The sequence below is a fragment of the Prunus mume genome, linkage group LG1 (genome assembly GCF_029339155.1).
Source record: "Prunus mume cultivar Tortuosa linkage group LG1, ASM2933915v1, whole genome shotgun sequence".
Lineage (NCBI taxonomy): Eukaryota > Viridiplantae > Streptophyta > Magnoliopsida > Rosales > Rosaceae > Prunus > Prunus mume.
Genome location: NC_142698.1, coordinates 11475060 through 11594696, shown reverse-complemented (window position 1 = coordinate 11594696; position 119637 = coordinate 11475060). Strand labels below are relative to the sequence as shown.

Below are 119637 nucleotides of genomic sequence, written 5' to 3'. Positions count from 1 at the left end.
AGTACAACTGCATCATACACTTTGTACACAAGAACCACAAATTTTATGGAAGACAAGTAGAAATTGCAAATCAAAATGCCCCTTATCAAAGAAGATGAGTCAGGCTTAATAAGGGGCTTGTAACTTAAGTGATTAAAAACAATATCTCTACACATATGTGGTTCTAGGTTTGATTCCCCTCCCTCCTAATATCGCTTATATTGTAAACCAGAGAGAGAAAGAGAGAGAGAGAGAGAGTTCAAGGCACTGCTCACAGATTCTTGGTCTCTGCAACACCAATGTTGAAGATGGTGTAGCTGATCCTTCACATATGAGGTTCTAGGTTTGATCAAATCGTTCAAATAACTAAATTTTTTTTCTTTTTATAAAAAAAATAAAAATAAAAATTTGGGCCTCTGTTAAAATGGGACTTGGGTCGTTTTTCCAAAAACAAAAAAGGAACTTGGGTCATGGAGCCTAAGCTTAGGCCTAAACTTTCCTAATTATGGGCCAAACGAAACTGGGTTTTGGACCTCTAGCTCTTTTTGCAGTTGCATAATAAGAACACAGAATTATGTGGTTCAAATTGCACAAACTATTGTACCTGATATAATTCCGGACCCCCCAAGAAAAAAAAAGGTTAGTAGCTGAAAATCATTAGGGTTGTGACCTAATCTATCAAGCTAATAATGTACGCACCTAAAAATACAAAAAAACGAAAGATGATATTGGGACAGACTTGACGTGTGTGTTTAGACTTTCCTTAATGATTAACGTTTGGTGTTTTGTTTTGTTGTTAATGGGAAATTATTGCCTCTCTGCCAATTCACTTTTAATCTTCTGATTGCATGGGCACGAAGCAAAGCTAAGATCCTTGACTTGGCCTATCAGATTAGAACCCTCTACACTCACTCTACTGCCTCATTTTTAAACCCTAGGAGGATAGGGCTTTTTGCTTCCCCTTAATCCTTCATTAGTAACGTTTCATTTGTTTAAAGAATATTCTAATTCCTTCTTGGAAATGCTCTTGCTTAGGATTATTATTATTAAATTAAGTCCACAACCACGAGCTTAATATTCCAAGACACACTGTAGGACCCCAGTGCCAAAGAAATCCACACTACTTTGCTTGCCTCCAGCACATTCTCTCCCTGTAATTATTGATTTCTTTTGTTTGGTAATGCTGTCACAACGACAATTTTTATATAAATAAAATAAAATAAAAAAGACTACAGGAAACCTTTTCAATGATTTAAAGGGTGTCATTAGAGGTTCCATGATTAACTATTAACAATAAAATATGGCTAAAGACTAATTTTTAAGACAGATAAACTCAAACACCAAGTAGAATTGTCGGTCAATAGGAGGATCCCATGGCGACTGAAAGAACCAATCAATTGGTAAATCTGGCCTGTTTGCGAACATAAAAATATAATTAAGAGTCTCTTTCTTTCTTATGTATCTGTTTACACTCCGTCAGAATCAAAATCTACCGTCCCCAAAACATTCATATGCTCTAAGATGGTGACATCTTGTGCGTTTTCACTTGTCGGAGGATCATGTTCTTCTTTATCAACAGAGACATTACAGGGAGTACAAAAACAAAAGTTTATGGATTCGTCTCGAAATGTCATTTACTCGTAAGCAAGAATAAGTCATTATATGTAAGAAGCCGTGTATTTTTTTTCTATTTTTATTAGGAGAAAAGATAGATTTTTAAGCATCTTGAATATATTCTCTGTCATGTTTTGTGAAGAATATATTAATCTAAACTGTTCAATCTACGTTTGTATATGAATGGTATTGCTTGTCAAATATTAAAAATATTAATTAAGCACATGCAATCTATAACCTTAAATGTTAAATCAATCATTTACGTTAAAAGTGTGTCCAAGGATCATGTCCAAGAAACAATAAGACAGAAGAAGGGAGTTGAGTTAGAGATTAGGACATATGAGCATTGACAAGGAACTTACAAGAAAAGTTTATATATTTTATTTTAAATTCAACAACCACTACTTACTTACTGGTGTCATAGAACTAGAAGGAAACCACATATGAACATTGTCCTACAAATAAATAGCATTACAAAAGGAAAAGGGACAAAAGATGAAAAAGTAGCAAAGCATATGCTCTTGGGCGTGTGCATGTCTCCCCCCACAATAAAAGAGAGATGCATAAATGGATAGGGTCGGTGGATCAATCTACCAGAGAAAGAAACTAAGAAAGCACAAACCAACAAAACGTTAACTTAGCCCATTTCACTTTGTCCCAAAATGACATTTTAGCCTCATCCCGCAAACCCCAAATTAGAATAAGCATATGTACTCAAGTTTGCTTCAAATTTTGTACACCCTCTAGAACAGAAATGATGACAATATATGTGTATACGCAAGATATGTTCTTCTCTTAAGATATGTAGTAGAGGTGAAATAATTTATTGCTTTGTATTTTTATATTTTCTGGCCGGGAGCTGATTTTTCTGTTCTTCTTTTGTTTATTTATACTCTCTATTTGTTTGAAATTGTATGTTCTCACTCATATTTTGTTCACTTACAGTCTATTGTTGGAAATTGTATGTTATAGTAAAAAGTATTTTTTTAAAACAAAAAAGAGAGTGAGTGGACAAAATAAGAATGGGAAAATCAACACCTTTCCTGCGATTTCTTTGAGCTTTACTCAATATCAACCTTCAAAAGGGGAAAAATGTTTGATTTCCACTAGTATTGATTTGGAATTGAAAGAAAGAAAGAGCAAGAATGTCATTGAACTCTAATTAGCCTTTAAAATCCTGAATTAAGTCCGATTTAAATCAAATAAAACCCTAATAAATTTACTTGTCTACTAACTAAAAATAGTAACGGCCATAGATATTACAATTCTATATTGAACTATCCCTCAATTTATCCATAAATTCAAGTGTTGAAATGATCCACACTGGCGGCAGTTTCTAACATAACAAAACAGAATGCCGAGAAAAACTCAAGTAGAGTTGTTCTTGCTAGGTGATTATGTACCAAGCATTAAAACAAGAGCACACACAAACCTTATAGTTATATTCGTAAAGAACCCAAAAGTGATTTGTGTCTAATTGACCAACACCCATCAACCAATAAACTAGAACAAGAGACATATTCCATGAAAGTGCCACTTGGGGGTTGTTCTATGGACCACGTTTTGTGGCATTGCGGTCGCATTGTAGGAGATCTCAACTTGGAGCTGTGGACTTAAAGGTAGTAAAAGTAAGGGGAGACTCAGGATCCAACGGCACCAAGTGGGAAAACATTAATGGAATTTGTGCCTTGCCCCCTTGGGCCTCGGCCTCAACGAAAGGTGAATAACAATTATAAAAAAATAAAAAAAATGGACAACAAAAGACATGAACGTGGCCCTTTTTAAATCAGCACAACATGGTCATCATCGTCCATTTATTTGACTGCAACAACCAGCAAAGTAGATTCTCATTGTATAGTCTCATTCGTTCCTTACCAGTTACCGCACCTAATACTGTAATCAAGAATAATAGCTCGATATTGTAGGTAGGCATAAATGAAAGCATGAAATGTTTTGATCCCAACTGAAGTGGTAATATTCTTATTTTGGAAATCACTGTGATCCTCAGATTTCATGCCACTTAGTAACTAAAATTAACTATTACCCTTCATGCCTCTAGTGTTGGGCCTTCTCGATGAAAATACTCTTTCGCATGTTTAGAAAATTAATTCGTTTTCAGATTTAAAGAGCAAGATGAAGTTTCGATTTAATATATCTAATTCTCACAACTCTCATTTGCTTGGCTCCTCACAATGAATGTGAGTTTGACACTTATTAGTTCGTGTCATCTTCTTTTATTTGGAATTTAACAAATATCAAAGTCCTATTTATTGTGAAGATGGTTACGGTGTGGTGTTGTTGACCCAGCTTTTCTCTTTGGTTTTCATTGTGTTTTTGAAGCAAGTATTGCAATCCACCGTAGATGCCATGATTTTGTTGTAGCTTTTGGTCCACGCATATGGAATTTGCTCCAATTTAGTGTTTGGAGTTAGAAAAGTGATTGTCGGTGGTTTGTGTGGAATCGAGTTTTGTCTGTGCAACATAAGAGGTTTAGCCATGTTGGTTCTACGAGTCTCTTTGGTTTGCTAGAGAGGAAGTGTTGCGGTGTCATTGTTTCTGTGTTTATTTTAGTCTAATAATTTTCAGAAACTCAATAGGGAGTTTGCTAATGTATGTATTTAGTGTTCGACTTTTCAATGCTGATTGCCGTTACTACCATTGAGTGGATGGATTTGTATTGTAGGTCCTGAGTACAGAAGCTTCTTGTCTGCCGAATTGGAGTTTTTAGGTTTTTTTGACATGCGTAATTCTCTCTATATCAAACAAATTTATTTTTGTGTTTAGTTACTGAGAGATGTTGTACTCATATTTGGCATTGCGACTACTCTGTACTTTTTTCTTTGTTATCGATAAAATTACTATCGCTTTTAATAAAAAAATAAAAGGAGCCAAATAATACTGTTTTAATTGTAGTTCAATTTGATTTGCATCATCACATGACCAGAACGTAGGTGGGTTCTATTATTTTATAATAAACAGTAATAAAATAATTATGTTATTTTATGTTAATAATATAAATCAATAAGGAAAAAGGAAAAAAAAAAACAAGGGAATGCGGCTACTGCTGAGGTCAGCGGCTACTTGGGCATCCGCATCCCAGATCTTGCAACCAAAAGAAGCTTCCCCACTCACTCACTCAACTCACCCCCTTTCTCTCTCCTCCTCCTCCTCCTCCATTTTCTCTCTCTCTCTCCTATTTCAATTTCTGTCTTTCCAATCCAACCAAAACAACACAAAAACAAATTCTCAAACCCAACAACAAAACCCAGCAGCGAAAGAAGAAGAAGATGATGAATTGGGTTTTTCTGAAACAAAAGCAAAACCAGACAACAACACTCACCCATTAAAATTCAAAATGAAATTGAGAGCTCCTGATCATCATCTTCGTCAGCATCACTCAGCCCTCTTCTTCTCCATTTTTCTTTCACTCTCCCTCTCCCTCACTCCACTCCATGCTCTTCAAACAGTCACGGCAATTCACAGACGAATTTTGCACCAGCCTCTGTTTCCAGACAGTTCATCTCCTCCACCGGAGATCGAGTCCCCGCCGATTCCACCGCCCCCACCGCCGGATGTCTCAAGTGATCCAACCGACCAGCCTTTCTTCCATGAATTGCCATCTGGGTCGACTCCAGATCAGCCCCAATCCCCTCCGCCACCGTCAAACTCCACCGTTCCGATCCCACAAGCATCGCAGCCGACCAAGGGAACCAAAAGAGTCGCCATTGCCGCCTCCGTCGGAATTGTCACTCTCGGCATGCTCTCTGCCCTCGCCTTCTTCCTCTACCGCCACCGAGTCAAGCACCCGTCCGAGTCTGAGAAACTCGTCAATGGCGGAGGACCCGGTTCCCCGAGATTCGCAGACGACTCTAGAATCCCACCCTCCAGCTTCCTCTACATTGGCACAGTCGAGCCCAGCCGTACGTCGACGACCAGCAGCGAAGCCGTGAGTGGACCCACAACGGCCGAATTGAACCGGTCGCCGTACCACAGGCTCAACTCGGTCAAAAGATCGGATCGGTATCGGCCGAGTCCCGAGTTGCAGCCGCTGCCTCCTCTGTCCAAGCCTCCCCAGAACCTCAACTCGCCTTCTCCCGTGTCGTCTTCCGATGAAGAGAGCCATGAAACCGCGTTTCATTCGCCGAACTGCTCTTCTATCAGCTATGACGACAGCTACTACACGCCGAGGCAAGGCAGTGTAAATGGAGGCGCCAATAGTGCTCCGATTCATGTGGCAAATTCGATTCCCCATTCCAAAAGAACTTCTCCAAAATCGCGCCTCTCGGTTTCTTCTACCACAAGGAACCAGGTTGCTCCGCCACCTCCGCCGCCTCCGCCGCCACCTCCGCCGCCACCGATGCCGATTCAGATGCAAGCCCGCGATGCGCAACAAAGAGCTCCATCTTATTCTCATAAGAGGCCGAAATTCTCTTCCCCTCCGCCACCGCCACCAAATTTGGCGCGGGTATCTAGAGCTCCCGTTCCACCTCCGCCGCCACCTCCACCGTCTCGACCGCCGATATTGAGACAGCAGGAAGTTGGGGATTCGGAAAGAGTTACAAAAGTTTCTGCAATGTCAGCCCAAGTGTCAGCAAAGACACAATCATCCTATGCATCAATCCCAATAGGGTCTTTTGAAAATGGGACTAGAAAAATTGCTAAGCCAGTTGCTGATGAGAGTTTGGTGTCTTCGGAGAGTTTTGAAGCTGATGATGCTGGAGGGGCAAAGCCCAAGTTGAAGCCTCTGCACTGGGATAAGGTTCGGGCAACCTCGGACCGAGCCACAGTATGGGACCAGCTGAAATCAAGCTCATTCCAGTGAGTAGTTTCGGTTCAGTTGGCATTGCTGCATGTTGTTTAGTTTTTGTTGTTTTTTAGGCTCTGGTGTGCAAATTCTGATTTTAGTGATGTATTGGTTTCTTTGTAGATTAAATGAAGACATGATGGAGACTCTTTTTGGCTGCAATTCGGCGAATTCGGTCCCGAAAGCTAAAGAGCCTATTAGAAGATCAGTTCTACCTCCTGTTGAACAAGAAAACAGGGTTTTGGATCCAAAGAAGTCGCAGAACATAGCTATACTATTGAGAGCACTGAATGTAGCAAGAGATGAGGTCACTGATTCTCTTTTAGATGGTAAGTGATTTCTTCTTCTTTCTCTTTTAGGATGAGTAATTAGCTCCTTCATTCTCCTTGGTGATGAAGAAATTTTTTTCAACAAATTCAGTTAATATTTAACTCAATTTACTGAAAACATAGTAATGTCTACCAAGAACAGCTAACCATGTGTCTGTAGATTCACTTTCCATTGTTCCTGACTCATAAAACTCATATATATATTGTAAGCTCTATTTTGCGTGGATATCGTGAATTCTTAAAGCATTTCAAAATAATGAATTAAATAAGTTTCTAATAACACAAATTATTTTGAGGTACGCATTATATTTTAAGCCAATTTTTGGGAAAGAGAATAAGGAGATAGAGGAGGATTTCAAAAACAGAAGTCGGAGTTAAAAGTTTAAGTGAGAAGAAGAAGGCATTATTGTTACTTGAATAAGAGTAAAAGTAGTTTAACAAGTTACCCTATAAGTTCGGATAAGAGTAATCCTTGAAAGCAACAGAAGGGTAGTCATACCCTAAAGCCATAAGACCAAGTTACTAGCATCAGGCATCATTAGTGGGCTCACTGTTGATTGGTTCCAAATCCTACCATTAACCATTCATCATCACAGGGCTCCAGCTTCTAATTCTTTTTTTATCTTCGAAGTTGACATTTTAATAAATCAGTTATTTTTCCTACAAAGTTTTTTCAATTCCCTACAACCTTCCTTGTGAGATATAATCTATTGTCTTAAGAGTTTTGCATTGGAGGCAATAGGTTCATGCATCCATGTTTAATATTTGTCAACAGGAATACATTGTCCTGTTGGATGAAAGCGTTCAATACTTTGAAGTTTTATCCTATATTTTAACTGCAAAAGCAATAATTACTGCGACTGATGTTTAAACTAGCCTGTAGTCCTACCAATGGCATTCTTAAAGGTATCTGGGTGCGAGCGAGTCTTGATTTACTTATAATTATAGCCTCATAGAATTTAGATTGACGTGTGAAATTCAATTTGTACAAGCAGCTTAACCCATTATGTATCACATTCAGATAAACAGGGTCAATCTTTGAAACATTCCTATTCATTAGAACTCAAAATACAATTATACAAGCACGCATAAAAGCTACATCCAGATGTCACCTTTTGCATGAGTCAAAAAAGAGCCCTGTAGGTGGATAGTAATCCAACAAAGAATTTTTTTTTTCTCATTTATCATTGCATATTCACCCGTTGAGTTCCATTAGTTCAACATTTATCAGTCACTAGAGGATGCAACATTTATCAGTCACTAGAGGATGCAAGAGTTTGTTAACTTTCTCTCTCCCCTCCCATGTTTCGATGGTATTATTTACATCTGCTGCATCATGTGCATTATGTGCTTGTACATAACAGGTAACCCAGAAGGCTTGGGCGCCGAGCTGTTGGAAACTCTGGTAAAGATGGCTCCAACAAAGGAAGAAGAAATTAAACTTCGAGACTACCAGGGTGACGTCTCAAAATTAGGGACTGCTGAACGCTTTTTGAAGGCAGTGCTTGATATCCCATTTGCCTTTAAGAGAGTTGAAGCAATGCTATACAGAGCTAACTTTAATACAGAAGTGAAGTACTTGAGGAAGTCTTTTCAAACGCTGGAGGTATTTTTTCTGAAATTGACAATTATTGCTTTCTTGATTACTTAATTCCATGAATATTGACGTAAAAACTCACACCCAAGATCTTGCCATTCTTCAGGAAGCAAGTGAAGAACTAAAGAACAGTCGATTATTCCTTAAACTCCTCGAAGCTGTTCTCAGGACAGGGAACCGAATGAATGTTGGGACCAACCGTGGTGATGCTAAATCTTTTAAACTTGATACACTATTAAAACTAGTAGACATAAAGGGAACAGATGGAAAGACCACATTGCTCCATTTTGTGGTCCAAGAGATTATAAGATCTGAAGGTTCAGTGGTTGACTCCACAAATGAGAATGCCAAAAAAATGCCCATCAATGCGAAGGAAGATGATTTCAAAAAGCAAGGATTGCAAATTGTGGCAGGCCTGGGCAGAGATCTCAGCAACGTAAAAAATGCAGCAGGAATGGACTCGGATGTCCTAAGTGGCTATGTGTCGAAGCTTGAAATGGGGCTTGAGAAGGTCAAACTGGTTTTACAATATGAGAAACCAGATATGCAAGGGAAATTCTTCAACTCGATGAAGATATTTCTAAAAGAGGCGGAGGAGGAAATTCTTAGGATCAAGGCTGATGAAAGAAAGGCATTATATATGGTGAAAGAGGTCACTGAGTATTTTCATGGGGATACAGCAAAGGAGGAAGCCCATCCTTTCAGAATCTTCATGATCGTGAGAGATTTTCTAAACGTATTGGACCAAGTGTGCAAGGAAGTGGGGAGGATGCAGGATAGAACATTGGTGGGCTCTGCTAGATCATTTCGGATAGCTGCAACTGCTTCTCTACCAGTTCTCAACAGGTATAATGTGAGACAAGATAACAGTTCAGATGATGAAAGCTTGTCACCATGAAGTTTGTGTATATGAAGCACATGAACCTTTTAGGAGGATACGTAAATTATTAGGTGGATACTACCACGGCCGTCGATGATACGTCCAATTGAAGAAGCAGCAGGACAGCACCCGTATATTTGTTTTGTTTGTTACAAGCATGTCAAAGGAGTAGAAGAATGCAGAAGGGAAGGCACTTTTGAAAGTCTTCCAATATAAAGAAGATCCCATTCCACATAGAGGAGTTCCAGCCAGTTACCCAGGGGAAGCAACAGATTTTGTATGAGAATCGGGTATGCATAGTCCAACAAGTTAAATATTGAATATTATTTAGAAGAGCATATGCTATTTGAAGGATCATCCAACTAAAAGAAAAGGCATCAAATGAGAACATGTACAACAGATGAAAAAAGGAAAAGAAAAGTTACAAATATTTAGATTTTTTTGTTTTGGGTTTTTTCTGCGCCAACACATATGCGATAGATAGGCTTAGGTTTCTTCATCTAGATCCAGAGTCCCACACATTTTGAAGGAAGCAGAATGTTTTGATGTCGGTGGTCATGATGTTGGTTGGGGTCTGCATTTATTTGATAAATTATAAAATCAATAATAAGTAGCTATTCGTCAGCATTGTTGTCTTCTTTAATTCTTTTCCCTACCCCACTCTTGGATAATATGTCAAATCTATTGGAAGAAATGAGCAAGGAGAAGAGACATATTGTCAAAGTTCAGATATTCAAACTTTAAGGACAACCCAAGTTCGATCGCTACTTAAACACAAGCCCACTTTAAGAAAAGCACACAAAGACTAACCATTACTGTAAACACCTTTAGGCTTTATGAAAGCCAAATAAATCTAGAAATCAATGGCTCAAAATTTTCAATCTCAGATGGCTTTATGTTCAATTTTTATCACGTATGGGGAATGTAATTGGTTGGGGATAGCAAAACAATGTTATCCCCGTGATATACAAGCTTTTCTCCTGATCATGAGCTTGTGATTGTAAATATGCTGCTCTTATATTTATCCATTTGATCGCCAAGGAGAATGGTAAGCTACAAAAGTGCCCTATAATAAATGGAAAATGCTTAGAGAGAACATTGATTTTCAAGACTGAAAAGACTAATAAATATGGTTGTTCAAGATTTAAGTTCTTAGATATAACTTATACTTTCCCAAATATACTTAAAACTAAACATGATTTTTTTTTTCTAGAACCAAAATATATATTGAAGTCTTTATATTTGTGAGTTAACCGGGATTCCGGAATTTCTTGAACAGACAGGAAGTGATTCTCTGCTTTTTATAAATTACAGATTGAGATACAAAGGAACACTGGTTTAATCACAGCAAATGTACAACTAAATCAGGTTCAGCTGGAACAAAGACTTCATTGCCACAAAGAGCTGGCCTTTGCTGATGAAATGAACGGTGCTCCCGCGATTCTCTTTGTTCTCAAAATCTTCTTCACTAACATTTTCCACCTAATCTCATCTTTCTTACTCTGTTTCTTAATTCTCTCCTTAAAATTCCTGAAATGAAAAAATTTGCCACAGTGAGTGAAAAAGTTCAGAACCTAGTGTAAGAGTAAGACATAGCATGCAGTCTAAAACAAAACAAAACCATTCAGAACGTCAACTATCAAACCTATATCGACAACTCGCCTATGATATCTCCTACTTAAATCAATCTAGCAGTGTATTCCATGCCTCTGTTAGCTAAATTTGTCGAGAGTACAAAATCTCACGTTAGGAACTTTAAGCCTTGCGACACAATACATAAGGTCTTAGACCTCTCCACCCATTGTCAACTGGTTTGAGGAGTTGAATGCTCTTAATTCTACATGGTTCTAAAACAGACAATCCACGTAGACCCAGTACTGAGCCACATGTGATCCACGTCACTAAATATAAGTTGTCTATGTGTTTGGCTCAAGTCCTACCACACATTAGGGGGCTTGTTGCCTTTCCACCTATTGCCAATTGGTTTTGGGTTGGACGCTCTAACCTCAAGCCTGCAATGGTTATTGAAACTAAATGGGAAAAGGATGGGGGCTTATAGCTCTAGGGATTAGAGCACTTACTCTCACACCCATGACAAGAGTTCGACCCTTGTGTCCCCCTCCCCATAATCAAAAGAAATAAGAAGGAAAAAAAAAACAAAGAAAGATTAGTGGGCACACCTGCACAAAGGAACCCTGCAGGTATGGGAATTAGCACAAAGGCGGGAGTGTAACTCCAGCAGCTGCCACATCCTCTTGCAATGAATGCAACCACCAGGGACTCTCAACTTACAACCAGCAAAATGACGAACCAGCAATTCCAGTCCTTTACAGGCTACATACTTACAAGGAGCCTGGTTCTCTTTAAAGTCCTTATCAGATGGTCCAATTGTTTGACAACCATCTTTGTATATATGAACAAGAGCCTCCATTGCCTCATATAATAGCAAATATATTTTCCTCTCATTAAATTTTTTTATCCTCTCCTTTTGCCTCTGAAAAAGAATTCAAACATGAATGAACTTTAGCATGACTTTCCATGGCGCTACATAAAGATACAGAAAACAAAAGAAGAAGCCAAACAGATCCCTTACATTATCTTCTTCAATCATGGACTCCACGAGCTCCTTTTCTAATGCAGGGTGACTCTTCTTCATCACTTTCCATCCTGTAGTTGTACAAACAGTTTTAAAGTTCTTCAGGATCATACGGTGACAAATGAGGCTAAGTCGAGGGGCATCACACAGTAATGCCAGTTGAAATATGTCAACTACATTCTCTGTGGTAAGCAAGCCATGCTCCAGCTTCTTCTCACACTCTTGCTTCAACTGAGGAACCAAGTAGACATGAGAAAGCACTAACAAGTGCACGACAAACTCCTCCATTTCCCTTTTTTCATAACTACACAGGAAACACCAGTAACAATCAGTACACAAAGTATCGTCCCAACTTAGAATTGCAACAAATTTCAAAACTTGTGTCAATAACATCCTTTAATGGATTAAGTGTGACTACTAAGTTTGAAAATGGAGAAATGTTCTAATAATCCAGTAGTATTGTTCAAGTTTTATTGGTCTTGGTGTTGTTCAGGTTAATAAAGCATTCAACCAGAAAAAAAAAACTATCAAACTTGGTTTTTCAACATGCATCACAGGTACTAGCTAGAAACTGTTAAAAGATGAAGTTTCACATCCTCTCCTACGTTCAGGTATGAAGTCTCACTTAATGGCTAATTCCTAGGCATCACATTAACTCCAAGAAATTCAGTGAAACAGAAGCACCCATAGGGAAAAATCATTACCAGGAAGAATACAAGAATCGAATAAAAACTCGGACTGCGTCATGTGGAACTCCAAGAATTGAGATTGATCGTTGACGACGAAACCGGCTTGATTGCTTCAACAAGCCTTTCATTGCAGGGGAAGCCATGCCCTGTCAGAATAGCATCCAAATACAATGTTAGCATGCCTAATGTCAACTCCATTGTTATGTCTTACTGACAAGCAACAATGTCAATCTGGAAAGCAATGTCTACTTACAATTAGTATGACTGTGTTTACAAGTTTCATATGATACGACTACATCATTTTGTGGTAAAACAATTTATAAATAAGTGACTTACAAAATCATCTATTAAACCCTGAATAGTTTGGCCTCACATCTATTATCAAATTAAGGCTCTAGGAGGACTGCAACAGAATTTAGAGAAGATCACTTCACATATTTTAATCGATGTTGAATAACTAAACTTACAAGAATGTTAGCATGGGCATAGATAATGCCACCATCATCAGTATTAACAGAAACATCTGCTCTATAACCTTCATCAAAGAGGCGCTCCCATGAATCTTTTGTTGCTGTAGAAACACAGCTGTACCCCCTTTGTGGTGATCCATCAATTGATAACCGCTTATGAAAATTGTTTGTCACAGGACCAGGCCACGGAGGAATCGTTTGGGAAACTTCCTTGGAAACAGGGGCAGATCCCTCATGGATGGTGTCCACCTTACACATTAGTGTCTAAGCTCCGGTTCTGCAGAAGTATGATAACCAGTTTAAGAGATATATCTCAGATCAAAAGGATTCAATATGCATAATTAATTGCATATTTATAAAATATTTTTACAGAGGTGGTATCTTTTTTTCCCCTTTTGGTGAGAGTATTTATCAATTTTGTATTAGATAATTACCATCAGAAATGGCCTGTTTCTGAGATTAGGTCAGTTAAGGCATTGTTTTCAAGGAGAAAAGCAAGGTTTTGAGGTTCTAACGTAATACATAACCCACGAAAGTAAGCATATAAGAACCAGATCATCTTTTGCTGAAAAGTAAAAAAGTAAACACAATGCAAATAGATCCAACAGCACAATAAGATCTCTCCCATATACAATGGAGAATTCAGACCTTTTGGATGTCTCCTAGAAAAGACATGCCGGCCGCAAAGAACCAATCAAACAATCAACAACAATATTCAAGTGCCCAAGAAGAGACAATTCAACTTGCCAATTCTTGGATCTGATAGAGCCAACAAAAGTTTAATTATGCAAGAGGACAAAGATAATGAAGCCACCACCATTGATATACAATCTAAAGACAACCTCTATCTCACTTTCATTAATACAATAGTGAATATGAAATTTTCCTCTTTTTGGATTCAAAAATTTCAAAACAACCAACCTATTATCATCAAGTTCTTTTCTTTTGAGCTCAAGAATATCACCACCCAATAACCCATAAACCCATTTCTTTCCAGTCATTCAATTCAATTCTCAGAAGAACGAAAGAAAAAACAAAAACAAAAATACCACATACCCTTTTGAAAAGATGGATTTTTGGGAGCAAAGCAGTGGAAGAATCACTTTCCCAACGACGATATCGTTTCCTCTGAGAAGCGTCACCCAAAGAACCAAGCCCTTTTGTTTGGTTTGTTCCTCCTCTTTGGGTGTTCTTCCTCTCACTCTCTGTTTCTCTCCCTCTGTGTTGAGAGGGAGGCTGGGACTTGGGCACGACACGTGAGATTTCTGCAACATCCCAAGCTCCTATATATAAAAATGGAGGGCCTCCTCTCTCTGTCTCTCTCTCTCTCTCTTCCTCTCTTTGTCTAACTGTCAGCTCAGTCCTCCTCATTGCACCCCAAAAATATCGGGCGGTGAGAGACTCCCCGAAACGCGGCCGTTTTTGGGCATTTGCTGAATCACTCACACCTCAGGTCAGGAGGACCGTGCATTTTTCCAGTCTGCTTTAGGCGCCTCCCGCGTTTTGCCCTTCAACGTTCCCAACTGCTTTAACTGTCATTATCAAAACAGGGGAAAGACAAAGATGTTTTGGATCAATACAGCTCATCGTGATTTTTTGGGTACTAATAAATCAAACAATTTTTTTCGGTTTTTTCGGGGGAAAAAAGGTTGGCATGAAATAAATATGTACTAGTTGGTTGGTGGTGAGGATCTATCTTCTGTCATAACATATGTGCATGGATGGGATGGATGCCAATTTGGCAGTCGAATAAAAGTGGACGAGGGAGACGTGCCTCATTATCAACCACATGACAAGGACATGTCTCATTTTCCACCGTTAGTTTTATGTGTACAATTACAAATTCGAAACCTCATAATAGGTAGGTATGAAAGAAAATGAAGTAACTACAATCATGATAATTTGGTCTAGTTGCATAAAATTTCTACCATAATCTCTACTTTGTTGGTTGTTTACCGAAAAGAATAATACTAAGGAGACCACATATAAAGATTATCTTATACACCATCTAAAAAAGAATCGGCTCTGGAAGTCAAACTATTTTTGGAATCCCAACCCATATATATTATACAAATTTATAAATAAACTCAATTCTAAATATGTATTTATAAAAAAACTCAAACATTATTTAAACATAGAAACACACCCAAAATCAACCCCAAAGTCAACAATTGTATATTTTTTGGGTGTGTTTATAAATGGGTTTTGAGTGTGTATAATGATGGGTTTTAGGTGTGTTTATAAAGTGTTTTAGGTGTTGGATTTTTTTATAATTTCATCCTAGGCTCAATAACTATTAAACCCAAAATGAAAGCTCTCATTCACATAACCATATGAACCCAATTCATTAGGCCTAACACTTTACAAGAATTCTAAGTGAGAGCCTTATATATGGTCCTTAGTGAGGCCTGTCTCTTAATAATTAGATCAAATTAGTTAGTCGTTTAACAAATTGGTTAGTCGTTGAATCAAATTGGATTAGCCTGATCCAACAATTAGGAAATAAGATGTCACCTAAGGCCGACACTATAGAATGACTCTAACACTTTATTGAAGCTATAGCGCAAGAAATCAAATACCAAATAACATAAAAGAAAATACAATAGTGAAACTATCCTAACACAAGTTCAGCCTAAGAGAAGGAAAAAAGACAAAAAGAAATAACAGACCAACTAACGTGATTCTGATTCTCTCTGTTAGATGATTAGGGCTCGTTTGGGAGTGATTTTGGGAAGGGTCATAAACATTTATGGGGAAAAGCACTTCCACATCTGCTTCTCTATAGAACTGATTATTTGCCTATCTAGAATCATTTCCAAACGAATCCTTACTTTGCTTTCCAATTTTCTTTTTATTTGTACATATGTTTTAGTTTACAGTTTTAAGTTTAGCAAGCTCTTGTCGAAATAACGAGCTTATGAGAGGCCTACGCGGGAAACCGTTGGACGACTACACCCAAACCAATATGGGCTGAGAACCCATTTTGAGGCCCAATAGTTTGGGACGGTGGTCAGCTGTAGTTCGGCTTTTCCATTGTTTGTTCAAGCCTTTCCCATTCGTCTATGCTTCCTGAAAATATAATTAGCTTCCCTGTGACTTCCATATATATATTATTTTAAATTGTTTTTGTTTTAATCTATTGTTTAACTATTTGTAGACTTGAAATATTTTTTCTTTTTTCTGAAAATGAAAGAAAATTATAAACCAAATGACTGTATTCCGATACGAATGGCCGAAGTTGGCCAGAACGTCAGCTACCATATTTGCTTAACGGAAAGTATTTTGGAAGTTTTGTGCCTGTAACTGTGAGCAGAGATTTCGTATATCAGCAAGAAGTGAGAATAAACGAGCGCCAAGGAGGAGAAGAGTCTTTGTTCAGAAGAAACTTGAAATGTATTTATTAGTAAGGGCCAGAGCCAGATATTGCAGTTTCATTGAGAAAATGATTTTGGGCCTGCAGCAGGCAAGGCTTACTGCAAAAAGCACTTTCGTGAAAGTTGCATACCTCAGGAAGCATATAGATGGAGAGAGGGACAGCATAACATGTGGCATGCAAGCTATTTCCCTCTTTTAAGGTGTAAAGATGCAACAACAATCTCATACAAGGAGTAAAAATCATTACCAAATGCAATCCCAAGCATGAGAGTTGCATACTCAAAGGGGCATGGCTTCAAACTCCGCCTTCATGAGTATCACGTACTCATGTAACGGGCATTGAAATCTTATGCAAGAATGTACTTACCACATATGGATGAAATCTCATACTCATTTCTAAATATGTAATCCGCAAACAAAACCGGCCTTTAGAGCTTTTTGTATAAAGTTTTTCGGTCTTAAATGTTACATTACTAACTAAAGTGTCAGATGGTATTTGATGGATGCTACATGCAGGGGCCAACCCTCAAGGTGTGCAAGTGGTGCACCTCACAAGATGACCAACCAAACAACATTATCGTACTTTTCTATTAAACTATGCATGTGTCTTGAAAAATAGTTGTGTTCATTAGTCTCATTGTTTTTTGACATCAATTTATTGTATTTTTTATATATAGTGTTTTCATGTCAAATGATGGAAAGAGTATCTCAATTTAAGTTTCACACAGGACACTCAAAATCTCAGAACCGACCTTGGTTACATGGTTGTCTCTTTGCCCACAAAAATGTTTTCCACTCATTGCATTGCAGGGCAATTTCGTCCTTTTGATCAGGGAGTATTAAATTACTAGACGTAAGAAGGAATGATAATAATAAAGAAACAAAAGAACTCGCAATTTGATGGTGAAAAACCCTGGTCTTGGAACCATGATTTTCCCCACCTAGCCTGCATCTGTAAGCAATGCAAAAACAACAACAAAGAGCAACAAATCATAAACGGTCAAAGCTAGTTGCTGACCATCTTGGGCTTGCAGATTTTTGCAGAGTCAAAGGTTCCCTTCCTGCCCTGCCCTATAACCAAGACCCAAGTTTGCTGCCAGCCACCTTGCAAAATGCAAGTAGTAATATTATATTTTATATATATAAACATTTTTATTTATTTATTTATTTATTATTGATTTGATTATTATCGATCATATTGTATTATGAGTGGGTGGCAACTTTGGATAGATGAGGTCCTCAGAGGAGCGTCTTCTTCTTCTTCATGCTGCCACCACTGACTGGAGTGGTCCAGCTTTTCCACACGTGAAGACGCTCCTCCCTCTGCAATTATAATTTTTATTCACGTGTGCCCTTCTTCAATCTTTATTTATTTTCTTAAGCCCCCTCTACTCTATTTTCTAATTGTGGCCCAAACCAAAATTTGAGTTTCTATACATGTATTTCAATTCAAAGTGATAAAGTTTTGTATGGTGATGATGTGAAAATTAAAAGGGTCAAAAACTTGGTCTTAGAGCTGGGCTTTTATTAATTGGATAATGTAACCTTTTTGAACATGCTCCTATACTTATCTTCATATAATCAACTTTTAAGCTCAGTCTTGTATCACCAATTCAATAGTTATATATCCTTTTATATTTGAATTCTACTCTTAATCTTAACTTACATACTCAAACACGAATGCTTTCGCATAACATATATAACATGTTAAATTGTTTGACAAACAAAAAAACTTTTGAAATGTTATTTTGTCATACAACTTAACAAATTATGTTGATGAAGTATATTTGATTCAGTGCAATCATATTTGAATGCATAAGTGTGCTGCTATTTTCACCAATTGTCTTATTTCCTCATCTACTTTATCTTCCCACCCACCGTGTAAATTTGAAAGGAAAAAAAAGACAGCAATGCTCTCTTTCTTCTCACCTTGAAAATAGTAACTTCTGGTTTTCCCATCATATAATGAAAGAAGAGATTTTGACTCCATCCCTGCCCAAGCTAGGTTGTTGATAGCTTTCTCTCTATGGCTTCCCTTTTTTTTACCAGATTGCCCAATTTCTCAAGCACCTCTTCATTGGCCATTCCATCAATTGTAGTTTTTTTTTCTCAAGTTCCATGATTGTTTTATCAAATGCCTTCTTTTTTAGTATGAAAGAACACGCTCTAGGATTGTGTTTTTTTCAAATTTATATGGAAGATGAACAGCATTCGTATATAATCCCAATTTATATTCTCGCAACTTGACATGTAAGGTCTCTAGGAGGAAAATATTACCATTCCGTTTTTATATCGAGGGAGATAGGATTTGAGCTATTTATTTGGTGAGACTGGATTAATATTCTCATCTAATTATCAAGTTGCATTTTAACCAATTTTACTGACAGACCAGATTTTGGATCTTGCGTCATTTATCATTTTTGCTTTAGAGCTAAGCTTACCCTGCAGTTTTCCTTCTAAAAGAAATGCATGCCCATCATAACCTTACACTTGTAAAATAACTCACTTCAGCTTTTGCCTTTTGGCCATACTTAGTGTTGCCTGGCTAACTAATAATTAATTTCACTTATAGACATTTTGTTACCAAAAACAATTTATTACTTATAAAAAGATAGGTGCAACAAAACATATGAATTTTCACAAATTAATGGCATGTTTACTTATTAAGAATGGTTATTAGAATGATTCTAATTTCTGATTCTTCTGTGTTTACTAAGACATTGGTATTGGAATTATTTCAATTCCTAACTTCCTCGCATTTACAACACATAAGGAATAAAAAATTATGTGAGTTTCACCTTAAAATCCATAATCAGATACTCTCAAAATCGGGAATGGAATCAACTAAGAGCCTAGTCAATTCCAATATTTTGATTCCCTCATCTAAAAATTCTCTGATTCATGATTTTCCCCATTCCTAATAAGAAAATATGCCCTAAAAAGTTATACCGTGTTTTTTTCTTTTTCCGGTGATAGAAATTAGATTTGAAAGCCATGTAATGTTGATATAGACAAATATGCCTTTAAGTTTTAATATATTAGAAGTTAAATAATGCTAAGACCCTAAACAAAACCCAATTGTTTAGTCAGAAACCTTTTGCAAATAAAGTTGCAAATGGTTCATCAAATCCTAAGTGTAGAGAGAGAATCAGTGATTAATTAAAAGCATCCTTAACAAAAGGGACAAAAAGTAGGAAAACCCCAAAGATGAAAAGTTATTAAAATTGTTGTCATCATGTTTGGACCATCATTCTTTCAAACTCGTGTGCTTATACGAATACAAATACATATGTTCATAGAATTTACCTTCTCCATGAATTTTAAGAATAAATACAAAAATATTTACTAAATTATTTAGAGAAAGGAAAAAAAAATAGTTTGGGGTTTTTTTTTTTTTTCTCTTTGAATATTGAACTTATGATCAACTTAAAAATGTTTTCCTAAACCAAGGTGGTTGGTGTGAGTGGTTCGGCACTCTCATTCCTTAAGAAAAGGTCAGGGGTTCGATCCCTCGCCTCGTATGGAGTCACTACTTTGGTCAAGACTTTATCCTTTACGCCGATCCGGTGTGCGGGGATTAGTGCAGGTTGTGGTTAAGGTTTAAGGTGTCACCTATACTTGGGGCCCATCTAGACCACCTTGTAGTTCAGACCCAAAAAAAAAAAAAGTTTTCCTAATTAATTTTTTATAATGAGGAAAGCTATCAGAACATACTTCCTTATGGAATACATAAGCAATCATTACAAATGGAGCCTTGTGGAAATGAAGGAAAACAAGCCAATCAATAAAACAATAGATGCCATGGTGTGGACAAAGCAAATGAGCAAAATTTACTTACCAATTCATAATAATGTCTTCACAAATATGCCTTTTTTTTTCCTTTCCTTTGGAATATATATTGGAAATATGTGGTGTACCATGGCAATAATTTGGCATGACATTACACAACAAAGGCAGACAATAATTCCAGCTGGTACAAACAAGTAAGGTACAAGGTGTGTGTGTGTTTTATTTCTTCCTTTCTTCTTTCTATTTTCGATTCACAAGTTAAGCGAAAAAAGAGCATTCTTTTTGGTACAATAAGTTTATTGAACGAAAAAGAAAAAAAGAAGAAAAAAAGAAGAGCAATCTACCATTAGGATCTATAATGCTTAACTTCAGTTATTATTATTATTATTTACTTCTTTTTTTTTGGTTCTACATGTCCAACTTCATACCTAAACACCAACGACATACATTCTGTCATTCTGCATCCCTTTGGACCCTCCCTTGAAAGAAAAGAAGAAGGCACTCAGAGAAAGAAGAACTGTCGATGATGATGAACCATAGGACCAAAGGGCCAAACGAGACCCTTTTAATCAGATAGGACAAAGCTTCCCATCCTACAGCTGTCCAAAATTTAAGGGTAAGTACGTACCCCAAAAGTAGTATACCAAAGGTAAGAAATAGTCTCTATTTATATTTTGGGTTTCTTCATAAAATGATTAGTTTGCATAACCCATTAAAAAAAGGGAGACTTTGGAAAAACACAAAGGACATGACCAAGATAAGTGCATGCAAGTCAAGATATGGATTTTTTTTCCCTATATTATCATCTTAATTTCTATTTCAACCCACCTCTTTGAGAAAAAAGAAAAAAAGAAATAAAAATGGAGAGTTCTCTACACATGACAAGTACCGTTTATATTAAAATATATAACGTGTTATAAAACTTGAATTATAAATAAAACATGTAACATATGTTATATTTTTTGATTCAAACCCTAGACATATCGCAATCCTCACTCATTACTCAACTCTTCCTCACCATTTTGGGCTAACTCCAAATTCTAATGACAGATTGAAAATGCAATAGTCAAAACTGCATTAATCTACAAGGAAGGAGATTCAACTTGGGTGCAAGGAGACGGGCACAATGACCAATTGACCTATCTCACGTGACTTAGAGCTCCCACCCAAATATATGGATGTGATCCTTTTTATTTCTTAATATTTTATGAAATATGGAGTTGATCCTTTGACATAACCTAAAGCAATTTTAATTTTGGTCTCTGAAGTGCCATTATTGAATAAGAAATTTTGACTTCCATAAAACCAAATTGGAGTTTAAAACCAGAATCTCCTAAAATTTGGAGAGAATGAGAAATCATAGGACTCCTACCAGTATATAACTACAGTATACTGTGTAGTGGTGGTAGACTATACCCACTAAACTTCCTAACCGCTAATTTAACTCCCCTCTATATCTCATCCGGTCATTTTGGCGGCACCAAAACCGCCACTTTTCCTTCTCACTCCCCACATTCTACTTTCTTTAGTCGTCCTCTCTCTCTCTCTCTCTCTCTCTCTAAACATTTTGCACAATTTCATCACCGTGGATTTAGCAGTTGCTTAATGTATACTGTGAATATGCACGCCCTGTTGACAGTTTTAAATTGTTGATTGTTATTTCTTCCATCATAGATAGATGTACAGAGAGACTGAGGAGAATGAGGGACTCTGCAGACACTTCTTCGTTCTCTCTCTCCAGCCTCCTCTGCCATGAAGATCAAACTTGCTTGAATCAATTGGAAGTTGAATCAAACACTTGCACAGATTCAGACCCATGTTTTGTTTCTGTGGATGAAGATGAGTATGTTGAGAACTTGGTCCGCAGAGAAGCTCGTTGCTTTGGATCCAAAGGCTTTGTACCCTTTACTGATTGCTCTGCCTCTGACATATGCTGGTTGAAAACTGCTCGCTTGGATTCGATTGAATGGATTTTCAATGCATGTTACTCTCCTAAAGCTCTTAACTTTTCCAGATTCTTGTTTCTCTCTCTTTTTTATTCTCGATTCGGTCCCTGAATGTTTGTGCATTCTCTATTTTGATTTTGTAGACAGGAGGAAATTTTGGGTTCCAATTTCAAACAGTTTATTTGTCTGTCACTTACTTTGATGGGTTTCTTTCAAAGCGATCCATTGATGTAAGTAACCCAACATTCATCATGTTTTGATCAATGGGTTTCTTTTCTTTTTTTTCATTTTTTAATGTTTGACTATGGTATGGTAATAATATTTGGATTTTATTGGTTTTCATATAGGATGGGAAATTGTGGGCTATTCGACTATTATCAGTGGCATGTTTATCCTTGGCAGCTAAGATGGAAGAATGTAAAGTGCCAGCTTTATCAGAGTTCCAAGTCCAAGATTATAACTTTGAAAGCAAGGTGATTCGGAGAATGGAGCTATTGGTCTTGAACACATTGGAATGGAAATTGGGTTCAATCACTCCTTTTGCTTATCTGCATTACTTCATCAATAAATTCTGTGCTGAATCTAGACCCAAAGGACTATTCTCTGATGCTATAAGACTCATTGTGGCAATGGCAAAAGGTAATCCATAACATTATAATATCCCAAATTCCCAATCTAATTAAATCTGCTTAGTTTGTTATATTTCCTAATCAATCTCCTTCCTCTAATGCAGAGATTGATTTAATGGATACTCGGCCGTCTATCATCGCAGCAGCCGCAGTTTTAGCAGCATCTGATGGTCAGTTAACTAGAAAAATGCTGGAGCTTAAGATGAGTGTGGTCTCATTCTTGCAGTCCCAAGAAAATTATGTGAGTCTACTAATTGTAATTTGTTCATTGATTTGTGTCTCTGCCACTTGTTACTGTTCATTAATCTTAAGTATGTTACCATTGCAACAGGAACATATATTTTCCTATTATAATCATATGCAGGAAATGGTGGAAAGAAAAGATAAGACACCACCCAAGTTTTCAATTTCCCCTAGTGTGTTAGCAATCCATCCAAGCTCAATGGATGTGCTTGAAAATTCAGTTGGGACTAAGAGAAGGCTTACCTTCAGCGACTCTGATCACAGTTGTCCAACAAAGAAAAATCACAGGCCATAGTTAGCAGATTCTCTTCAGCAAAGGGTTGATTTGGGGCAATTTTTTTATTGGATTATAGAGATTTTACAACTGAAAAAATGATTCTTGGTATTAGATGGGGTTTATAGGTCTAATGAGTGTGTGTTATCTACCAATTTATGGTATATATGATTTGGAATTTGATGATTGGAGTTCCAATTTCCAATACCAAACAAAAGGTTTCAGCTGGTGACAACCAAGAGGATAGAGAAAAAGGGAAAGTAAATAAATAAAAGAGGACAAGTACTACTTTAGCCTACAGTAAGAAGTTAAGAAGCTGACTGATGTCCAAAGCCATTAAGAAGGGAATGAATTCGAAGGCCAAGAGAGTGGTAGAAGGCCATTGATGACCCTTTTGTCTATAGTAAATCTTTAGTAATATTTGCTGTCATAGTGCCACTATTGCTCACCCACTTTTTTCTTTCTTTCTTTCAATTTTGGTGTAATTTTTTCTTGTTATTATTTAATTATTTCTATGTTTCATGAAAGTGAACATTTATTTATGTACTTATACATCACTTGCTAACCCTACTTTTATGGGGGCGCTTGGGATGCTTCCTATCTGTCTTTCAAAAGGCTGAAAGCCATGAGGAATGAAGAATTGTTTTTGTTTGATTTGATATATCTGTGTTGCATTTGGGCCATTGAAAGTTATAAAAAGGTGAGTGTGATTATATTTGCTGGGAATGTTGTGTTTCCCTTTTGATGAGTGGGAAACTTCTTTGATGAATAGGAAAATACTTCCTTTCGCTGTTAAGACTGTACTTTGGGATGGCTCTTTTTTTTCTCTCTCTTTTAATTCAAGGTCCTAGTGAAAGATTAAGAATCAAACTTTTACCGTGAATGTGAGGATAAGTACTCTTTTAACATCGTGTCGGCTATTATTTAACAACAAGAAATCTGCATAACTAAATGATTTGAATAAAGGGTAGGCTTTTTTGAGGTTCTAGATGAATGGCTTGAGATTGGTTTTGCAGATTAGTTAAGTGAGGACCATGAGCAATTTCATTCAACCATGGAGGGCCAATATTGCTTTCCACCAGCAAATGCAAATGCTGATTTCTGCACTGCACCCTTTCACTGATGGTGTAGGACCCAATTGAACCATAATTACGAACCAAAGGACCCTTGTTTTGGGGTGGGGGTGGTGGGATTGGGGCATGAGATTCATGGCAAAATGGTGTCAGAGGCTCCACCCATCCACATGCCTTCTTAGGGTTCATAGGCCAGTCTGGCACAGTACACTATTGTAATTTAGCCTGAAGCAGTAGCCATACTTACTTCCTCCAGAACACTTTAGATATTATAATTGTGTATTGTGTAGCTCTTTCTCAGGAGGAGCCACAAGGCCCACACCTCTCTGCTCCCTCTGATCCAGAAAATAAGATTATAATTGTACCCAAAAAAATGAAGAAGAAGAAAGGGTGAGAAGTGATGCATATTTGGGACACACTCATCTTCTGGTCAAGAAGCCTCAGGGGAAGGAGAACCAACCAAATCAATGAAAGCATAATTGGTCAGTTTAAAGTCTATGTTTCATTTTACCACTAGGGTTTTGGCTACTACGTTTTTATCTTCATTTTCAGTACCTCTATTTAATCCTAGGTTGGGTACATTTCAACTTCGCCCCAGAAACAAAGAAGCCTTCTGTTTAATCTTCTGCAGAATTGGGGTACACAGACTGTACCCACAAAGCCAAATGTATTTGGTCTAAAGACTTGTCTTGGATTCTGTTCTGCCCAAACAGACCTCAAAAATTACAAATTTCAATTAAAACTAAACTGTGGTTTTGTGTGATTAGTGATTTGTTATTGAGAATAGGCTCTCAAAACCAATAATGCAGGGGGAAAAGCTACTTGGTTTTTCCATATTAGTGCAAAAATGAACTTCCATTATGTGGTTTTTTACCACATTAAGATGGTTTATGTAATTTGGACACCATATTTGCAGAATTGCAGTCTAGGATGCTCATAAATATAAAAGGACCACGCTTTACATCCACATCATACAGACGGATCTTGTTGGTTTATGGCATGAAAACAACATTTCACTCCTTTTAAGAAGAGAAAATGACCTGGGAACCAAAGGGTAGAAAGAAAAAAGAAAAATGTTGGACATTACATTACCATCTTGGGAGCATGGTATTAGAGGGCGAGCCAAAAGTTACTTTCACCTAGCTAGGCCTAAGATGGCATATTAACATTAAGTTGCACAAATATAATTCAGTATACACTTTTTCTTTTACCCAAAAAAGGCAACGAGTGCACAAGTGTAGTGGTTTGGAGTAATTACTTATTTAGGCGAGGTCCTGGGTTCGAGTTCTATCATCCGTTCAGTGTGTAAGAATTTAGTATATTATCGCCCCTCTCAATACGAAAAGTTCTATAAATAAAAAAGACAAAAGAGTATGGGCATGTAATGTGTATTTTCTCCTCTCTCTTGGTTTTGGAAGAGGCAAACCCATAGGAAACAAGCTGAACCCAATTGATTTTCCATCACCCCATTCCCATTGCTCCCACCAAGGCTTACAAGCTCCTTAAACTCAACGGTTGGAGTGATGGTGCCTCATAAAGCACATTGTATCCTGAGTTGGAAGGCCAACTTTAGTTGGTACCAATCCCTGCTGCACAACACTTTATTAGCAAAAGGAATCCAATCTGTCTGATTGCTTGAGCAAAGACATAAACCAAGTTTTTATATCATCAATTAGCAGCAAAAAGTTGTGAAGTTGAGTTGCATCCACCAACCAAATAAAATTGCAATTTTTTATTTTAGCTCTACATATGATATGATGATTATAAATAAATAAAAAATAAAAAGAAGTAAAAGTAAAAATAAAGGAACGCTGCTCGATTCCTTACCTACAAATCGCAGTATGACTGAAAAAATAAATGACTGATTAAAACTTCAAAATAAAAATTTACTCACACATGTCAAATGGCAATTTGTGTATAAAGAACTAAGTCATGGTTGCTTGATTTTTAATGTTTTAATTACTAAACCTAGAGGGGAAAATTAGAAGTTTTGCAACCTTATTTCTACATACTGGGTGTGGTGATCAAATGTTTTGGGTGTGTATGCCCGAGAAACATCCTAGTCTCCAATTTAAGGAGCCCGGTTCGTTTTCGCCAATGCCTCAGCGCCAAAATCCCATTTGAAAATTGAAAGGATTTAAGCGGCACCAGTCTAGTTTCTAATGTAAATAACAGACAAGTCGTTACACCCTGAGTATTATGTGTATTGCGTCCTCATTTGTTTGTCAGATTGATTTTAATCACAGACGGTGACTTCTCTTCCCCAGTTCATCCGAAAATCGAAGGCAACGGTCTCCCCTCGTCTTCTCAGTTCTCATTTCTGAAAATAAAGAAAACGCTTCGATTCGTAAAACTCTGGCCATGGAGAAGCGGCTTCGCTCTTCTCTCCGATCCTCAGCCGACGAATTTCTGAGCTCAGCCACAAAGCAAACCCTAAAATCCTCAAAGCCCGCTCTCAAAACCCTAATTCACGCCATCAATCCTTCCTCCGACCTCTCCTCCTCTCTCCCTCTCTCTCTCTGCAACTCCATTTCCCAAACCATCCAATCCTTCCAGAACCTTCTAGACCCTAACTCCAACCCGAACCCTAGGCATAGTTCCCCACGCTCTCCTCCCACCAAGCGCCTCCGGAGGTCATCTCGGAGGTCCAAGACCCGGTCCGAACCCCAACGAGACGATCCCGACCCGAATCCTGACCGGGAAAAGCAGCAGCTTCTTTCCGAGCTTCAAGTTTTAGCTTTTATCACGCAACTATGCGTTTCGCATCCCCAAAATGCGTTCTCGCCATTGGATTTGTTGCCCGGAGTTCAAGCTCTGCACGAAAATTTGATCATTTTGGAGTCGGATTCAGTGCTGGTATCGGAGATAGCGAGTTTGTGCGAGCAATGGTGGAAGAAGGAGTTTCCGGGGCGAGAATCTCTGATATCTCAGTCGCTCCCTTTCTTGCTGTCTCGATCTCTGACTCTGAAGAAGAAGGCGGATGTCCACAGAGTCTATGCGCTCCGCGAGGCATTTGCGTGCTTCGATTTCGAGGATGATAGCATTGAAGACTTGAAGCAGTTGTTAATCCGGTGTGTGATTTCGCCTCTGTATCTAAAGACAGAGGAGGGGAAGAAGTTCCTTGCTTTTCTGTTCGGTTTGAGTTCGCAGCTGTTGAAGGAAGTGTTAGCAATGATTCGGTCTCAGGTTCCGTTTGGACGAAAGTCGATGCTAGAGGCTTATGGGGATGTTCTGTTTCGGGCTTGGAAAGTTTTGGAGGGGGACTCAAGAAGTGAAATTGAAAATGGTTTTTTGCAGGGTTTGATTGAGGGTGCAATACATGCCAGTTCTGGAGCTTTGGCTGCTTCAATTAGAAGGGTTTTGGGAGGGTTTATAAACCAGAGGACCACTGCTGGTGTTGAGAAGCTTCTTTTCCAGCTCTCTGAGCCTGTGATATTTCGCTCTCTGCAGGTACTTTCTTGTTAATAAGTTTGTAATGCCAATTGCCAAAGACTCTGCTTTTGATGTATTTAAATGATTGGTTGGTGGTAGGTTGCGAATTCTAATGTTCGTCAAAATGCGCTGCATTTGATTCTGGACTTGTTCCCTCTTGAAGATCCTGATTCCACAAAAGAGGTGAAAGATTCGTTGCTTCATAAGCAGTTCTTTCTGTTGGAGAGATTACTGGCCGACGACTGTCCTGAGGTGAGAGTGGTTGCGGTGGAAGGTTCTTGTCGCGTCCTTCGTCTCTTTTGGGAAATCATCCCTTTGCCCACCATCACAAAGTTAATTACTAAGATTTTTGATGATATGTCACATGATGTATGGCACGAGGTTAGACTTTCCACAATAAATGGTATTATGTATTTGTTTGGAAATCCCCAATGTCATCAAATTCTCAATGTGCTTCTACCCAGATTGGGGCATTTGATGATGGACAATGTCCTATCAATAAGAGTTGCCATGGCAGATCTCCTTCTTCTTGTAAGAGATATTCGAAATTTCCAGTTCCATAAGGTACAGAATGCCCTCAGAATCCTTTGTATAAGCTGTTATTATTTCTGTTGCCTTTCTTGACATTAGTTGGTTTGTCTACTTCATTTGATCTTTCAACAGATGGTCAAGTTAGATGTATTATTATCTACCCTTGCAAATGATCAACCTCAAGTCGCTCAGAAAATCACAGGACTGCTTATGCCATCATATTTTCCCTCGAAAGTGTCTGTTGAAGCAGCATGCAATCGCTGTGTGACACTTGTTAAAAGGTCTCCGATGGCTGGAGCAAGGTTTTGTGAGTTTGCTGTGTCCCAAGGGGCATCTCATAAGTCTTTGGTGGAACTTGTTAGAGTATTGGTTACTTTGGTCTTGCTGCCTAATAATCTGGATGAAGATCGAGTTGAGGGTTTACTTCTTGCGGCTGCCAACCTTTGTAATACCCTAGCCAGCGAGCCATTTTTCAAGAATGCTCTTAAAGAGTTCTTTGATGGTGAAAAACTGAAGTGCTTGTTTGCTGCTGCGGCTACTGGGCGTGCTCAGTCTTCTGTATTCAACATTGTTTCAGCTGTCTCTCCAGATGATGTGACTGGACTTCTTGATGAATGCATGCACCAGGTCACAAATTGTAGTGGTTTATCCACAAATGCGGAGAGGCAAGCTCAAGTGAGGTCTGCTCACAAGTTGTTGCTCTCTTGTGATGGGGTTGATGGCATGCTTGAAGCTCTAACAGCCTTCCTGCAGAAAGCTGCATACCGTTGCCATATTAAATTTGGCAATGAAATACCAAAGCTGAGTGTTTTCTCTGCAAAAAGGAAGAAATCAAAGTCCTCTAGTAAAATTTCAGCTCGATGGAAAAATGTCGGTGGGAAAAAGCAAACCAATTTTGAGAATGATTATTCAATTGCAGTAGGAATAGCCTGGCAAATTAGAGACTTGCTTGTATCTGTCAACGCTCAGAAATCTATATTGGGATCTCAAGTTCTAGAATCGTTATTTCTATCCTTAAAGGTCTTGTCTGAGGTCAGCATTGTGCAGTGCATGCATTGTGAATATATGGACACATCTCTGGTTTTGGCATATACAGATCTTGCTCTGCATATGTCTCTTCAAAAGGATCATAGGACTGAATCCACAAGGTCTAGTTTGGAGGCAAGTGCTATCTCTCTCAGCTGTTTTTCTGCTCATATCTTAATTGCTGAACATATCAAAACTGGAGTTTCTCTCACATGTGATACTGTCTCACTTTGTTTCATGTGTTATTTTGAAGTTTTCTTTTCTTTTCTTCCTAGATTACGATCTTATTGCTGTCTTAACATTCACTCATATTTGAAACTTAACCAGTCATTATTTTGTATTTCTATTCATGATTAACCAACTGTAATTTGTTCAGTTTATATCAGATTTCTTATTTTGAATTGGAGAGATGCTTCTGTACTGTATACTGTTACATAATTGATATTCATATTAGGGCTTGTTCTCAATCTTCCTAAACTTTGTACAGACCAAAGAAGATAATTGCTTTGCAGCTGAAGTAATCTATCTGACACGATTTCACTGTCTAAAGTCTTGCTTCTGTTTTCTTTTTCTGCAGACAGAGTTGGAACAGGCATTGGATCACCTGCTTAACTGTACAGAGAGGCTATTTGGAGCAGGTGAATCTGGAGGGTCTGGAAATATTTCTCCAGAATCTAAGCATGCTAGCAATAGGTCGTCCACTCGTCGTGAAAAAAGACAGAGAGGACCTCAGATTGATGCCTCCAGTCCAAGTGATGGTGGTAAGTAATTATGGACAGGGCACAAGGGCACAGATCACATAAGTTGAAGAGACTTACACTGTTAAGTAGGAAGCCTCTCTGGTGTTTATCCCAGACAGTTACACATTGGGCAACTTAGTTGTTATTTGTGCAAGCTTCGGGTCTTTCTGGAACATTGTCTAAATTTTAACAGTGGGACTGCAATGGCCAAAAATTAAAAAACAATGGGACTGCGAAAGATGTAAATTATAATCTCCAACCATATGCATATCCACCTTGTTCCTCCATAAATAACTTTTTTCATTGCTTCTCACAGGTACTGATTATATGTACTTTTGCCTGTGCTATTATTGAATATTATTCATAAATATATGCAGGATGTGTCTATACTGAACCAAAGAAGTTATCAAACAAGGTGAAGATGCTTACTGCAGTCCTAAGGTTCGTGGTTGATGCTGCTACAATAGGTTTTGTTCCTCAAAATCAGGGCAGGTGCTTAAAGTTCACATCAGGTTATATACAATGCGTCACATCTACTTTGGAGCGACAATCTCGGGAGCAGTTTCAATTTGAGGAGGAAGATTTGAAGGATATGATTCTCTGTTTGAAGAGCTCCTTCACCTATGCAGCCAAGTTACTTAATCTAGCTCTTAAAGATGTTACAGAAGCTTCACCATTTCTCACAAAAGCTTCTGATATTGCGAACTATCTGCTTGACTTAATCATCTCGATTGAATTGTACTTGGGCTCTAACTACGTTGCGCATATGGTGACAGGAGTAAAGTCTTGGCTTCCTGACTTGGTTTTGGCATTAGGATCTGGCCAGATTATGAAACAGATTAAGGGAGAGGCAATAGAAATAACTGCAGCTGATCGCAATAGACTCCACTTTCCATCATGGCACTTGATTTTAGCTAAGATTGAGGTCTCCGAAATAGGTGAAGTTAGGCCAGAAGAAGATGGAGATTCTGAACCAGAGGAGTTTCCTGCTTTTAAGAAACTTCTTGACATGATTGTCATATTGTTGAAAGGAAACCTCAGCATACGGGATGTTTTTGGAGTGGTTTTCTTGGTTGCCGCCATAGTTGGGCTGGAAAAGAAGAATTTCAGGTTGGTTTCCGGACTTGTACGCTTTGTATGCCTGAAGGTATTCAGGCAAGATGAGAAAGAGTGGGGTGATATGATGTTGGCTTCTCTTCAAGACCTTTACCCTCAGATAGAGAGAGAAATGGAAGAAGAAAGCCAAGAAGATAGAAGGGAAAATCTGCGAAGTGCAAAGGAATTGCTTGAACCAATTTGGATGTATCATATGTATGAAACTGGGAAGGTTTCTATGGAGGAAGACTAGATTGAAAACATGAGCCTGAATGTAAAGAATAACTAGCCAAGAAATGACCAATTTGTGACAAACAGGGTTAGTATTGCATGTACAGGTTGAAATACAATTCTTTTATTTTTTTATATTTGCAATTATGGTTGAAATAAAATTCGGCTATAATTTTTTTTTCTTTTTTATTGGGTGAAAATAATTTTTTTTCTTTATATACAAGCAATTGTCTAAATCATAAGAAAAAAAAAAATCTAATTCAATTATATAGCACCACATTTCTTCACCAAAATGATGCCACCCTGTCATCCATTTAAATTTGAGCTCACTACCATATTTATTTTAACAAGCGATAGTTAAACTATAGTCTAAACTGGGTTTCTCACACACACATACACAATTAAGATGTTATGGGGGTTTGAACCAGAGATCTCTAGTTTACAAGTCAAGGTCCTTTTCCATTGAGCTAGACCTCGTTAGTTTATTAATCCGTAATCGAATTTAGGATAAATTGAATTGAATTGAAGAGGAGTTGGATTGAGGAGAATTAGATTTCAAATTCGTATTGAAGTTGTTTTCTAAACCATATAGATTGAGAAGAGTTGGATTCTGGATTCTATTGAGTTGTTTACTAAATCATATAGAATTGGGTTAGAAGTTGTGATAATTACTAAAATGTCATCGTTGTTGGGTTAATTAGGGGTCATCATTTGGCTTGGTCTATTGAGAAAAACTCGGCCCGCCCATTGTGGGCTATGGACCTGCCCAACCAGTTGTTCAGTAGGTGAGCTTAGACTAAAGTGTCTAAAGTCCAGCCTGACCATTGACTCGGCGTATTTGAGCTCATGAAAGCCTAGCCCGGCCCTCAAGCCCATATATATATGACTAATGCTGCAAACCTAAGCTAATACCTCTGTGTTTTTGTTTGCTTGTTAGTGAGACATTACCTGCTGCAAACCCAAGCCCAATACCTCTCTGTTTTTTTTTTTCCTCTTTCCAATCAATATATAAAGGGGATGAGGAATGCTATTAACAATCGCTCAAAAGCAAGTATTTCCACACTTGCTAGACGCATGTAACACTCTTCCATAAGTAATATAAAAAATTGTTTTCTGTGGACAATTGCATTGCTCTCCCTTTCTTCCCTCTGTCATGCCTCTCTCTCTCTCTCTTTAAATTTTTTCTCTTTCTTCTCTCCATTGTCTCCATCTCTCATCTCTCTCTCTCTCTCTCTCTCTCATGCTTCTTCTTCTCTTCGTCTCCGTCTCTATCTCTATATCTCTTTTCTCTATTATCGAACGTTTAGTTTTTCTGGTTGTTAAGCTTTGATGTGATAAGTATAGATGCCTTCTTTCATACACACACATGCATGTAAAAATCTTAATGCTTTAGGGAATTTCAAGATATTTATCAATCTATAAGCTTTTTAAATTTTGGAATTAGTAGCATGATAACTTTGCGGCTTTGCCTGCTTTAGTCATTATTTATTTATTTATGGTTTCTCTATAAAATGTAGAGTTTTTTTATTTAAACTCTATACTTTTCTTTGTTCACTCTAATACTTAAATTATTAAGCTTTTAAGTTTTAGGACTTCTTAGATCTAGGTCTAAAATGATTAGCTATCATTGGGTTTAGTCCTCGTGTTTTTGGTTTTAGATGTAGGTTCTTTGACATTTATTACTTTTTTTGTTGTGTCGATTTTACCCTTTTAGGTAAATAAAGAAAACACATTGAAAAATATAAATTTAATGCATTATTTCCTTGTAGTTGAATTCCAGAATTTAAATTTTGAATTTTTTCTTTAATAATATTCCTAATATATGGATAAAATACAATTTAATCAATAAAAGGTAAAGACCCACAAATTATACCAATCGATCAGACAATCACCCATATTAAATTATGCACTTGACATACAGGTAAATAGTGTTATTATTCTCAACAAAAAATACTTAGTGATAAATTATGTTACATATAAGTTAGGAACATAAATTAGAAGACTACTTATAAGTCAGATACAAAAAATAGACAAAATAAAATTGTATGTTACCTATAAAATAAAAGGTACATAAAATACTACTACACATTGTTGAAAATATGAAAAACATATATATACCTATGCAATAGGCAATATGACATAAATGATTATTGCCCGATTCAAGTTATAAGGGGCAACATTGGAACAAAAACTGATTTTAAAAATAAAATATTAAAAAATTACATTAAAAAAATATTTTAAAAAGAATATAATTCTATGTGACACAAAAGTCATAGGACTTGGATTAGACCCAAGGATTAAACTCAACTCCTCAATACGAATTTGGATCTATGTTGTGTAGAAAGACAAAAAAGGTCATCCAACTTAATATTTAACCCTAGTACATCTATATACAAACTCCACACACACCACCACACTTCTTCAAATTAAGCAAGTAATTTTTGTTGTGGTTAAATAAAAAGCCATATAAGGATAGCCAACAACTCTTTGTTACATAAAACAGAGCCCACTGCTCTGCTATTTCCCAAAAAAATAATAGTCGCGGCTCATCTTTCTGAGCACAGTCCATCTCGTGCTTGTGCTGTACCTGGCTATCCTACCAGCAGTCATGTAAAAATTACTTGTTCGTTTCCTCTAACTGATCTGAAAATCTACAGTAAACATGTTGTTGGTAGAGATTCAAAGTCTTTACCATGTTTTGTGCGCCAAGAATGATGAATGTTGGTCCGTGTAGGGGTCCAAATCTGTAAACATTTGATTAGACATAATCATTCCAACTTCCAAGCATTTGATTGGTATAGTCCATATCGAGATCGCATTGAAAATTGGAAAGAGCTTGTTGGTTCATTTGATAGTGGGATGTGGGGTGTGAGGTTGATGAGTTTTTTCATTTTTATTTCTGCTTGGTGTGTATTTAGGGTTAGTCTGGAAAGATAGTGAGGTTTTTTAGAAATTGTGAAAATTTGAATTTAAAAGTTGGGGTGAACTTAGAATATGAGGTGAACAAAGAGAAGTGCAAGGTTTAAATAGAAAAACTTAAAATGTATCCATTGCAATCCTTCTCTTTTAGACACAGTATTGGCTGTGGATTAATCTGATATTTCATTTTCTGATTATTATATCAATCTCTTCCAGGACACAGGGATTTCTGGCTCTCGTTACGGGTGATACTGGTGAAATCCGTTCAGAAGTGAAAGAACAAATTGACACAAAAGTAGCAGAGTGGAGGGAAGAATGGAAGGCAGGCAGAGATTGTGCCAGGCATCCTCTTCATCGATGAGGTGTGCATGCTTGACATTGAGTGCTTTTCATTCTTGAATCGTGCTTTGGAGAATGAGATGGCTCCAATATTAGTTGTTAGTTGTTGCTACCAACAGAGGGATCACAACAATCAGAGGCACAAATTACAAATCCCCCCATGGGATTCCCATTGATCTCCTTGATTGCCTGCTTATTATTACCACCCGGCCTTATACAGAGGATGAAATTTGTAAGATTATGGACATCGATGCCAAGAAGAAGTTAAGATGTTTGAAAAGGCAAAGCATTTGTTGACCAAGATTGGTGTCTATGCACTCTTGAGGTATGCTATCCATCTCATAACAGCTTCATTGTTGGCATGTCAAAAGCGGAAGCGAAATATTGTGGAGATGGAGGATTTTACCCTAGTTTACCATCTGTTTTTGGATGTGAAGAGATCAACACAATACTTGATGGAGTATCAGAGTCGCTACATGTTCAGTGAGGAAGGCGATAAAGATGATACCAATGCCATGCAATCTTGAGAGATTCCTTTAGGCGGAAAGACTTTTGTGTTTATTTCTGTATCTTGCTTTACTGACTAGAGAAGCAGCATTGGAACTTTGTTCATGGGAAAATGGCATTACTACACTTTAGGGATGAATCTGTAATCTTCTCCACTCTTGTGTTCGTGATGACTATAGGAACAATGGGTACTGGGACAGCTAAGTTTTTCTCTGAGAGACGATTCACAAGTAGGTAGTGCAGAGAAAAGAGAATTACACAAAAAGATTAAAGAAATCATTGCCAGAGCAGAAAACTAGTTACATAAAGATAAGAAAATACAGTCTGAGGAATTACAGGACTTGCCAAGATACAGGAGATCAACCTTGTGTTCACCATGTAAAACTTGAATTCAATTGGATTTAGTTAAACAGGAGACTTTGGCTTGGGTAGAATAGCTACTGTGAGCTAATTCTATTCATTAGCTTATAGACAACAACCAAACCAATAATGGTTCATCATCTCATGCACCTTTGCAGGATGGGGAATTTAAGAGATCTGTTTCCAAATTTAGGCTTCTAAACTCCCTCAATTTTTTTGTTTTCCTTAACAAAGAAACAGAAAAATCCAACCCCTACTTTTTTGTAGTTCAAACAGGAATCTTCTTTAGACCAACAGCAATTGGCATCCCCTAAAAATCCAACGAATACAGTGATGAACCATTGTGCCAATGTGAGGGGTGCTGTGCTTGCAAATTTTCCCAGGAACTCAACAATTATGATTTGGAACAGAACTGTAGAGCTGAGGACTCCGACGAAGACGTAGTTATCCAATATGCCCTTGAACACATTTATTTCCTCCATCTCACGGGAGCTTATCTCGTTAAAAACCTGCAAACCAGAACCAGGTCACATTTTGTGTAGCAGTAAACATCCAAGAGGGTAAAATTTTGAATTATCATGAATTAGTATGAGACCTTTTAGAAAAAGATTACCTGACAAAAGACGAATGTGTTGAAAATGAGAGTGTTGAGGATCACATGAGCATCTGGTCCGTCAAGACCAAACATTGCTGTTCCTTTTGCCTGAAGAAGCCATATCACTGTAAACTGATATAAAGACTGCCCTAAAATATTCCTCCACATTACATTAGTGATAAAGTTCTGTCTCTTTCCGACCGGCGGACGCTTCATCAAGTCATCATTTGGAGGCTCAGTTGCAAGTGCCAGTGCTCCTAGTGTGTCCATGATCATGTTGACCCACAACAGCTGAACAGCTGTGAGGGGAGCACTCCCTGAAGAACAATAATTTGTGCAAAAGCACAAGCAGAAGTGAGAAATGATTTCTATGATGAGAAGAATGGGAAGTCGAAGTTGATAACAGAAGTGGGCAACAAATCAAATGTGAGCATGCTAACCTGTTAAACAAGCTGAGGAGAAGTTAACAATCAAAGCAACTATATTAACTGTCAGCTGGAACTGCACAAATTTTTGAATGTTTATGTAAACTGAACGTCCCCATTTTGCCACTGTCACAATTGTGGAGAAATTATCATCCAGGATTAGAACATCAGCACTCTCTTTAGCCACCTGAAAGAAGGGGAGTACGATTAGCTAAAGGTCTGTTCTGTAACGCTTTCTTCATGATTAAGAAACACCAACAAAAGCGAAGATATCTATCATACAAAGCATTATACTGCAAAGTTATATATACTCACCTCAGTTCCAGCAATGCCCATGGCTAGTCCAATATCAGCCTCATGAAGTGCTGGGGCATCATTTGTTCCATCACCGGTCACAGCAACGACTTCATCGAATGTGGTCCGCAAGTGCTTCACCAGTGTATGCTTGTCCAGAGGTGAGGATCGAGCCATCACCTACAGAGGAACTCAAATTTCAGTCTCACAGATTCGTAAACCTTACTCAGTAAGAAGCAAACCCAACTGGTTGTGTGACTCAAAAGGAAATGGAGATAATACCTGAATTTTAGGAATGAGTGAAAGCAGTTCTTCCTGGTTCTTCTCCCTGAACTCTGGGCCTTCAATGGCTATGCCATCATCAGTGAGAATCCCACATTCCCTTGCTATAGCCTTTGCAGTATTTATATTGTCTCCTGTAACCATTCTTACTGTGATACCAGCCGAACGGCAAATTGCAACGGACTCCTTGACACCGGGACGAACAGGATCTTTAATTCCCACAATTCCTATACAAGTATAACCAGAAACAGGAATAGGATTCTGAGGAGAGAACCCATTTTCTAGTTCCACGTAGGCAAGACATAGAGTTCGAAGGGCCTCACAAGCAAATTGCTTAATAGTAACTTCGAGATGGTTGATGGATGCTTCATCAAGGGGAACAATTTCGCCATTTGTATTGATCACCTTTTCGCAGCTGGCCAAAACTATTTCTGAGGCACCTTTGGTGTGTGCTCGCAGACCTCCCTCAGGAAGCTCCAGGATTACCCCCATCCGTTTCTTTGTTGAGTTGAATGGCTCAACTTTAACAAGTTTAGAAGCTTGTCTCTCTGTTTGGAAATTTCCACCAAGTGACAAGCCAAACTCCAATAGAGCAGTGTCTGTAGGTGTTCCCAATATCTCATGCTTTCCCTCTTTGTTAACCACAACGTCTCCACCAGTGTTATTAAATATTGATTGCAGCAAAAGTTTCTTAGCAGACTCTGGTAGATCAGAGAACAAGCTAGATGCTTCACTGGGTTTGCTCACCTCCTTGACATTCATGCAAATGCATGATTTTACAACAGTCATGCGGTTGGTTGTGAGTGTCCCAGTTTTGTCACTGCAAATATTTGTGGCTGATCCCATAGTCTCACAAGCCGCCAGATGACGAACAAGTGCTTTATCGTTCATCATCTTCTTCATGGCAAAGGCAAGGCTCAATGTCACAGCCAGTGGCAGCCCTTCTGGGACAGCAACAACAACAATTGTAACTGCAACAGCAAAGAATTCCAACATTTGCCTTGCATCATCTCCAGTCCAGCTCCAGTGTGTCCCCTCAGACAGTTTATGACTAAACAATCCTTGCATCATTACTGCAAAAGTCACAACGGCGAAGAAAAGGCCTATCTTCCCAATAATGGTTGCCACTCCATTCAACTTCACCTGCAATGGTGTTTCATCATCTCCACCTTCACTCAGAGTTGCCATCAACTTACCCCATTGGGTTCTCATCCCAACCGTGGTAACCATCATCTTGCCAGATCCATCTTGGACCTTGGTACCAGAAAGAAGAAAGGGGTTTTCAGCAGTTACCATTATAGGCTCACTCTCACCAGTTAAACTTGATTCATCAATTAACACAGAAAACCCTGAAACAAATAGCCCATCTGCAGGCACTTGGTCACCAATAGAAAGGTGCACAATATCACCAGGTAGTAAATCATAAATGGACATTTTCTGCCTGTATCCATTTCTTGTAACTTGGATGACAATCTTCTTTTTCTCCTTGTCCAAGTCCTTGAACTGTAACGATTGTCGATAATCACTTGTTGCTGTGACAAGCACAACCAACAAGATACTTGCAACAATTCCAAGGCCATCATGGGCACCAATAGGCCATCCTTCCGTTGCTATCCCAACTATCAAAGACACGAAAGCACATACTCCGAGGATCATAAGAGTCATATCCTGAAGGGCTTCCCAAACAAATATCCAAAAGCCCCGTTGTTCACTCTCTGTAAATTTGTTAATTCCATAAATCTCTTGTCTGCGAGTCTGCAAATCGGATTCGGTATTAAGCCCATCTTTTACTGACGTGGAGAGTTTTTCTGCAATACCAGCTACCCCACCATGAAATGTCAGCTTCTTTACATCATGGCCTTCAACAATGGATCCCAATTCATCAGCACAAATCTGAAAACCTGCGTCTGTAACTTCCTGAGGTACAACGTAGTCACTTGGTTGCACACCTGCAGACATTAGGCATTTAGAATAAGCATGAACCACCTTGTAGTATGTATGATAATGTTTAACTTAATGCCGAAGAGACTGACCTTGAATAAATTGAAATGCAGCTTTAGAAACCAAAACAGCAATCCTCAATTTCTCCTGCAAAATTCAAACCACAAAGTAATCAATAAATAAGTAAAGAATTTGAAGTTGAAAAATGTAATCTGAGCACCTTCGTCATCTCTTGAGGTGAGGACGAAACACACCCCGGTATTGCAAATTTCTGTTCTCCTATCACCAAGTGTATTCTAAGTTCCCACATGGCAACTTATATCTCATTCTCCCAACACCAAGTCTATATACTAAGCACAACACCATGTAGCAGTCACCTACTATGGCATTAGACCGGTCGAAAATTTGAGCAAAAGGAAATTGAAAGATGAGATAAAAGGATGATTTTGAACCGATAGCACCCCTACGAACTACAGCAAGACACCCATAATAACCAATGGCAATAGTGATTTCTAATCACAAATTACTGCATTAAGCACTGAGAGATTTCTCCAAGATAACAGATAAGGTTGAACGTGATCTAGAAGTTCCATAACATTCAGTCAATTGTGTCAATAAGGCGGCAGAGGATTCAAAATTCAAACATATTTGTTGTGACCACCAAAGAAGATAATAAAAATTGCACCACCTGAAAACTGACCATTTGATTTGAATGACCGAAATCCAATTCTGTCAACTACCCCTTTTTTTTTTTTTTTTTGGGTGCAAATTAAAAAAATTGGGTTGACCTTATTTTTCAAGAATATCAAGTTCACAGCATCTCCAACCAAGACGCGTTTGACCTTTTTATATAGAGCATGCATGCTATATTTCTCATTCCTTATGTAATCGTATTGATACTTCCGGTTTCATAATTTGTTTAGTAACCCGATTCCTTGAATGCAGAGTATGTACTACAGCTAATCAAACAGCCCTGTTCTGTTCTCTTTATTCAAAAAATAGCATACCATATTATTTTTATTTTTGTGTATTTATATAAGCGATATTAAAGAAGAGAATCGAACATGATAACCTCAGATATAGGGACAAAGGTTCGTGATCACTTGAGTTATAAGCCCTTATTTGCATAGCATATTATTAATATATAATATACACTGGGAGCACATAAGGATAAGGCACTTGTAAGGAGAAGAACAAGGCACGGACCTTAGTACAACCTAACCTGGGCTACAGCCAGGGGGGCTTATATTTTTTCTCAGCCTAAAATAACATTTAGCCCAGCATGAATTTTCTTACTAACCTGGGCTATAACGTTTTAGGATCTTAAATGGGGTTTTCAGCTATGAGTGAAGGTGTTGAGTGTGGGCTTGGGCTGAACTAAATGTTTCTTCTGGTTTTTAGTTCCTACAATGTATTGTCTAAGCCTTAAAATCTACAAAAACCCACCAAATTTTCTTAATAGGTTTGTACTTAAGGGTAAATTTAGCCCGCCGATTTGAAAATTCATGGGTCCATCCCTCTGAAGAATGGCACAGCAGAGATAAGAAACAAAAACCTGATTGGTACGGCGCATAGCAGCAGCCTCGCTACGCTTGGTAATGTTGGCAGTGAAGCGAAACCTTCGTTTCGGGTTCTTGACAACGCTGCAAAGGTTTCTCCATTTCTGTAACGTTTCTTCAGACGAATGCTTTGCCTTCACTTCCCCGAACTCTTGCAAATAACTCTCCATCATTCCCGTTTTTTCTTGACCCAAAAAAAAAATCATTACCTTTCTTTCACCTTTTTATTAAACTATCTCCTTACAGGATCAAACATACACATATATATATATATATATATAGATGTTGCACAACGTATGTACTTCAAAGTTCATAGACAAGCAGCGCAGGAAATCGCGTAGGAAAAGCACTTTTCAGAAAGGGAAGTTTCAGTGACATTTCTGAGAAGGATCAAAGATAGTGGGTCGGGGACTGGACAAAACGAATGGAATAGCTTTGTGTTCAATTGGGTAATAGAAAATAGGAAAGACTGAGTGGAGGAACAAGAACAAGGACCAGTAAAACAACGAATGAGGATCCGAAATTCTGGTGGGAAATACAATTACACGGCTTGGGAGCTAATGGCGGTTCATTGTTGCTCTTTCCTAGTCTTTTGGAACATTCACCGGGGTCAATACTCAACTCTCAAATTTCCAAGTGTTGGATGTCATTATATAGAGTTTGATTTCAAGCAATTATTTCTTCCAAAATAAAAAAATCAGACCCAACACGATAATTTAAGAAAAAAATAAAGTTCACGTCACATTTCTTGGAAAAAGTAAACGCGATGTGATAAAAGATGTAAAGAGAATTATTGAAAGTAAATTAAAAAAATCTGGCTACTACGCGTTGGCTACGCGTATATCAGCAAAGATGACCAAGACTTGGGAGTTGAGATCTGCCGTACCAAAATCCCTTTTTTCATAAAAGTGAAAAAAAGACGGAAATTTCTCCAACAGTCTTTACTTTAGAGAGTATGCTGACGTCCCAACAGGCCTCGCACTAATTTTATATTTATCTGTTGCGCGTATCATGTCTCCCAACTTTTAGTAATGAAGTGTCATTATCCGTCACTACGCCAAACTTTTATGACATGTTTATTAATTTGAAATCAAAGTGAGTATGAATCGAAGTATTAGTCACTTTAAAGTATTTTCATTGAAGTGTTTATTAATTGTATGGTCATTTTTTAAAATTATAATGTAAATGACGAGCGACATCTACATGGTCATTCTAATTATAATATAATTGATTGAATGGTAGATGTTTTCCGACTTTTTTTTTATGTTTCACACATGGTTACAATTTAAAATAATCATGTATGTCTTGCTTCTCGGTATAAATGAAGATTATAATAGGATAGGAGATTACAAATTAGTCATATAAAATAACTCAGAAGTTTTAGTCATTTTAAAAATTAAAAATAATAAATAAATTATTAGCTAGTGTTGGAACTTGGAAGGAAGCCTGAGTTCGCATGTTAATTTCTTATATCCTCAAGGATGCAACAACTATTATCTTGATTCCTTGCGAAAGAAGAGTACCAGCAATTTTTGAAACCAGAGTCTAACCCCTTCCTAAGGACTACGTTATCTTTCTTGGTTTCAACTTTCAAGTCACAAACACAAGTTGCAGTTGCACCAAAGGTCATGCGAAATGTTGAGGCAATTTGGTCCGATATTTTTCAGCATCTCCCAGTCCCTGTAATGCATGCACATAAGATTGATCAAAGTCAAATCTTTGAAATGTTGTACTACCTATAGCCCTCTCTTCCATAGCATGCAATTAACTACAAACAAAAGAGGTATCTCTCAAACGTGTATAATCCTCCTAAGCACATTATTAATCACGATTCATGCTTACTTTAGCATCGAACTTTGTGTAATTTACAATTAAAATATCAACTCGTAGTTAGTTAGATAATCTAGCTGAATAGACAATTTTGAAACGATAAACTATTCATGTGACCGTCACACCGTCACGTAGTGTTATCAATTCACTTATATTATAACACGTGTATCTATTTATTACTCATCATGTCATTCACTTGTATTTAACACTATAATTAATAAATAACACCACATCCTTATTTTCCCCTGGAAACATCCTCTTTGACCTATTTGGATTGGAATTCAATTTGAACATGGCCATGCTTGATAAGCCATTGCTTTGCTTCATTTGATTCAAAAACAACATCCATCGTATCATTTTATAATTCTACAAGCAGGCCGATGAAAAGTTGACTTTAATTCCTTTTTAGGCCCAAAGTGCTTTCAATTGGATTAGCTTTTCATTCATGTGGCTGTGAGCCCAACGAAGATTGTACCATGAATTTCCCTATTTTATATTTTTCATAAAATTAACCTATTTAATTTATGCTCGAGGTTTCTTAAATTAACTTCTGTGTGTTTCTTTTTGAAAATTAAATTATTAGTGATTCATCTGGTAATTTTTTGTTAAGTTAATCATCAAATCATTGATTCTTGTTTCTTGACCCTAAATTAATAACTAATTAATTCCACAAATCAAGAAGAGAAGAAGATGAAGAGAAGAAGCAGAAAGGTGTACCTGAGGTTTGGGGTATTGAAATCAACGGTTGGAAAGAGACGTGGCACCAGAAGACATTGACAACCGTCGATAAGAGCACAAACTTGCCACCACGAAAATAAACGAAGCAAGCCCTTTACATTTTCATTTTCGCTTCCTCACCTCTCTCTCTCTCTCCCCCAAAATTACACTCTCTCTTTCTCTCTGTCCGTCTCTGCAACGATGAGCAAGGGACCTGGACTTTTCTCCGACATCGGCAAAAAGGCCAAAGGTAAAGAATCGGTTTTTCTACTGATCACTCACTTCTCTTCTTCATCTTTTTACTGTTCTGCGCTGACTCGATTACGTAATTTTCTGTTGAAAACGCTGCGTTTTGGCTTTGTTTGCAGATCTTCTAACGAAGGACTACAACTCCGATCAGAAGTTCACCGTCTCCACCTACAGCGATGCCGGTGTGGTAGGCACTCTAAGCTCTGATTTGATATGTATGTAGCCTCACTGGCACAGAAAACGTGTGTATCTAATTGAATAATTGAGAAATGTACTTTTGGATCGTATTTTAGGGTTTGGATCGGTGTTTTTTTATTCTTTCTTTTTCCTTCGTTAGATGATATTGGCAATCGTATGCTATTTTTATCATCTTGTTCGAAATGGAGTCTTAAGCATTTGATAATTGAGTCATTCTGTGATTTGTTGCTGTGCTCCAAGGAACTCAGTTATGCCTATTCAGTACTTTTATATTATATTATAATTGTTTATTTAATAAGTTATGTTTTATATTTCACCTTTTTTTTTATGCTTTACAACTTTCACTTAATAAGCATTTGATAAGTATGTTTAAACTGTTGTTGCATCTAGAAATTCTTTTGAGTTTGGAGTACTAAATTTTGGTGTACAGTTTGTCCTTTCTGCTGTTGAACAGTTATGTATGTCCTTATCTTTGTTTCCCGAAAAATGGGAGAGGATGGATTGGGGGAGTGGTTGTCAAGTTTTCATGCGTTTTGTGCTTGAAGTTCTTCTCTTTTGGGATTTTTGTAAAAAAAAATATAATGTCTCAACCTTCCCCCTATTCATGTGTGGATGTGCAGTGTTGTTAACTGCGGATTGCCTGGTTTTGGAAGATGTTACTCTTTGTTGTCGCTCCCTGTGCAGCTATTTTCTTTTTCTCATTCTATTATAGGTTTAGACTCTTGTGTGCAGGGAATATGATTGCAGTTACTATTTAAAATGATGTTATAAGCTAAATCTCACAACTATGTTTTAAGATTCACCCTGATTAATATTTAAGCAATATTGTTTTGAAGCTTCAAAACTTACGCTCGTAGTACCTTTTATACTTTTGGTATTTGCTTCATGAAAGTGGACACCTGAAGTGTCAACCCTTACAGTCCTTGTGTAGCGAGCTGGAAGGGATATCTTGTTTCTTCTGTTGAGTTGTGTCCATCGTTTGTTATTATTAATAGTATCACAGTTATTATTTGAATTGATGTTTACAACTCATAATTTTCATTTCCTACTATGCTTCAAGATCCATGCTGGTCAGATTTAAATTCTCAAGTTTACCCTTTTGAAGCTTCAAAAGCTTGAGTTAGAATGTTAGTTTGGCAATAAAACTGTTGGCTGCTTAGTATTCAGGTTGATTAATAGTGGAAAGTACAACTCTTTTAGATCAAGTAAACCTTGAGATTATAGTAGTGTCGGTTCTTTGTGCGTCTCTTCCTGGAAGTTGTCTTGTGAGTTTATTCCTTTTTATTTGAGCCATAATATAAGTTCATGTTCCAAACCTCTTCCTTTTGCCCCTTTAGGCCCTCACGTCAACAGCGGTGAAGAAAGGAGGACTTTCCACTGGGGACATTGTGACACAATACAAGTACAAGAACACTGTGGTTGATGTCAAAGTTGACACAGAATCAAATGTGGGTTGCATCATTTGTTGAATATGTTACAAGCAATATTCTTGTTGTTTTAATCGTGTCCACTTTTCCCTCTCAATTTGGCAGATCTCGACAACCTTCACAATCAATGAGATTGTCCCATCAACAAAGACTATTGCTTCATTCAAAGTACCTGAGTATAACTCTGGCAAGGTATAAAATCTGGGATCTTTAGACTAATAAATCTCTATATTGGAAATTGTGCTTAATGATATAATAATTACTTGGCCTTTATTTTGTAGTTGGAGGTTCAGTACTTCCATGACCATGCAACCTTCACTACAGCCATTGCCTTGAATCAATCGCCAGCCATTGATTTTTCAGCCACAATTGGTACCCCAACCATTGCATTTGGTGCAGAAGGGGGTTATGACACTACATCAGGAAACTTTACAAAGTACACTGCTGGAATTAGCGTGAACAAACCAGACCAGTCTGCTTCAATAATTCTGTAAGTGATTGTACCATAACCATAATCAAAGACAATAGTTTAAACTCTGTTATCGTAAGCAATTTTTGTTTCTTTCTCTTTTGTTGTAAGTATTTAGAATGGTTGGAACTTTTCTAGTCTTAATATTCTGATATCCTCTTCCTCTCTCTCTCTCTCTCTCTCTCTCTCTCTCTCTCTCAGGGGTGACAAGGGAGACAGTATAAGAGCATCTTATGTGCATTTTCTGGATGTGTTGAAGAGGACTGCTACTGTGGGAGAGATCACTAGAAAGTTTTCCACAAACGAGAACACTTTCACAGTGGGAGGGTCATATGCTATTGATCTTCTGACTGTAGTGAAAGCTAAGCTCAACAATCATGGAAGGCTGGGGGCCCTCCTGCAGCATGAGGTCATACCAAAGTCGTTGCTGACAATATCTGGGGAGATCGACACCAAGGCCCTCGACAAAAATCCCAGGTTTGGAGTGGCCATTGCCCTCAAGCCGTGATTTTTAGGTGGTAATGATGCCTTGCTGGAACGTAATACCTGGTTCAATTTTTTGGCTGGCTCTTGAGAGGAGCACTTAATAATTAGTTTCCACAGAAACATGTTTCCTAGTCCTTGATCACTGTGGATGGATTGTTTGATGCTCGGGCTCTACCGTGGTCTTCTTTTGTTCTTTTTCTCTATATTCTTTTGGTTTATAACTGTAGGTCGCTAAGGCGTTGCACATTCTAGTCTCCTTGTATGGAGAAACCTTAGAATTATGATTGATAGAGAATTTTTTTACACATGTTGTGCCAGGTGTTATGCCACTTGTCTGTTTGAATGAATCCACCTGCCGAAAGTTACTCCAATGGTTTTTATAAATGCAAAATTGATCTTGCCAACAAACTATACGTTGCCCCAGTTGTGGTTAGTTTCTTTCTAGTTTCTCATAAAGCCTTTGTCTCAAATATGTGGCATTAGCATATTTCATGCGCTGAATCTTTAGCTCGATTTTAAACGGCTTTTGGTCCAAGTTCATCATGTAATGACAGTAAACTTGGGCGCTAGGCATATTTGAGTTGATGTAACAATATATGCATACCAGATAAAAGTACGTTTGGGAATGCAGTATAATTGCTCTTTTATTCTTGCCCTTTTTATCCCTTTAAAAATTAGCTGGCCAAGGTCAAATTCGACTAAACCTAAGCCCGACCGTAAAATTTGGTTAGGCTCACTAGTTTGAGTCACCCTTAAGTCCTTACTTCGCCGGGTTGTAACTTACACCAGCCATCCTTTCGCAAAATAAATAAAAGATTACCGATCTCAACTATTATGGAAATTTTCGTTTCAATAAGAAGAAAAGAGCTACAAGAACATGGAGAAAAAATCCCAGCAAACAAGTCAAAAGGCTATTACAAGAAACTATGCCAAAAGTCGAACGAGAGGAACAAAACTATGCCAAAAGTCGAAAGAAGAACAAAGTTAGGACATAAAACAACATTCAGAACCAATAAACAAACTCAGCCACCACGCTACGAAGCAAGAATCAGTAACTAGGATACTTATAAATAAAAAAAACAATAATAATGAATAAATAAATAACTAGGATACTGATACAAGTTAAACTCTTTGTGGTCATCGTTTCAAGTGTTGGGTGTACTCAAATCAATTTGTTCAGAATAGCTGGGGAGAGTTGAGTTGCAAACTGCCGTGCTCGATGCACGTTCAAATTTCATAATATAACTATTTTATCCTTCGCAGCGTGAGCCATCTACACAGTCGGATCAGTTGTCGGCCGTAAGTTGTGCCTAGCAGACTGCGATCAAGGGATTTGCAGAGTGGGGCATATCTACAGAGTATGCGATGGGTGAACTAGACAAATTTAAGTAGAGGGTTGAACGAGAGAGCTAGAAAGAAATGAGTAGTAGGATCTGTTACTTGACTAGAATAATATAATCCTACAAAAAGTTGAATTTAGTCTGCGAATGCAACAAGAATGCCAAAAAGCTGGGATGAAAAGAAAACAAACCATACCAAGTTAGGATCTCAATCAACAGCAAGGAAATGATCCAACAGGGAACTGAATATTATATGATACAAGCGCAATACATACAACAATGCATCAATGGCACAAAAATAAGTTTTATTCTCCAATCCTAAGACCACTAGGCGAAACTACTTCTTATCATTCTCATCGATGAGTGAGATTGAGATAGAGATTGAGAAAAGCAAATGCAATTATTTATGCAGACTGATGATAAAGCACCAAGATTTGCTAATTCAAGATCATTTTGAAGCTACAACGAATCCACGAGACTATAAAGAAATGCTCACAACAAAGACAAATTTTGTTTTCACACTCATCATTTGACAATAATAGGAATATGCCACAAGACATGTATAATTTTACTAAGATAGAAGAAACGAGAAAGTAATCAACCACTTCTAGTGAGTAATGTATATACTCTTACTAAGACGGAAGAGACGAGTTTGTTGGACAAACTTAGAACCAACTGTAACGCAGAGAACAGAACATGAAAAATTAACCTTTGATGGCTCCTAAAACTGAAACACCTTACAAATTATTATTCTACAGTATCCATAAAAACAACTAAACCCACACACATCAGATCACGGATTCACTGCCCATAATGTAATGACATTCCCTTACTTCCATTCTAGTATGATATTAAGCTGTCATCACTGAAGTGATTTACTGCACACGCACAATTCGGAGTCAAGATATCTATCTGTATTCTAGAGTAGCTAAACCAATGTCAAATCAAGTCCTAGAGTAACCAAAATCTCAATCTGAAGGCAAAATCATCAATGCAGCAACAACCCTAGTCCATATGCAATAACAAGGCCTATATCACATTGTAGATTGTAGATTCACACATTCCCTCTTCTCATATGCAAGACCAAGCATATAACACTGGTATTGAACACAATAAATATACCACCTTCACTTGGAATGACATATATATGATGCAAATAAAAAACTATCAGCAGGGAAATCACAAACCAGCAATCAATCAAAATCAGAATCAAAATGAAAGCATATAACATAGGCATAGATAAATAAATAAATCCAAAAACTATTTCCAGGAATACCATAGCATAAAAAAGAGGACAAGATCCATGCCTCAAAAGACCCTCAAGAGATCATTAAACGCCAAATCCATCAATGCATAATGAAAATTCAAGTGCTTACAATAAAAGCTCATTTGACTGTCGCTAATCTTACTAACAAAAACACAAACCAAAATGAAATCAATCAACGTTCTGCATGATATCCTCAGCTGTGAACTTGGTGCCCTTGTCCTTGTCCGCAGCGGCGCGACCCTTGGCCTTGCGGTCGAGCAGAGACTTGCGGTCCTTGTCGATCCTGAGCTTGGTGATGACCACCTTGGATGGGTTGATGCCGACGTTGACCGTGGAACCGTTGACCTTCTCTCGGGTGATACGCTCAATGTGGATGACCCACTTGCGGCGATACACCTGGACAACCTTGCCCTCGCGGCCCTTGTAGGTCCCGCGCACCACCTGGACCTCGTCGTCCTTGCGCACCGGCATGGATCGGGCGTTGTGCTTGGCGCGGAGATCTGAGGAGAGGGGCGCGCTCATCAACACCCGCCTAACGCTGGACGGCGCGGTGAAGTGAGCCTTGCGGTTCTTCCGCCTAGAGCTGGTGACGCGGGGATTGTACTTCATTTTCGCTCTCCTAGGGTTTGGCTATGGTTTTTTCTGGCTGTCTTTATAAAGGGAAGATTTGAGCAGACGACGTCGTTCTAGTAGGTTTTCGGTCTGTCCGTTGGTCACAATTGGTGATATTGGGCCGGATGAACATGAGGCCCGCATTTGGCTATGGGTTCTACTTATAAGGCTGTATAGCTGGTCTTAGGCCTTGTCGACCAAAAAAAAAAAAAGAACCTAGTTTGAGGCCTAAATAGTACCATAAAGCCCACTTAAGCCTCGTTTCGAACACGGCACGAGAATACTATTGGGTCCTCGTTTTGAACAAGGTTCTCCATGATATGTGGAGCAGTTGTCCAATTAAATAGTTCGATCTCATCATTGTTAAGTTCCCTAAACATAGGACGTGGCGCCATTTTAACCAAAATTCGTTGTATTTAATTTCACCTTCCAAACGTGGCCTTAACTGTCCATTTCCAGTGCGTGTTTCTTGCCAATTTTCCATTGTTCAAACCTTTCTATTCTATGTATTGATATTTTTGCTTCCGTTGATGGTATGTTGTGTGTAGGATGAACATTGTGTACTAAGTTAGAAGGCCAAAACGTCACCATTAGCATACACAGATCGCTAGACCTTGGTTCCTTGACCTGAAATATCTAAACTCGAACCCTAAAACCTAAACCTTAAACTTCACTATTAACCAAATGCATGTATTCACTTTTACATTTTTTTCTATACTTGTAATTTTTGTGTGTGACCGCCACATAATTTACTCCAATAAAATTAACGAATGCAATAGTATTGACTTGTTATATTTTTCCAAGTTAAATCGTGCATTGTGGACATGACGTGAAAGCCAATTCATCTCCCGATTTCGATTGATTGCATAAATTACTGATATAGCCATATGTCACATGCAATGAGTCACTTAATAAACAATAAAAAACTATCAACATGTGTAATTATTTGTTTGAATACAAAAGTCCATATACGTTTTCATGATCACGAAGCAAAGCGGCAGACCTTCACAATTTTTTCGCTGACATACTTGAAACTTCACCACATGCCATGCCCCAATAAGCCAGTCTTTCTGTAGAAGGAAAGCCCTCAACAATTTCCTAAGTGATATAGAGCGATTTAAAAGGGTGTCCAAATCAGATATTTCTTAAATCAAACGTTCCCACCAAAACAGAATTTCGGTCTGAAACCATACATACCGAAACATTTTATTTATTTATTTATTTTTATTTTTATAAAAATGCATTGAAGGAAAAGGATGAATATTTGGCATGCATTTATGAGTGATCACATGCACGCCATAAATATTCAACCCTAACGAAGCAGCAGGGAATTCTTCACCCTTTCAAAAAAAAAAGAAAAAAAAGGGGTAAAAACCCTAATGGCATTTAAAGCTGCATCAATAAAAAACGGGTTCAAAAATCAAAACTGTGTTTCTCAAGGGGAGAGAGAGAGAGAGAGAGAGAGAGAGAGAGAGAGAGAGATAGTGAGGAAGAGTAGCTAAAGGCAATATGAGGGGTTGGAAGAACTTGGGGGTTGTTGAGACCATCTTTGAGGAAGAAGACTACGAGTTCTCCTCCGCCTCTCCTTCTCTCTCCCCAGCCCTCTCTTCTCCTTGCACTCCTCTGCATTCTAGAGTAGAATCATGGTATTTCATCTCTCTTCTTTTCCTTTATTTTACATATTTTCAAAATCTAGTTCTTTTATATATATAGTTTTGTGTGTTTCTTAGGTCTCGGGCAACAGGGCACAAAGCAGAAGTATTGATTCGAGTTCAGGGAAAATGTTTCCACCTACACAAGGTTTGTCAATTATCAGTTTGATACTTCTTCTTTTGATCTTGTGTGCCTTTTGTAATTCTTTTTTACATGGGTTTTTTTTTTTTTTTGGATTTTGTATTTTGAGAGATAGGTAAAAGAGGAAAAGAATTTGGCAGCCATTTGAGAGAAAACGATGAAATTATGTTTATATTGGGTGGGATATTTGGTACATTGTCCTCCTGCTAGGTTGAACAATTAGAATCTGAAATTGGGATGTTTGGCCTATTTGGTTTGTTAAAATTGGAAAATTTTAGGGCAAAAGTTAAAATACTTTGGTTATATTGGTTGGGATCGAAATCTTGACCCAAAAACTATAGTCATTGTGGGGTAAAGTGGCAAGAGATAAGCCTCCATTGATTTTATGTGATTTATAGACATGCATATGGAAGCTGCTTTATATATTAATCTCGGAAATTTTATAAAAAAATCAAACTGCTTCATGAAGAAGCACAAAGCACCAAAAGAGGAGTTTTGATAGCTTTATGTGGTTGTTGTATCCTATAGGAGTCCCGAGTCTCTACATTTGTGAAATGCGGATAAATGCATAGCATCTAAATATAGAGAACTTGAATCTGTATGCCATATATATATATATATATATATATTCAAAATAAACATTTTCTTAAGAACTTTCAATTCATTATAGTTGAAATGGTATAATTAACAGGTCGATTTAATAATACAAGTGAATTTAAAATAATAATAATATATCAATGTTTTTATTTGGTTTTCATGTCTTGTCCATTTGAATTCAGAAACGTATAAAATGCTACTTATTTTCCAATCAATGACATCCATAAATACTTTTCTCATTTTCTGTTCATTCATAGGATGCCCTGACATCAAGAAGCACATATTTAAAACGTCAACTAACCGATTTCGTATCGGACTTCGCGCTGCCTCTAAACATTTCGGCCGAAACGTTCACTCTCGTGGCCGAATTCTGTTACGGAGCCCACCTCGTCATAACGCTGTTAAACCTCGCGGCTCTAAGGACAGCCGCGGAATTGCTTGAGATGACGGAGAGTAACTGTGACGGGGATGACAACTTGCTCCACTTAACGGACACCTACTTCCGTCAAGTAGTAGCCGTTAATAGAGATTACGCATCCGTTGTCTTCCGTTCGTGCCTATCCTTGCTTCCCGAAGCAGAAACGGCGGCGTTTCTGCTGAGTGGGTGCATTGAGGCTTTCGCTCTGTCAATTGACGGTGACGGCGGTGCTGATTGGTTGAACGAGGTTATAACGGTGTGTCCCGAGGACTTTCAAATAGTCGCGGAGGCCATTCAGCGCAGTTTTGGGAACCACGACGTCGTTTATAAGCTCGTAGATCTTTATCTCGTGGTAAGGCAGTCAATCATTTTATGTTTCTTTATGTTTTTCTTTGTCCTTTGTAACTTGCAAGTGTCAATTTAGCCACGCATTTATGCCATTTTGTTTTTGCTGAGAGCTAGGAGTCAAAATTGAATCTAAATATTTAAACCTACATATAATTAACAGAATTGTTTAAATTGAATAATTTTGCCCTGGTTAGATATATAAAATATGGCCAATGGGGTTTACCTCAGTGGATTGAGGTCTTCTCCCTCCATCCATGGCACCCGTTCGAACCTCAATGATGCTAATTGAGCCCCTCCCCATAATGTAGATTTTTGAATTAAAAAATAAAATAAAGTGTCATTTTTTGATTCTTTATATTTTTATTTATTCAAAATGAAAAGAAACCAATTAAAAGTTATTTTATATGATTCTTTTCTTCACAGAGATACAGTGGAAAAATTACAGAGGACGAGAAAACTCAAATATGCAGCTCCATTGACTGTAGCAAGCTCTCACCACAAGTCCTCCTGGATGCAGTCCAAAACCCCATAATGCCCCTACGGTTCATAGTCCGAGCCATGTTGATTGAGCAGCTCAACACTCGCCGTACCATTATCTCCGCAGCAGCAGCAGCAGTGGCAGCTGATCACACCCAAATCCAACCCCGTGTTCATCATGACAACAAAAAACTAATAGAGCCGGCCGGCGAGGCCACTACTCTAGGCTCTCTCCTCCAACGCGACACAATGCTCCGCCAATCCGCGCAGCTGAGGGCCACAATGGCGGCTACGAGCTCGAGGATACAGAGCTTGGAGGAGGAGCTCAATGGCATGAAGAAGCTGTTGGATGAATGTCACGAGAAGCAAGAAAATAGTATATTATTAGAGGACGGACGTAGGTCTGCGAGCTTTCATTATGGCACTAACGAGAATAGCAATAAGATAACAAAGGGTGACAAAGCATCTGCTTCTTCCTCTAGTTTTCGGATTATTTCTGGTAAAGGATCAGCAGAGAGAAGTGAAGGGACTAGCAATTGGTCTTCTTCTTGTAAGGGGACACCGAGGTCGACGAAGAAAATCAGCGAGAGGTTGATAAATGGATTGAAGAAGGCGTTTAGGGTTTCGGGTTCTGCTAAAGAGGCTGCCTCCAAGGACAAGATCATAAGGTATGGAGAAGATATTGGCTATAATAAAGATGGAGCTATTGTGATCCAATAGGGTTTAGGATCCGGTAAATTACCTGTCCTTTTTCGTAGCTGATCACGGAGAAATTATTGTATAATACGTGACTACTTTTCCTCTCGGGGATTTTTATTGATACTTTTAGGATTTTTATTGTCTGATACATGATACTTTTCCTCTTGGGGTTTTGGGTCCTTTTGAAGCTCAATTTATATGCATATCTCTTCTTGGGCCTTACCATTTTCTAAATTTTTTCCTTTCGAATGGTATTTCTGGACTTGTCCTTAATATCTGCTCATTTCCCTTGGATTAGCATTTCCTATTTACATACTAATCAAAGTTTGGTATATATCCCATAAGATTTCTTTATGTTTTTTATGAGCCATTTCTAAATGCGTCAATCTGTGATTTAAAAAATGAGGAATGAGGTACGTACTGGGTTTGTTTTTTTACAAATTTATAAATAAACCAAATCCTAGACATGTATTTATAAAAAAACCCAAACACTATTTAAACATAGAAACACACCCAAAATCAACCCCAAAGTCAACAATTGTATATTTTTTGAGTGTGTTTATAAATGAGTTTTGAGTGTGTGTAATGATGGGTTTTGGGTGTGTTTATAAAGTGTTTTGGGTGTTGAGTTTTTTTATAATTTCAGCTCCCATTTTGGGTGTTTTAGTGAAACTCCCTTTGTTTTTTTTTGTTTTTCCCTTGAGAAGCTTATGTTGAATATAATGAAAGAAAACTTAGAAACAAGGCTAATTGAGGAGCCTTGACCTCTACAACTTTACTTAAACCCTGATAAGGATTAAGAAGATATGCTAAGAGCTTGTGCTTTGGATTTTCATGGAACTTGGGAAGATCATCTCGCTTTGGCAGAATTTGCTTATAACAAAAGTTTTCAATCCAGCATCGGAATGGCACCATATGAAGCACTCTATGGTAGACCATGTAGATCACCTTTATGTTGGGCAGAAGCAAGTGAAACTGTATTATTAGGACTTGATCTTGTACAAGAAACAACAGAGAAGATCAAAACTATTAAACAACGCTTGCTTACAGCTCAGTGTCGACAAAAGAATTATGCTGATAGAAGAATAAGGTCATTGAAGTTTAATATGGGAGATCATATATTCCTTAAATTGAAGTTTCATCTTGAAAATGAGTTAAAAGATTTGGAAAGTCTGAAAAATTAGCCCTACGATTTATTGGACCTTTTGAAGTACTAAATAGATTGGAGAAGTAGCTTACGAGTTAGCACTATTACCTCGAAATTGTGTTTCATGTCTCTATGCTTCAAAAATATGAACCAGATCCAGCACATGTTTTAGATTAGGGAGAACTAAACATAGATGAGCAATTATCTTTTGAGGAAAGACCAATACGGATATTAGATCATAAAGAACAAGTGTTGCAAACAAAGACTATTCCACTAGTCAAATTCTTTGGTTATATGGAAATATAGAAGAAGCTACATGGGAATTAGACGCTGAGATGAAAGAAAAATATCCATAACTTTTCCTTGAATCAGGTACGTTTTAAAATTTCGAGGACGAAATTTCTTTTAAGAAGGATAGATTGTGAAACCCCATATTTTTAAATATGTATACTAATATTTCATGGAAATTAAATATTTAAAATTAATAGTTTTAATACTATATATATATATATATATATAAAGTTGCATGGCAAGCCACGTGAAAGCTTTTGTTATAATCTATCAAATCTATTATATGGTTTTAACTATGACAATTCACTTCAATCTTATTTAATATTTATACACAAGCTTTTTATAGCTTACTAAAGTTTTTCCTAAGTTTGACATGTTGCTTTTTAGAGTCCTCAAAAACCACAATAAGCATGAGGTGGTGAATATTAGCATGAGGTGTAAGAACAATAGGTAGTCTTGTATATATAAATGTAATTGGAAAGTGCTTACTAAGCACTCTCTAGAGCCAGCACCTAAGATTAATTGGGTGGCAGTTTACTCAAGCCACCCATGTAGTCTATAAATCCTAGGATGTATTCTAGAAATCCCTAGGCTAGTTATGTGGCACAATGTTAAGCTTCATCTATATTTTTTTTTACTGACTCTAGCTTACTATAAATAGCCCGACCTAATAGTTATTGGATCATAGGTTCTTCAAGTTATAGTAGTTTACAAAAAATCGTAGACAAAAGAAAATAAGAGAACTAAGTGTGGTGAGATTTTGGAGAAGCAAAGTATTTGAACTTACAACTGGGAGTTATACAATAGCTTTGGATTTGAGGTAGGGGTTTTTCTTAGGGAGGTTTTGCATACATTGATTTAATTAAATATTATAAATACTATATAATACTTGGTAATATTATTTGATTATTATTGTAAATACTATATTATGCTTGGTTATATTATTTGATTGTTATCCTTGATATTGGATGTATACATGTTGTCAATTATCATTATAATTTGATTAATATTGACATATTCATATGTTGTCAGTGGTGTTTGGAATTTTTGGGTTGATAAAGAAATTATGAAAAATAGGATAATGGGAAGAATCTTTTGTGCAGTTAAGTCTAACCATTGTAGAGACCAAGTTCAGGCGAGTCCGTGTGCACAATAGATTAGGAAATCAGCGGTATAATTGTTGATTAGGTGATTTGGGCTTGGAGATCAATGGTTAGACAATATGACTAGCAAAAGGGAAATTATGGAATGATTGAAATGGGTGTTAGTTTATATAATGGGGCATTCAGAATCACAATGATAAAATGCATAGTATGAGACATGCAGATTTGCTTGCCCTATTATATAGATTAACGGGTTGGGTAGAAATGAAGTTCATTCATGCATTGCATAAATTTTACATTATGAATCTCACTAATTATATAAAACATAGGACCCCTACTGAGCATGTAATGCTCACCCCTTATTGAGTATATTGCAGGCTTTGAATATAAAGTTTAGTTTTTGCTTAAGAAACAAGAAGAACGGGTTGTGGATAGTTTTGAATGTTTTGTTGAAAGTTTGTTACTTTCTTGTTATTTTGCTTGTAAAATTACAATCTAAATTACTTTGACTTAAATAGAAGTTTATGTTCAATTTTCGTGTTTCTTGATATTTAAATTTTTAGTTTTAATTTTTCTTTTACCTCACACTCCCAAAAAATAATAATAATAATAATAAAAATTGGGGTGTGATAGTGGGTGTTCAAAACGAAGAGAATTTCAAAGGGACAGATAGATAGGTACAAGGCTAAATTGGTTGCTGAAGGGGTTCACACAGAAAGAAGGAATTGATTTCAATGAAACCTATTCACTTGTCTCAACAAAAGGCTCATTTCGAGTGATCGTGGCTCTAGTAGCTCATTTTGATTTACACTTGCATCAAATGGATGTTAAGACTACTTTCTTGAATGGAAACTTGGAGGAATAAATTTATATGCAACATCCAAAAGGTTTCATCAAGATAAGGGAGAAAATCTGGTTTGCAAGTTGTGCAAATCAATCTATGGTCTAAAACAAGCATTTAGACAGTGGTATATAAGATTCAATGAAGTTGTTAAACTATATGGTTTTACAGAGAATGTCTTAGATGAGTGCATTTACATGAAGATGAGTGAGAGTCATTTCATAATTCTGATTCTTTATGTAGATGACATTCTACTAGCTTGCACTAACATGTCCATGTTACACGATTGCATTTAGGCTAAACATTTCGGCATTTATGGCTAAACATTTTGACATGATAGATTTAGGAGAAGCCTTCATACGTTTTGGGAATCGAAATTAGCATAAATAGAAAGAGATTTTTTTGGGATTATCACAAAAGACTTATATAGAAAAGATACTCAAAAGGTTTAACATGCAAGGCTATGCAGGGTCAGATGTCCCTATTTCGAAGGGAGATAAATTTAGTACTGATCAAGCACCAAAGACTGATCAAGCTATGTGGTTAAAGAACTTTATCACTAATTTGGGTGTGGTTGAATAAATTCAACGACCTATACAACTTTGGAATGATAACAGTGCAGCACAACTTTTTGCAAAAGGGAATAAAAGAACGAAGGCATCAAGAATTCTAGAATTTAAATTCTTTGTTGTCAAAGAAAAGATTAGAGATAGGCATACTATGTTGGAGCACATTGGCACAAATGAAATGGTTGCAAATCCACTTACTAAGGGGTTACCAAATGTTGTTTTTCACAAACATGTGACTAGCATGGGATTGACAGTTCATTTGGATGACTAAAACAGTGGGAGTTTTTTTCATTATCAAGTTTTGGTAGTTTAACTAGTTTTGCTATTTTCTATTTAAATTCATAAAGTGGTGTTTTAATTTGGATGATTTTCAGTTTAAAGATTCAAATATAGTATATTTATGCAATCTAGTTTATATGCACATGTGATTACTTGAATATAAGTGGATGGCATAGCATGCATTTAAGGTAGCCATGAGAGGATTGTATTCATGAAAGTTTGCTATTTTGGTTATGCAAATTGAGACCTTGGTAGTCATTTACAAGGACAAAGAAATTAGATGACTTTTGTTTAAAGCATTTTCAGTAAGGTCATCTACATTCTACAGTTTTAATCTTGATCGAAGCCTTATGTGGTGTTGAAGAGTTTTAAGTGTGATTATAAAGACTTTGATAACTGTATGATCAATAAGTCTTGATATTCTCTTATAATTTGTCTTTATTGATAGTGGCTTAGTGGGAGTTTTATCTGGATATATTTTCACAAGGCCTTAAAGTGATCAATACGAGTTTTCCTTAGTGATTATTTGACCAAGTGGGAGACTGTAAGACAAATCTATGTCTTAGTTCTAAGTTGTGGTCTTCTAATCATATTTGGTTTGGAGGAGCTCTAATTGATCAGGAAGTATTAATCCTAATGCTAGTAGGATACTCAATCAAATAGTGCGTCTACATTTAGATAAAAGTATCTTAAGGATTCCTAATTCTATATGGATTAAAAACATCATATTCCTAAGCAAACAGAATCTGTTCACGTACTTCTTGATGGGTAAGGTATTGGAACAGATGCTTATAAATATGGCCCTTCCCTATCGGCTAAAACACACTCATAACAGAAAACTCACCCTATTCAAAGATAGAGAAAAAGAGCCAAGTAGGAGAAGAAGATCCTTATTCACAATGTCTGATCAAGGTTAGTATTTGAGATTCAAATACATGATAGAACTTATAGTATTTTCATTTTTTTATTCATTGACGTCTCACATAGCTTACAACTGAAACTCCCATGCCTAAGGAACCTAACAAACAAAAGAAAAGACATAAAGTTAAACAACAATCGCATACACGAATAGGAAAAGAATGAAATAATATCTAACAAATAAGTCATGATAGTGAAAGTGAAAGTGAAACTATTTGCATAATTAATGTTTGACGAATAGGATAAGAGGATTGGTTTTGATTAATTACATTCACACAAAAAAGAGCCAACAACACATAGTGGCTTCTACATCAATTACCACCAAACTCGAAAACATACAAAAATGTCAATTTAGGTACTTGAGCCAAATGTTTTGTGCCACTTGCATGTCTATTTTTTTGGGTAAATATCACGAGGTGTCCCCACACTCGAAAGGTGAGATTAATCTCCGCTAGGAGTTTGACTTGCCCTTAGCCACAAAGTACATCCAACGAGTTTCAAATCCCTACCATTGAAGCCATTCATGTTTGCTTTTGATTATAAATCAACAAAAAACTGAACCAGTTAATCAAAAGCCCAAACAAAGCCCACAAACCTAACATAACCAAAACTCTAAAACAACCCATAAGCCTACACGAACCCTAACCCACCATTGCATCCGTAACAGATCTGGGGAAAATATGATTCTCAATGATCCACCTACGCATAAGAGCAACAAATAAACGAAAACAACTTTGCCAAAGAATAATTGGGTCATTTGTAGCAACCTCCGTAAAAAATGATGTATAATCAAATTTAGAGAACATGAGCGATGTCAGGGAGCGGGATTTGGGAGCAGGATTTGATTGAGAACATATACTAAAATGGGTGATGGGGAACTTTAATCTAACCATGGCTCAAAAGAAACCACCACAAGGGGTTTTTTTTAAAAACGCCCCAGTGGACTTTTGCACTAACCTAAAAGAAAAAGACGAGAAGAAGGGAGGGGGAGGAGGGGCAGTGACGCTTCTTCCTCCTCCCCCCTCTATGGAGTTTTCCTTTAGGAATCACAGAGGGAGAGAGTGGCTAGGGTTTCTTTGGAGAGAAAATGAAGAATGGTTAGATTTATAATGCGTCAATCTATGATTTATAAAAGTGAGAAATGAGGTACATACTGGGTTTATTATTATTATTTTTTCCCTTGAGAAGCCTATGCTGAATATAATGAAAGAAAACTTAGAAAGAAGGCTAATTGAGGAGACTTGATCTCTACAACTTTACCTTGATAGGGATTTAAGAATAGTTATTTTCATTTTTTTTATTCATTGACGTCTCACATAGCTTACAACTGAAACTCCCACGCCTAAGGAACCTAGCATTAAACAACAATTGAGTACACAAATAGGAAAAGAGCAAAATAATATCCAATAAATAAGTCATGAAAGTGAAACTATATGCATAATTCATGTTTGACGAATATGATAAGAGGATTGGTTTGGATTAATCACATTCACAAAAAGAGAGCCAACAACACCTAGTGGCTTCTATGTCAATTGCCACCAAACTCGCAAACATACAAAAATATCAATTTGAGGTACTTGGGCCAAATATTTTGTGCCACTTATGATAGGGATAAGTTTGGTCGACGTCTTATTTATGTCTGTTTTTTTAGTAAATATCACGAAATGTCCCTATACTCGAAGGGTGAGATTAATCTCCGCTAGAAGTTTGATTTGTCCCTGACCACAAAGTACGTCCAACGGATTTCAAACCCCTGCCATTGAGGCCATGCATATCTGCTTTTGATTATAAATCAACAAAAAACTGAACCAAGTGTCAAGTGAGTCAAGTGACGATTACTATGGGGTATTGGGGTACGCAACATTGCGCGAAATCATTGGTGGCGCTGACTATGCGAACCACTGGATCACAGAGATGGCGGATTGGAGGAGCGGGCGCGACAGTGCGTAACAGATGTGTGCTTTGAATAATATATTACGTACAATACAAACAGATTATTGGCGGGGGTGGGCCTTGTTTTTGGCTCCACGTAAGGGCTGAAAGTGATTGATCTTGGCCGTGTGTTTTTTCTTCTTTTTTAAAGGTGCTGATTGACATTTGATGGTAAAGTTGGAAATAATTATTCACCAAATAGAAGTGAGAAATTATTTAATTTAGGTAACCATCACAAAACATTATTTTTACATATGCATTTTCTCATTGGTTGTCATTATTTACTATTATGTTTTATCTCACACATTAATATCAATTATTTAATTTTAATATCGTAAGCAAAATGAACCCTACAAACAAATAGTAAATAATTATATTAATGTATAAGTAGGTATAATTTTTTAGTTCATTTACTTTTACATCTTAAAAACTGACAAAGAATATGGAAGGGACGTGTACGCCACGGAGTCCCAGTGGACTCCCAAAGAAACAACACGTGTAAAATCTTTGCCAGCAAAGAAACACGTGGCGAATTATAACTGGTCTCAAGCTTAGCACCACTCTGTATAAGAGCGCGTGGCACTACACTTCCTTCCCTCGATAAACCTTGCTGTGCAGCACTACTGCGTTTCTCTCTGAGCTCTCTGTTACATCTCCTACAAGCCTGTCTACAAGTAGAGAAGAGAAGCTCAGAAATGGAAGCAGAGCCATTGGTTTCAACAATACGTATCTCGCTAACCATACACTTCCTCTCGCGCACAACCAGTCAACCTCCCTCTCCATGTGAGCTTTCCACGGCTCTCTAATTTTACCAAAGCACTAAAAAAATCCAAAAGCACAAACATACGTAATTAAAAAGCCGGGTTGTTGAGAAATTGCTTGCTTTTGATCTTGGCGTTTTGGTAATTAATGAGTGCTGTGGTGAAAGGACCGCCACCGTTGATTTTTGGCCCGCCGCGGGGCGATGAATCTGGACCGTTGGCGGTGCAGTCGTTGTCGGTGGCGAAGCTAGGTTTTTTAAGGGTGAAGGGAAGCAATGCGATTGGATCCACGTTTTTGAGACCGATTAAGGCAATGGAGGACTCTAGCGTTTCTTTGAGGAATGATTGCGCCGCCATTTCTGGTACCACTCTCTTCAATTTCAAGTTCTCTCTGTTTTTTTTTTAAAATTTGATGCCAGTTGTAATGTTTGGCTTGCATTGTGGAAGCAACATTTATCCTTTTGGATTTTTTTCTTTCTAATTAATGAAACATTTATTTGGGCATTTTGCTGTTTCAATTTAGAGTCAGGAGTTTTGAATGTTTCTCTCTGTTTTTTTTAATTTTTAAAGATATGTTTGGTATTTCGTAAATTACTTTTTCTTTTTGGCCTTGAGCCTTGGGTGAGAATTGGGTGGGGGAGAAAAGTAGATTCTAGAGCAAAATTCCCTTGTAACAGCAAAATTGACTTTAAAAAAAAAAAAATACTTTTTTGAATAAAATGGACGAGGAAGGTGGGTTAAATGATTGGTTATGGACTCATACTTAGTTTGTTTTTATGGTGGGCTGAGTCTTAGTGCTTGTTAGTGATTAGTGATTAGTTTATACTTTCTTCTTCTTCTTCTTCTTCTTCTTCTTCTCCTATGCCATACTGTCATTACTTTGGTCAACCCGTCTTTGTATCTTCATCTTCTGTATACAACATTCATGCTGCCAACTCTCCTCAGTGCCACCAGCGGCCCATATTGAGCACAATTAAAGCATTTCAAGTCCGTCGCACAAGGTTGATGATTCAGCAACCATAAAAACCTTGCTTATTTATTTATTTATTTTCAGTTATTGTGGGTTTCTTGCGGTGTTGGTTATAAATTGGCCTTGAATTGAATATGGTATATTGAATGTTCATATTTCTTTGAGCCTCAAAGTACCTGTTTTCTGATGACAGATCTGGTGAATATTTGAGGTTTTTTCTTTTTGTAGAATTTTTTTTCTTTTCAATTCTCGTAAAGAAAATTGATTAAGGATCGGTGCTTTTAGATTATGGAGGCTATGAGCAGAATTAATCATTTTATATGCTATTGACACTTTGATGAAATATATGGGTGTTAAACTTCAGCTGAAGCAAAATTCTCAGCCCTTGAGGATGAATATTGTTATTGTTCTAGAATGTTGTTAGTTAAGCTATGGTTTATCAGGAAACCTAGTGTTCTTCAATGGATGGATTTAGGGTTCTAATTGAAACCAACCATCTAACTAGGTAGAAATCTGCGCCAGATGTCAACCATGGAGAATCCAACAAACATTGTGTGGCATAAAAGCCCAGTGGAGAAACTTGATAGGCAACATTTACTTCAGCAGAAAGGCTGTGCCATATGGATTACTGGTCTTAGTGGTTCAGGTTTGTTTCTTTCTATTCACTTTTGCTATATGAAAGGCTAATCCGCGTCTCCGTTAGCAACTCTGTAATTGTTATTGTATATGCACACATGAAGTTTTAGCTCTTTTGTTATTTAATAACTCATGCAAAAATTATTTCATTTCATTTTCTTGTGTGCATATTTTGATATGGGAATTTGTGATTTGTAGTTATACTTGCATAGCAGTAATCATGCTGCTGGTATAACCCTTCTGGAATTATACATCTCAATAACCAGAAGGCAAGGTGATGATACCTACATGAAAGGTGGTGCCATCATTTGACCTCAGCTTTCCCTTTCAAGAAATATGTCAAAAGAGGATAAAGAAAGGAAGTTGACATACTATGAATGTAGACTTCTCCTGTTCTCTCTCATACACATGCACACACGAACACAAACACACACAATGGGTTAGAAAGATATCACTTAGTAGCTACAGATCTCTTTCTGTGTGCTTTCCTTTGCTACCCATCTCTGCTGCTTCTTAGCTGTAGTATTGTTATTATACCTTAGCTTGATTACATTAATATTATGTAACACAACTAAGTACCTGTAATTTTGTTTTTGGCTAAAAGTTATAGCCTCTTCAAGTGCTAATTCTTTGATTAAAACAATTGAGGTTATCCATGCCCAAGTCAGTTGTACCCTTTTCATCCTTAATTGTTTATGCATGACCCAAACTCATGTTTTCACAGGGTTCAATATTCTTCATTCATGTCTCTATCAGGATCCTTGATATTCAACTATGAATACAGATAAATGGTATAATCATAGAACAGTGCATCATAAGCTTTTTCATTTGTTTTTAAGTCTCATCATACTTAACAGGAATTTATTTGTGTAAATTTTTTTACACCGAGCAATTAATCTTATGAATTTCTTTAGAGCTATTTTAATTTCACATCTAAACAGAGGAGAGCCTTGTCCAACTGAGCTTGCTGTTGCTACATCATGGCCCATTTTACTGATTTTATGTTGGTGGAGCTATTCGTGAATATCAAAACTATAGTTAATAAATGCATCTGAAATAGTGTTAATTAGATAATTACAAATATTTGTCCCCATTTTAATAAAAATATTATTTGTTCCTTGATTTATGAATGTCATCGTTACGCAATGCTCAAACAAACTATTCAAGGCCGGATGAGCAAAGGAAACATACATGTTGATATCTTGCATGATAATTGTCATATTTAAGATCAATCAGAGTGTTGACTAGATGGTACACTATAAAGGAGGAACTATGAAAGAAGAAAGCTAACGCATTAACCATCTCCATCAATTGGAAGACCTTCTAGATATAGACATTTTTGTATTGCTTATGACTTTTGGTGCAACTTTGTTTGACTCTGATTGCGGATTCTTCCTGTTCAATTTGTTACTCTGTAGTCTTCACCTTATAACCCACACTCTCATATCCTGGTCTCTAATTTTAGGAAAAAGCACTGTGGCATGTGCTTTGAGTCAAGGCTTGCATATGAGAGGAAAGCTGACCTACATCCTTGATGGTGACAATGTTCGGCATGGTCTAAATCGTGATCTTAGTTTCAAAGCAGAAGATCGTGCAGAGAACATACGAAGAATTGGTGGGTATTTTTGTAGTTAGAATTTATTGACTTTTCCATTTATTTTCTTATATTTTCTTTTACTGATTTAATTCTTCACCAAAAAAAAATAAAAAATAAAAAATAGCTGAGGTAGCTAAGCTCTTTGCGGATGCTGGCATCATATGTATTGCTAGTTTAATATCTCCATACAGAAAGGACCGAGATGTCTGCCGTGCATTATTTCCTGAAGGGGATTTTATTGAGGTATGTGATGTCTTTAATATGAGGAATGGATTCAATCCAAAAATATAGGTAGTGAATTTAGTTTGCTATTAGCACCACAATGTGACAAAAGGCAAGAGGCTCTTTGTTTCCAGTGATGACCTGACAAACCTCACATTTCGCAGGTGTTCATGGACGTGCCACTCCATGTGTGTGAGAATAGGGACCCGAAGGGCCTTTACAAGCTTGCTCGAGCTGGAAAAATCAAAGGTATCCTCTAGGAGCTTAAGTTTAAAGATGATGCAGTGCTAAATGGATCTATCATTTCTGTGTTATTTCTTTCCCGAACCCCAGGTAAATTAGTTCTCACCAATCATATAAGTGATGAATGATTTGTTTGGCATTCTGCAGGTTTTACAGGGGTTGATGATCCATACGAGCCACCATTAAATTGTGAGGTATGTCTGTAAAGGAAATCATACATCTGTGTAGGGCAGCATTACTTTGTGTTTATGAACGAAATCAAGCCTTTAATTTCCTTGTGTTAAATTGGTTTTTTTCTTTCCTAATGTGCTTTCATCTTGCAGATAGTATTGCAGCAGAAAGGTAGGGACTGTGTCCCCCCAGGTGAGATGGCTGAAACCGTGATATCGTACTTGGAGGAGAAGGGGTATCTGCAGGCGTAATAGAAGACAAGGCCTTCCAGTTCTTCGGCGCCAGGGCTGCTTCTACCTGTATCATAACATCCTGCGAAAAAACCCTTTAGTTTTTCCAGTCAAAAAATAAAACTAAAGAGTTTCTCCTTCCTTGTGGATAGGAAATTGCTCGTTTCCTGCGTACTCCAGTGCCATCCATCAAATTAATTAATCGATCGATTAATCAATTTTATTTGGTTCGAAAGCTGCCTTGTGCAATGTGGCTTTCGAGACCACCCAGATTGCAATAAAGCAGTGGAACTTGGGAAGGAGTTTCATGTATTCATTTGTGCAATTGTGTAATGAGATTTAACATGTAGAATAATTTTTGCATAGCTGCTGCACTGCTTGCCTGTACTCGCTAAACTTTGCCTGTACTGTACGTGTATTTGTTGATTGAAATATCTTAGCAAAATGAAAAGCCCAACGAAAAACTGAACAGTTTCAATGAAAAGCCCAAATCTCTCTCGCTCTCTCTCTCTTACCGACTGCCCAACCTCCAGGCCGCCGCGGTTTGATTTTGTAGGATGCAAGCTTCTAGTTAACAAGATGCTTAAAATCGACTACAACTGAGTTATTAATATTAGTATTAAAGCAGGACAGAAATATTATGTTATAGAATATACGTTTTGCACTTTATCATTAGAGATTTTACTCTGGGGGAGTATATTAAACTTGGTAATTTTTTGTTTGGTAATCTTTTTATTACATACAAAAGTATACTGTCACAGTTGCTTAGTGATTATTTACCACATGCACGCGTAAATAGTTGTTTGGTATTTTTTACCACATACATTGATAGACTGTTTATTGATAAATTTATTTGATTGTTACATGTAGGTGGCAGAAATTATACACAAGTTGAAATTTAGAATGTGAATTAGGAGCAAAAGAGGCATAACAAAACTATTGAATCAACAAACATGGACTATAACTAGTAATGAGTTAAATGTTTGGACATCTATTACAATATCTCAAACTTCAATTGGCACATGTGTTTTCTCCTCGGCTTGAGCCTATCAAAACGGAGAGCCATCTATATGCTTCCAATTTCACAACAACACAACTATTGACGTATCCGGGAATTCTTTCAATGAGGATCAACATTATTAGCCTGATTAAGTCGTGAACATTAACATAATATTTTTTTATTGTATAATTTAATTGTTATATTCCAAAATCATAACTTGCATCGTACAATAAATTACAAAGAAATAACTTGATATGAATCAAATCATAATACATTGCTCAAAAGAGAACTAAATAGCTAGTATTGGGAGATTTACTTGACTGATGGCCGATTTAATAACAAAATCTGTAAGAGAACTCAATAAATGAAAGAATAAAAAGATTGAAGTTAAAAAGGAAAAATGGAGTAAAGATAAATATTGGAAAAACTATAGAAGTCAAGAATTACAATTAATTAGAGTTAGAAAGTAAAAAGAAACCCAAGAAAATCAAATATAACACACAACAAATGCATTTGTTGATAACCATATTGTCCAGATCAGCAGAGCACATGGATGGCACGTGTTCTAGTCTGTTAGTTTGTTAAAGTTTTGGTTATTAGTTTCTAAGTCTGTTATTAGCTATATAAGCTGTACTGTTACATTGTAATAAAAAATCAAGGTAATCAATACACAATTATGAGTCTTTTGCTCTGAATTAATACAAAATTATGCCTTTGTGAATTAATTGTGCCTTTGTGAATTAATACAAGATGGTATTTATAAGTGTGATAGTCCCATATTATTAATTCAGAGACTTATATATTGTTGATATCTAATCATTTTTATTAGTCACTGACTTTTTACATTCACATTCTCACACGCCTTTCCACACGTGTGGTGAATTTTCAAGCCTAACACGTGGACGACACATATTGGATTACGTGGAGCACATGTAGCAATTGGGCTTTCACACGTGGGCTAACCCGCTCTAATACCATGAAGGAAGTTGAGGTTTCACCCCAAAATCAATTGGCAATGGGAGGAAGTAGCCCAACTCCTTATAAGCTCTTGCTAGGTTCCTCAACTTTCCAATGTATAACTTTTTATCTTTACATTCTCACAATAAGAAATGGTCCCATGTTAATTTCATTTATTGGGGAAAATGATAGTTTAATTTCACTTAGTCAATCACACTTTTGGCATTGTATAAACTAAATGGTAAAATGAAAACTTTAAATTAATACGATAATATTGGTATTTCTATACGCGTTCTTGCCTATGCACAAAAACAAAATAAACTAAATGGCCAAATGATTACTTTAATAAAATGATATTGGTAATTCTATATGCAATATTGTTATTTTTTTTCTTAATTGGGTACGCTGACTTATTTTAAAGGTAACCATAGAATAAACAAAATAAAATTAGCATATAAAATGAGATTGTCACAACAAATTAAATAGAAAATGCAGTTGTTTGACACTGAATCTCGGCGAACGCGAGCGAGGGCTTTAGGGCATTAACTAAGTATTAGTTGAGGGCGAGGTTGGAAAAACAAGGCCAAGGATTTTAAATGTCACGAGCAACATCGGTTGTCATATATGACAATCCCGGAGGCGAAACAGACTCATAATTTTTTTTTTGAGTTGGTTGGTGTTTGTTTTTGTGGATGCTTGATTAGAACATAATTTTTAGGATGACCCCGTTAAAAGATAAAACTAAGTTGGCATCATTGCAAACAATGTCTCATTGCAGAGAGTTACTGGTGGTTTCTGTTGTCAATGATATACAATAACATGATCCTCGTATGTGTGCACTCACAATAATCAAATTTAATAAATTTAGTTTTTCCCCGAAATGAAAAACGTGATAAATCAAATAAGAGAAAAGAGTTTCAAGAATTAAATCAATTACCCATTTAATAAGTGATTAACTATTGATCATAGTAGTTTTAATAACAGCATGGAAAACCAATGTGACTTTGTGAATTAAGACAATACAGCTTTGAATGTTATTTTCTTGGATTCGGATAGGAAATTGCGCCTACATCAGTTTGTTTCCATCAAATTAAGTAATTAATCGATCTATTAATGACCTTGTAGCAACCATGTGTCCCACCTTTTCGTGTGTTTTAAAGTTAGGCATTTTCGGACAATGTATCCTAATTCTAGGATAGAATCAAATTCAAAATAGATAATGTTTCGTCAAACTGACTTCGAATCACGCGAAGAGGTAGGATCCAAGGCTACCACATAGACAACTAACGAGATAATTAATTATTAAAATTGAGAGTGTATAGACAAATATGCCTTATAAGTACAATTGCATGCAAAGACAAATTGAAATTAACCTTTAACTAAATTTATACAAAATTAAGAACAAAACTAATAACAAACAAGGAGACTAGCTAGATCTAATGACAACTAAACATTTTGGACTTAAACTTCACTTGGGACATCTTTCTTACTTGCAGCATGAGTCGTCTTCTTTGTCAAAAGCATCCATTTCTAAGCTTCCAATATTACGGCAACACAACCTATATGGTGATAAGGTAAGACATTTTCCAAACTTTTCCAGGCTCCAATTCCATAAGACTTTTTTGTCGTCTGTCTTCTTCGGCCTCAAGCACAAAGCAACTAGCACCTGAATAATTAGAACAATAAGAGTGATGCCTATGCATCAGTGCCCTTTATATTGAACCGTTAAGATTTATCCTTTAATTGCTTTCAATATCTCACACATTTAAGTATTTTTGGTGAATTGGATGTTTGATGTTGTGCTATAGCTTTATGACTCGCATCATTTTGGTGTATGTATGAGTTTGATGTTTGGAGACGTGTTATATGTTAAAGCAATTGATTGTCTGATTGTATATAAACTGCTATCACATGTAAAGAAATGGTCCCATGTTAATTTCATTTCTTGGTGGAAATGATAGTTCTATTTCAATTAGTCTATCACATTTTCCGCATGCTATAAACTAAATGGTAAAATGATTACTTTAATACGATGATATTGGTATTTCTATACGTCTTCTTGCGCATGCACAAGAACAAAAGTAAACCATATGGTAAAGTTACTTTAATACTTCTATACGTCTTCTTGCGCATGCACAAGAACAAAAGTAAACCATATGGTAAAGTTACTTTAATACGATGATATTGGTATTTCTATATGCAATATTGTTATTGTTTCTTGAATAGGTGTGCTGACTTATTTTAAAGGTAAATCATAGAAGAAACAAAATAAAATTAGCATATAAATATAAGATTGTCACAACAAATTAATTAGAAAATACAACATGATCTGCTTGATTAGAACATAATTTTTAGGCTGACCTCATTAAAACTAATTTGGCATTATTGCAGACAATGTCTCATTGTAGAGAGTTACTAGTCGCCAAAATTGTGCACCAAAATTAATGCTAGAGGGTTTCGAGAGTTACTGGTCGCCTTATTGTCAAGTAATGCTAGAGACACCAAAATTAAGTCCCAAATGACGTGACATACTCCACTTCATCACTTTTCATTTAGCAAATTTCAGCATGTCTTGATCAAATAAAAATCATTACGTTTTTAAGAAAGGATAATGAAGGATTAACCCAACGGTCAACTAGTCACAAAACCAATCCAGGTTCCCGTTCTCCCATCACTGTACGATCCTTTCTATTATGGATGAGTCTTGACGATACCATTGACGCGCACATATACGTACGACGTTTTAATTTTCACTTTAAGTGAAAGAAGTTCGTGCTATAACACAAACTAATATCAGAGAGCTTTGCGGGAGAGAGAAGAAACGTATTCATGGTTTAGTTTTGATTGTGTTTTACAAGACTCTACATCGCCATCATGTGTTTTATTTCTTCAATTTAAGACTCTACATCGCCATCATGATTAACGGCCTATATATATTTCAAATTTTACGGTATCGGTACGATTTCGGTATAAATGATACAACTTGAACTAATTCAATATTCAACACCTAAGTGACTTTGTAAAGGGTTTGTTAAACTTATCTTATATACAAAATACAAACACAATCACGAACGTTTAGAAATTGAAAGGCAAGCAAAGAGCCATTTTTCGGTGGGTCAGATCTTAATCGGATGGTTGTGAGAAGTATGGATGCCCACCCCTAGCAGGATGGTTGTGAGAAGATCTGGGTAGGTGACGTTGTGATAGGTGGAGTGTGGTGGTGTGACTAGGTTAATTAACTCTACTTTAATTTTTAATATTTTACCTAAAGAAACTAATGACTCATAAAAAAATATATAAAATTGATGTGGAATATGCCACATCATTTGGTACTCAATTTTGATGTCCCTTGCATTATTCATATACAATAAAATGATGCTCGTATGTATATATATGCACTCATAATAATCGAATTGAACAACAACTTCAGTTTTACCCTTAAATGAAAAACGTGATAAATCATTTGAAATTATATCAATGACTCATTTAAAAAGTGATAAACCATTGATCAAATAGTTTTAATAACAACATGGAAAACCAATGTGACTTTGTGAATTAAGACAAGACGGCTTTGAACCTCCAGAACATTTGTCATACGTACTAACATCTCGTCAAAATCAAATGTACTGCAACAAAGAAGCAAACAAAAAAAAAACATGGATGTTATATAACTAACTAATATAGTTGCACATGCCATGTATCTGTCTTTCAATCTTCAACTAATGTTCACGTCTTTCAATCTTAAACTCCACTTGCCATGTATGTGTTATGCTCTGCAGGTTTTTTTCGGTGGGTTAAAAAAAGCAAGGTTAAAGGCCCAGCTTGAGTCTTTCTCTTTGCACATTTGGTATTTCTATACTCGTTCTTGCGCATACATGATGCAATATTGTTATTATTATCTTTTTGAATAGGTATATATGCTAATTTAAAGCATACAAGAAACAAAATAATATTAGCATATACACATAAGATTGTGACAACAAATTAAATAAATAAAAAACATCCTTCCTTGCTAAAGGTGGTTTGTTTTGAACTCTTTGTGGATGCTTGATTAATTAGAACCAAAATAGTCTAAAATATCGATTATATCAATTTATTTTCATTTGTACTTTAAATAGAAAAATATGCATAAAGAAATTAAGAACAAAACTATAAATGTTATTCATTACAACGTTTCAAACTTCGATTGGCATATCCATTTTCTCCTCTGCAGCTTGAGCCGTCTTCCTTTTCCAAAGCGAAAGCCATTTCCAGCCTTCTAATATTACGGCAACACAACCTATCACTATGATGGTGATAAGGTAAGAAATTTTCCAAAATTTTCCAGGCTGCAGTATATCAAAGCCCTTGAGGATGTTGACAATGCCCAGAACGATGGTTCCGTAACCCACCAGGTAGTGGAACCAGTTCCAAAACACCCTCCGCTTGTCTGTCTTCTTGGGCCTCAAGCACAAAGCAACAAACACCTGAAGGGTAGCTAGAGCCATAAGAGTGATGCCTATGCATCGGTGCCCTTTATATTCAATCCCTGAAGATTTATGGCCGAGCCAAACTCCTGTTGCGAACCCAGCAACCCCACCAAAATATCCCAGCATTTGACACGCCCTATGAACATGAAACCATGCTGGATCAGCTGCCTTGAAATGCCTTGCCACAATAGCCCCAACAGGCATCAGTATGCCCCAACTGACGGTATTAATAATTCCATGAGAAATCTTCACTTTGAACACAGAACTTGTGGCCCTCTTGATTGTTTCCACTTTCCCAGAAAGAAAATCCAGAGTTCCAAACAACTGAACGTTTGGTCCAGAAACCGAGTGCATCTGCGGTGTGTTTCCGGACAAAGGTCCTTGCTGCCAAACATGGTTGACGACGCTGACGTTGTTGGGAAGCCCTATGGTGGCGAAGATGACGATCTGGTTGTTCTCATAGATGGCGGAGACATCAAACAAAGGGAAGCTAAGATTTCCTTGCTCCAAACGAGTTGCATAACTTTTAATGGGCGACGAGTAAATGTTCAAGGTTCCGTCGGTTCTTCTGAAAGCAACGATGGCTTGCGAGCCCACCATGCCAGTTGAGGTAGGGTTTATGGCCCATGCAACCCATCTGGAGTCGCTCACTACAGTTTGTGAGAAGGCCACGTCGACGGTACCTTTGGATGTGTGATAACTCCAGTGGATTGTCGAGTTCAAAACTCGTAGAGTTTGGCATGCATCGAATGTTCTTTGGTTGATTGCATGGGGTGTGCAAGCTTGTTGTGACATGGTGACGGAAACTGAGCTAAACATGAGAGAGAGTAAAAAAAGACACTTGTAAAAAGCCATGGGATCGGAAGAGATTGCTTTTGAAAGGAAGGGTTTCTGTTGATTGTGTTTGTGTGTTTTGGTAAAAGGAAGGGTGTTTGTTGATTGTGTTTGTGTGTTGGTGCGTCTGTACATATAGAGACTTTTGTATCCTTTCTTAACCAGGAAAGGAAACAAAAATTTCACGATTCCAATTCCTATTTTGATTGCTATTTAAAAAAGGAAAAGGATAAAGAAAATTGGAAACCCTCTACTACACGTACATTATCCTCTTCTCTCTCTCACCATCTCGCCTTCACCTCCTACTTCATTCCACCCCTTGCATCGATCCCTTCTTCCCGCACTAGCTGGGCTGTCTTTTGAATTTTTGTTATTCACATTTTCTATTTAATCTGTTAACTTTTTCTAATGAGGTATTATTTTAATTATTATGTTTCTTAAATAATTAGACATTTGTTTATTAAAATGGTAGAGATTTAGAAATGACTCAGAATCAGAACTGATTTAGAAATTAAATATTAATTTGAGTTGTCGTCACGTGCCTTTGATAACTTAAAACACATTGTATTTATCTTTCTCACTCCTCTCCGTCCTCTGTCTCTCTCCCGTTCTACAAAGGACTCAGAACTGATTTACCATATTCTTCCACAACTAAATCAAACCCCAAATTTTTCTTCTTAAAATCTGGCCATTATCTTCCCTCAATTGAACCCCAAATTTTTTTTTTCTTCTTAATTCTCTCTTAACGGGTCCAAACCATTTTCACAAGGAGAGGCCTTCACTTGCAGCAACAGAAAAAGAACATGGACTTCCATTCCATGCACGGTAGATATGAGATGTCAGACAATAAATAAAATAAAAGCTGAAACCTCAATATCTGTGACAAAGAAACTTGATATGTTCGTGATCACAATTTCTTAAAACCCCCTATCAAAATCGCAAACTAAAGAGAAATAAAGAACTCAGATTACTTCAAAGTAGGAGAGGAAGGTGCAAAAGACGTTCCAGTTGCCTTGCTTTGCTTATGAAGTTCTATTTACTTTTTATAGTAAATTTGGCTTACACCCTTCAAATTCAATTTGCTGTACCTAAAACCCTTCACTTTTTGTTCTTATAAATAATACCCAATTTGTATAAGTAAAAACCCATGACTAGGATCTAACTCAGCAAATTACCTAATTAAGCATAAAATCTGATTTATTGTACTTTTCAGATTCCAAAAATACCCCCAACTAAGCCATTATTGCATTTTGTATATTAATGTAGGAATCAATATGGAAATAGTTTTTAATTGGATTGTATATAATGATAGATGTTGAATTTGGAAAGATCTCCAAATGGTTGTAATGGATGTAAGAATTAATTTTGAAACATTTAAAAAAAATAACAATAAATTCAAATTTGGGTAATCGGTTTGTTTAATAAAATATTTATGTTATTTTCTTTTTATGAATTATACATGACTAATAATCCACTTTATAATTGTTTATGAATAAAACTGTATATACTGACTATGTTGAAAAAATAATGTACCTATTACTTGTTTATTTTATGAAAAATATAATTTACCTAGTATGAAAAGTGTACATAATTATCTATTCCAATATACCTACATTATACGACATCCAATATACCTACATTAATTTTAATGTACTTACAATTAGGATTTAGGTATTATATGTCATCCAATGTACCTACCATTTGAATAATATACCTACTACAAATAAAGTACCTATTATTTATCTAATTAATGTACCTATTTTTTTCTATAAATAATATAGCCTTTTTTCTCTGAATAAAGTACCTATTATTTTTTTATTAAAAGCAATTTTTTTAAATGAACCTATTTTCTCTCTCCAAACCTATTTTTTCCTCTAATAATGTACCTATACACATTTACAGGTATATTGTAAAATAATTTACCTGTGGGTAAATAATGTACTTATATTTTATATAAATTATTGTGTACCTATTTTTAATTATGAAAAATATACGCAATTAAAAGTAACTGACTTTGTTTTTTTTTGGTAAATAATATACCTATATTTTATATGTATATATTTATATTATATTTTTCATAGGTACATTATTGGATATGTAATTTACAGATTCTTTTTTTGTTTACAATTTTAGTGGGCGAGATGTGAGAGGGAATGACAACTAAAAGAAATGGGGTGATTGATATGCTATTAATAGGGAGTATATTAATTATAATTATGGCAGTTAATGAAATGCTTGAAATAAAATTATAAATAAAATATGAAGTTTAGTGGCAACGATGTAAAAACATAGAAATACTACGACCTCTTATATCCTACTGGTCATTTAAATTTGAAATTGAGTTTTACACATAAATTTATAGAGTGATGGGTATATGTCTAGGAAATAGAAAATGTAGGGGTCTATATTGGACAAGCCCTATATTTGAACTTTTTGATTTTGCATTTAATGCACTTAAATTGGTACCCTAAATCCTAAAAATGACTGTCGATTCTGAATGCAGAGTTTAGGAAACCCTAGTTCAAAAACCCTTAAAAAATGGGATTAGGATGCAGATCATTAGTCTAAGGTTCGAACCCTAATGGCACTTCGCCCACCCCTTCCAAACTTTGACAGCGACAAAAAAAAAAACTCAATGAAAAGGATTTAGCATACTCTCAAATTGTACTAACTAGAAAAAATTGCAAAGAGTAGGTTGGGCCTAACAATGAAAAGGATTTAGCAGGCTCTCCAATTGGACTAACTAGAAAAGATGCAAAGAATTGATTTGGCTTAGGCCCAACCTGGCCTAACCAAACCGCTCAACATAATATGAAAAAAAGTTGGATTTGAATATGAAAAAAAGTTGGTTTCTTAAAACTGAGAATGAGCCTCCTCAAAACAACTTATCATATTTATCTAACTAATTTTTTCTTTTAAATTCCTTTTAAACGTTGAAACTCTATTTATTTTGAGGAGGAGCTCTTCCTCAATTTTAAAGTTGAATATTTGTTTTTTGTTGGATACTAGAATTGCATACGCCCAGATTAATTATTTGGGTAATTTCAATTTGTTCTCTTACAGTTACACCCTTAAGTCATGTGCGTACGAGCATTTTCAATTTCTCCCTCTCCCCACTCAACCTCCTCTTAACTGAACTCTCCCCACCCCATAGCCACGACGACCCACCCCCCAACTCATTCATTGTCTGTCGGGTCTGTTGGGGTGGCTGTGGGAGTGGTTGGAGAGAGGCTGTAGGATTGGGCCAAAATACCCCTCCATACTACAGTAATTTGACAAAAAATTGTGAATTATCCTTTAATTGTTTGGAATTCAAATTACAGGAGCTAAAATTGACTTTTGGACTTAATTTTACTAGAATTTAGAGATAAAATTAATCTAAATCCAACCGTGCCTAGCTCAACTTGCCAATGGGACCTCGTGAATTCTCAGGTAGCAAAACATCATGCCACATTGCTTGTGAAAATTAGTCTACATTTGTTTTTCTAGGATTTCTACTTCATCATACACGAAGAAGAAACGAAGCGAAGCGAAGGGCAATACAAGAATCGACAAATCAAAGTAAGTTAACCAGCAAGGTAGTTCAACGTTTTAATTGCATTTCTCTGGCAATACAAGGTAGCCATTTTTCACCCCTTATTTTCTTCAGTTGAGCAACTCTTTCCTCTTCTCTTTTGGCTGCTGCTTTTGCTGCTTCATCTTTAGCTTCTTGCCTGGACAATGATCTCTGGCCTTTGTCTCTTGCTGCAGCCATTATGTCTTTCCCATCAACAACAACAGATTCGAGTCGCCGTCTAAACTGCAATCCATTTAGACAATACCATAAATGGATAAGGAAAGTAGAGCCATTGTGTAAACAAGAAATCACCGACTCAAACTAAGATTCATGGATAAATAAGCAAACCTTCTTTGATTTCTCATTAATTTCTCTTCCAGGAAGAATTCTTGGTCTTTTTCTCAATGGTTGTTCATCTGACAGCATTCACATAACTTTTAGTTAATCATGCAAACAGTTTGGTAATTGGCAGTGTGGAAATGCATCAGTAGGATGGCACCAGAGAAGGGTCAACTCTCCAATTCAAGCATTAAAAAAAGGCACGTTAAAACTCAAAAATTATCCTATCCTGACACAATTTGGATAAAAATTAGCAGTAACTGGATGATATCACAAACCCAATTACATTTCATTTATAAGAACAGTTTTCTGCTCCAAGATTACTCTTTACTCAAATCTAGAAATCGAATATTTGGGTCCTCAGTAAGAAGAGGGAAAAAAATAAAAGTCAGGTCATAATCATATTCAGGCAGTTTCACTCAGCTATTATCTCAACAATAATAAAGCAGTAGGTGGACACATCATGATTATCTCCTAATCCCTTGTTTACAAATAAAACATTTGATGGGAATTACTTACCTACGTGATCAAACACTATCCCAGGGGGAGCATTTTTGAACAAGCGAATACAACCTTCATCTTCATCAACCACAGCTTCATCATCTGGTAAATGAATGAGGGGGTCATTCACAATCTCCAAACTCTTTCCTATGATTTCATCCAAAAGTTTTTGTGCCTGCCATCAAGCTTGCTACTTTAGTTTTGCACAAATTGGACACAAACAGGCACATATATATACTTCAAATTATTATCCCACAAAATGTTTATTTCACAAAGAAACTACAAACCCATTAAATTGAAAGAGATGAAATACAAAGTGCAGATAATTTGGGGACTGATTGGGCAGGCTGACCTTGATTTGGTAGTGCTTGGGCAGCTGTTTACTCTGGTTGTAATCTCCGCCACCGCCGCCGCCGCCGCCATTTTCATTAGCGGAAAAACCATTCATAAACGAAGACATAACAGAGGAGGCACCCGCAGCCGCCGAGTTGATGGCTGCCTTCCATTCCGAATCTCCATCTTCCTCGCTACTGCTGCTGCTGCTGCTGAACTCGCCCATTTCTACTGATACAAAGTCTGGGTTTCAGGTTAGTCTTGAGCTTATAAGCCTAGACCCATTGGGCTGTCAAAATATGGGCTTAGTTATACGACATGCTTATTTTTACCCAAAATACTGATCTTTTAAAAGAAACGACATTCGACCAAAAAGTAAAACACCAAACGACGTAGTTTTTACCATAACCGCGAAACATCGACGGCAAAACGATTTTCTTCACAATCTGGGAAATAGACGTAGGCTGCGCCACACCGCCTCAGTTGCAGCTTCAAAACAGAAACCCTAGGGGAGTTCAGATTCTGATTGGTTGCGATTACCCAGAGATAACAGAGAGATTCAATTGGGAAAATCAGGAAAACCCTAATTAGAAATCTGAACCCAGTAAGGTCATTTTCCGTACAGATAATACAGAATGGGGAAGAAACAGCACAGCAAAGATCGAATGTTCATCACCAAGACGGAGTGGGCCACCGAATGGGGTGGCGCCAAAGCCAAGTCTACCTCCACTCCTTTCAAACGCCTCCCGTTCTATTGCTGCGCGTACTCTCTCTCTCTCTCTCTCTCTCATAAATTCGTATATTTGTATATGTAAAGTTCGGTGTTTTTTTCATTGCCCTCTTTGAAGTTTGGTGCTTTTGTTCAATTGTGTATGCAGGCTTACGTTTACGCCTTTTGAAGACCCAGTGTGCACGGCAGACGGCAGTGTTTTCGATATACTGTGAGTTCATCTGATTCTTTTTTCCTGTGATTGTTTCAAACTTCATTATCGCTATTTTTTTTGGAGGTTAAATGTGACATGTATGTTGTTTTTGGATTTTGGGAAATGGGTGCAGGAATATAATTCCCTATATCCGAAAGTACGGAAAGCATCCCGTCACCGGAACTCCATTGAAGCAGGAGGAGCTCATACCACTAACGTTCCACAAGAATGCTGATGGTTTGTGCTTGTTAACTCTACTTTTCAGTACATATTTACGAAGTACGCACTGAATGATAGAGTTGATAGTGGTTCATGCATGATGCTAGAAAATATGGGATAAGACCGCCTTTAGCTTAGGTGAAGTTGGAATTCAATCTAAACTGGAACTGTCATAGTGGATTGAGGTTCATTTTTTCAATCTTATGTTGAGAGCTTTTCTTGTAAAAGAAACAAGCCCGAGCTTAAATTTTTTTAGGTGTGACATTCAAGAGGGGCCAAGTCTGTTAAAGTACATAATTTGAATCAAGTTGTGCTGGAAATTTATTTGCATATCTCAGACCTGTGAGTTGGAGATCAGCATAATTTTCCAAATATGTTTTTCTCAGTACAGACATGTGACTATGTTGGCTAGATGGTTTTTTTGTCCGCTTCACCAGTTTTATAATCCTGTTTTGGCAGTTCAGTCTTTGTTTTGGTATCTTGTCTTAGATGATTGTAAACCTATTCTTCGCTTTTTGTGCAGGAGAGTTTCAATGCCCTGTTTTAAACAAGGTTTTCACTGAATTTACACACATAGTTGCTGTGAAGACAACAGGAAATGTCTTCTGCTATGAGGTTTGTTATCTTGCTCTTGCTTAATGTATTTTTCTCTATGTGTATGTCATACATATAGCTGTTTTGTAGACTTTAATCATTTTGCTTTTGCTTTGTAGGCAGTTAAAGAACTAAACATCAAGACCAAGAACTGGAAGGAGCTCCTCACAGATGAACCATTTTCTAGGCAAGATCTGATAACCATTCAGGTACATGATACGTTTCAGATAAATCCTGTTTTGTTGTACTAAACTCTTTTAAGTCTTTGTTCTGTGTGTCAATATCTCACAGATTTTATGGATGGTCTTTGCAGAATCCCAATGCACTTGATAGCAAGGTTCTCGTGGAATTCGATCATGTTAAAAATAGTTTGAAAATTGATGATGAAGGTGAGCTAGAGGTTTCATTACCATTGTGGGTCAACTGAGGTATTCTTTTTGTTGTAATGAATTTTTTATTGTGTCATCTTATTTTTTGTTTCTTTACTTCTCTTCTTCAGAATTCAAGAGAATGAGTTCCGACCCAACCTATAACATAAATGTAACTGGAGATGTCAAACAGATGCTCAAAGAGCTTGGAACTGAAAAAGGAAGGCAAACTGCTCTGCATGGAGGAGGTGGCAGCAAGGCACAAAATGAACGGGCTGCTGCACTTGAAGCCATTTTAGCTGCAAGATCACGTATTAAAGAGGATCCTAAATCAAATTCGAATGGGGAGGCTCCTCAGGCGTACAGTATTGTAGATGCTGCTTCTGCTTCAGTGCATGGAAGAAGTGCTGCTGCCGCAAAAGCCACATCAAGTGATAAAACTGCAGCTCGAATAGCTATGCACAAGGCTGGTGAGAGGGCACCAGTGAATGCAAAGATGGTCAGTGAATTTTATTTATAATCTCTTCTACCCAATTCTAAATGTTAGGAGTTCCAGTATGATTATTAAAATGAATTCAGTTCTAGTTTTAATAAAAATCCTGTTCTTCCAGCATCAATTATCTTTGCTATATGTCTGTTATAACACGAGTATTAATTCAGGTAAAGAGCAAATTCACCACTGGTGCTGCTTCGAGATCCTTCACTTCTACCGCCTTTGATCCTGTTACTGAAAATGAATTTGAATATGTCAAAGTTGAGAAGAATCCGAAAAAGAAAGGATATGTACAGCTACGTACAACACATGGTGATTTGAACATTGAGCTACACTGTGATATAACCCCCAGGGCTTGTGAGAACTTCATAACTCTTTGTGAACGTGGCTATTATAATGGAGTAGCTTTTCACAGAAGCATTAGGTATGGTGGAATGTTCTAGTTTAAGTTCTGTATTTTGTACTTTGTTGATCAATATGACCACAGTTGAAGATCTATTATTCTCTTTTATTATATAGGAATTTTATGATTCAAGGTGGTGATCCTACTGGTACCGGAAAAGGAGGAGAATCTATATGGGGAAAGCCTTTTAATGATGAATTGAACTCCAAGTTACTTCACTCTGGAAGGGGTGTTGTCAGTATGGCTAACAGTGGGCCCCACACTAATGGCTCCCAGTTTTTCATCCTTTACAAGTCTGCAAATCATTTGAACTTTAAGCACACGGTTTTTGGTGGAGTCGTTGGTGGCTTGACAACACTGGCAACAATGGAAAAGGTTCCTGTTGATGACAATGACCAACCTTTGGTAAGTTTATTATTTATTTCTTGTTCAACACTAGATACCTATATGTGTTTAAAAATGACTCTCTTAAATTGTCACTCTTGGTCTTAATTATACTGGCATAGACAGTATGGAAAGCCACAACAAAAGATTGTAGGTTCTCTATGCCATTTTTTAACATATACAGTCCAAATCTAGTTCCATCATTGCCTAATTTGTGTATCTGTCTTTGAACGTGCACGGGTTTATGCACACAGCTGTGTAAATATCTATATATGTTCATCTTATTATCAGAAGTAGCTGAAAGAGTTCCATGGGTTTCAAACATTCAATCATGTTGGTCAACATACAACTTGCTGAATATTGTTTCAACTATGTTAAAGCTCTTGCATTCACAGGCCTCACTTCCATTTTTCTGCTGTGTCTTGTGCAGGAGGAAATTAAGATAACAGGTGTCACAATTTTTGTTAATCCTTACACAGAGCCTGATGAAGGGGAAGAAGAGGCCAAAGCTGAGGAGAAAGCTGAGGATGAAGATAAGGTTTGTTATTAGATCCTTAAATTGGTCCCTGTGCTTATCATATCTTACTCCCCCTTTTACAATAATAATGCAACTAATTTGTTGTTACTCTCAGGACAAGATTGGGTCTTGGTATAGCAATCCGGCTACAGGAACAGTAGAATCTGGATCTGCTGGTGGTGGTGGTGTTGGGAAGTACTTGAAAGCAAGGAGTGCTCTACCTGAATCTGCTGCAGTTAATGCTGGTTCGACGGAGCTTGCTTCGACAAAGAAAAGGAAATTGGGAGTTTCCGCAACAAACTACAATAATTTTTCTTCATGGTAATTGGTAAATGTCCCAAATGTTGTATTGTACCAAATGTAGATAGTGTTTTGGATGAGCGAGTAGAAAGAGCGTTGTAATCTGTTCTTTTGAGGTATAAAAAGAGCAGATGTGGAGCGTGCGGAGGGATAAAAACTGTCTACGATTGTACTTCAAAGCAACAACAGAAGTTTTGAATTACAGGATTGACATTGTTTAAATCATGAACACATAGAGAGAGAGAGAGAGAGAGAGAGAGTGAAATGACATTGGCCAGTGTGTCCACTCCCTTACACCCATATTTTTCTTTAAAACATTTCTCAAGTTCAAATTCTCCGTTCTCAAAAAACCGCTCTTACGCCATCCCAGCTATGCTACAACAAATTATCTGCATGAAAATTAAAAAAAAAAAACTAGCTAGAAGAACTAATTGATTTTAGGATATTAAAATATTTTTGAGAAGGGTGGTCTAGTAATTAAGCACATGCCTGCTGCTTCTGTGCTGATGACAGCGGGCAGAAGCAGGGAACATATCTCTGAATCACTACATGGAGCTCAAACAATATCTTCTTTTCAGAATTACGAATCCATAAATTGATGATAAAAGTTGCAGAGCTCAAGATATATATTAGAACTTGAGAGAGAGAATGAAAAGCACTTGAATTCATCAAGGCATTGCTGCAATTTGATATCGTATTTCAAGCATCTAATCGTCATCAACAAAGAGAAGAAAAGGAGATTGTCTTTGTTAATGCATAAATAATAAGTGATCTTTTTTTCTTTTCAGTCACAACATTCATTTCTTTCCTTGGATATTTTTTGTGTTAGTTTTCGTTAAGTTTTACATTTCTTCTAATAAAATAAATAAATGTCTACAAAACAACCCAAAAAATTCATTTGCCGTGAACCGCTTGAGAAGAGACTAATCATGTAGTTAAATTACCACCCACATGACTTCATAATATTAATAATACAAATTTATAAATAAACCCAATCCTAGACATGTATTTATAAAAAAACCCAAACACTATTTAAACATAGAAACACACCCAAAATCAACCTCAAAGTCAACAATTGTATATTTTTTGGGTGTGTTTATAAATGGGTTTTGAGTGTGTGTAATGATGGGTTTTGGGTGTGTTTATAAAGTGTTTTGGGTGTTGAGTTTTTTTATAATTTCAGCTCTTATTTTTTATAACAATTTCCCGACAAGTGGGTCGTTCAACATCATCAACAAAGAGAAGAAAAAGAATAATAATCTCTTAAAATATTTAGTTCCGAAGAATGACTAGGAAAAAGGCCGAGACATGGTCATGACAACAACTTGGTAACTAGTTGTCTCATGCCACTTAATTGTAAATCGTCACCTTAATTAGCACGATAATTAAACTGTGGTCCATAGACGGACGATGAGCTATAATTATTTTTAATTTCCATAAACTCATGAGTCATGACAAACATAATCTACGTACGTTCAATTCTTTTTTAAAATTACTAGAAAAGATAATGGTTTTCTAAACTCGTGACTAAGAACATAACAAGTTGCCACATCGCCATCCTAATCCGAAACAAATTTTGTATTATTATTGTGGCAGTGACATTTCATCTATATTATTCATGTAATAATAACAAATAATACTAATTAAAACAAAACATCCCTTAAGTTTAGCCTTCATATTCAAAGTTTGTCTTCTTCCCTTCTCTCCTTACTAATTTATCTGATGAGAAATATACCATAATGGGCCAAGCAAATAAATAATTATTTATGGAAAATTCTATATTAAATCATGTTCATTGTTTATTATTTTTTACCATATGTTTGAAAGTGGGGTTGGAATTCTTCAGAGGGAATATTATCTTCTGTTAATTCTTGGGAATTGAGTGGCTTTCCCAAGGCAAATTCTCGACTGTTGGCCACACTCAAAGGGGAAGATGCCAAGATGGTTTAAAAATGATGATGGCTCCCAAGAAAACTTCCTTAAACCCACTCTCAATCTCAACAAGGGACAAAGAGTCCAAACATGGAGTTTTCCTAATGATTCATAAAGAAAACCAAGAACAAGAAGAATCCACACAAGATAATTATAACTCACCTTGACAACTGACATAAGAACAAGAACTATATAATTTTCCTAATCTTTAATATATATTACTTGAGGAACTAGCTAGCCTATTCTGCCAAGAGGAGACAAAGATTTTCTCTCTAGAAGGAATTATGTTTGAGCTTGAAAACAACAAGGTTAGGACAATGGAAAAATCAAGATGGGACTTGACTTGGGGACTTGGGTTGCAATCATATATATATATGTGTGTGTATATATATAGATGTATGTATATAAAGAACCAGATTGGCCTAGTGGGTTTTGTTCTTGAGATTTTGGAACTGTACCAAACTATACAATGCGTAAATCTATGAACAATGATGGTTGGGTAATCTAGAGAAATCAAAGGCCTAGCAGGGCTAGAGCTAGCCTGGTGGTGTTATGGGTTGGGTGAGATTAGAGAGCATGTGTGCTTATAAACAATCAAATGTACATCTCATCATGAGTGGCTGAAAAAAAGAAAGGAAAAGCAGGGAAAATAAGTGGAAGGCTAGGCATGCCCCCCTGGATTTTGCTGAAGGGTACATTTTGGTGTTATTACCAAGATTAAGATATGAGACATTGGTGTATGGGGCTGATAATGTAACAGCTAAGAAAGAAAAAAGTGGTGGGAGTTTTGGCAGGGTTTGAAGGGGGGGACGGCTTTTTAGAACTTGGGGGGCAAGGAAATGTGAGTGTGAGTGGGGTAATTATTTTTTTTTTTTGAAGGTTTGTGATGGTGGCTTTGATGATGATGATGATGCACGCCGGCAGCTTTACTTATGTCTCCATCTCTCTCCCCCCAAAACCCAATTGGCACGCCTGCTCCCACTCAAACTATTCCAATCCAGAGACACAGAGAGAGAGAGAGAGAGAGAGAGAGAGAGAGAGAGAGTCAAAGAATGAAAAGCTAATCCACTAGCCATTTGGTGATCTAGACCCTGTTAACTTTTTCTCAGACTTTTTTCGTCTTTTTGTGAGATTGGAATTCTATTTCTCAACAATATAGCTCAGTCCATTCCAGATTCTATGTTCAACCCAAAAACTTAGTATAATTTCACTCAGTCTTGGATTGGTCCATCCATACATGTTAAAAAAAGAAAGAAAAAAAAAGACCCATAAAGAATAAGCTAAGCTATAAAAGAAACCAACCCCACTACATATTCCTCATCGATTACACCAAAAGAAAAGAAAAAGCAAAGCAAATGTTACCCACTTAAGATTCCCCAATTACCTTCATCGTCCACCTCTTGGCAAGATAATGCACTAATCATATTAATTTCCTACATTTCATGTAAAGCTTAATTAGTAAAACATGTCAAGTTGTGAGACACTTAATTACAAATTTTCATCTAATCAATGTTATCATGGATATTAGTTTATTGGTGTCAATATTCTTTTTACTTATCCAACAAAACCTCCTCATTCCTACCTATAACCTATGTTATTGAAATTAACCCAGCTAAAATCCAACCTCAAGATATCCTAATCATTTTCTATCCCCCAGTCTCCTACAGTTAAAAACACAAAGACCCATCTATCTGCTGTCCCCGAACAACCCAAAGCACAAACACTCTCTCTCTCCTTCTCTTTTCTCTCTCTCTTTCTCAAAGTTAAGTTTATTGATGTGGGTCTTCGCAGGTTAAATGGATACCTTGTTTAGACTAGTCAGTCTCCAATCTGATCACCATCAATCTTTCAACAACTCAACCACCACCAGAACCTCAACACCAACAACTACCACCACTACTTCCAGCAGCTCTAGATCCTCCTTCCTCAGCCCCCCTCATCAAAACCCTCACCCTAATTACCCCCACCAAAACGACGACGTCGAAGAATGCTTCAACTTTTTCATGGATGAAGAAGACTTCTCCTCGTCTTCTTCCAAACACTACTACCCATCAAACCACCCAACCCCGCCAACCCCAAACCCTCTCCTCACCACCACAACCACTCCCACACCCACAGATTTCTCCTTCTCACCCGCCCTCATCAACTTCGAGCTCTCCAACGGCAAGTGGGCCCCGGAGCTCCTCTTGGAGACGGCCAAGGCCATCGCCGACAAGAACAGCTCCCGCGTCCAGCAGCTCATGTGGATGCTCAACGAGCTCGGCAGCCCGTACGGCGACACCGACCAGAAGCTCACCTCCTATTTCCTCCAGGCTCTTTTCAGCCGCATGACCGACTCCGGCGACCGCTGCTACCGAACCCTAATCTCCGCCTCGGAGAAAACGTGCTCCTTCGAGTCCACCAGAAAAATGGTGCTCAAGTTCCAGGAGGTCAGCCCTTGGACCACTTTCGGACACGTGGCGTGCAATGGGGCGATCATGGAAGCCTTCGATGGAGAGCCCAAGCTCCACATAATCGACATCAGCAATACTTACTGCACCCAGTGGCCGACGCTGCTCGAGGCCCTAGCCACCCGAACAGATGAGACGCCGCATTTGCGCCTCACTACTGTGGTCGCCACCAGAGCCAGCGACGGCTCTGGTGGTGCACCAGCGCAGAAAGTAATGAAGGAAATTGGCGCCAGAATGGAGAAGTTCGCCCGATTGATGGGTGTGCCTTTCAAATTCAACGCGGTCCATCACTCGGGCGATCTCTCCGAGCTGAATTTATCAGAGCTGGATATCAGAGACGATGAGGCCCTGGCCGTCAACTGTGTTGGCACTCTACACTCAATCCAAGCCGTTGGAAACCGGCGTGATTATTTGGTGTCTGCGTTCCGGAGCTTGAGACCGAGGATCATCACTCTCGTGGAGGAAGAGGCTGATCTCGACGTTGGGGTTGACGGGCTTGACTTTGTCCACGGCTTTCAAGAGTGCTTGAGATGGTTTAGGGTTTACTTCGAGGCGCTGGACGAGAGCTTCGCCAGGACCAGCAACGAACGATTGATGCTCGAGCGGGCAGCAGGTCGAGCAGTCGTCGATTTGGTGGCCTGCGCGCCGTCAGAGTCTGTTGAAAGGCGCGAGACCGCCGCTCGCTGGTCAAGGCGAATGCATGGGGCCGGGTTTAGCCCCGTGACGTTTAGTGATGAGGTGTGCGATGACGTACGCGCCTTGTTGAGGAGGTACAAGGAAGGTTGGGCAATGACACAGTGCTCGGAAGCCGGCGCTGGAATATTCCTTTCGTGGAAGGATCAGCCCGTGGTTTGGGCCAGCGCTTGGAGGCCTTGATAGACGGTGGCCGGTGATCGGTGATCATATATATTTTCACACGTGTGATTGGTTTTTTGTGGCACGTGTGCATGAAATATGGAGTTTGTGAGTAAGGAGTCCTCTTGTGTTTGAAATAGGGGAGGGAGGAGATAATAGTGCTTGGCTTGAATAGAATTAAGTAAATTAATTTTCATGGGTTATTAATTATTTGTGATTTTTTTTTTCTTTCTTGATTTTTATTGAAAGTTGAATAGGTTGTTTTAATGATGGTTTTGTATTTTTGAATATCATCTTTGTGGGCAAATGCCCTAATTTAATTTAGTTCACTTTCAAATCATCCATAATCAACTCCCACTAATCCTTAATCATTCAAATGTCTAACTTTGACTAAAGTTGGCCATCGACATTGTCTCTATGCTTAACCCACAATTAGTCAATCAAAAGACAAAAGTACAAATAATTTGAAATGGGGTGGTTTGGTATTTGGTGTCTTAGTTAGTTCAAGGTGAGATCAGCTAAAAAGAATTAAAAGCTCATTTTTTAAAAATGGAAGCGTGTTAAATAAATTAATGGGTTAATTAATTATAATTAAAAAAAGGTCGTTGTCTAATTTATTGGTGGCATAGAATCTTAGGACGGCCATGGAGTTGGGATGGGTTTGGGGAATCTCATGGAAAGGTGGTTTGGTCAATAGTGGCATAAAGGGTTTTAGTGGCCAGCACGCTGTCTATGATTTTGATATGGTCTTCTCTTCTTCTCTCTTCCTTTTACAAAAGTTTTTATTTTTATTTTATTTTTAATCAAATACTTTGATTTGTGATTTATGGAGTCTTGGCTTTCCAGGCATGGCCCCCGCCACAAAGCCAGCAGCTCCATCAAAATCAAATACTTTGATTTATGGTGTTGTTGTTGCGGTGGTGGGGTGTATGAATTAGCGTTTACAGTAAGAAATGGTACGAACTTTTGGCCGACGGCAGGCAAATTCGACCACCAGAAATGTGAAAGTTAATAAAGAAATACCAAGATTTTAAAGTGGGAACTCCTTTTAAGAGTAGCGTATCTTAATCCCTTTGAGGACACTTGCCCCCTCCACGTCGACATATATGCTCTCTCTCTCTCTCTCTCTCTCTCTCCCACAAAATATCAAATTATTCAATATATATTTCATATGATACCTAAAAATTTAGGATGTATACAGTGAGTGAGACCAACATAGCTGAGGCGATTAGAAGATGTATATAGTGCACCATTTGGTTGAGTTCAATAATACTACTTGATCAGATTTGATATTAGAATTTTCTTTAATCAAGTGAAGGTTAAATATACTAATTAGAAGGATGTGTCATTGGAGATATAAGGTTGTCCTTTTGCCCAGCAAAGCAAATAGGGTTGCCCATCGACTTGCGCAGTTTGCACTTTTTTGTGATGAGTTTTTCTTTGACCGGTATGCGGTGCTCTTGAGATTATTCATGATGTCTCTTTTACGTTACTCTTGTTTTGTGATTATTACTAAAAGTTCCCCTTGTAACGCAGATGCTTGTTAAAAAAAGAAAAAGAAAAAAGAAGACAATATCTGATTATTGTAGATGGAGTGGCCACATATATGTCTAGTCTTTACGGGTGTTTTCACATTTGGGGTGCTTTTACAGAGAGCTGCTTGGCGTGGTTGCTGGCCCATGCCCTTCTTTTAGCCTACGCTTTCAATTTTCTTCCCTTTGATCACGTCGCCAATGGCCAGCTGTTGCCTTTTTCAACTTTTAAAACGGGACCAGGTTCAATTGCAACATGATGTTGAAGAAGATCATATGGGCAAACCCTGCCAAGCTCTCTTGGACAAGAGTTTGTACATATATTATATGGATAATATACTTTTTATCTAAATATTGAAAGGGTAGACTAAACTTTGATGTAACCACGCAAACGTATTTGCAGTTATTAGAGCGACGGGTTCACTTTTCTCTAACACTAGTAAAAAATCACCCTTGCGCGACCAAATTTTGCTCGACGAAAAATTATTTGTCGCTCAAAGTCATTTTGCGTGACGAAACTTAAAACTTCGTCGCTCAAAACCTTGCGCGACAAAATTTTGCTCGACGAATTGTTTTCCTCGCGCAAAGTCACTTTGCACAACAAACTTTTGCGCGACAATACATTGTCGCGCAAAGTCTTCGCGACAAATTTTGAACGAACAATTGTCTTTCGTCGCGTAAAGTCCTTATAAAAATAAATAAAATAAAAAAATTCTTTTTCAAAATCTTTGCATGGCGTAATCCAAACATTTCGTCGCCTAAACCAATTTATTTTTGTTTTTATTTTGTATGCATAACACTTAAGAAATTAAACGGTATATATATTTTTATTAAGTAGTTTTAAATTTATTATTTTAGATCGGATCGGATTTTTGTTAGAAAAATATATTATTGTTGTTCGGATTGGGTTTTTGTTAGAAAAATATATTATTGTTGTTCGGATTGGGTTTTTGTTAGAAAATATATTTTTAAATTGACGATCGAATTAGTTCATTGTATTCATATAGGGTCAAAGAGTGTAGCTGTAAAAAATTATCAAAATCAGAGTTAAAATAACCGTTAAATTGTGATTTTTCATTTATAACCGTTGAAAAGTTTTGTCATATTACTTGATATCTGAATGTTTATTTTTTTCGATTTTTGGCGTATATGATCTCGAAGTATAAACAAACAAGTTTGACGGTTGGATCATTGAAACTAGTTTCGTAGAATACGTATGGCATCAAAACAATATATTCACTAACAATTAAAAGTTTATTTATACTTTTGTTAAATATAAATAAGATTTTGTGGTATCCACTAGTGTAAATATTTTAAATTGAAGATCAAATTTAGTCATTGTATTCATATAGGGTAAAGGGGTGTAACGGTAAAAAATAATCAAAATCGGAGTTAAAATAACTATTAAATCATGATTTTTCATTTATAACCGTCGAAAAGTTTTGTCCCGTTACTTGATCTCTGAAAGTTTATTTTTTCCGATTTTTGGCGTATATGATCTCAAAGTATAAACAAACAAGTTTGATGGTTGGATCGTTGAAACTAGTTTCGTAGAATGCGTATGCCATCAAAACAATATATTCACTAACAATTAAGAGTTTATTTATTATTTTATTAAATATAACATAAGATTTTGTGGTATCCACTAGTGTAAATATTTTAAATTGACGATCGAATTAGTTCATTGTATTCATATAGGGTCAAGGAGTGTAGCTGTAAAAAATCATCAAAATCGGAGTTAAAATAACAGTTAAATCATGATTTTTCATTTATAATCGTTGAAATTTTTTGTCCCGTTACTAGGTCTCTGAATGTTTGGTTTTGCGATTTTTGGGGTATACGATCTTGAAGTATATACAAACAAGTCTGACAGTTGGATCGTTGAATGATGTGTGTATATATATATTTATTTACTTATTAAGTAGCTTTAAATTTATTTATTTTGTACGTATAACAATTAAGAAATTGAATAGTATATACATTTATTAAGTAGCTTTAACCTTATTTATATTTTAAATCGTAAAATAAAATAATTTTATTTTTTATTATTCATAGCAATTATTTTTATAAATATCGTGCTACGAACCAATTTTTCGTCTCTCAAAAGTTTGCACGATCAACGATCACAAAACTCTAAAAATTTGGTACCAAAAATGGGAAGCATGATTTTTAAAAAAAAAATTTAGACTTTACCAACCAATATTTTGTGTCGCTCAAAACTTTGCGACCAATATATATTTTAAATCGAGCAAAAAATTGGGGTACCAAAATGGGACGGAAATTTTTTAGACTTTGTGCGACCAATATGTATTTTCAACCATAAAAATTTCAAAATTTGGTGGGTACCAAAAATGGGCGGTTTTTCTTTTCTTCAACTTTGCGACCAACAATATTGTTAAATCGCGCAAAGTGATCTGATTTTAAAATGAAAATAACTCATCCACCGTTTTCTCTATGTCTTTCTCTACTCTTACTTCTCCTCTCTCTTTCCCTCTCCCCAAATCCCACCATTTCTCTCACACTCACTCCTCTCACTTAATCTCTCATAATCTCTCTCTTCACTATCTCTCACTCTCACTCACACTCTCATCTCTCTTTTCACTATCTCTCACTCTCACTCACTCTCTCATCTCTCTATCACTATCTTCTCTAATTCCCTCACACTCACTTCTGTCTCTCATTCTCACTCACTCTCAATCTTGCCAAAAAGTATATTCTCTCCAAATTTTAATTTTTTTTCATTAATATGTGTTTTTGAAGTTAGTTTTGAGTTTGTGTGGGGTTTGGGGTAGAGTAAAGGGGAGGGATTGGAGTGTGGGTTGGATTTGTGATATAACAATTTTAGGGGAGATTATCCCTTTTTTCTTTGTGTGGTTATTTGACTTTTTTTTTTGGGTAGGGAATCATCGAGACTTTGACGGCTAAAGTTGAGGATTAGGAAGCTGTCAAAACATATCCTCCGCTACTATCACCACAATACACTTGTATTAGGATTTTATTATTGTACTTTGTTAATTTATGTGTACATTTTGAATATTATATATATTTATTGGATAATTTGATCACTATTTTTCATATGTAATATTATTTTGAATATGTCAATTTAAATTAAAGTAATTAAAAAATATCATACAATTAAATTAAATTTAAAAAGTAAAAATTCTACAGCTATTATTTGATTGAAAGGTTCATGACATCAGTTGATTGATGAAATCCTCTTACATATATAATTTTTTTTCAAAGGTAATTCTCCAAAGGAGATAAGCAATAAGTCAAACTAACCATCACGGTAAAATCTCACAAGGGGCAGTTGAAATTGGGAAAGAGATTAGGTTCCTTTTCAAGAAAATCATTGCCTATTTTGAGAGCCTATCTAAAACTAAAGAAATCCTATTTTCTTTCTTTCCATTAAAGAAGAAAAAGGGGGAGATATTTTTTGATATTGCGAATCACCCTACTCGGAAAAACATTTTACTATAAATATAAGAAGGAGTGAACAGGGTAAAGGACAACAAAAAATTTATCACCCAATCAAACAAAGATCCTACACAAGAAAACCGTCAAAGGACAAGTTCAAAATCAACCAACAAGCCTACTTGAATTTCAAGTGAAACCAGCTTCAGAATCTCCAAAATCCAGATTTAAGAAGCAAGTCATTCAAAACAAGATTTCTCTCGTTACAAATTTGGTTCAAATATGGAAAAACAAAGGTACATCAAAGCTCTGTCAGAATCAACCTTTGGTATCGATTTACAAGTTGAAGCTTAGCAGTCAAGGTTGTCAACGTGTAAGACCCGTGTCTTGAAACAGAATGAGCAATCCACATCGCTCGGGAGGAAAGGTGAAGTGCTTAAAAATACCAGCGAGGTGGGAACCGTGTCTTGGGAAACAAGAGCGGTGAGCAAAAAGCTGCTCGTGAGCTTATATCGTCTAGGAAGTCGGTCGTGACACAGCTCCAAGTCCGGCCGGGCATCTCGATCGATCGGCCGGAACCTTCTATCTCGAAATAAAGTCCATTGTCCCTTCATCTTTCTCTAGCATAAGTTTTCTTTGTTATATTTTGTAGCGATTCGCCTAAAAGCAGTTTAAATCCCATCAACCATTACAGCAAGCAACCTCTTTATCTTGAGATAAATTATTAAAGTCCTCACCGATCGAAGCGGAAAAGAACTTACTTGGGAGATATTCCTCACCCAAATTCTGTCGTTTGTTCATGATAACTTGGGGCGCAAGTTATCCATTCCAAGCTAAATGCTAGAAAATGCTTGCACACTAAAAAAGCGACTTGTTGACCAGTTTATGGTTCTCAAGCGTTGGGAACTTTGCCCTTCCATCATAGAGTAAACACAACGGGTGAACAAATTTAAAAGTAAAATTGAAATAATTAATGTAATTAAATTAATATTAAAGAAATAATAAAACAAAAAGTCAAAAACCAAAATATTTCGTCGCGCAAATATTTGCTCGACATTAGTATTATCGCGCAAAACTCTAAAAATTTGGTAGGTACCAAAAATGGGGCAGAATTTTTTTAATTTGTTTAAATCGCACAAAACTTTGCGACCAATGTTTTAAATCGCGCAAAACTTTGCGTGACTAATATTTTAAATCGCTCAAAGTCACTTTCTTGCGACAAATATTTTCATTACAAAGTCTTTCTTCACGATCTTTGCTTGCGACGAGTTTTTGTCGCGCTGAAATTTGTCGACTACAATGTATTTTCTTGTGACGAAATTCTCTTCGTTGCAAAATGTAAAATGTAGTAGTGTAATAAGATGTAGTTCAATATCACATTATCGTGGCGTTTTAGTATTCAATGCGAATTCATACCATATATTGTTGGATTTAGGGATTATATAGTAGAAAGACTAGAACATCTCACTTACATGCGATGTGTGTACAATGCAACAAAAAGATCACATATAAACGCAGAGTATGAAGAAAAGAAAGAATAATTTGAGATAAAAATAGAGATTTTCTATTTAAACCTTGCACTTCTCTTTGTTCACTCCAATACTTAAATAATTATCTGTAAGTTTTATTACAGTGTAAAAAGACAAAAAAGGTCATTCAACTTAATACTTAACCCTAGTACATATATACACACACCCCACCACCCTTCATATTAAGTTTTAGAAAAATACAAATTTCTCACCACTCTTGATATCCTTGAGATCCAATGCATTGAAGCATCGTGTGTGGCTAGACGATTAGGCTCCACAACTGTTGAAGATTCTTTCCAAGGCTTGAAGAGAAAGATCAGTCGTGACAAAATCTCATGTACACTACAAATACTTTTGCTTCAAACTGATGCCTATCACAAGAAGAAAATCTCATGTATTTTTGCTTCAAATTGATGCCTTCAAATCGTCCTTAAATGATGCCTAGCACATACTTTTGCTTCAAACTTTCACCCCAAACAAAATCTCATGTATACTACAAATATTGTTTAATGATTTAAATATTGGAGTGAACAAAGAAAATTGTGGGGTTTAAATAGAAAATCTTTTTTATTTCTTATTTTTTCAGCTTGGGGTGTATTTAAGGGTAGTTTGGGAAGATAGTGGGTTTTCTTAGAAATTGTGAAAATTTAAATTAAAAGTTGGGATGAACTTAGAACATAAGGTGGACTAAGAGAAGTGTGGGGTTTAAATAGAAAATCTCTAAAAATATAGTAGTGTGTGATTTAAATCATTGTTAAATATATGATAAGGACATAAAATATTATAGTGTATATATATATATAAAATTAAGTAGATATTTTTTTTGGGTGATATAATTAAGTAGATGCCTGAGGCAATATAATTCTAGTCATAAAGCACATTATTAAGAATAAAAATATAAACCGACATATCCTATTTTGTTATGAACTCCACACTTCATAAGTCAATTGCGTAAAGCAATGTCTTGTTATAAACAAAAAATTTGTGAAAGAAGTATGTGAAAAGATGAACATCCTTTATCAATCGGGACCTCATCATTCATTTTTCTTTAGCATGCTTCCATAGCTTCTTTTGTACTACGATAGTTTCTTTCCTTATCCCTCATGATTATTGGAATTATTGCAATTCTTGACTTCTCTTATATATATTTTTTAATGCAAGTGATATTTTACTTTCTATACTACGAGAAATTATAGAATATTACGAGAAATGAGATTCGAATTCGGGTGCATAGTGGATGAGTACATCCACTCTAGTTAATTTGGCTAAGCCCATGTATGCAGACTTTTCTTGTATTTAATCTCCAATCATAGTCTCTAAATGGGGCTCTAAAAATGGTGGATAGAGACCCATTTAGAGCTCCGTTGGAATATTCTGGGCTCCAAAAGTATCTTTCCCACAATAGGGGGCTCTATATTAGAAGCTCTATATGAATTTCTTTATGATGTAATTTGTTTTACGTGTTAATTTTTGTTGTTATTAACTTAGTTTGTTTTATTGTATGTTTATGTTATGTTAGTTTTTTTTACTGAACATAAAAATTAAAAATTTGGAGTATTAATTCTAAAGGTAAATTTGGAAAGCAGATCGACTGGCTGCTTCGAGTTATAACTTAGATCTTGGTATCTGCGTTTTTTATGAGGCTCTAAGTTGGATTGGGACTTCTTTGGTGGATGATTTGTTAGGGGTGTCTAGACCCCGCTTGATTTGTGTTGGTTAGTTAGTTCTGTTTGTTTGGGGTTTTCCCCCCAGTTCAAAAAAAAAAAGGGTAAATTATAATTTTAAAAAAAGATCAAAAATCAACATTTCTACCCAATTTAAAATTAAAAATAAAATAAAATAAACATAGAAAAATTGAAGTAGTAATTGATAGGACCCGCTCTGAGTTCTCCCTTGGAACTCGTGACGAACCCTATGGCTATCCGACACATGGCAGATGTCGAGCCCAAATTACCAACTTACCCTTCTTGAAATGAAACCACATGAAAATAAATCCGTCTTAGGGTTAGACTCATGCCAGAAAACCAGTAGAGTCTCCCCTGAAAAAGGATCAGCCCAACAACACCACCTGTAGAAGCACAGTTTAAAACCCAAACGTTCAGCATGCACAAGACAAGTCCACAAACTAAAACAAGTAAATCTGAATTGCCACATGCCTCACAATAATTCAGGCCTATATCAGAGCATATCTAGTCAAGTTAAGTTTACAACAAGAGAAACTACAACAACAAGGGAAAATCCTACACAAGGACAATTTGGAAGGGTAGCAGAAGAAGAGATGTCCTCAAGTGGTGGTCCAATACTTATCGACTGCCTGGGGGTGCAAAACAGTAAAGATGTTAGTGGAAAAAATAAATGTTATTGAACATAATACGAACATACTATCCCCACCATTTAAAAACCTTTTCGAAAACCATTCAAACTTCCAATGTATATATATATATTCGTATAGGAAGACGAGATTTCATAAATACATAACTCTTATAAAGAGATAAATCAATAATGAACTTTAAAACTAAAATTTAAACAATCCGAGATAAAATCATCAAATTCAATAAATAAAAAACTCCAAACTGAAAATATTCTCCACCTAGGTGTACCCCATATAATCCTTCAATTCCAATAGTAATCCTTCAATTCCAATAGTAATCCGTCAAATCCAAGTACTACATACGTGGAACTAACCACTCCACATGTGTGGCACATTCTAGTAGAATCGGGGGACACTAGGTCAGCCTAAGACGCAAATCATAGCAGAATCGGGGACACGATGTCAGCCCGAGACGCAAATCCTAGTAGAATCGGGCGATACGAGGTCAGCCCGAAACGCAAATCCTAGCACTACACAGTTCGGGTGTCCCCGATACTCATGAGGCAATGTCATATGTGCGTAGACTCATATGAAGGCAACCAAGTAGTCCGAAGGCATTTTAAATTTTCAAAGGTGACTGGGATATCCGTAGACATCATAACATCCGAAGGCAACCAATATTCCGAAAGACAAAACAATATTTCCAAAGGCAACTACTAAGGTACCTATGGTGCATTTGAAAACCTTTCTTGAACATGTCATAAAACTAATTCCCAAATCCTTTCTAAAATCTAATTCTCAAACCATTCTCAACTTTCCAAACTAACATTATTTAACAACAAGCATAAACATTTAAAATCATTTCAAACCAAAACCGAATAATAAATCATAAACGATATACTTGGAAAGCAAAAACCATAAGTAAATCATTTAATAAAATCATCATAGCAAGAAAATCATTTATAAAACAACTGTCCACTCATCTTGGGTCCAAGTATGCTCAACCCTGATTAGGTGCTTTCGGAGCGGTACGTGGCATCTGTGAACCTATTTGAAAGATATCAACCATCAGTAAAACAATAGTTCCAAACCGGACTTAAGAGTGAATTCTAGTTTTTCCAGAATCCTAAGTGGGTGAACCCCTAAAGGATCGGTTCATTAGTTCCCAAACAAACGGTACCTAATAGGCAAAACTCTGATCGTTGGTCAAACGACGAATTCTCACCAATCTGAACATACTGTCATGCTGGGGACAACAATGGTAGAATTATAGGACAAAGTGGGCCATCATTGGGTGGCCCCCGTGTCGCCAGTAGTGGTGGGTGGCTTGAGGAAATTTTCGGTGACCAGAAACCTCCAAATCGCCGGTCAAGCCTTATACCAAATGATTAAGCTCAACAAGGGGAGTAAGTTTTATACCTGCATTGAAGATCAAGTTGGTCGTTAAAGGCCTCAAATGATAGGTTTTTTCTCTCCGAAAACCTAGGAATTTTCCGGCTGTGATTTGAGCAATTCGGCAAGGTTACGAGTTAGGTTTTGAAGAAGGATAAAGTGTTTTGGGACAAAAATAGCGGTCGGTGGTGGCGGAAAAGCCAGCGTAGCCGTTGCAATTTCAGTGACGATACTATTTTGGGTCGGGTTTTTGGATACAAAATCCTGGCTATCTACTGGGTTTCAAGGGTGAATCTTGGATGGGTTTTGTAGATGAGGAAGAGGGAAACAATTTTCGTGAAGGTTGCGCCGCTAATCGTGGTCGGACAGTGATGGAAAAGTGAGTGGAAGTGGTGTTGCCACTGTTCACACTAGAGAGAGAGAGAGAGAGAGAGAGAGAAGTGCTCAAATCTGATTGGCCAGCTGGGTTTTAAATTTCAACTTTGAAAAATTTATTGTTGTGCCACTACATTTCCGTAGATCAAAACATCTTCGTTTCAACTCCGATTTAGGCCCACTACATGTCTACGAACTCGTGAGCACGAGCATTATGCTATTCAACCGAGAAATTTTCCAAAACTAGCCCGGAGCAAAAAGTCAACCCTAAACCACTAAGAAACCTTAAGGGTAAAGTCGTATTTTGCTTTAAAAAAATAGGAAAATAAATTAACTTTTTGGGAGGGATGTTAAAGTAATACTAAAGGTAAATTATAATAATTGAAAGCAAAAAAGAAAGAAAAAAAGAGAGAAGGAAATATCAAACCAAAAAAAGAAAAACAAAAAACAAACGGGGTAGACAAAGCCTTTTATTTGGTTGCTGTTAGGGAAAAAAAAAACATAAAACAAAGCATGATGTATGCTGCGATTTTTCAAAATATTGGATCCACTTGGGCTCCAGGGGCTCTATCAGAGTCCACAAATTTAAAGACAGCTTCAGTGGGACTTTATGATATAGGGCCCCAAGTATCTTTCATTGGTGATGCCTATTTGCACAAAGTTGAGCCCCGTTTAACGCCCTCATTGGGGATGGCCTAAAAAATAAAAAAATTATACGAATTTTTCATTACAATCGGTAATAGTTGATCCTTTACCAATTCATCGACTTTCCTGATTTATGACTTCCCTTATTTCAAGTAAATAAACAGCCAACAGTTCAACTTTACGAATGAATGCAACTTCTTATTCTTAAACATAATAGGAGGATTTGTTAGAGGCATATCGTTGGAGAAAGACTTTCATGCAACGGGGATAATACTTTTTTCTATCTTCGACCAATAGTGCAATGACACAGCGAAATAATTTTTCCATATTATTGCATTATTGATTGATAATAACAATAACAGTGTTATTCCCGATTATAAGAAAATATTTATGTTGTCGTTGAGGATAGCATATGCCCTATTTATGGGCTATACTATGACTAGGCCCAAAAAGACATTTGAGCTCTGAGACTTTGACCATGCACGACCAATTAAAAGTAAAGACTAGAGGGAACTTGACTTGAGCCTGGCCTCCGTGGTCCAAAAGTACCATCAGCCCCACTGGTAAATGGTTTTTCTTCTTTCACAGTCGGATATCCGATCATCAAGTGCTAAGTCTGTATAATTGGAATTGGCCCAAAACGGAGACAATTAGTTGTCTAGTAAATTTGCTGAAATTTTGGTTTTGCGATTGAAAATATGTAATTTACTAAGCGTTACCTTTCATACGTGTACCCCCTTCATGCCAACTCCATTGAAAAATAAAAACAAAGAAATTAAACTATTATCGTTATATTACAACAATTAGTAAATTACATGTGTGTTAAATTACAAAAATTGAAACTACAAACTATAACGACCAACTACGTAGAAAGAGGTCTTAAGTTCGATATTCTATTTCTTATTAATCAACTACGTAGACCAAAATTATTACGTATCATGAGATTTTAATTTTTCTTAATTTGTTAATATCTATTTTTAACCACCCCATGTAAGTCTTAATCAACTTGTAATCTAGTCCTAATACTTTTTTTTGGGGGGGGGGTGTGTTGGGGGGACCAAATTTAGTAGCTTATTTGATAAGAAATACGGTCCCAATAAAAGTTGGTACATGCTACAACATGCCAATCAGTCAATTCACCATTTTTCCAAAGAAAAAAACAAATTGCAACAAAAGAGAACTAGTAGACATGTCAACGGCTCAGACTAGTATGGCAATTAAATGATTAATTAAGCTTGGCAATGTTTAAATTATTTTTCTCTTCTATAAACAAATTCAGCTTGAGTTTAGCATTTGCCAAGAAGTGTTGGGTTGTTTTCTGGTTTTATCTTAAATTAATAATATACTTAAGCATCATCAATAATAGTCAAGAAGTGCATGTTACAAAGAGTTTGTTGTATTTTTGTGATGAATGTTTTTAGAATTAGATTGGGTGAATTTTGGATTTGGAGGTCCAGTGGCTGAACGCAAGAATCGAGCGGCCATGTCCAAGTCGGGAGGTCCCAAATATCGAGTTTTGGTAACTAGAGTGCGTTTTATGTGCGATGATGTAAAATTAGTGAATGAAAAAAGAATGCAAAAAACACTTTCAAGTTGTTTTGAAAAATAAGGATGATTTTGACAACTAGATTTCACTTTTATGAAAACTGAAATCAAAATATGCTACTAAACATATTTCCAGTTTTCAGAACCCCTTATTATATTATCGCTTATATTCAGTTTGATGAGTCATTCTAGATTGAGCGCTTATAGAATTCGACTTGGTGTGACATGGATGAAGCCACCTACAAGTTATATCGTAGCCCAATGCACAAAAGGAGGTAAAGCCCATTGATATGAGGATCAAGCAATCAAGCTGGGCCGTGTAGCTTCAGCAAATTCACAACTCAACACCTTATTGGGCTGAGAACTTTTTTTGTCCATAAAATCCTTTTTTTCACACCTCTCCGGTATCTTCAGATGTGGGATTGTCAAATCTATTTTTGACCAAAAAAAGAAGAGGAAAAACTCAATTAGTAACAGATTCAAAACATAACCCCTTCTTTGAATTTTAAAAATTTCACCTCACGTTTTGCAAACAATGAAAAAACCAAAAAGGAAGAAACATGTAATTGGAATATGAAAATAATTCTTAAACAATTTGTATACATTTAAAGCGTATAGCCGCTCGGCTATACTATTTAAATATTCGTTTATATAAATCAAAAGCAGTTCAAGAGATTAAGTTCAACATTGCTGTTGAATGCTTATCCAGTTCAGATGAATCAATGTTGATTGTACATGCATTATTGGAAGTTGCTTCAAACCCACTAGTATTATATCGCCTCCATGACATTCAATTTTTGGCGAAGTCTTCAGGTGAACTTGACCAAAAGGTCAGTCATTCTAGAACTACAGCCTACTTGATCGTGCGTAAACAAGTATTGACTATAGTAACTCTACTCTTCCAGGGATTTGTATATTTCGTTTGTCAATGAATCTTCCATTGAAGCTGAGAGAAATAGAAGCCTACAAGTTTTTCGTATAATTTAAAGGGTATAGCCGCGCCGCTATACTGTTAAAATATTCTATTTAAAGTGTACAGCCGAGCGGCTGTACTCTTAAAATATTCCAGCTATAGGATATAGCCGGTCGGCTATACCTTTGAAATATTCTATTTCTAGAGTCGAGCCGCTCGGCTATACCCTTTAAATTATACGAATATCTTCAAATATTCTCTTCTGAAGATCAATGTGAGTTTGGCAAATATACCCATACCTCCCTTATTTAATTCTTTCCTTTTCATTTTATGCTTGTGAGCTTTATTTTTCTACCTGAGTAATTCTACTGTTGGGGGATAAAAATTTGATGCAGATAGTTGAGTTTATGTAATTGTATGTAATGGCTAATTGAGGTTATGTAAAAATGAATTTTAGTTGATGTAATTTACAAAAACTTTTACTACAATTTACTGTCAGTTTCTCCCTTTGACTCATTCTGTATCAATTATCAAACCTTGTTCAAGATTCTGCATTTAGCACAAATTTTCGTCTTGCTGGATGTGTTAACTACTTTGGTCGGAAAGTGTATCTATCTATTCTCGTGGTTGTCTGACACTCATTGATTATTGGGAACAACTTGTTTCCATTATTTATTATAGCTAATGCAGCCGTGAGATCATAATTTTGTATATCCGAATTTTATAGTCTAACCTCACCGCCATATTTTTAAAATATTCTATTTAGCCGTGCGGCATCCGGGCTATATCAAGTTATGTTTCAGCAGTCGCAGCTGAAGTAATGCCCAAGGTATGATGTTGTCCAAATTTCTTTTCTACATCAATTCGAATTTTACTATTGTCCTTTATTGTAGTTATGGATAGGCTTCAAAATCCTCAAAATCCTCAATTACTTCAGACAGGTATGATCAATTTATTTTTATTTTGTTGAGATGTGCTAAACATGCTAGTAAATATCAATTCCAGATATGTTAATCATGCAGAAGCTGTGGCAGATGCAATCCAAAGACTTTGGCCAATATGTACAGCCATATTTGATCTGTAAATGTTGTTCCTACATAATACATTACTTGCTGAGTATATCTTAATCTCCTTTCCTTATTCCAATCCGTGTTTTGAATGTTTCTGGTGAAGTCGTGCTTGAGACAATGAAGTCTCAGTGCAGATGCAAATACGCTGTGAGTTCACTCACTGAACCCCCTTCTTAAATGTTAATCTGAATTCGTTAAAGCTACTTTAGAGGGTTTTTGCTAAATTTATATATTGAATCCAGTGTGTTTCGTTATGTGATTCAACTGTGAAACCTGTCAAGGAAATCACCGCTTGAAAAACGTAGCGATTTTGTGTTAGAATCTGTTGACGGGCACTCCAAACAATGCAGATTGTGATTCCATTTCGCACCGGTTGAAGAGACAGGTCCCCTGGAGTTTCTCTTTTCACCAGAGTTGTTGCTTCATGTATGGATCCAAAACCAAAAGCATATGATTTTTCTGTACTTATGTTGTCTTTCTAAATATAATTTTTCTTTCCCAAATTTTTAGTTCTAAAATTACATCTAGAGAGAGAGAGACAGACAGACAGACAGACAGACAGGGAGAGAGAAAGCTGAAATGCGTAAATTAACAAGTGCCAGCAAACGTTTTGCAAATAAGAGAAAGGTAAAAACAAAAACGGAAGAAACATGTAACTGGAATATGGTAATATTTCTTAAACAAATTCATATATATATATTTATAGAGTATATCCGCGCGGTTATACTCTTTAAATGTTCGTGTATATTTTAAACGTATAGCCGCGCGGCTATACTGTTAAAATGTTCTATTTACAGATTATAGCCGTGCGGCTATACTGAGTATATACTTTTAGAATATTCTATTCTACAGTATAGCCGGACGGCTATACTCAGACGGGTGATCTTTGTTTCTTTGATGATGAGGGATTCCTCTACATTGTTGACTGGTTAAAGGAATTGATCAAGTACAAGGCCTATCAGGTGATTGCAAGAGAGATCCTTTGAGGGTTAAACTCATAACAAAGATGGTTGTATAAGTATTTGATCAGTCTATTTGAGTAATGTGTTGTTTGGTCTCCCTATGTCTGGAACAAATTGCAGGTACCCCAAGCTGAGTTGGAACCTATACTTCAATCCCATCCCGACATTGCCGATGCCGCTGTGATTCCGTATGTATCTAGTACTATGACATTCTTTGTTTGTGAAAAGCTAGTTTCTTTCCACGCTCTACGGCATCAATCTATCAATTGACGACTTTAATCTCTTATTTGTCATTTTTGAAATTTTTTAGAAGTATTTAACTGGGAAAAGAAACTGGTCCATAGAAAACAAAAAAACAAAAGAAATTCAAGAACTTATGAGATCATTGAAGAAAATTTTTACGGATATTTTGCTGATAAGTTTGCCTTTATGAGAAATCTGGTCTTTTGCCTCCACTTTCTTGCATAGTTAGTGTCATGGTTACATGGTAGAAGATCATAGTTTCTGAAAGAATTTGCAGTATATTTCATTTATCTGTTTACCTACCTCCTCAAGGTATACTAGTTCTGATTTCTGCCCGTTGGCGTTTCTGAAGCAGGTGTCTTGATGAAGAAGCAGGGCAGATTCCCATGGCCTATGTAGTTAGAAAGCCTGGAAGCAATATCAATGAGGCTGCAGTTATGGATTTTGTTGCAAAACAAGTATGCTCCTGAATACTTGTAAAAAATCAATTGATTCTTTTCATAATTAACATCCATACTTCCCAAAGTTCCAGTTCTCTTGAAGTTGTATGTTACAGGCCATCACATTGAAGTTGGTTTCTTATTGCAGGTTGCACCCTACAAGAAGATTCGACATGTATCATTTATCAACTCTAGCTAGCCGTTCATCTAAATTATGATTTACGTCTTCAAACAAAGGAAAGCTGCTGAGCATTGCATTCCAATTCAACATATCTGCTTGTTCATGTTCTTTAGCATGTATATAAATGCAATCGATCTTGGAAGTCACAGTTGTTATGTTTCTGATCAGAATTCGACCGTGTAAAGCCTTTTGTAAGATAAACCTATGTTTTGTTAACTATGGTTAGTATTGTTCACTATGGTTAGTATGTTAACTTTGATTAGCAAGTCAGTAAGTTTGTTACAAGTCTGGTACTTAGCACGTGTATTTCAGTTAAGCCTATCTTATATAAGAGTGGGCTATGATTTGTAAAAGCAAGTCCTTTTTGTAATCAAAATACAGAAATTCTCAAGTCTTCCTCATTTCTCTTCTCTGAAACATCTGAAATTCTTCTTCTCTTTTCTTTCTATTAACATGGTATCAGAGCATGAAAACGCTCACGCTATTTCTTGATCCTCTTGCTTCCGCTCTTCAATTCCTTCTTCGTCAAACTCTGATTCAATTCTTGAATTCTTCCATTTGTTCTTCAGTTCTTCGATTTTCTTCTTGTTCTTCAACTATTCAATTCATTCTTTTCTTCTTCAAATCTTCATTTCGCTATTTGGTTAGGGATTTCTTGATTTTGGGGATTTTGCTGACCTTCTTGATTTACTGCTTCTCATGGCGTCATCTTCTTCAATCAAGGTTGAAGGACTCTTGGGTATGGTTACGATTCGTCTTGGTGATGATAATTTTCTTAAGTGGAGTTTTCAGATTGAATCTATCCAAGGCTATGATCTCTTTGGCCATTTGATGGTTATTGTTCCTCCCCCCAAATTTGCAATTCTTGATGAAATTGGGGTTACTTCTACTGGATCACAGCCTTATAAGGATTGGTTACGTCGATAAGTCTCTCTTGAGTTTTCGATTGCCACTCTCACGATGAGGCATTGGAATATGTCATTGCGACAAGGCGCTTTCGCGAGCATAGCTTCAACTTTAAACCGCTATGCTCGTATCACGGGCTCAATTAATCATCTCAAAGCGGCTGCGACTGCTCGAGAAGGTGCCGACTCCATTGAAAGGTTTCTTCTTGGCTTAAACATATTAGTGATCGATTGGCCTGGGGTGCAATTTGACGATGATTTTATGATCACCGTATTAAATGGGTTGCCATCAGTATGACATGATCAAGGCAGTTCTCATTGCTCGTGACTCGTTGATCTCCTAAAAAGATTTTCGTGCTCAATTACTTGCTGCAGACTGCAATTGGCTCGGATTCACACTCACCATGCTCTGTATATGTCTCTGCCTCTTCTCACGGTCGGTCAGTGTTGCAACATCCTGGTTCTTTTCTCTTGGTATGGGTTTACTTCCACTCCTTACATTGCCTATATGGGTTCTCATGATGCTTCTAGTTTCCATAATAGAGTCTCTGGTTCTCGATCTTTCTCTGGCAATGGTCGTGGTTTTCTTAGTAATGGTAGTAGAGTTTTGCCTCTGGCGTGGTCAGTTTTCACAGACTCGGTATCAAGTTCCAATTTTCATGGCGGGTTTTCTGGTGCTCAAGCAAGATTTGGGAATCTTCTTCTAAATTCTCTGTTGTTCGGAATGCAGTTTGTAATAGCGTGGTCATACTGGGTGAATTGTTATCATCGTCATGGTGATGACAATTCTAAGATGTCTAGTCTATTATTGCTTGCCAAATTTGTGGTAAGAAGGGTCATGGTGCTTTGGATTGCTTCCATCGCTTTCGAATTATGTCTATCAAGGTCAAGCTCCTCCATCCACTATCTCTGCTATGGCAGCTCACAGTTCTTATATGCCTACCCATGCTTACGCTCCAATGACAACTTCTTGAGACAAGAGATGGCGGATCATGTTTGGATTGCAGCAGTGGAGCTTCCCATCATATAGTTCTTGATGTCTCTACTCTACATGATGTTACCATTCCAGATCAAGTGGTGTGGGAATGGTGAAGAATCAGATATAACAAATATTGCACTTGCTTTGTCTTGTGCTTCTACTTCTCTTAAAATGCCCTCTTTTCATGTTCCCGACTCTCTGCAAATCTTTTATCTGTGAACAGATTATGCAAAGATAATCATTGTATCATAAGCTTTGATTCTCTGGTTTTCTATCTGAGACAAGACAACAAAGGCAATTCTTTTAAAGGGCTCTAGCCGTAATAAAAGCTTATATCCCATTCCTTGTAAAGTTCCAAATCGCCGGGTCGTTTTCCAGTCCAAAACTTATCTTGAGTCAGCATGTGAGTTCGACTACATGGCATCAGAGATTGGGTCATCCAACAAATGAGGTGGTGAAGCGTATGTAAAGATTCCAACATGGTTGTCTCAGAAGATGCACAGATTTGATTTGTGTTCTTCATGTCTTCAAGGGAAAATGCACAAGCTGCCCTTTTCTAGTAGTCATGTTAAGTCGGATATTCCTTTTTCTAAGATACAGTGATGTCTGGGGGCCTTCTCATTTTAAGTCCATTCATGGCTTTCGATATTTTGTACTCTTCTTAGATGAGTGTCTTGGCTTTGTATGGGTATATCCCTTTTTAATAAATCTGAGGTGTTCTCCAAGTTTCTGAAATTCTTTGCTTTGGTTCAGACTCAATTTAATGCAAAAATTCAGCATTTTGAGTGATGGTGGTGGTGAGTATATTAGCAAAACATTTACTGACTTCCTTGCAGTCATGGTATACATCAGATTACATGTCCATACACCATGTGAGAATGGTATGGAGAGGAAAAGCAGACATGTAGTAGAGCTGCTCTAACTCTTTTATTCTTGCTCATATGCAGGCAGTTTTGGTATCATTCTCTTGCACATGCAGTCTACTTAATAAATAGAATGCCAAGTCAGTCCTTAAAGCATCAAGCTCCTTATTTTGATTGTATGGCAAGCAACAGAATTACGAGCTTTAAGAATATTTAGTATGTCTGTATATCCATATCTCAGACCTTACAATGTGCATAAGTTTCAACCTCGAACCACTCAATGTGTATTTTTGGGTTATTCTTCAGGGTATAAAGGTGTTTTGTGTTATGATATCACCAATGACAAATGTGTCATCTCCAGACATGTGATTCATGATGAATCTGTTTGGCCTTTCAAGTCATTACTGCTCAGTTCAAATTGCCGTTTGAATCTCAAGTAGCAATGCCACCTATTATTTTTCCTTTGTCTTTGCAAGAAGATACACCTCGGGCTGCCCCATTACACCAGCAGCTCCGTCAACATCATCTTCTACTTTTGCATCTCATGTTGCGCAACCATTAGGTGGTTCAACATCAATTCTTGTTCCAGAGGTGCGTCATCCCCTTTTAGGTGATCATCAACTGCCATTTTTATCTCCTCTTGAGCATTCATCTTCGGGTACTTCCTCATCTGCTTCTTTACCTATTAGTCCTATTAATACTCATCCCATGCATACTAGACTTAGGGATGGCATAGTACAGAAGAAACAGTTTCCTGAATATGTGGGGTATTATACATGTTTAAATGCTCGTATTGATTTAGAGGAACCTGCAAGCTATAAGGTTGCCTCGTTTGCTCCACAATGGAAACAAGCCATGCAAGAAGAGATTGATGCCTTGCATATGCAAGGTACTTGGAGTTTGGTTCCTAATCAAGAAATAAAAACATTGTTGGTAGTAAGTGGATTTACAAGATAAAGAGGAATTCTGATGGTTCTATAGCTAGGCATAAAGCTCGGTTGGTAGCTCAGGGATTGATCAAGAGCAAGGCTTGGATTTTAGTAAAACTTCGATCTGTAGTCGTCACACCATCGAGTTAATACTAAGTCTAGCTGCAATGAATAAATGGCGATTAAGACAACTTGATGTTAAAACGCCTTTTTACATGGCGGAATTGGAAGAAAAGTGTTTATGAAACAACCACAAGGGTTTGCAGATCCACGTTATCCTGATTTTGTATGTAAGCTTAAGAAATCATTGTATGGTTTGAAGCAAGCTCCAAGGGCTTGGAATGCCAAATTCACGGATATTTACATTATAGGTTTTCAAGCTTCTCAGTCGATCCTAGTCTTTTGTCAGACATTCAAACTCAGAGGTTGTGATTCTCTTACTCTACGTTGATGATATTATTCTCACAGGTTCTAATGAGAAGATGGTTCAGCTTGTGATTGATGAGTTAAGTTCTGTATTTGAAATGAAGGACTTGGGTAAGCTTAAATTCTTTCTCGGCTTACAAGTATCTTATGCCTCCAATGGTGATATCTTTGTTAATCAGTCCAAATATGCTAAAGAGCTGCTCCACAAAGCTGGAATGCAATCGTGTCGATCCTGCTCAACCCCATGTAAACCACATACACGGGTGTTAAAGATTCTGGTGAAGGGTTAAGATCCAACATTGTTTAGGAGCATTGTAGGGCTCTCCAATATTTGACTTTCACAGACCAGACCTTGCTTACTCTGTCAACTCTGTGTGTCAATACATGAATCAACCTACTGATCTTCATTGGCATTTGGTGAAAAGGATTCTCAGATATGTACAAGGTACTCTAGAATATGGCACAGTTCTGGTGATATGCATGCATGCTCGCATATAGTGATCCGGGTGACATCAACACTCGAAGGTCTACAACGAGGCTTTGTGATATTTTTAGGCAAAGCAATCCTATATCTTGGCGATCAAAAACAAGGCTCTGTTTCAAGAAGTTCTCTGAGGGTACAAAGCTCTGCCAATACTCTGCTGATTTGGCTTGGATTGACAGTTTTAAAGATTTTTGTATCGCGAATCCTCGATTGCATATTGTGATAATCATGCCTTTGGCTCACAGTTCAAATCGAGTATACCACTCCGAATTAAACACTTGGACATTGATTTCCATTTTGTAAGGGAGAGAGTGCGAGAAGAAGGTTTTTGGTTTATGTTTCAAGATGAACAACTTGTGATGTGTTTACAAAGGGTCTACATGGTCCTATCTTCTCACAGCATTGTGCTCATCTTAGGTTAAGAGAGTTACCTAAGTAGGGAAAATGTTAACTATGGTTAGTATTGTTCACTATGGTTAGTATGTTAACTTTGATTAGCAAGTCAGTAAGTTTGTTACAAGTCTGGTACTTAGTACGTGTATTTCAGTTAAGCCTATCTTATATAAGAGTGGGCTATGATTTGTAAAAGCAAGTCCTTTTTGTAATCAAAATACAGAAATTCTCAAGTCTTCCTCATTTCTCTTCTCTGAAACATCTGAAATTCTTCTTCTCTTTTCTTTCTATTAAACATGTTTGAGCCTAATTGAAATCCGGCCGGGTGAAGCACAACCTTTCCACACATTATTTGTTTTTGTTTTGTGTCCACATATTTATGTTTACTGTATATCTATCTGTGAGAGAGTTTGAAATTCATCATTCAATCAAGATCCTTGATGCTGAATGTAATATACGTTACCAGAGACTTGTTTCCCTCCCAAGAAAGTAAGTGTCACATAAATAAAATGGCTATTTTGAGCTTATGTTGTATTCTGAATGTAATTGTCCTACAACTGAACTTACTTAATGGAGGAAGCAATGTACTACCATTTGACATTGACCAATCTTCACAACCACAAGAAAGATGTATGCCTGTTCCAGCCGGGTATACCGTTTTATTTGTTGCTGTTAAAAATTTACATAGTATAACCGCCCATCTATAATTTAAAAATATTACTGTTTATAGCGTATAGCGGCGGCTATACTGTGAAAACTTTCTATTCAAAGGGTATACCGACCGGCTATACTGTTAAAATATTCTATTGATGGAGAAAAAAATTATTCATAGAGGACAGCCGCTCGGCTATACGGTCACAATTTTCTATTCAAATGGTATCACCGATCGGTTATACTGTTAAAATATTCTATTTGTAGAGTATAGCCACGCGCCTATACCGTAAAAATTTTATATTAGTACTGGGTATACTGTTAAAATATTCTATTTATACGGTATAGCCGAGCGGCTATACGTTTAAAATATTCTACTTCAAGTGTAATATTTTATTTAAAGGGTACCTGCAAGGAGTTGATCAATAGTCAGAACTTAGATCTGACCTGGCATTCTGGCAATGCAGATGTCTAATATTAATGGTAGATATTGGAACTTCATAAGGAGAATGAGAGGCCAAAGCTTGAGCCAGTTCTTTAATACTAGTAATGTTCAGGCTTGAAAAGCATTGTCTGAAATATTCAAGGACCGATATATCTTCTTTGAAGGAGTGATCTTTTTCAAAGAAGATGTAGTATTTGAGAATGAAGTAATTTCCAAGGTATGATCTAATAATACTCACTTTTTGGGGGGTTATTTATGTGTACACTTTCTTCTGGAAATGAATTACACACATGTAAAGGAGTAACGACGGGCAAGCACAACGCCTCCAAAGCCCTCTTAGCATGGTCAAGTGGAAGTTCAGTAATGACCTTGCTGCAGAAGAGAGTTCAGTAAATTTTCAGATCATCAACAACATGGTACTAGATTGATCACGCAACGTCAGAAGATGCAGAAGATATAGTTTACCTTAAGGCTTCAACTAGATGCAACGAGTCCTCAGCTAACCATCCATGAGAGATGAATTAATCACATCAACAACCAGGAAGTTGTCAGCCAAGGCCCAGACACATTAAATAGCAAGCCTGCTCGTGATTTAATAGTTCACATTGATCGATTTGGGTATATCTTTAGGTACGTATGATTAATATCTTGTTGTTATGCCCCTTATTTCTTTTTATTTTGTTGAGATGTGCTAAACATATGCTAGTACATATCAATTCAAGATATGTAAATCATGCAGAAGCTGTGGCAGATGCAAACCAAAGACTTTGGCCAATATCTAAAGCCATATTTGATCTGTAAGTGTTCCTGCATAATACATTCCTTGTTGAATATTACTTGTGGTGTAACAGATTTCCATACTCATATCTTAATCTCTTTTCCTTATTCTAATCCATGTTTTGAATGTTTCTGGTGAAGTCGTGTTTGGGACGTGCGGACAATGGAGTCTCTGTGCCGAGCATCCAAATACGCTGTGAGTTCAATCACTGATCCCCCTTCTTAAATGTTCATCTGAATTCATTAAAGCTACTATATAGGGTTTTTGCAAAATTTATACGGTGAATCCAGTGTGTTTAGCTATGTGATTCAATTGTGATATCTGTCTTTTTGCCCACGGCATCTTTTTTCGTCCTCAAAACTTTTCCTATTGCCTTATTTGATAAGAGGAAGAATTTGTATCAGTAGTGTTCTGTTTTCCTGTCGTTGGTGGTTCGGTGTGAGCCATTTGAATGTTTTGCTCTGGCAATGCTGTTTTATTCAAAACTTTTTGATCTTATCATTGTCCTTCTGGGAATGATGAAGTTAAAAGAATCTATCACTAGGCTTATTGCCACAATCACAAGAAGCTGTCTGATATAAGAAAGATGTGTGAGGCATGCGTGGTCTCAATTTAAAGACTCTAGCTGTACTATTAAAATATTCTACTTGCAGGGTAGCCATGCGGCTATACTATGGTTTAGACAGATTATACTTTTAAATATTCTATTCAAATAGTATAGCCGGGCGGCTATAACATTTAAATTGTTAAAACATTCTCTTGTGGCTGGCATTTCTCTTGTATTATTTTTACAAATTTATAAATAAACTCAATCTTAGACATGTATTTATAAAAAAATCTCAAGTACTATTTAAACATGGAAATACAGTCAAAATCAACCCCAAAGTCAACTTTTTGGGTGTGTTTATAAATGGATTTTGAGTGTGTGTAATGATGGGTTTTGAGTGTGTTTATATGTTTAAATAGTGCTTGAATTTTTTTATAATTTCAACCCCATTTTGGATGTTTCAGTGAAACCCCTATTATTTTCGACCCAGCGCAGCCCATCCCTCACAGCCCTTCTGCCCTATTATTTTCGACCCAGCAAAGCCCATTCCTCACAGCCCTTCTGCTGCGCGTCTAAGTTCACCCGCTTCTTTTCTCTTTCTTCTAATTTTCGTTCATCATCTTCTTCATCCAATCCTCTTCTGATTCTTATTATCTTCTGAACTTCTTCGGTAACTCATAGTCTCGTCCCAGCGGCCCATCCCTTTCTTATTTTTCGTTTTCACATCCAAGTTCATACCCCAGTTTGTTTTTCTTAATCGGCTCTACTTCCTCAGGTATGTCTAATTTAGGGTTTAATTTCTGAATTTTCTTTACGGTATGTTTTTTCATATCTTCTTTCTTTCACAATTCATTTTCTGATTTGATTTTTATTTAAAAATTGAGAATTTGGGTCTGGTGTGCCTTCTGTTTGCTAGAACTCTGTTTTTCTTTTTCAAATAAAAGAATTTTCGAGCTATAAATATGATTACTAAATTGGGTTTTCTGCGTAGTTTAATTTCTGCATAAAGATTCTGAATTTCTGAGTTTTAATTTTCAGTTTTATCAGGCACCAACTGTTGGAAGCTCACGCCGCTTGAACCTGAAAGGATGGTGAGTTATTTATTTGCTTTTGTATTCCTTGCTAAGCTTTATTGGTTTCTGAGATGCACTAAAATCTACTTTCTTAGTTTAATGATGCTGTAACAAATTTAGGAGCAAGCTACGTAATTTTGACATTCCTCTGGGGTAATTGCAGGCGACTCTTGCTGATTCATTTCTTGCAGACCTTGATGAACTATCTGACAATGAAGCTGATGTTATTGTGAGTATATTTTTCCTTAAATCATGACGACCAGCTTTTACAAAGCTAGTAAATGAGATGTTAAAAATTCATTTCTATATCAAATTCTCAATCTCTGCAGTATAAGTACTTACTTCTTTTTTTTTTTTTTTTTTTTTTTTTTCTTTTCGCAGGTTGAAGATGATGCTGATGCTGGAAACATGGAAGAAGATATTGATGGGGACTTGGCAGACTTGGAAACGCTTAATTACGATGATCTGGATAGTGTTTCAAAATTGCAGAAAACGCAAAGATATACTGATATAATGCAGGTTTGTTATAATAGGAATGTCCCGATTTTCTTCATGGAGTACTTTCTAGTATTGAAATCTTTATATTATTTTGTGCTCAAACATTATCTTTTGACTTCTTTACTGTATTTATATATTCTTAATGCTTATCCTTTTCTTTGATGTATTAGCATTTAGGATGACTGCTGTTGCAGTTAACGTGTTTTTTGGTTGGGGTGGGGGTTTTAACTTTATGGACATGGCTTTTTAAACATGTATTGTGTGCCCTGTTTGATTAAGATTTTGGTTTTGGTTTTTTAAATAAAGACAGGAGTAGGTTAAAAAATATAATTTATAGAAGAAATACAAGAGAGGTAAGGAAGAGAAGAGTGAGAGTAGATCAAATTGAAACTAAAAACCATTCAACATTGAAACTAATTTTGGTGTTTATTTTAAAAGTACTTATATGTGTTCTTCCTTTGTGGTTCAGTACTGTTCTATGTTCCCCCTGCCCCATCTTCTTTTTCCATTTTTATTACTGGAATGTGCTTAATGACATGTATGTAAATGGAATACGGTGTTTAAATTGTAGAAAGTGGAAGAGGCTTTGGAGAAGGGTTCTGATATGTCAAGTCATGGAATAGTTTTAGAAGATGATCCAGAATACCAGCTGATTGTGGACTGTAATGCTTTGTCCGTTGACATTGAGAATGAAATTGTAATCATCCACAATTTTATTCGTGATAAGTATCGCCCAAAGTTTCCAGAGCTTGAATCACTTGTGCATCATCCGATTGATTACGCTCGAGTTGTTAAGAAAATTGGGAATGAAATGGATGTAACCCTTGTTGATCTGGAGGGGCTTTTACCTTCCGCAATTATTATGGTTGTGTCAGTTACAGCATCAACTACAAGTGGCAAGCCGCTTCCAGAGGAAGTCCTTACGAAAACAAATGAGGCATGCGATCGAGCCCTTGCTCTTGATTCATCAAAGAAGAAGGTTCTTGATTTCGTTGAAAGTAGAATGGGCTTTATTGCACCAAATCTTTCTGCTATAGTTGGGAGTGCTGTTGCGGCGAAACTAATGGGGACAGCTGGCGGTCTTGTATCCTTAGCTAAGATGCCTGCTTGTAATGTTCAGCTTCTTGGTGCTAAGAGAAAAAACCTTGCTGGGTTTTCCACTGCAACATCACAATTTCGTGTTGGTTATGTTGAGCAGACAGAAATATTTCAAACTACACCCCCTTCTTTGAGGATGCGTGCTTGCCGACTCTTGGCTGCAAAATCAACACTTGCAGCACGGGTGGATTCAACGAGAGGAGATCCATCTGGAAACACTGGAAGGGCATTCGGGAGGAGATACGTAAGAAAATTGAGAAATGGCAGGAGCCTCCTCCTGCAAAACAACCTAAACCACTTCCAGTTCCAGATTCTGAACCTAAGAAGAAGAGAGGTGGTCGTCGGCTAAGGAAGATGAAGGAAAGGTAGTGCAGTGTTTCTACTATTTTACCTTTGTTTAGTAATTGTTGATTCATATACTGATATTTACTTTTACAGATATGCGATAACGGACATGAGGAAGCTGGCAAATAGGATGCAATTTGGTATACCTGAAGAGAGTTCCTTAGGTATTTTTCTGTCTTCTGTTAGTAAATTTAATTTGTAGATTTTCTTATGTTGCCTGTTTATTTTATAGATCTGTGTTGAGTCACTATGGCCTGTTGAGTGATCATTATTAATTTTCCAATTATACAGAGAAAAAGAATTTGGGCATCCTGAGATCTTTTCTTTTTTTATCCTTAATGCACAGGTCCAATATGCATGTCTTATATTGAAGGGTTTTGTTTTTTGGGGTCAAAACTTGTGGTCAGAGGGTGCACCTTATCTCTAATTTTGATTTATATCCCAATAAGAAAAGGAAAAAATTGAATATTTTGCGCTGCATATTGTGAAGTTCTACAGGAGACAGGAAGTTTCCAATAACACTTACATTTTTACACTTCCTACAATGAGGATCTCAATTTTCCATTGTAGTGGGGTTCCCATTTACATGAATGGTTGGGATCTGTGCAATTGCATGGAATATGTTTACCATTTACATTCTTAATTAAACTCATGTTTTGTCTTCCTTGATAATAGGTGATGGACTGGGTGAAGGTTATGGAATGCTTGGTCAAGCTGGGAGTGGCAAGCTGCGTGTATCAATGGGTCAGAGCAAACTTGCTGCCAAAGTCGCTAAGAAGTACGCTTTTCCTTGCTGGTTTTAATTATTGTCTTCTTTTATGGCCCAGTGATTTAATATGGATTGTCATTTGTGTTTCTGTGCTGATTTATTTGTCTAAAAGTATGAGATAATGATCCTTGACCTGATATCATGAGCTGCATATTATTTTCAGGTTCAAGGAGAAGAATTATGGAAGCAGTGGTGCTACATCTGGACTCACTTCAAGTTTAGCATTTACGCCTGTGCAGGTAACTTCACTTCTTACCTTACACTTGAAAAACCTCTCATATTCGCAAATGCATTGGTTTCCAAGCTAGTGACATAGAAACCTACTTCTTACCTTTGGAAAATTCTTACCTACAGGGGATCGAGCTCTCAAATCCACAGGCTCATGCACACCAGCTCGGCGGTGGAACTCAAAGCACCTACTTCTCTGAAACGGGAACATTTTCAAAAATCAAGAGGATCTGACCTATACAGGAAATTTTTTCTTATATTCATGAGATTTTGCCAGTTGGCAATGCCATGGATGACCTGAGTCTGAATGTGTAAATGATTTTACTAGATGAAGTATTACATCGCCGTATTATCTCATGCTTCAGAGACCAAACTGTTCCCGATGTACTAATTCGAGCTGAGACGTGTGCTCTTGGGAATAACTAAACTGATACCTTCTACACTACTTTCTTGTGCATGACAAAGTTCTTGGATTAACGGGTAACATTTAGCAGAACAATGTTTTATTCATATTTCAGACTGCAATAATCAAAAATTAGTTTTCAGTGGATTTTTTTTATAAAAAAAAGTTTAACTAACCACTTGCTGCTGGACTGAATCAGTCGTTCAGTTGAGTCATAGAGAAAGCAAGTGTTTTGGGAGTGGGAACCAAATTTGGAAGCACATTTGGTTGGTCAGGAATTATTGTCCCAATCAAAGTTGGTATACCTTACAGAATTCATGACCTGCTAATGATGAGCCTCACTTATTAATGGAAATTTATTTTCTTAAGTAACTGCTACATAGGGCATCAGCCATGTTTCATAATGACGTCTAACAACTAATCATCTGATAATAAATAGAAGACCATTTTAACTGCCACAACATGTTCCTTTGGAGAAATTCTTGTGTAGGCCTGCCTAGCGGATCTCTCACGGATGAGTGGGCCTCACATGCGAGTTTCACACCAAGGCCACCCCTTTGATTTACACTTGAAACTTCTTCAAACATTAAAAAAATAATAAAAACTATGCCAAGCGCTAGTTAATAACGTAATTTATAAATTGATACCCTACACCATTTTGGGGAGGAACTTGAAATCAAAATTTTGTATTCTTATTATTTTTTTTTTATACAAGCGATATTCGGAAAAGGGTGTATCGAGCCTACGACATTGGATGGTTACCTTAATGTAAATTATGGAGAGGCAAGCGCCTTGTAATTAAGTGGTTAAAAGCATTTGCCCTTACACCCCAGGTCATAGGTTCAATTTCCCTCTCCCCAATATCACTTGTATAAAAAAAAATTAAAAAATTATGGAGGGGACACAACATTTCCCTTTTTCTTTTTTCCTTTTTTCCTTTTATGATCTGAGACAACATTTTCAATGACCCTTGCCAAACGTATTAAATACGATCTTCTTTGACATCCGGACATTTCTCAGAAAACACTCACTATGCTTCAGGCAAAAGGTCCAAAGACCCATCTGTGGCTTAGCCCGTCACGCATAAAGACATACATACCCTTCATGCACACAATGAACTTCAACTAAGGGCAACATCAAGTGATTATTAGCAGAACTGTTAGATAATAAGCAATCTTTCCCTGCAAGCAGACACTCTGCCTCAATGCTAGCTAATATTAACATAATCTTAAAAAATGAGGGGTTCATTGGCAGTGCTTGAGATTGATCATCCTACACACTCGCCTTTGTGTGCCATGCGCAAGTGGACTATATGCAATTTGCAAATGCTCTTCATTTACAGTAACACAACAACCATGGCAAGCCAGTGAAAGAATCAGCATAGCCTTCATGTATGATACACCAGATGATATGAGGAAAACCTATATTCATTTCGAAGAACTCCACCCCCAAGGAAGTCTCCACTTTCTATGCCAATATATTGACACTCTTGACCATAATGGGAACCCAAAATTGTAATCCAGGGGCCTATCAGCCGGTCCCCCTACTATCAAAGGCAACCAGACATATCTTGAGTCCCTTAAGTCTGCCGGGTTCCATCGATCTGCCATGAAAATAAATGAACCAGGAAATGCTGGCACAGGAACCACAAATGTGCTCTGTGCAAAAAATGTAGTAAGTCGGGACACTTTGTTCCCTCCCGCACAGGGGTTTCCCAAAGTCTCCCATGGCCCCATGATCGACTCTGCTGCATGGGCCAGTGCCTCATTTGGAGCCCATCCAGTGCATCCTGAAGTGATCATGTAATAAGTTCCTTCATACTTGAACAGAGCCGGGGCTTCCCGATGTTGTCCCACGAGAACTCTTCTCACGATGTTTGTCACATCAAGATAATCTTCAGTTAGTGGCCCAATATGAAGTTCACTATTGTCCTCGGAGGAGTAGATTAGATATGCAACACCATCATCATCTTTGAAGATTGTCATGTCCCTACTGTCAAATCCATGAGGTCGTTTGCTGTAGAGATAATCAAAAGGACCAGTAGGGTAATCACTAATGGCAATACCAACAGCAGCTTTAGTGTAGTTAACATCATCAATATGCATCCACATAACATACTTCCCTGTCCGCTCATTGTAAATCACTTTCGGCCTCTCGAGAACATTTAATTCGTGGAGATCATGTGTTTCGTTTGTTTTTTCTGCTGCTAATACAATGCCTTCATTTTTCCATTTCCATAAGTCTCTGGAAGAATAGCAACCAACTCCTATGATGTCAACCTACATATAAGACAGAAATTGAATGCTTGAAATAAAAAAGGAATACTGACAAAAATTTGAGACGAATAAAAAAAACACTCACAAGTGCAGCAATGGTGAAAAAACTATGCATCTAAAGGTAATGCAACATGATGAGGTCCATAACAGCAACATATGGGTTACTGGAAGCCTTAAAACAGCGCCTGCTGGAAGAAGGGAAAAAGAAAATCCCTCAGAGAACCATCCAGTTCATACACATATTTTCAACACCCATTGAGTAAGAATTCCTTTTCAATCCCCAAAATCCATATCGAACAACTAAAACTCCTGTAGGCTTAAACACCAGATGTCATTTTTAGCTGACAGCAAAATTAAGTTGTACCCAAAAGTTCCGTTCTTTCCAAATTGAAGGCGATGGAGTTTTAAGATTTCACTTCTTGGAAAGATAGTTCTCATTACTCTTTAATGATGCTGATCCACAAATCACCTACTTCACTTAGAAAATCTAACTGACAGATCTTTCACTGACATGGGTTGTTCTCACCTAAAATGGAGGAGATGTCTTCTCGTGCATCGTTTCCAACATGAACAAAAAAGGGCAATTATCCATGAGGCTCCTGACACACTTCTTCATCAGGACTAACCAATTGGATGATTGAAAAGAATTCACATGGCTGACTCCAATCTCAATGGGACCCTACATCTCAAAAAGCACAATACCTATCGAACTTGAGAGCACATTATCAGATGGTGAAAGCCCTAAGCAAGGCCTACTGGGCATTCGCCCCGGCTTCATTCTTGTTCTTTGTCATTATTTTTGTAATACACATCATTCCTATAACAAGTTTCCAATTATGCACACTACCCTCAACGCAATTTACAGTTCAAGAAGCAACAACTATGGAATCGCTACAGACCATTGTGTTTCCAGAACTCTGCCTCTTTGATATTCGCATGTCAAGACCCACGAAGAGAAAATAAAGCTCCAACTTAACACTCCAGCTCACACTAAGAAGGCATGTTATACAATTGTAAATGATAATTTAGTTGTATTTTTCTCCTAACCTGCCAGAACAATTTGTATAGAGGTTTCCAAGGAGATTTTAATTCATGTAAAGTATGTACGATATGCAGGGGATAAAGTCTTATACAAAATAGCAATGGTAAAATGCATAAGAACTAGAAACTGAATTCCACAATCTAGAGTTGATATCAAGTAATATGAAGGCAACACACTATATTAGGCTTATTGAGGTCAGCACAGAAAACAACTGGTACTCATGGTTGGATTATGGAAACAGAAATGAGCCACATATGCAATAATGACTTACATTTAGCTTCAACTATATAACCCCAAAGCTTCTAAACAGAAAGCAAACAACTAATGAGTGAAAAACTTACAAAATAGCAATTTCATCCCCAACAGCCTTACGGACTGATATTTTAGAGTCAAAACACAGTTGAGCATAAGATGATGCAGAGGAAAAGTAAATCACTTACCCGGGCTGCTCCTTTTTTATGAGCATGATATGTGGGCCCATCTTTATACTCCCCATACCAATAGTATGTCCTCAATTTGTCATCATATAGAATACCACCTCCATGAGCTTGAATAGGATTTCCATCAGTATCCAACCAAATCCTCCCAGGGTAATAGTAATAGCTATCATTCCCTGTATCCTTCATTGGATCTATAACATGCTTCTGGCCAGGAAAGAATACGTGTCTAATTTGAGAATTTTCATCAAGAAATTCATCAATCAGAGTGGTTGGTCGCCTAGGTTTTCTTTTTGCAGCACGTGGGGATCGCTTTCTTGGTGGGGGAATTTGGATATTTTCCTCTTCCACCTCTTCAAGTTCATGGAACTGTGGGTGATGAGTTGATCGAAATTGCATTTCTCCTCCCATCCTATCATTTTGGTGAACAAGGGAGTACAGCTGAAACATAAGAAAACATCCCACCAAGCTCCACACCACAGCAGACGTTGAACATCTGCTCCCTGCATTGCAATGGAAAGTGGTTGGTTTCCTGTATTTGTTCCTCATCCTCATTTTCTCTTCCTTTTAATTATCTTCAAGATTATGCTGCAATTAACAAAATGCAACCTATGGATATCCAATAAAACCCAACCAAATATAAGTCATCGCCACGCTAACCTATAATGAACGGAAGTAGTCAATTTTA

General features: G+C 37.0%; 13 protein-coding genes and 3 pseudogenes across 28 annotated transcripts in view; 10 read left to right on the top strand and 6 right to left on the bottom strand.

Moving 5' to 3' along the window:
• Positions 1-4700: 4700 nt before the first annotated feature.
• Positions 4701-9830, top strand: FH6 (formin homolog 6). Its single transcript, XM_089051361.1, has 4 exons — positions 4701-6411; positions 6521-6726; positions 8091-8332; positions 8430-9830. Exons 1-4 carry the CDS (start codon positions 4949-4951, stop codon positions 9219-9221), a joined length of 2703 nt encoding a protein of 900 aa, XP_088907487.1. The 5' UTR covers positions 4701-4948; the 3' UTR covers positions 9222-9830.
• Positions 9831-10470: 640 nt separating this feature from the next.
• BT4 (BTB and TAZ domain protein 4) lies at positions 10471-14216 on the bottom strand. The gene is made up of 6 exons (XM_008239820.3): positions 14015-14216; positions 12956-13235; positions 12504-12634; positions 11797-12103; positions 11384-11697; positions 10471-10733 (listed from the first exon to the last, which is right to left on the bottom strand). The coding sequence occupies exons 2-6, from the start codon at positions 13214-13216 to the stop codon at positions 10592-10594; spliced, it is 1155 nt and encodes a 384-aa protein (XP_008238042.2). The 5' UTR covers positions 13217-13235; positions 14015-14216; the 3' UTR covers positions 10471-10591.
• A 7391-nt stretch (positions 14217-21607) lies between these two features.
• On the top strand, positions 21608-23875 carry CYCD5;1 (cyclin d5;1). Of its 2 annotated transcripts, XM_008239987.3 has the most exons (5): positions 21608-22101; positions 22212-22298; positions 22416-22707; positions 22802-22938; positions 23029-23875. In XM_008239987.3, the coding sequence occupies exons 1-5, from the start codon at positions 21823-21825 to the stop codon at positions 23233-23235; spliced, it is 1002 nt and encodes a 333-aa protein (XP_008238209.2). In that variant the 5' UTR covers positions 21608-21822; the 3' UTR covers positions 23236-23875. The 2 variants fall into 2 exon arrangements, with proteins under 2 accessions (XP_008238209.2, XP_088900151.1); XM_089044025.1 differs by lacking the exon at positions 22212-22298 and having other exon boundaries at positions 21614-22101.
• A 2631-nt stretch (positions 23876-26506) lies between these two features.
• Positions 26507-31531, top strand: HEB1 (ARM repeat superfamily protein). 2 transcript variants are annotated; one of them, XM_089044060.1, is made up of 5 exons: positions 26507-27737; positions 27819-28283; positions 28383-29411; positions 29854-30037; positions 30394-31531. In XM_089044060.1, exons 1-5 carry the CDS (start codon positions 26649-26651, stop codon positions 31362-31364), a joined length of 3738 nt encoding a protein of 1245 aa, XP_088900186.1. In that variant the 5' UTR covers positions 26507-26648; the 3' UTR covers positions 31365-31531. The 2 variants fall into 2 exon arrangements, with proteins under 2 accessions (XP_088900186.1, XP_088900187.1); XM_089044061.1 differs by having other exon boundaries at positions 28383-29415; positions 29858-30037.
• Positions 31532-35531: 4000 nt separating this feature from the next.
• ACA2 (calcium ATPase 2) lies at positions 35532-41189 on the bottom strand. The gene is given in 8 exon segments (XM_008239801.3): positions 35532-35777; positions 35779-35976; positions 36081-36379; positions 36503-36674; positions 36803-36961; positions 37064-39012; positions 39097-39151; positions 40560-41189. Coding segments are annotated over 8 exon segments (3084 nt in total). The 5' UTR covers positions 40770-41189; the 3' UTR covers positions 35532-35735.
• Positions 41190-43069: 1880 nt separating this feature from the next.
• Positions 43070-46347, top strand: LOC103336695 (mitochondrial outer membrane protein porin 2-like). The gene is made up of 6 exons (XM_008239788.2): positions 43070-43360; positions 43479-43546; positions 44895-45005; positions 45090-45176; positions 45266-45474; positions 45655-46347. Exons 1-6 carry the CDS (start codon positions 43312-43314, stop codon positions 45959-45961), a joined length of 831 nt encoding a protein of 276 aa, XP_008238010.2. The 5' UTR covers positions 43070-43311; the 3' UTR covers positions 45962-46347.
• A 2262-nt stretch (positions 46348-48609) lies between these two features.
• Positions 48610-49182, bottom strand: LOC103336684 (large ribosomal subunit protein uL24z pseudogene; annotated as a pseudogene). Its single transcript, XR_016127674.1, has one exon. The product of XR_016127674.1 is annotated as a large ribosomal subunit protein uL24z pseudogene (transcript).
• Positions 49183-50566: 1384 nt separating this feature from the next.
• Positions 50567-53841, top strand: LOC103336674 (Phototropic-responsive NPH3 family protein). The gene is made up of 4 exons (XM_008239766.3): positions 50567-50804; positions 50889-50958; positions 51807-52319; positions 52739-53841. The coding sequence occupies exons 1-4, from the start codon at positions 50668-50670 to the stop codon at positions 53510-53512; spliced, it is 1494 nt and encodes a 497-aa protein (XP_008237988.2). The 5' UTR covers positions 50567-50667; the 3' UTR covers positions 53513-53841.
• A 7333-nt stretch (positions 53842-61174) lies between these two features.
• Positions 61175-65775, top strand: APK4 (adenosine-5'-phosphosulfate (APS) kinase 4). Of its 9 annotated transcripts, none has more exons than XM_016795225.2 (8): positions 61175-61694; positions 62812-62948; positions 63137-63233; positions 64404-64553; positions 64660-64778; positions 64922-65006; positions 65148-65194; positions 65324-65775. In XM_016795225.2, the coding sequence occupies exons 1-8, from the start codon at positions 61481-61483 to the stop codon at positions 65420-65422; spliced, it is 948 nt and encodes a 315-aa protein (XP_016650711.2). In that variant the 5' UTR covers positions 61175-61480; the 3' UTR covers positions 65423-65775. The 9 variants fall into 9 exon arrangements, with proteins under 9 accessions (XP_016650711.2, XP_008237961.2, XP_008237945.2 ...); XM_008239739.3 differs by having other exon boundaries at positions 61177-61694; positions 62808-62948; XM_089043814.1 differs by lacking the exon at positions 61175-61694 and adding an exon at positions 61720-62333 and having other exon boundaries at positions 62825-62948.
• A 5635-nt stretch (positions 65776-71410) lies between these two features.
• LOC103336852 (cytochrome b561 and DOMON domain-containing protein At5g47530 pseudogene) lies at positions 71411-72708 on the bottom strand (annotated as a pseudogene).
• A 3389-nt stretch (positions 72709-76097) lies between these two features.
• LOC103336843 (uncharacterized) lies at positions 76098-77669 on the bottom strand. The gene is given in 5 exon segments (XM_008239964.2): positions 76098-76297; positions 76299-76460; positions 76566-76633; positions 77076-77232; positions 77410-77669. Coding segments are annotated over 5 exon segments (639 nt in total). The 5' UTR covers positions 77617-77669; the 3' UTR covers positions 76098-76252.
• Positions 77670-77825: 156 nt separating this feature from the next.
• PUB49 (plant U-box 49) lies at positions 77826-81813 on the top strand. Its single transcript, XM_008239701.2, has 11 exons — positions 77826-78153; positions 78269-78331; positions 78447-78550; positions 79056-79147; positions 79246-79335; positions 79440-79515; positions 79626-79993; positions 80155-80411; positions 80507-80795; positions 81205-81312; positions 81407-81813. The coding sequence occupies exons 1-11, from the start codon at positions 78026-78028 to the stop codon at positions 81614-81616; spliced, it is 1785 nt and encodes a 594-aa protein (XP_008237923.1). The 5' UTR covers positions 77826-78025; the 3' UTR covers positions 81617-81813.
• A 3388-nt stretch (positions 81814-85201) lies between these two features.
• On the top strand, positions 85202-87152 carry SHR (GRAS family transcription factor). Its single transcript, XM_008239689.2, has one exon. The coding sequence runs from the start codon at positions 85320-85322 to the stop codon at positions 86847-86849; it is 1530 nt and encodes a 509-aa protein (XP_008237911.1). The 5' UTR covers positions 85202-85319; the 3' UTR covers positions 86850-87152.
• A 14981-nt stretch (positions 87153-102133) lies between these two features.
• On the top strand, positions 102134-103584 carry LOC107880446 (4-coumarate--CoA ligase-like 9). The gene is made up of 5 exons (XM_089047758.1): positions 102134-102181; positions 102412-102516; positions 102637-102704; positions 103115-103217; positions 103348-103584. Exons 1-5 carry the CDS (start codon positions 102134-102136, stop codon positions 103396-103398), a joined length of 375 nt encoding a protein of 124 aa, XP_088903884.1. The 3' UTR covers positions 103399-103584.
• A 7716-nt stretch (positions 103585-111300) lies between these two features.
• LOC103336600 (U4/U6 small nuclear ribonucleoprotein Prp31 homolog) lies at positions 111301-114991 on the top strand (annotated as a pseudogene). Its single transcript, XR_016124960.1, has 9 exons — positions 111301-111555; positions 111819-111871; positions 112017-112082; positions 112235-112372; positions 112923-113814; positions 113888-113958; positions 114470-114572; positions 114727-114802; positions 114918-114991. The product of XR_016124960.1 is annotated as a U4/U6 small nuclear ribonucleoprotein Prp31 homolog (transcript).
• A 1322-nt stretch (positions 114992-116313) lies between these two features.
• Positions 116314-119637, bottom strand: part of LOC103336579 (uncharacterized) — a 4272-nt gene continuing 948 nt past the window's right edge. The window contains exons 2-3 of one of the 4 annotated variants that reach the window (XM_008239651.2): positions 118953-119452; positions 116314-117473 (exon numbers count right to left, since the gene is read on the bottom strand). In XM_008239651.2, the coding sequence (XP_008237873.2) occupies positions 116622-117473; positions 118953-119452 (1352 nt within the window). In that variant the 3' untranslated portion in view covers positions 116314-116621. Of the gene's footprint in view, positions 117474-118952; positions 119610-119637 lie in introns of all 4 variants that reach the window. The other 3 variants (XM_008239639.3, XM_016791288.2, XM_008239644.3) reach the window with 3 other exon arrangements.

Coding starts and splice junctions, on each gene's coding strand:
- FH6 (XM_089051361.1), top strand. CDS start 4,949: ATGAAATTGAGAGCTCCTGATCATCATCTTCGTCAGCATCACTCAGCC. Junction 6,412..6,520: donor CTGAAATCAAGCTCATTCCA/GTGAGTAGTTTC, acceptor GTTTCTTTGTAG/ATTAAATGAAGACATGATGG. Junction 8,333..8,429: donor AGTCTTTTCAAACGCTGGAG/GTATTTTTTCTG, acceptor GCCATTCTTCAG/GAAGCAAGTGAAGAACTAAA.
- BT4 (XM_008239820.3), bottom strand. CDS start 13,216: ATGTGTAAGGTGGACACCATCCATGAGGGATCTGCCCCTGTTTCCAAG. Junction 11,698..11,796: donor CCATGATTGAAGAAGATAAT/GTAAGGGATCTG, acceptor ATTCTTTTTCAG/AGGCAAAAGGAGAGGATAAA. Junction 10,734..11,383: donor TGCAGGGTTCCTTTGTGCAG/GTGTGCCCACTA, acceptor TTTTCATTTCAG/GAATTTTAAGGAGAGAATTA.
- HEB1 (XM_089044060.1), top strand. CDS start 26,649: ATGGAGAAGCGGCTTCGCTCTTCTCTCCGATCCTCAGCCGACGAATTT. Junction 29,412..29,853: donor CCACAAGGTCTAGTTTGGAG/GCAAGTGCTATC, acceptor CTTTTTCTGCAG/ACAGAGTTGGAACAGGCATT. Junction 30,038..30,393: donor CTCCAGTCCAAGTGATGGTG/GTAAGTAATTAT, acceptor AAATATATGCAG/GATGTGTCTATACTGAACCA.
- LOC103336695 (XM_008239788.2), top strand. CDS start 43,312: ATGAGCAAGGGACCTGGACTTTTCTCCGACATCGGCAAAAAGGCCAAA. Junction 45,006..45,089: donor AAGTTGACACAGAATCAAAT/GTGGGTTGCATC, acceptor TCAATTTGGCAG/ATCTCGACAACCTTCACAAT. Junction 45,475..45,654: donor CAGTCTGCTTCAATAATTCT/GTAAGTGATTGT, acceptor TCTCTCTCTCAG/GGGTGACAAGGGAGACAGTA.
- LOC103336674 (XM_008239766.3), top strand. CDS start 50,668: ATGAGGGGTTGGAAGAACTTGGGGGTTGTTGAGACCATCTTTGAGGAA. Junction 50,959..51,806: donor AATGTTTCCACCTACACAAG/GTTTGTCAATTA, acceptor GTTCATTCATAG/GATGCCCTGACATCAAGAAG. Junction 52,320..52,738: donor TCGTAGATCTTTATCTCGTG/GTAAGGCAGTCA, acceptor TTTTCTTCACAG/AGATACAGTGGAAAAATTAC.
- APK4 (XM_016795225.2), top strand. CDS start 61,481: ATGAGTGCTGTGGTGAAAGGACCGCCACCGTTGATTTTTGGCCCGCCG. Junction 61,695..62,811: donor TGATTGCGCCGCCATTTCTG/GTACCACTCTCT, acceptor CTAACTAGGTAG/AAATCTGCGCCAGATGTCAA. Junction 65,195..65,323: donor AGCCACCATTAAATTGTGAG/GTATGTCTGTAA, acceptor TTCATCTTGCAG/ATAGTATTGCAGCAGAAAGG.
- PUB49 (XM_008239701.2), top strand. CDS start 78,026: ATGGGGAAGAAACAGCACAGCAAAGATCGAATGTTCATCACCAAGACG. Junction 79,994..80,154: donor CACCAGTGAATGCAAAGATG/GTCAGTGAATTT, acceptor GTATTAATTCAG/GTAAAGAGCAAATTCACCAC. Junction 80,796..81,204: donor ATGACAATGACCAACCTTTG/GTAAGTTTATTA, acceptor TGTCTTGTGCAG/GAGGAAATTAAGATAACAGG.
- SHR (XM_008239689.2), top strand. CDS start 85,320: ATGGATACCTTGTTTAGACTAGTCAGTCTCCAATCTGATCACCATCAA.
- LOC107880446 (XM_089047758.1), top strand. CDS start 102,134: ATGCGTAAATTAACAAGTGCCAGCAAACGTTTTGCAAATAAGAGAAAG. Junction 102,705..103,114: donor GCCGATGCCGCTGTGATTCC/GTATGTATCTAG, acceptor TTTCTGAAGCAG/GTGTCTTGATGAAGAAGCAG. Junction 103,218..103,347: donor TGGATTTTGTTGCAAAACAA/GTATGCTCCTGA, acceptor TTCTTATTGCAG/GTTGCACCCTACAAGAAGAT.